This window comes from Cupressus sempervirens, chromosome 7 (genome assembly GCF_028749045.1).
Source record: "Cupressus sempervirens isolate cs-2001-9-10 chromosome 7, ASM2874904v1, whole genome shotgun sequence".
Lineage (NCBI taxonomy): Eukaryota > Viridiplantae > Streptophyta > Pinopsida > Cupressales > Cupressaceae > Cupressus > Cupressus sempervirens.
In genome coordinates, this window is record NC_143124.1 from 367,303,265 (window position 1) to 367,447,443 (window position 144,179).

The window sequence follows — 144,179 nt, forward strand, 5'->3', positions numbered from 1 at the left end:
GTTATCTATAATATAGTTTGAGATCAAAGGGAACATGTTTATTTTCATAGAGTTTTGTGGTGGGAACTAGACCTCTAATTTTCAGCATTTTTCAGCAGCTAAAATATTATCTATAAAAAATAGGAAAATATATCAATTCTTATTCCAAATAAATATTAAAAATTATAATCCTAAATTTCATCCATTTTCACACATTTCATTCCAAATTCAAAAGAATAATATTAATTTTATGTCATTGAAGGTGAACAGTTTTACCTTTTCTAGCCTTTTCCTTTACAAAAGGGTGACATAGGTTTGTGCTTTTACCTAGAAATGAAAATTCACATTCCTTCTAAAGTCATTTAGCATGGTAACAATATGGGAATGGAAGTTTGTGTACCTTCCTTCTAAAGTGTCAAGCTGATAAGATTTTTGGCCACAACTTTACACTCAACCAAATGTGTCTCATGATTAAAACCACTTTATTGTTTTTGAATTTTTCCCCCTTCATCCAAGAATAACCAAAAATCATCTTGAAAAAAACTTCATCTAAAGGAATATTGAGCCCTCAATACTAGTCTCTATAACTACAATAGTAGACTCTAGAATCACTAAGAAAGAAACCCCATTTTTGGTGAGCCTACCATCATCCCTAGATTTTATAATTTTTTGAGACAACATTGTGTGAAATCCATTCATGTCTTCCACATAATTTTTTGTCCATGTATTTTGAATAATGAGTCGTACCTTGATGTTTCTCTTAAAATCATCAAACTTATTTGGTTCAATTTGATGCAATTCTTTAACCATGGTAACCCACAACCCTCCCTTCTCAGCACAAAAAATTTAAAGATTTAGAAAACAAAAAACATAACTAACCTAGGTGATATGAAGTTGTAGAAAAGAAGGCACAACCGAAAACCCAATAAGGAAAATTCTCAAAGAAATGTCTAAATTGTATGAAAACCCAAAAGACTAGAAATAATATTAAAAAATATTCCCTTAACTTGTTGACATTAATGTCAATTTGTCTATGAGTGACAAAACACTTAGTCAAATGGTTACACTGCTATTGAGCTCTACAGTTAATACTAATCTTACCATTCAATTAGCAATGATAACCAAGTGTCATAGTATCTACTAATCATCAGAGACAATTTTTAGTATATCTTGAGCATCCAAGTGTCTCTTGAGATATCTAGTGGAAGTGATAGAGATTGCACTATTAATTGAGCTTTTTAGAGTTAACCAAGTCCTACAGTGTTTACCAAACTTGTAGTGTTTATTGAGCTTGCAATGTTAACAGTGTGAATCTAGTTTTGACTAAGCATAGTAGTGTTAACCTAGTGATTCAGTAGCTACCATTTTTTTTAATGTTCACCAACTCACATAGTGCTGACCAGGGTCGACCTACTCAGAAGTGATTAGTATGAAATGAGCTTCAAGTTCAACCAAATGCCAAAGTTTTTTGAGTTTTCATAGTATTTTTTGTTTATCAGAAAATCATCGAGTTTTTTGTCAGAACTTATGTTATAGCAATTGGGCTAACTTTGTGAATTATGATGAAATTGGTATTGTAGCCAAATCTAAAAGGTAATAATTTGGATTGGTATATATGTAATGCATTGCATAATATCCAAATAGGAATGTGAAGAAGAATATGAAGTGAATAATTGTGAATTGAAGAAGGCTACAAGAAGTATAAGGGACAACATAGATTTATCTATCATAGCTAGTTGATCATTTTAACAAAAGGAATCTCATTTAGCGAATCAATGTTGTAGGTCAAAGTTCAACCACTAATTAATCCTAACAGGTGTATTAGTCAAATCCTTTAACAGAGGAGACTTAACAGTCTTTTGTTAAATCTCTTAATCAAGTGCATACTTCATTGTATGTTTCTACATCCTTTAACAAGGTGGACCTCATAATCCTTATTGCTCCTAATAGGGAAGATCATGAGAAGTCAATTGTAAGCCTTAATAGGTTAACTTTATACTATAGTACTAGAAAGCTTATGGGTATCATCGTCACCCCATTTTACTTTCTATTTGGAAGGTTTTTGGGTCACCATATCTTGTGTCAAAGTGTTATGAATGTTTTATTGATTTCATTCTTTCATGCATGCAATTAGATCAAAACAATATATGAAGGATTAATTGGCAAAGTAATATAAAGTTTTATTGCTTCTTGATTTACCCCTCCACTCTTAGTAACCTATCCTACCTTATATTTGCATGAATTGGTATTAGATTTGTTATTTCTCACTTTAGAAGTTTGACAACTTTAGATAAAATGAGATGCAATGGATGTATACATGATAGATAAGGCTATTGAGAATGATAAGTTGGATCTAGAATCGACCATTGGAAAACTTAAGAAAGAAAAAGAGAAACTATCTCAATCATTGAAAAGAAGGAAAGATGTTGTAGTACAAATGAATGGAAATCTCTACATTGAAGGAAGTATTGAAGACTTAAGTCTAGAAAGAAATTCAGATGAAGCTAATGTTGATGCAACAATCTAAGACCTACAAGAGAAGAATTCCAATCTTGAAGAAGCTAAAACTTTGAAAAGATAGAAAGGAATCAAATGAGTCATATTATGTGAAGTCAATGAAGACAAAGATATAAAAATAAGTGATAGAAGAAAAGGAAAATGAGATTTAATAGTTGTCCCTTTAGCAAATAGACTTTACTGATCATAGCAATGATATAGATCAAGATCTTATCAATCTAAGTACAAATAATGAAAGATTATAGAATGATCTTAGCATTGAAAAACAAACCATTTAAAGAATTGATGAAATCTTAGGAATCCATGAACCAATTGAATGGAAAAAGTCAATATAGACACAAAGGAAAAGCTAGATTAGGATATACAAAGTAGGTAAATTATCTCAACAAGGAGCTCAAAAGAGAAAAGGCCTACTTGAAATCATTTTGGTAAGATAAGTCATACATCAAACAAATGATAGAGTAATTGTAAAGAAAAATTCAATGGAAAATGTTATAGTTGCATCAAGCATGGTCATAGAGAAAGTGAATGCATAGAGAAACCTAAGGGTGCAAGGGCACCTAAACTATTCTAGACATACAAGGAAACTGGAGGACTCTAAGCATGAAGGTGAATCATCCATACCATGGTGGAATCAACTATGCAATCTTGAAACCCATTGTGCCATTAAAAATGAAAATTAAGTAAATCCTAGGTTCTAAAAGCCCCAAAGGAGGATAAATAGTCTTATGCATGTAATAGGAATAATATTGGGATAGGTTATGCTTAGAATCTAAGTCACTTGACAAGGTTGGATTAGTCAAAATGCTATTAAAAGAAAAAACTTGAAATGTTGTAAATTCAACTTTTTGAATTACAATAGTTAGTAGGTTTTAAGAGGAAAAAGTGTTTTGATAGTGCTTTAGTATTTTCATCATCCCTATACTAAACAAGGTTGGTTCTTAAAGTTATTTGGAAGGTTATATAATATAGGGAATCCATTTGTATGGATAGAGAAGTGATTTGCCCAGACTACACACATATTGGGTAAGGAAAACCTCTATTTTGGCAAGTTTCATGAGTTTTTTCATTTCCTTGGGTGTTATATGAAAACCATTGGATCTTGGATGAATCAAATAAATTGGTTCATGTGAAGGTTTTCCATTAGTTTTTCCATTAGTATTGTACTGATAATCATAACATTTTTCAGAATTCCTTAATAGTTTTGATAATTTTATTGTGGAATGGTCATTCCAAGAATAAAGGGCCTATTTATGATTAAATGAAACTATCTAGGCATTTATTATAGTCTACTAACAAATTAACATGCATTTTTGAAGGAGGAGATAAGTTTCTTGGTGATCACCATACTATTTTGAGGGTTTTAGGCATTGAAATTGCTAGGTACACTACAAAAATATCACATTGGCATAAAGGAGGGGCTATTTTTATGATGAATTTTTTTTCTGGATATTGAAGAAAAGATGTTACATCACTTAGATCTTGCAGGAAGAATTCAAAGAGTGTAGATTGAGTAAGCCCTAGTTCTTGAGGGTTTTGAGGCACAAATTGGGGCTTTTGTACTTGCATGGACTATAAACTAATATTGATTACAAATTTCTCTCATTCAATCCATTTTACAGGACTATTCATAATCTTGAGGTCTGGAAGTAAGTTTGAATCTTAGTTGCTTTCCAAATCGAGCATTTTGGAGGCCTAAATTGTTGATCAAGCCTTGAAACAAGGATTGTTTTCTAAAGTAACCTATCTAACCTTTTGATATGTTCAAGTACTCAATAAAAGGTATCTTAAAATTTAATTTTTTTCTTGGTTTTTTTGAATTCATAAGAGTTATTTATTTTATAAGCTTGTTGGAGACCTAACTGGCAGGGCTACTAGGTCTATCTTGCGCATTCACTAGTCTATGATCATAGTGGGTTTGTGGAAGGGAAGAACTAGTTGAGTCATCTTATAAGTCATATTTTAAGACTATTCAAATCACCTAGGATCATAGTATAGGTCTTGGAAACTCATTTAAATGTTGGAGGCATTAAAGGTCATTACATTGCATTGAAACTTGTGTGTTTTTGTATTTTCCTTACTCTTACTGATTAGGAATTCCATCCCACCATATTCCATTGCATCACCTAAGTTTGAAGGAAAGTGCCACAATTGTAAGAAACAAGGACATAAATATTTAGAGTACAAAACCAAGAAATGTAACTGAGCAGAACAAATTGTGAAACCAATATTTGGATGAGATTACAACACATGGTGTAGATGTGACTACTGTGGTGAGTTTGGGAACATAAGAGAAAACTATGTGAAACATCATATGAGGAAAAGATATAATACAAAGAGATGTTTTATTTGTACAAAGAATGGTCATCTTCCTAAGAACTATGTGAACAAAAGAAGAATTGAAGATGAAAAGAAAGACAAAGTTGACAACATCAAAAAATAAATGAGGCAAAAATGGATACAAAAATCTCTAGAGAATGCAAGCCAAAATAATTAAGTGAATGACACCCAAGTTAATGATTTGTGTGGAACAATCATTTCAACTTAGTTCCCTATGGAGATCATTGGAACTTTAATTCAAAAGAAGTTATCTAACATTTGTTCCAGCCAACAAGTCCAAAGATCAATATAAAATTTCAGGATGCACAAGGATTAGAGTGAGGATCAAAATTCAAGTCCTTACCAAGCAACGTTGGGTCACAAGACCTTACTAAACAAGCTCAAGTTGCATATTGTCTTAGGTTGTAGACATTGAGCTGGTAACTCTACCAAGTACCAAGGTTACACCAAATGTTAATGATGTTATCAACTTTTGAAGTTATTAGAGATGGTAGTTCCTACCAAGTTAAGATATGTTATCAAGTTGAAGGTTTCTTTTGAGCATTAAAGAGCAAGTTGAATGGAGGATATCCTGTCACTAAGTGAGTATAAATATTACGTATTAATGGCGATTGGAAGAAAGAAATTTGTTAAAAGGAAAGAAATTAAATGTATTATTTTACCTCAAATTTTTAGAGCATAGAGTGAAGAGACAACTTAGAGTTTCTAAGTGATTTGAGAAATTATTTTTAAGGATTCTCTTGTTGTCAAACCCCTATCGAGCTATTACATCTTTGAGTAGAAAAATTAAGAAAGGATCATAAATGTTTGTTCATGGAGTGGATTGCAAGGCTTCTGCATTCAAGCTAAGTCCAACAATTATAGAAACATTGGAACCTACTAGAGCATAATTATAGATTCCAGCTAGGGTACTTCTTGTCCATGATATCCATTCATTCTATCATTGTTCTATTCAAGAACTTGGAAATTTGGAAATGAAAAAAGAATTCAATGATTTATGTAGAGATGGATTGATTAAACCCAAGAAAAATCATTTGGAAACAAAGGACTTAACTTATATTCTTCATATGCCAAAGGACTTTCTAGTTAAATGGATCAGATTTATTCTGTGTAGAATTCATAATGGGTAGTAATGGCTAGATCAACCCATCTTGACCACAAAGAAGATGATAGATCAAATCATAGCATTGCCAATGTTTAACAAGGTTAAGACCACTAAAAGATGAGGTTGGGAAGAACAAAAAAAGATGATTGTTACTAAGTGGGATTGAAGAGGTATGAAGCTTAGTCGTGTGATAGACATGGAATTGGATTTTGAAATCTAGGTGGTTTCCCATAAGACATACAACTCAATCCAGTTGAACAAAATGTCATGTGAGGTTTTTCTATTTAGCATACAAGCTGGTCAAAAACAACATGTATTTTGACCTTGCTGAGTTGTTGTTGATACAATTCAACAAGAATATCAAGAGCATTAGATTTTCAAAGAAAAACACATTTAAGTTTTGTTTTATTTTGACATGTCTATTATTTTACATACATAAGTTTTTCCCTTGCAAAGGATTGTTTGTATGGAGAAAAAGATGTTCCATTTTTATACTGAATCAATGAGTGTATAGAAAAAGTGGTTAAGAATTTTAGTAGCATCATGGATAATTACTTTGAGTCATTGAAAGAGAAGATGAAAATTATATTTAGGACTCCCAAGAAGTTTGTAGAAGACTATGAGAAATATATTTGTTTCATGGTTGAGTATGACAAAGTATACATTTAGCTAGTCAAACCTAGAGTGGCATTGGTTAATACTCTAGACTATGAGGTTAACATTGATGACACTAAGGATATCATTGAAGCTCTACTAAATGAGCTTTTGAATACTAAAGCCACCTATTTTGGAACCTATTATGAATCCAAGAAAAGAATTGAGCATGAGATCAAGATACATCAAGTAGTGAAGAGAGAAAGAAAGAGGTTAGAAAAGATAATAAAAAATGAAAAATTATCAAGTTCTCCTCTTATTATTAGGAAGGGAAAAGTAGATGATGCAGAAGATGAAAATGATAAGGATGAGAAGATGATAAGGATGATAAGTAAATTATACACCTTTTGCATTTATGTCAAAAAGGGGGAGAAGATGCTGATAGAAGAGAAGTAAATATGTTAAGATTATTTGTATAAATATTCTAATAAAGGAGAAGTGTACTATTGTCTAGATATATGTATGGGGGAGCAGTATAGTACTATGTAGATACATAAAAAGATAAGAACAAAATATCTCTACAAAAGAAATTTTTAAAAATCTAAAAAAAAAGAGTATGTTGCCAAGCTATAGCTATAGGAAGCCAAAGCCTAGTTAAAGACACAAAATGGTGATAAATAGGTTTTCACTTGTAATATTGAGTATTCAAATTTTTGGTTAGATAAGTGTTTTTATCACTAATTCCATAGGGGGAGATTGATGACATTGAGGTCAATTTTTCTATTAGTGACTCATCACTTAGTCAAATGTTTACTTTTCTACCTAGCTCTACAGTTGCTACCAAGTTTATCAATCATTCACTAGTGTTAACCAAGTGTTTCAATGTCTATTGAGCATTAGATATTTTGTAATATAGCCCAAACATGGTAGTTTCTACTAAGTTATCTAGTGTAAGTGGTGGAGAATCGAGGGTTAACCAAGATCTATAGTCTTAACCAAGTCCTATAGTGTTTAAAGAGCTTGTAGTGTTAACAAAGTGAATCTATTATTGACTGAGCATAACAGTATCAACCAAGTGATTCAGTAGCTATTGAGTTTCTCAATATTCACTGAGCCACAAAGTACTGATGAAGTTTGAGCTACTTGGAAGTGATTATTATGGACCAAGCTTCAAGTTCAATAGAATGAAAAAGTTTTCCAAGCATTGACAATGTTTATAGTGTATTAGAACATCACCGAGACAACAATTGGGTTAATTATCTAAATTATGATGAAATTGGTATTTTAGTCAACTCAAGAAGATAATTATTTGGATCGGTATATGTAATGCATTTCATCATATCCAAATAAGAATGTGAAGAAGAATAAGAAGTGCATGAGTACAAATTAAAGAAAGCTACATGTATTATAAGCGAGAATAGAGATTTATAAATGATAGTTAGTTGACCATTATAACACAAGGAATCTCATTTAGCAAATAATAGTTATAGATGAAATATAAGCCATTGATTTATCCTAACAAGTGCATCAATCAAGTCCTTTAATAGGATAGACTTAATAGTCTTTTTCTAAATCTCTTAATCAAGTGCATATTTCATTGTATATTTGTAAATCCTTTAACAAGGTGGGCTTCATAGGCCTTATTTCTCCTAACAGGGAACATCATGAGAAGTGGCCAATTGTAAGCCTTAATAGGTTAACTTTATATTGTAGTACTAAAGCTTGTGGGTGTCATCCCCACCCAAATTTTACTTTCTATTTGGAATGTTTCCAACTCACCATTTCTTGTGTCAAAGTGTTATGAATGTTTTATTGCTTTCATTCTTTCATGTATGTAATTAGATCAGAATAATATATGAAGGATTAATTTGAGAAGTAAGATAAAATTTTATTGGTTCCTAATTCATGCCTCCCCTCTTAGTAACCTAGTCTACCTTATATCTCCAACACAACTATCATTGATAACATTGTCAGTATTTTGATAAATAGTAATATCTTGTAAAATTAGGGCACAATATTTTTTTGGTACCAATTGCATGTCATCCAAAGATTTTAAGTATTTTTTGTACTTCCCACAAGATATCAGTTTATCTACATCATTTTTACCCTCACCATAAATGTGTTGGAAGGTAACCTCAGTTATCATGTTTATCAAATGCATAGTTCTTGTGATGACATCCCTTCCTTGCAATATCACATCAACGTTGTTGATTCAAGATATTTATGAACTTAAGAGCATTGCCTTCCGCCAAAATTTTCTTATAACCATGTTCATGCACTAATTAAACTCCATGAAAAAAGAGCTAAAAGCTTTACCATGCACATCATCTCGATGTCCATATTACTAGCATATATTGCTAGCACATTGCATCTAGAATTTCTAATGAGACTCACCCTTCTACTTGACACATGCTTCCACTCAATGAACCATGAAAATGCAATATGATCTAGCATAAGTTAGAGGGGTATAATATGTATGTAATGTTTATATAAAAATTTAACATAATTTTTTATGTATAAATGTATTATGAATGTATGACTTATTAAAAAATACTAAAATAAACATGACTAGACAATAATGATAAAATCTAATAAAATAAACTAATTAATATTATAAAAATTGGTCTAATATGTTAAAAATACACCAAAAAATAAATTACTATCTAATATAATTATATTTTGAGATTGAAAAAGAATCTAGTCAATATTATACATGAGTGGTATAATTGTGAAGAACACAAAATAATGGTTTATGTTTTGAAACTTGAATATCAAAATTGCTCAAACAATAGCATACAAAGATTGAAAAATAGCAATTCATATTACATTTCCTTACTTTTTAAATACATCAACATGTTCACTTATCTAAATAGATTAATAAAAACTTGGGAATCACATAGCTATAATTATTTCATCTTTCTGGGTTTTTATCTATTTTATCATTGTATCATACTAAAAGGACTATAAATTAGTTTGTGCTTAATGTCTTCATTAACAAAAAATATTTACAACTTTTTAAAATCATTATAATCTAATAATACTCCTATTTTTCGCCAACAAAAAAGAAAAAAAGGGCATGGAATTTTGGAATATTCTTACTTATTTTGTACCATATTTTTCTTCAAAAATGGGTCTTTACTATCACATAATTGACAATGTTCATAAAGAACATTGGCATGTTTAGTAAACTATTTATTTTTGAAGGGCTTTGTTCATTCAAGAATTAGGCGAAGTTAAGAGATAAAAGAAAACTTTAAAGAAAAACCAAGATTTGTAATTCCTAAATTAGGTATTGAAAATTTTCACAATAAAACTACCAAGATCTTCTTTTATGTGAAATCAATTAAAAATTAAAGTTCAATAAATCATCATTTTACATATTATATCTTATGGTATTCAATTATTATGTGGTCTGATATTGGTGTTCTTTGTAGAGGAAGTCAAACATAAGATTTGATTCATTAGCCCCAACTAGTAATATAATTTATAATGTTATGAATTTATGTAAAAGAGTCATACCCATTGTTATGTTGTCAATGATGTCAAAGTATTAGTTGGCTAGACATTATGCTGACACAATGTAGTGCTATATCAATATGATTGATGAAGAGAATTTGAAGAAAGTATGCTGAAGAAAGAGTTGATAAGTAAGGTATTCAATGGTCGCTTGAATGAATTGGATAGTGATAATGTGATGTTTGTTTGATTATTTTATAGTTATATAATATTGTAATGTATTCAGATATGCAATCTTAGTTGCATGAAAAGTTTAAAGAAGTAAGAATGTATCATTTGAGCAATTATATTGTTCATTAAACACTTGCAAAAGAAAATTTTTAATTTAGTATTTCCAGAGTGGTTTTAGCATTAACCAAGTACTATATTACCCAAGTGAAATGTTATGTTCATTGACTAATAGCTAGTATAACAAAAAAGCCTTGAGATGGAATCTTAGGCCAATTTTTAATGCAAAAAAGGAATGTTTGAGATGTTTCAAGGGATGAGTCAATTTTTGTTACTTGAAAGATAATTAAGTGATGATAAGGTTACAATGTATGATAAGTTATTAAAGGAGATAAAAGAAGATAGTTAAACCAAGTGAACTAAGAAGATTTCAAGGATAAAGAAGGAACAAATCATCTAGTTGAGGGAATAAATTATTGAGAGAAGAGTGAGAGATCATGAACAGACTAGAAAGAAAGGATATATGAACAAAAAAGGTAGTCATATACCTAAAAATATCATTTTCGAACTATTAATTTCTAATAATTAGAGGAAAAAATCTTGTAAAATTAGTAGAATTAGCAAGTCCATGGAATCTTATATGGGAACATTGATTACTAGTACTTGCAAGTTCTCTATAGCAAGTCACTCTTTGGACATGGTCAAGGAGTAATAAGGTCTAGATTATCTTTTGGTTAAAATCCTACAACAAGGTAACATTAAAGCAATATGGTTATAACCTTTAACAATGTTGGTTCCTAAGAAAGCTCACTTGAGAAGACTGAAATTTTTAGGTTCTTGATCCTAGGTAGCTTTTCCCTTCATAGAATTTCCATGTTGAAAATCTTGTGTCCATTGTGTGAATGTTGTTATGTTGCAATTTTTTTTAAATGTAATATTCATTTTAGTGAAACTTAGTAACAACTAAGGTTATGATCTATTATAAGCAAGTGATATTACTATGAGATGGCTATAAGAGAACACTAAATGAATAGTTTCGAGTAAAATATTTGAATGTGTTAATTGTGAAGATGAATGAGTACACTGAGTGATATCTAATGGTGATTATAAATGTTGTTTGATATTGAAATTTTTAAAAAGGAATGTAGGAAAATTGAACATAAATGACTCACACCCTTCACTCCCCTTCTCAGTTATCTAACAAATGGTATTAGAGAATAGTGCTCAAAGGAAGAAATTTAATGGAACTTGAGCTAAAGATCAAAGATGTATAAGAGAGAGGTACCAAGGCTGAATACAAATAATTTATCTTCATGGAAGGACATAATGAAGTTGCATATATCTAGAGAAATCATAATAGCCTTGTTGGTGTTTGAAAATGTTACCCATTTCCAATCACCCTGATGAGAACAAGATGCATCTAGGGGCAACTAACTCCCATTATCAACACATCTGTTCAAACACCTGACCAACTATAAGGCTATACTCCTTCTGCACTTCAAGCTCTGCAAAACCTAGGTGGGTAGACCTGTAGATTCCTTATATGGTACCAGTTATCAAAGCATACACTGAATCTAATACAAAGCAGATAGAAACCCTTATTTCTCCTAATAACTTATTAAATAACATATATCTGCAGTAGCTAGATGCAAAGCAATGAAATTCATAAGCTGAGTGAGGGCATTCTGTTTATAGCTCTTCAAAATGAAAGGGAAATTCATTTGATTAAAGATGTTGATTCAACAAAACCTCAAAAATGCAACTGTATAACCAGTGATCCTAGAACTGATCAGTGCCTAATCCATTGGGAAATTCCATGAATTCAAAACATACATCTGTGACATCAGGACGTATCTCATATACCCAGACATTAGATCTATCCAACCACCTTGTGATTCAAACATCAGTGTTCATTCAGGTCTCATTCTCACAAAATATCCTTTTCAAACAACCAGTAACCTTCTTTAAACATATCGAGCATTTACTTGGCCCTTTGGTCCAACAACAAAATACATCAAACATACAACCTAAAAGGGATGCAAATGGGTCTCAAATCTTTGTTCCAAAACCACATAAGACTTACAGATTGCTGAGATAGGAGACAAGAACTAGAATAAAACTAGTGAAATTGTTGCTCATATTTATTCATTTCCTTGAAACTATACATTCAGATGCATAAAATTAAAACATGAAGCAACCTAATATCTCAGAACTATCTATATTATCTCTACAACTGTTATTCACATGAGAGTTCTGCTGAAGAAAATGGTTTCACAGTCACGGAAACATGTCAAAATACTGGAACCAATGGTCTCACAGTGCAAAAACTGGAATCCCTAATGGTATCACAGCAATGAACTCTTTCTTCCCAGAAACTAGATCCTACTAGTTTTTCAGTAACAAAAACTAGAACCCTCCAAAAGAAAGAAATAATAATTTAGCAAGGAGATGAATTCTCGGATCTGATCTTTACTTGACAAGTGTCCACTTGAAATTCAATCTTCTGGCAACTGAAAACTTCATCCTTCTCCATCTTGATCTGATTTGATTTCATCATTACCTTGTAACTGATTTGTAAAATATCCCCTCCTGAATGATGAAATCCCTGATTTGCTAAATATCTGATTTGCATCAAAATGTTGATAAAACTTGCTTTAACTGACTCAGAGCTGCCCCCAACTGAAATCTCCTTGTCTTTTACGCATATTCAAGCTATTAACTTTCCAAAAATCACAACTAAACTTCCTGGTCTAAAAATGGTTGCAATTCAGGTACCTGAAAGAAAACCTCTTGTAGCTTGAACTAGGTACTACCTGTGCAAAAATTGACTTCGGAATCAGATAGTTCATCTTCTCTCGATTTTGGTGGTATATTGGAGTCCATGTTTAGCTTATCAGAAACCCACTAAATCTTCATTCAAAAATCATCCCTCTGGTTAAAAGTATTCAGGTATGCTCTTTAAATTTTAAAATTTTTGAAAATTTTCAAAAATCTAAATTTTAAACTTTATAACAAAAGCCTTGTTTTTCATTTTAAAATCTGAACGTGCATATCCTTTTTTGAAATAATAATTTTAAATTATTATTATTTTTTATTTTGGAATTTTCCTCTATGCTTCTCTGGGCCCACTGGGTGCCACCCGGGTTGCCACGTGGAGGCCCTTGATTGGCTGGCTTATTCAACACCTCATTACCCATGGCCCTGCCACGTCACCTACCTGCTTGCTCTGTCACCACGTGTCAACTGCCCACATTCCCACATTATTTAAGCTGGCCACAACTTCATATTGCGGGGATGCAAAATGCATCGGATCTGGACATGTGTCCTCATCTGGTCGCATCTTGGTTTTCGACGCCATGTCATCTTTATAGCATTTTTGTTTAAAATTTGATTTTATTTGCATCCAGCTGACGTCACATCTCGGCCCCACCTTTCGCAGGCGTTCAGCTTCCAAAAGTCCTTTTCACTAGACACTAAGCATTTTGTGTGTGTTAGTACTTAAAGGCTACTGAATACATCCCCACATAGAATGTGGGATAAACGCTTTATATTTTCCTCAAAACCACTGCCTCTGTCTTCTTGCGTGAGGTTCCTAACTGCAAACACCCCTGCTGCTTCAGAATTGGTGGATTTCCTTCATGTAGCAACTTTTTTTTATACTTGCTTTCTTTGAAATGGCGTGATATCCTCACATGCTGACTGCACGAGGTCTTCTCTAACTGGTCTTTGATGATGGCTTGGATCTCTTTGAACTTACGTGAGCTATTCTTTACATCCATGGGTGACTTTTCTTTTTCGCATGGTCTTCTTCCAACTTGCATGAACTGCCTCCTCTGTTCCTTGAGTGAGGCTCCTGCAAGGCATCTTTATTTTCTACTGGAGTTTCTATGCTTGCTGGGCAGTTCATTTTTTCCCTACATTTTCCTTAGTTTCTCTGCTTTAGTTGGGTGGCTTCTTCATTGCAAGTGCACAGACTTCTATGTGTGGAGGAATCATGTTTCATTGACTGCAAATTTGTTGTGAGTTGCCTTCTGCGTTTGTGCTTGATGCCTCTGCATATTACGCAGGTTATTTCCTCTAAAAAATGTGGGCACTCTATTATTAAGATGTGGAAATAGCATGGAGCTTGCTCTTTAAAATGTGGGCACTCTTTGCTGATTACTCCTCCAGTGTGGACGTTTCTTGTTGATGGTGTGGAAACCATTTTAAATGCATGATCTTCTTCTTTACATGCCTGCTCCACTTCCAAATGGCTCCCCACCTCCATCTACAGGCTACAAGCTGCAATTTTCTTCATTGTTTGGTGTGCTCTAATCTTTCCAAGCTGTGGCAGCTCTTTTCATCACATGGTCTACGACTGTCTATCATAGGCAGCTCCTTTTGAACGCTTGCGGCTTCAAAACCTTGACGAGGCTTAGTTTTAATCCTCTGAGAGTGGGGTTACCTTGTTATAAGCGTGAATTTTCTTCTTTTATTTTTTACTAATCTACACATTTCTCTTATCACTGCTTTCCATAGTCTCCCACATGTATTTTATCAATGTGAGCTCCTTGTGGTCAATGACTTCTTCCCAAAACATGGAGCAATCAATATTAAAACAAACAATGGGATACTTCATCATATGGAATGTAGACAATATGTTATTAGAGTTACTTGTAGATCAATGTGATTACATTGGGTTCCAATTTGCAAGTCAATATCTTAAACACGAGTTAGCATCCTCATCAAGTGTATAGTTGTGAACACCATTTTCTTCAGCAGAACTCTCATGTGAACAGCAGTTGTAGAGATAATATAGATAGTTCTGAGATATTAGGTTGCTTCATGTTTTAATTTTATGCATCTAAATGTATAGTTTCAAGGAAATGAATACATATGAGCAACAATTTCACTAGTTTTGTTCTAGTTCTTGTCTACTGTCTCAGCAATCTGTAAGTCCTATGTGGTTTTGGAACAAAGATTTGAGACCCATTTGCATCCCTTTCAGGTTGTATGTTTGATGTATTTTGTTTTTGGACCAAAGGGCCAAGTAAATGCTCGATATGTTTAAAGAAGGTTACTGGTTGTTTGAAAAGGATATTTTGTGCGAATGAGACCTGAATGAACACTGATGTCTGAATCACAAGGTGGTTGGATAGATTTGATGTCTAGGTATATGAGATACATCTTGATGTCAAAGATGTATGTTTTGAATTCATGGAATTGCCCAATGGATTAGGCACTAATCAGTTATAGGATTACTGGTTATACTGTTGCATTTTTGAGGTTTTGTTGAATCAACATCTTTAATCAAATGAATTTCCCTTTCATGTTGAAGAGCTATAAACAGAATGCCCTCACTCAACTTATGAATTTCATTGCTTTGCATCTAGCTACTGTAGATATATGTTATTTCACAAGTTTTTAGGAGAAATAAGGGTTTCTATCTGCTTTGTATTAGATTCAATGTATGCTTTGATAACTGGTACCATATAAGGAATCTACAAGTCTACCCACCTAGGTTTTGCAGAGCCTGAAGTGCAGAAGGAGTATAGCCTTATAGTTTTCCTGGTGTCTGAATGGATGTGTTGATAATGGGAGTTAGCTGCCCCTAGATGCATCTTGTTCTCATCAGGGTGATTGGAAATGGGTAACATTTTCAAACACCAACAAGCTTGATGATTGAGATTGTATCTACACTCAATGATGTTGATTTTGTTGATATCAAGAACTATGCTACTGCCAAAAAAATGTAGAATAAGAAAATAGAATAAGATAACACTTATACATGGAGGAGATGATAATCTGAGGACTTAGGAGAGCTAAAGTTGAAAAATCTCAGAGGAAAATATGATGATATCATATTGAAAGAAGGTGAGAATGTTGCAAAATATGTGAACCTAATAAAAGAAGTTGTGAACACAATCTAAGTTGTTGGAGGAGGTATCAGTGACTCTAAAATTTGAAGTAATGTTCTTGGGGCTCTTCTTCCCTTTTATGTTATCAAAGTTTGTGTTATTTAGGAAGTAAGAGCTATTCATTGTAATATATTGGCACATGAAAATTTGGTTGGCCACTTGACTACATTTGAATTTCGCAATAATGAAAATAGTATGGTTTTAATTGGAAATTTTTTTAAACATTAACTAATCATTAGAAATTCCAAGAACTAAAAGTAAACTGAAGTACAGAAGAGAGTTAATCATAATCCATAGATGATGTAGATGAACTTAAAGCATTAGTTGCAAGAATATTTTCAAGAGGTAAAGGTAAATTTCCCTTGATTTATTTGAAATGAAAGAAGGTTGGTCACTTTATTGCTAAATTTACTAACATAAGTGGGTATGTGGAGGATCATGGTGTGCCAAAAAGTAGTGATCTGAAAAATCTGTAGTTCTGAAATATCTCAAACCATATCAAAATCTATTCCAACTATTTTCCCAGCCACCCTGATACTAAATGAAAACAATTAATATCTTTATAAAGTCTACTATAGCTTTTGATAGCAAACCTATATGGTCAAATTTAAAAACATCCTAAAAATGTGCTTTTGGCCTATTTTTATGTTTTTTTTACTTCAAACATGTAGCTGACGACTCTTTTCCACCAAAATTTGATGAAATGAAAAGGGTTTCTTAAGAATGTTCTTATCTTTCCATAAATGTAAGGTTTGTCAAATTATGATTTTAGTAAGTAATTAGTACTTATTTTCTAATGGGGTTACATATAAAGTGTTGATTGATACACTACTTGAAAAACAACTATAACTTTCAAATGGTACAACATTTTTTAAATCTAAAAGATGCATCACATTCTATGTTTCTTCTACTATGAGGAAAAAAAATGAAAAATTGAATTTTGTAGAGTTTTGAATTAGTTTTAAGGTGGTTAGACACAAGAGTTTTTTATTCAAAAAATACTAAAGTCAAAAATTAATTAATTATTATTTATTTAGAATAAAAATACCATAAAATATGTGTCACATCTAGGCATGAGTCTACTACTTATATCTAGAATATTATTTAAAAATATTATCATTTGATTTTGATTAAAGTGGTTAGACATATGTCTACTTCTTATTTTTGTTTTGAAATTTTTGTAATATTGCATTAAAATTCAAAATCTTGACCAAACAATTTTTATTTTTTTGAGATAAGTCCTAGTAGTTTAGAAACTAGATTCAATTTTCTATAGATTATTTTCTCTCAACTTTTTGATATAAAGTTGATAACAAATAGAAAATTACACATCAAGTTGACATAACCCTAATTTTTTGATTTTTTATTGCCACTTAAGAGCATAGTTTGGTTGACCATGATCTTACACATACTCAAGTAAGAGTGACAAAAAAGAATAGAAATATTTCAATTACAAAAATAATAGAGATTACAAAGACAAAGGTAACAAATTATGTTACATTTCTAAAGAAGAGTAGACCAAGGCTAGTTTTGATGATGTTAAGAAAATAGTTTTGATGGTATATGTTGCATCAAAAGAGATCCCAATGGAGAAGGGTATGAAACTGAATCTTCTAGGTTAGTTAAAATGTTATCAATAATGACTCGTATACTATAAATAACATGGTTACTCATGTCACATGACTAGTGATCTAAGTAATTTTGATAAATTCCAAGAAATTGATAATTGTGGAACTAGTAAGCTAGGTGATGATATTACATGTCTAGTAAAAGATAAAGGATCACTAATTTTGAATTATAAGATCAAATTTGATGATGTGTAATGGGTACAAGGACTAAAGTAAAATATTTTGAGTGTTTCATAGTTGAATAATTTAGGTCATGGGCAGAAATTTCAAAATATAAAGTTCAAGATAATTGATGATGAAGGAAATATGATTGGAGCAAGAATGAAAAAGAGATAACTTATTTTATCTTCATCCTATTGCTAAGACATGCTGAATTGATAAAGTTGAGGATGTATGGTAACGATATAAAAGGTTGTGTCATGCAAACTTTGAGAAGATGGTGAAAGTCATTGAAAAGAAAAGAGTAAGAAGCTTATCAAATCTTTAAAAAAACAAAAAATGTTATTGGTAGATAATGTAAGCTCATTAAGATGAAAAAGTCTAATTTTTAAAGAAAACACACACTTTGATATCTTATAGTTGGTCCATACTAATCTATGTGGTCCAATTGGTATTGATAGTTACTATGGTCACATTTATTATTATTTTTTTTATAATGATTATTCTAGAATGATAATTGTTATGTTAATGAAGGTGAAATCACATGCTTTTGATATGTTCAAGTGGTATAAAGCTATAGTTTAGAAATAAACTAAAAAATTATAGAAATTTTAAAGGTCTTATAGAGGTGATGAGTTCATGTTTGTTGAATTCACTAAATTTTGTGTGAAGAATGGTATTACAAAATAGTTTTTGGAACTTAAAACACCACAAAAAAAATTGATTACTAAAAGGAGAAATAGATCAATTGTAGATTATGCAAAAACAATGATCAATGAAAATGATGCTTCTTAGATATTTTGGAGAGATTCATGTTGAAATTCATAGAATAATTGAGATGGGAGTGAATCAATTATCCAAGGTCCAGATGTACAACTAAAAATTTCAATGCTTAGTAGAACTATATTCATAAAAACTTATCATGCATGCATCCATTAGATTATATAATACTTAAAATTTGTAGTTTACTACCCTAGGTCAAAATAACTTTGTAGAAATTTAAACATGAAATAACATAAGAAAATCCACACAATTTCACACAAGGATATTGCGTGGAAACCCAATTTAGGAGACACTACTAGTAAAATGCTACTAATTCTCACTTTTCTAAAGTGACACCCTATGAAAGGAGCCCAACCCAATGAATGGTTACAATACACGTTGTTAAATGTGACCTAGTTAAAGGATTTCAATCACTCTATTAGTAATGAGCTTTTTTGGAGGACTTTAGACCATTGCATTAGAATGTTACTCAGTTAAAGGATTTACAAATGAATGTTAGGTCAACCTTAATCTAAAGGATTTATCCTAGACTCATTCAATGATTAGAAAGAAACAATAAGGCTCGATCTAATAAAAAATTACATCTCACTTGTAGATTACATATCTATGTTTCTAGCCTCTATTCTACTTGGCATTCACACACTTCAACTCTAATAGCTAGTTAACCCTTCAAGAATTAATACTCTTAATCCTTCTTTCTTTCCATGCCAATTTCACTCACCTCTATTCATTCACTAAATGGAGCAATACTGTAGACTCCTTTTCTTCCTTAGGTTATCACACATGACAACCTTTTCTTCTAACCATTTATCTCTATAAATAAAGAATTCAGATATTTTATTACTTAACCATAATCATCCATTTTAGGGTCAGGTAGGTGGTGTAGGGAAACCTAAGTTATTTTAGGAATAAAATGGAAACCAGTGGACTCCAAGAATGAATATGAATCATCCATACCATGGTGGAATCAACTATGCAATCTTGAAACCCATTATGACATTACAAATGCAAAATATGTAAATCCTTGGCCATGAAGGTCCAGAAAGGGGCTAATTGATCATATGGATGTAGTAGGGATCATATTAGGATAATTTTCTCTTTAGGATGCCTTAATAAGACTATCTAATTCATTTGGCAAGGTTGGATGAGCCAAAATGCTCTTAAATGCTAAAATTTGTAATGTTGCAAATTTTTGAATTGCAATGGATAGTAGGTTTTAGGAGGGAAATGTGTTTTAATAGTGTTTTAGTCTTTTAATCATCCTTATACTAACCTAAATGGATTAGGAAAGTTATTTGGAAGGTTATATATTGTAGGGAATCCATTTTTACAGATAGAGAAGTGAATGGTACAAACTGCTCACATATTTAATAAGGAAAATCTCTATTTTTGCAAGTTTTCATGAGTTTGTTCACTGATTTGGGGGTTATTTGAAATTTATTGTATCTTGGATGAATCAATGACATTTCCATATTATTTTGTGTTCCATTACACACTTGGTTCAAAGTTTTTTCATAAGTTTTTCCATTCTTTCCTACTGACTATCATAAGCATTATTCAAATTTCCTCAACACTTTGGATAATTTTTGTTGTGACATGGTCATTCCATGAATATAATTCTTGGCTTTCATTGAATGAATTTTTCTCAGCATATATCATAGTATAATAACCAATTAATATGTATCTATGAAGGACGAGAGAAGTATCTTGGTGATCACCATATTGTTTTGATGATTTTAAATTGAAATTGTTGGATATGCTACAACAATAGCATATCAGCCTTAAGGAGGGGCTAGTTTTATGTTAGATTCTATTTGGATACATTGAGGACAAGTTTTTCCATCCTTAAGTTCTTGGAGAGAGCATTGGAAGAGTGTAGATTGAGAAATCTCTAGTTCTTAAGGGTTTAGATGCACAAATTGGGGCTTTTGCAATTCTACAGCCTATAAACTCAAATTGATTATGGATTCCTCTTATTCAACACATTTTATAAGATTTTTTAGAATCCTTATGTTTTAAAGTAAGTTTGACTCATAGTTGTTTTGCAAATATATCATCTACGAGGCATAAAATGATGATCAAGCATTGAAACAAGGACTATTTTCCAAAGTAACCCTATCTATCCTTTTGATACATTGAAGTACTCAATAAAGGGTATCTAAAAAGGTTTTTTTTTTTGTTTAGTGTTTTCAAAGTGTTAAGAGTTGTTCATTTTAGAAGATTTTTGGAGACCTAATTGGCAAGGCTACTAGGTCTATTTTGTGCATTCTCTAGTTTATGATCATAGTGAGCTTTTGTAAAGGAAAAACCAATTGAGTTATCTTATAATTGACATTTTAAGACTATTCAAATCACCTTGGATCATAGTATAGGTCTTGAAAAATGATTTAGATGTTGGAGGCATTGAATGTCATTGCATTGCATTGAAACTTGTTGACTTTTGCATTTTCCTTACTCTTGGTGAAGGGGCCTTTCATCCCATGATAATCTATTGCATTTGTAGGATTAGGTTGGATATATTTAATCTACCTACTTTTCCATTTGGTTCCTTTAGAAACTTCTTTTACAATCTTCCTTGAATTCACCTTTAGATGATTTACCTTGAATTTTGTGCCACCGACTCATCATAGTTATCTTTCACACATTCACTTAATTCAAGAAAAAAATTATTCAGCTTAGATTTGTCAAATCTTTGATTTAACACTAATTTTTCTCACTTGATAACTATACTATTTTGTCACTCAACTAACACTAGTTCAGATGAAAAATGCTAAAGTTTACTGATTCTCAGCACAAACTAAACTTTACTTAGCATATACTAACAATTACTTAGCTTGCATTATTTTTCTTTTTTTCTTGACACCTCTTATTTTTCTCTCAGCTACCACTGATTTCTTCTTGGCTTGAATTGACTGCTAGGCAAGGCTTGACAAAACAATTTTCATACTTGATCTTCTTCTAGTCTTATCTTGAGTAAGCTTTCATTTTAGACTATAAGTAGATGAATAATACACCATAGTATCAATGTCGTACTTGGTTTTAATACTTCTTTTACATACCAAATAACTCAACCTTTCTCTAGGTGTTATTGTTATCTCCTCTTTTCAAATCCTCTTCATCAATCAACTAAATGATAGCTTTTGGACCAAAAAATAAATTGTCTCACCAGTAGGTAGTAGGTTTGACATCATTGACAAAATAATGATTGCTCCATTAGAGGTTCTCTTCAAAACAATCTTACATCAACAAATCAATTACCAATTTTCCATACTCTTAACCAAGATCAACTAAAGAAAGGAATAAATTAGACATCCTATGAAATTTTTTATGGCCATACACTGAATGTAATTTGTTTCAAAATATTTGGAATTAAGTGTCATATTAATAATGATGCAAAAAATGTTAAATTTGATTTTAAAAGAGATGAAGATAGTGATGTAGGGGACTCCCCTTAATACCATAAAATCATAACAGAAACAATGAAACAACAACAAATGCAAGAACAAAATATGAGCTTCTTATTATTGCTGCAAATGAAAAATTATAGAATTCTCAATTACAATATGCTAACCCAAATGGGCACCTTCATTATAGTAATTTGCAAGATAGTGCTATGAATTATCACCCAGAGCTCCCCTAGACAATGTCTAGGCCTCTCTTAAATAGGTAGTTTTATGCCACCTGGAAAGGTTCTAGATGCCCAAACTTAATACCTAGGGTCGATAGACACTAACAATACACATAGAGTTGGCCAAATACATCTTTGACAAATTATTTTAGAAATTTCGGTAGCCCAACTTTTGAAGGCCATAACTCACGAACTATTTCTTTGATTGGCTATTATAACTACTCTTTAGAAATTTCGACTCCTGATCTATAGGCTTAGAATTGTGCTAGTGCCCTTTTGTCGAGTTTTCGAACCTCATCTAGAGCTTGAAGACTTTTCTGCAAATTTTTCCACCAAAAATCTACAATAACTTCTTTGTTACTTAAGCTGGAGCAATGAGATTTTTATGGTAGGCTTATATCCCTAAAATAAACCTTCCTATAGAAAATGAGAACATTCTAAGCTCATATGACAAACATACTAAAAATAGTAAGTTCCCATAAATAGTAATCACCATGTCTACTAGGCCTTATTAAAATAGAAAAGGCTAAAAAGAAAATATTTTTGGGTGATGCAAGATTTCCCTTACACCTAGTATGCTTCTACATCAGACACCCAAGGTAATTTAAGAAGTGGCCCTATCACGTCCCAAGTGTTCAAAGGAAAACCAAGATGATTGACCTCCTCCTTTCCTAGCCATGATGAATCTTCAATTAGTCTCCCTTTCCATTTGACCAGATATTCCTCATAAGTTTTATTTCTAGTACTTTTTCCAATATGACTATCTAGTATCTCCTTAATCTCCTTGGTAGCTGAACTAGGTGTTGGAATGCTCTACTGTGCTTCTACAACTTCATCTCTATCACCTCCTTCATAATACTCTATCAAATCTAAAATATTAAATACTGGTGAAATATTCAATTGAATAGGAAACTCCACTTCATACACAGTTCCAAAATCATTCCTCTTCATGATCTTGCATGGTCCAAACATCTTCATCTTTAGCGTATTATATGTATCTACTAGAAAATGTTCCTTTCTCAAATGAACAATGACTTGATCTCCAATCTCAAATTCCTTATATCTCCTTCTTGCATCTATGTTAGCCTTATACTGTGTATTCATCTTTATGATGTACTTCCTCACCTCCTCATGGATATTTTTCAAATGTTTAGCAAAATCTTCTACTTCAGCACTACTTATCTCTCCCTTATCCTATAGAACAAGATTTAGTATGCAAAGAACATTAACAAATAAAGTAAACATTCACAAACCAAAAACTAAATTCACATATATGCTTAGACAAAGAAAGCAAACAAGAAGTGCAAACTTCACAAGAGAAAACACTCCATGCTTTCTTGATTTTGTAGATGTGTCCTTTTGCTGTGGATGTATGCTCAAGATGCTCAAAAGCTGCTTCAATGGACATGGGTAATGGAAAATTGGTAGCTTTTTGAGCTCTCAATTTGGCATTATAAGGGTAAGATTGATGGCTTTGGTTCTCAAAATAGCATGGTAACTTTAGCTCAAAGATTGTTGATGAAATGGCTTGGGATGAGATTCAATTTATAGGTTAAGGGGTAGAGGGATGGAGGGCTTAGATGCAAGGATGGATGAAGGCTTAAGGAGGGCTAAGATGCACTCAAAGGGGAGCACATGGATTGTGCTTGTTTAGCACCGATGGGAAGGTGACACTTGTCACAAGGAGGATGAGTGTGAGAGGGTAGGGTAAAGGGTTGGATAAAGGCATGATGAGTGGGGTTGAGTATGTAAGAGGGACGTAAGAGGAATGAGTGTGGAAGAGGGAAGAGTGTGGAAGATGGGTGTAAGATTCATGAGTGGGCTTGTAAGAGTCTTTTATGTTTTGTAAGAGCACTCATGACTTAGTGGTTGGGCTTTTTGAGGGGAGACTTTGGTTTGAATTAGGAAAGTCTTAAACTTGTTTAGGGAATGTGACAACATTAGGGGGTGGATTAGGCCTGGGTTTAGGATTAGATTAGGGATGTTAGAGATGTACAAGTGGATGGGATTAATGAGGGTGGGTCAAGTTAGTGGCTAAGCTTGGTTAGTATGGGTGGATGGGGTGGATTAGGCTAAATGGAGGATTAGAGATAGGTTAGGGGATTATTGAATTTGAGGATTTCATTTATCAAATAGATTTATTTAATAAATGGGGATTTTTGGAATTAGATAGAAGAATAGGATTTAATTGATAAATAATAGATTATTTGATTTATCAATTAGGACTATAGATGATTAATTAAATTAATCAACTAGGGATGGCAAAGGATTAATTAAATAATAATTTAATTAATGATGCCTTTAGAGATGGCTAAATTAGATTACCAAAGTAGTGTAATCAAATTTAGGTGTCTACATTTTGCCCCTCTTTGACATAGTGTTGAGACAACACTATTTCAAATAATTTTGAATGAAGACGACACGAAGAAGATGTTTTAGCAACAAGGTTGCCCTAGTCTCGGATAAGAAGAGGAGAGACTAGACTTAGATGATGCCTCCTCAAGAAGGTGGCGGGGAGAGAAATGAGGCTTGAAAACTTCTTGAAAAGTACAAGAATTTGAGATGAGCTAAGATACAGATTGGAAAAGAGAAGTGGCTGAATTAGCTCAAACTCTTACTATGGGAGAATGATGAAGGGAAATCAAGGGCACAACAGTAAAGCAAGCTTAAGACTTTCCAGGATTGGGGGGGGGGGGAGGAGGAGCGGAGCGCTATAAAAGGAATCCATGGTAGGGAGATGGATGATAGAATGATAAAGCTGATGCAACAGGATTTCAAAGAGTCAGATTGGTGGAAGATGGGTTTCGGAGATCCCTAGGACTAGGATTGTGGATCCCGAAAGATGAGGCTTGGTGGATTGATTTGATTGGTGGATCCCTAAGACTAGAATTGTGGATCCCTAAAGCTAAGCGTGAGGAGTGATTCAAAGAGATACTGATGCATAAGCTGGGGTAGGAGCGAGAGGTGCAGGATATAGATGGGGGATAATGGAGATGAAGGGAATCCATTGGAGCTTTTTGAGCAGGGGGATACTTCAAAGAGAAGTACCACCATGTAGTTGAGCACTAGATTTGCTATAGGACTATTGGTTAATTTCCAAGGTTACCAAGAACATCAAGGCCTTTTCACCAACCATCCAGAGGATTGACAAACTGACTTAAAACAGACATGCAAGGATTGCCCCAGTATCACACATAAATCCTAGAGGAAGCGGCGTGGAAACGACACTAGGTAACCCACAAGAAGAAAAAGAAAATGAGCAAAAGACCTGATCAAGACCTTACACTATGATTGCCCCATTCGCAGCATACCATGATATGGAAGATCGTGGCAACCTTGAGGAGGGAACAAGGAGATTGCTTGGAAAAGATATTTCAAGACCCAAAAGGGAAGATCCCAAATCAAAAGAAAGCGAAAATCCAAAAGAGAACTATTTGCCAATGAGATGGGTAGGACAAGGTACTAATGGACCAAGATCAGACATGAGGAAAGCTATATCCTGCAAGGATCTATCATAGAGCACCTAAGCTGATGGATCTGGATGAGTGATGTGTCTGGCAAGCTGAACTAAGAAGGATAACACTTTGGTGACAGGAGATCTAGCAAAAGGATACATTATAATATCTAACCAAGGTGTGCAATGTGTGCAAGATGTTGACCAAGGATGAACTAACACGAAAGCTGGATAGATACAATGATACTAAGCTAAAGAGGATGTACAAGCTGATAGGCCAAGTTATGTTACAAATGTACAAGTTTGTTCATGTTTTGGTTTTTTGTGAGATGGAAATGTTTGTGAAGGATGGGATGTCTATAATAGTTGATAGGTGGATAGGTAGATGGTTTGTGTAAAGCTTAAGGAAAATGGGATTCTGTGTGTGCATGTGATAGGATACAGGCTAGGATACAAGATTATTTACAAGTTGGAATATGGTACAAGCTTTGGACAAGATTCGGATATATACAAGGTATGGTACAAGATTTACAAGGTATAATACAAGCTTTGGTACAAGATTTACAAGTTGTACAGGAGGTATTGACAAGCTCCATCAAATTTTGGATATTTGATTGGAACACCAAGGGAACAAGTAGGTGTTTTATGGGATGGTAGGTGGATGGATGAGGGATAGGATAGTGATAGATAATGTATTAGTCTTTAGCACACAAGGTGCCTGAATTACCAGGTTTTCACCAAGGTACCTATCCAAGGCGCTTGAATTGCCAAGTTTTCACCATTGGACGCTTATTTCTCTTTACTATTTTTTTTTGTATTTTTTCAAAAGCTGGGTATACCAAGGATCTTCAAGCATAGAACTTCTTGAAATGAATGATGTTAGTGGGATCATTCAAGAGTTCTCCCTCTGGTGTAGATAATTAATAGGCTCCAGAGCCAAAGGAGGCAGTAACCACATAGGGACCAAGCCATGTAGGTTCAAACTTGCCTTTCTTTTCTTTATCTGCTTGGACTTTCATATTTTCTTTGAGGACCATGTCACCTGGCTGAAAGTGTCGTGGGAGCACCTTCTTGTTGAAATTCCTTTTGAGACGAGTTTGATAGATTGTGAGATGGTCATAGGCTTGTTATCTCTTCTTTTCTAAGAGATCTAGCTGGGTGAGTCGAGCTACTCTGTATTCTTCATCTGAGATTTGCCCTCGCAAAGATATGTGTAGTGAGGGAAGTTAAACTTCTATAGGTAATACCACTTTGGAACCATAGACTAGGGAGTATGGAGTTGTGCCTGTGGATGTACGGAAGGAAGTTCGATAGGCCCATAAAGTCAGATTTATTTGAAGGTGCCAATCACGGCCAGAATCATTGACAACTTTCTTTAGGATTTTGAGGAGGGTTTTATTAGTTGCCTCTGCCTGGCCGATACCTTGTGGGAAATATGGGCTAGAAAAGTAGTGATGGATGCGGAGGGAAGTGCATAATTCTTCCATGTTGAGATTTTCAAAGTTACCTCCGTGGTCAGTGAAGATGGTGGATGGGATGCCAAAGCGACAAACAATGTGGTACAAGATGAACTTGGAGACTTGAAATCCTGTAGCTGAGACTAGGGGGACTGCTTCCACCCACTTAGTGAAATAGTCTGTAGCTGTTATTATCCATTTATGTCCATCAGATGAGAGAGGTGTGATAGTTCGAACTAGATCAAGGCCCCAACAAGCACAAGGCCAAGGTGGTGCAATAGGCTGTAGATCCTGTGCTGGAGCGTGCACAAGATTTGCATGCTGCTGACATGGGAGACACTTTTTGACAAAGTCGCAAGAGTCTTCTTCAATGGTAGGCCAATAGTAGCCTTCTCTAAGTATTTGTCATGCTAGGAAAATACCACTCGTGTGGGCACCGCAAAGTCCAGAATTTACTTCTTTTAATGCCATCGCGGCCTCATTTTCATCTAAACATTGAGAGAGGGTATCATGATAACCTCGACGATATAGGGTATTGGCTATGATAACATAATGGGATGATTTTCGAATAAGGTTCTGGCGTTGGGTGCATGTGAGGTGAGGGGATATGATACCATTGTTAAGGTAAGCGTGAATTTCATAGTACCAAGGGGATTGGGGACCAACCAAGATACAAACATGGTTTGAATCCTCATTCACATAAGTGGGTGTGAGGAGCTGCTCAACTAAAAATTCATACTATGTAGCTTCTTGGGGAATTTCCAAGAGAAAGCTGATAGTGGCCATGGCATCTACTACCTTATTCTGCATTCGAGGCACTTGTGTAAACTGAAGCTTTGTAAAATGTTGGGTCAGGTGATCAACTAGCTCTTTGTAGGGTAATAGCTTTTCTTCTTTGGTTTGATATTCATTTAAGACTTGTTTGATGATGAGCTAGGAATCTCCAAAGATTTCTAACTCAGTGATATTCCATTCTGTAGCTATCTTTAATCCTGCTACAAGAGCTTCATATTATGCTATATTGTTGGTGCTAGGGAATTGTAGCTTGAAGGCTTTTGGAATGTAATCTCCTTGAGGTGTAACTAATAATATTCCTACCCCTAATCCATGAGAGGTGTATGAGCCATCAAAATAAAGCTTCCATGGGGGTTGTTCTTCAATTAGGCAGATATGCTCATCTGGAAATTTTGTGAGCAAAGGATATGCATCTACTAGAGGTGCATCAGCTAGGTGATCTGCTATAGCTTGCCCTTTGATTGCCTTTCTGTCCACATACTGGATGTCAAACTCATTTAGTAGCATAACCCACTTTGTTAGCTGACCTGTGAGTGCTGTTCTAGAGAGCATATACTTGAGAGGATCAATTTTAGAGACTAGTTGGATTGTATGACTTAGCATGTAGTGGCAAAGCTTTTGAGTTGAGAAAACAACTGCCAAACAAGCCTTTTCCATAGCAGTGTAATTGAGTTCATAACCAACTAGGGTTCTACTGATATAGTAGATGGCTCTCTCCCTGCTATAATCATCATGTTGTGCTAGAAGTGCCCCTAGAGCTGTAGGTGTTGCTGATATATACAAGATCAAGGGACGACCAGGAACTGGTGGAACCAAGATAAGGGGATTGGTGAGATACTGCTTTAGCTGATCGAAGCTGTGCTAACATAAAAGATCCCACTTGAAGTTCTCATTCTTCTTTAGCAAGTGTGAAAATGGTGTACACTTATCTGCAAGTTGGGAGATGAAGCGCCTGAAAGATTGAAGTTTTCCCTGAAGAGAGCGAAGTTGTCGCAGTGTCTCGGGAGGAGGCATGTCTAAGATAGCCTTGACCTTTTTGGGGTTGATCAATATACCTCGTTTAGAAACTATGAAGCCTAGAAGCTTGCCAGATGTGACCCCAAAGACACACTTCTTTGGATTTAGCATGAGATGATATTGGGCCAACCTATCAAAGACTTTTTTCGGATCAGTAAGATGATCCATGAAGGTGTGAGATTTGACTAGGATATCATCCACATAATCTTCCAAAATGCTATGGATAAGATCATGGAAAATGGCTATCATAGCTCTTTGATAGGTAGCCCCAGCATTCTTTAGGCCAAAAGGCATCATGGTGTAGCAAAAGGTTCCCCAAGGGGTAGTGAATGTTGTCTTATGCTGGTCCTCTTCTACAATCTTGATCTGATTATACCAAGAAAATCCATCCATAAGTGACAGAATTTCATGTCCAGCTGTAAGATCTACAATCATATCTATGTTGGGCAAGGGAAAATCATCCTTTGGACAAGCTTTGTTAAGATCTCTAAAATCAGTGCAGATTCTAATGTCACCAGAAGGCTTAGCAACAGGGACCATGTTGGAGATTCATTCTGAGTAGTCGATAGGTCGGATAACCTTAGCAGCTAACATTCTTTCTAGTTCAGCTTTGACTAGTAAGGCAACCTTGGGGTGCATTTTTCTAAGCTTTTGTCTTAGGGGCTTGATCTTTGGATCGACTGCAAGATGATGAACTACAAGCTTTGGATCAAGTCCTGGCATGTCCTGATATGACCATGCAAATTGGCCAATGTTCTCTCGTAAAACCTCAAAGAGGAGGTCAGCTTGGTCTTGTGATAGGGATGCAGCAATGTGAACAATTCTAGGGATCTCTGAAGAACCAATGTTGACTTCTCTAGTATCCTCTATTATAATAGAAGACACCTCTATTCGATTATCTTGAGGAGGCAATACTAAATCCTCATGTTCTACTTGTGGCTCTGGATTTTCTTGCTGAGGGGTTCTCTTCACTGCCTTAGCTAGTCCCAGATTTAACTCAGTTCCTGTTTTGGGTGTATCGAAACTAGGTTGGGGATTTTCTCCAAAATACCCCTTGGGATCTAGCTTGTACATGTAGGAAAAATCTGGCTTTGTCTTCTTATGAGGAGTTTCGGCTCCCATGAATCTTAGAAGTGCCTCCTCTGATGTGAACTCATCAATATGTATGACACTTGGCTGCTCCCAATCTATGAGTTGTGGATGAGCAAGTGGTAGGTCAATGAGATGCATGGATAGTTCTTAGAGAACAGAGTCTCCTAGGAAGATTTGGTCTGGGATATCGTCGTAGGCTCTCTTTTCAACTTCCTCAGGAATATCTTCGATTTCGACAAGGTCGCAGTGGATGTTTGAAAAAGTGTGACCGTTCTTGTTGGTACCCCCAGTTGTGGGTATGCCAAAGCCAAGTCCTGACTTTGTTTCCCAATTATGTGCTTTGATGGGACATTGCATGCCCCTTTCTTCTTGTCCTAGTCCACCTCCTTGATAGTTCCATTTTTTAGTGATGAGCTTATGTTGCTGGGGATACTTTTGGCTGAAGTGATCAAGGTGTGCTTGATTTTTTGGAGGTGCATCCTTATGTAACCAATTGTTGATATCTGGAGTGACTTCTTCATAAAGAGGGGTTTTTGAGGACACAAAGGTGGTTGGGCCAAACTGTTTGTATCGAGGAGGTAGAATCTCCCTAGCTTTGTGATATGTCGGTTGTCCATGGGTATGTGGATCAAGTGGGATTGCTCTGATAGCAAATGCATCTGACAGACTATATTCTCCACAACCTTTGTTGTTGATCTTTACGGTAGATAGGGTGGAGGCAAGGATGGTTTCTACGTCATTACAGGTGTGGGATGAGCTGGCGATGGATGTGCCAATGTCTATTCTAGGGAAATGGTTTGTATATGAAGCTTCAATCACATTGCAGTAAGAAAAGGGTTCTGGATCGGCATGGATGGTTACCCCAGTGCTCTGATGCAGAAATTTGATGAACTGATGGTAGGTGGATGGAACGGCCTTCATAGCATGAATCCATGGGTGACTGAGGAGGATGTTAAATGGTAGTTTTAGATCAACAACATGGAAACTATGTCTTGGATGACTAGCCCAACCTTGATTGGTAGCAAAATAGTCCCTTCTGTGGTTCTTTCCAAGTTGTCATAAGCTTTGATGGTGATAACTTCACTGATCATATCTGCCTCAGTATACCCAGCTTGTTTTATGAATTTTAGGGTGCAAATGTTCAAGGCTGATCCATTATCTATCATTACTCTTTTCATGGCAAAATTGGATACCATGATGGCTATGCGAAGTGGAAGGGTGTGATCTGGCTCAACTGCGAATATGTTGGTTGGTTTGAAAGATAGGGCACCTGAGGATGAAAGGTGTCCAACAAGATTATGAGAATTAGTAGTATTGATGTCAAAAGGGACACGATATTCTATGAGAGTACTCTCAAGGATGTCTTTGTACACAGGACTAGTGCAGAGAAGGTCTAAAATGGAGATTTGGGCTGGCATGTTCCCAAGGTGTTCCAAGATATTGTATCGGCTTTTGATGGAGCTGATGGTGCTAATGAAACTGGTGGGCCTGCGATGTTAAATTTTGCTCTTCGAGTGGTGACCGCACACTCATTGTCTGGTCCTCAAATATTGATAACATTGACAGAAGGCTCTTTCTCAGATATACAATGTATAAGGCTACCATAGTCTATATAGGATGAAGTGTGGTCATTGTTCTTCCCATGCTATTGGTTTGGCTGGCGGTTGTTGGTGTTGTTTTGGATAGGTGCTTTTCTAGGATTTTGGTTGTTGTGTGGAAGAAAAGCATTTTGATAAATCTGTAAGCCTGCATTGGGAGAGGTTTGGGCACCAACAGTGATTTCCTTCCGATCAATGAGGTCCTGCACATAGTCTTTCAGTTTCATGCATCTGAGGGTGGTGTGACCGTTTACCCTATGGAACTTGCAATACTCATTGTCCTTGTACAATGTAGCTTTGGATTTTCTTGGATCAATTTGCTCGGTAGGAGGAAATTTGATGAGGTTTTCCTTAGCCAATTTCTCAAAAATAACATCCAATGGCTCACAAAGGGGTGTATAGTTTCTAGGTGCAGGTTGGAATCTAGGGTTTTGCCCTGCAGCTACATTGATGGCATTAGCTTGATTGTTAGACCCTTGAAAGTTGGGTCTTGTATTGTGGTTTTTATAGCTTTTGTTATTTCATTGTTGGTAATTGATAGCTTGTTGGTTGTTTGTTTGATATGGTGGGTTAGACTGGTTTTGAGAAGGACCAACAATATTCACATGTCTGGTGTTAGTAACCCCATCTATTGCAACATGCTTGTTTTTGTTCCAATACCTAGACCTGTCATTGGAATGTGATTTATTTTGGTTGGCCTCTTTGTAAATCTTGACCACACCATCTTTCATGAGTCCTTGCTCAAGGATCATTCCTTTCTCTTTGATATCCTTATAGGTCTGCAAACAGTTCATGGTCATGTGGTGAGCCAAGCTGGGATGTGCATTATCAACAAACATTTTCACCACATGGCGTTCTGGCAAGGTGCAGGATATGCAGGTGGTAGGGGTTTTCCATCTTTGCAAGTATTCGGCAAGGCTTTCTCCACCTTTTTGCTTGGTGTGGACAAGATCAACTATTGATAGCTCTGTTTCAACAAGATGGGCATATTGGGCTACAAATGCCTCAGATAATTGAGCAAAGTTTTTAATTGTGCCATAGGGGATTCTATAAAACCATTCAAGATCTGGTCTAGCCAAGCTTTAGGGAAAAAGGTGCAAGAGGAAGACATCATTGTATGCCACATCCTAGCAGTGCATGTAAAATTCTTTGATATGTGTGACAGGGTCTCCTTTTCCTCTGAATTTGTCAAATTTAGGTACCTCAAAGTGTTTGGGAAATGGTGTCATGGTAATGGCTCTGTCAAATGGGTAAGGACACACATTCTCAAACTTGAATGTCTTTGGATCATTCCCTTCTTGGATGGCTTTTAGAGCTTTCTTCATTTGCTCCCATTCTGAATTGATAGGTGATGGCTGGGGTGCCCCCAATGTAGGAGTGCCTTGAGGTAGGTATGTGCTGGATGGGGCCATTGAATATGGATGGTTATGAGGGATTTTCTGATAGGGATTGTACATTTTTTGGGCAACTGCATGGTGGATGACGGGTTGTTGAGGGGGAGGTGGTGGATATTGTTGCATGTGCTGCGAGGCTTGTTGTTGATATGGGATTTGAGGTTGGGATTGAGGAACATAAGTTGGCTATGGGATAAATGGATTACTTTGTGGAGGTAAGGTATAAGATGGTTGTGAGGCTTGAGGAAAGGATCGGGGGGCTTGTGGGGTTTGACCAATATATGTGGGTTGTGCCCCCATTTGGGATGGTATCTGCAAATAATTGGTGGTTGGCTGGGGTGGTGGATTACCTCCTAGAAGTGGCATTGAAAAGTAGTTGGTAATGGGAAGTAATGGATTAGTTGGTGGTGGAGGTGGTGGGAATTGAAAGCTTGGGAATGGAATTGATGGGGTTTGATAGCTTGGTGGCTAGATTTGGAAGCTTGGTATAGTGGTGGCGGGAGCTGGGGTCACTTGGGAGCTTGGTAGAAGATTGGCAGTAGCTTGTGCGATTTGATAGCTTTGTGGAGTGAAGGTAGTAGCTTGTGGATTTGTGGCTAGTGGTATTGAGCTCCCAAGACCTAATGGAAATGATGGGATTGTGCTTTGGGCTGTGGTGAACAAGCTGGGGGCAATGAAAGGTTGATTACTTGGCCCCATGGGTGGCATCCCTATTGTATATTGCTGAGGTTGGCCAAAGATGCTAGCACTGATTTGGGAGATGGGTGGATTTGGAAGCCTGGGTTGGGGAGCAACAACAATAGTTAAGGGGGTGAATGGTGAGATGTTTTGGGTAAAGGGGGTTTAGAGCAGAGAGGTATGAACCAAGGATGGAGTGGTGGTGGCAGGGTTGGCTTGCGGCATGGAGATTTCAACTTGGGTGGATGATGGTATGTTTGGGTCTATTGGGTCATATGGATTGGTTGGAGGCTCTTCTTTTGGAATATATTGAGGATAATTTGGATCATAAGAGCCTATGGGTGGTGGCAGTTTGTAATGTCCCTTTATTGATTTTTTATGATATTTCCAGCCTCAAATCAGAACTTTAAAATCAAACAACCAATATTACAAAGATCTGCCAATTTCCCAATAAAACCTAAATCGGGTATGTCCAAATTAGTGCCAAAAACTTCACAACTTCACAAATTATTAATAAATCTGAAAATGGACATTTTTACAGAAATTTCAGCAGCATAACAGCCTACAAAATGACATTTCCAGATTTTTATAGCCTTTACACAACAACTCACAAATGTAGGGCAAAACTATGCTCAATCGGGCTCTCGAAATTAACACAAAAATGCTCAGAAACACCACAAAACACTCATAAACTATCTCAAAAGTTTAATCATGACCCAATACATATATTCAAATCTATTTTAACATCATAAAGTCTGAAATACAGCAGCAAACCAAACTGATATGAAACACTCAACTGAAAACCCAAACTCAAACCAAAAACAACCCCAAAAACACCCAAATCGGCACTATTAAGCACAAAGGCAAACTCTGTATGAGGATGCACATGGAATGGCTTCAAACTCCCATCCTTAGCTTTCCTGGAAACCTACAAACTCTCGTTCTTGGGTCTCCTTCTCCACAGGTTTGGCAGCCTCTGAAGAACAACAAGAAAATTAGCAAGAATCAAGATGTAGAATGAGCCCAAAACTGCCTCCAAACCCCTTTTAAAGAGGGCATAACCCTAACTCAGGTCCAAGAGGGGTTAATAAAATATAATTTAATAATAATTTTTATTTATTACTCCATTGGTTTCCAAAGATTAGCCCTTTTTTCCGAAATTTCACCTTTTTGGAGCTTGCCTGCCTTAACAAAGTTTTTTTTTTAAAATTATTTGAACAGGGGACATGACAAGAGTTTAGACAATATTTGGTATGTGGGAGATTCATTGTAAAGACAAACCATAATAGCCTTAGGTTCTTCTTGAACCAAAGGGATTTGAATGATCGTCAACAAAAATGGGTAAGCAAATTGCAAGCTTATGATTTTGATATTGAGTACATGAAAGGAAAGAATAATGTGGTTGCTGATGCTCTCTCAAGAAAGCCCACTTTGTGTTCCTTATCATCTATCTTTGCTGATTGGAAAGTCTCCATAATTTTAGAGTATGCCAAATATTCATTTTCCACCAAGAGGTATGAACCAAGGATGGAGTGGTGGTGGCTAGGTTGGCTTGCGGCATGGAGATTTCAACTTGGGTGGATGATGGTATGTTTGGGTCTATTGGGTCATATGGATTGGCTGGAGGCTCTTCTTTTGGAATATATTGAGGATAATTTGGATCATAAGAGCCTATGGGTGGTGGAAGTTGCCCAAACAATGGGTGAGATGGATCTGATAATGGAGGGGGTCTTCCAAAGTCAAAGGTTCCTACATTGTCCCTTTGAAAATTAGCCATGATTGTCTCTTTATTTTTGTCTATAATGGCATTTACCAATACTGCATTTCCTGGTTGGTTCATGAAAGCTTCAATGTTAGTAGGTGATGGCATAGCTTGCTCTGGGCTGAAGGATGGCTGAGTGCTCAAGGGGGGTGAGGCTATTCGATCCAAATGATAGGGCTTCATTGTTTCTTTCTTCTTGGCTAAGTGAGTGACGGGTGCCATAAAAATTGTTCCTAGGGATGAGATGCAATAATGCTGATGGATGCAAAAGGGGGAAGGCTTTTCTATGCAAATGATTTCCTAGGTTGAGGAAAAGCTATATGAAAAAACCTAAGGAGGATTGGGATGGGGATTCTAACTTCAAAGATATGTTGTCACAACACAAAAGGTCTGCTTTCCTATGTGCAAGCTTGGTGGTGATTGTGTCAACTTAAGGATAGACTGATGATCCTTTAGGAAGAACACGAGATTGACCACTTGTGGATCCCAACCTTTAGCTCAAGGTGATGAGGGATGACAAGTGACAAAGCTAGATTACCCTAGAAAAAGCTCTGTCAAAGGGATAACCTTGGTGAGATTGGTGGATTTGGAAGATTTTAGGAATGGCAAACTTTTAGCAAGGTGACAAAAATTTTGATTCTAAATGAGATGGATGAGCTAATAATGCTTAAGGGGATAACCTAAGTTGGCTGGCTTTTCTACAAAGATGATTCTAAAGTGAAGCTTATCCAAGAAGATGTGGAGAAACAAGGGTGTCTAATCATAGAAATCATGCCTAGTTGGTAAGGCATAAGCAGGATTAACTCCTGGATGTTGGCTAAATTTGATGGTGCGCTCTAACCAGGCCTCTTGAAGTGCTTCATCGGTAGCTTTTTCCTCTGCTTTGTGGAGTTTGGCAATTCGTGGGCTTGGTGTTATTTCTTTTCTCTTGGATGAAAGTTCTTGGTATGCTAGAGATGGCTTGAGTTTGACCTTGTGAAACTTCTGTTTGGGTTTGGGTTGTTCTGACATAAATTCCTGAATTTTCTTGGCTTTGGGAAAAATCTCAGTTGTTTTGCTTCAACTCGTTCAACTTCCAAAATAGGCAGTGACTACGCTAAGTGTGCCCTAAGCTAGGATTGACCAAGTTTGGCAAACATTCATTCAACAAGTAAAATAAAAACAAGCAATAGATAGGAACACCCAGATAGAAGTTTGTGGTTCTTAGAATGTGATAATTGCGCCGAGGAGTGTGTATGTTCTACAAATGTTTCGATCAGTCACTCCAAAGACATTAACATCCTAGATGGTTTTCTGCAAGGCTGACAATTGGTTTAGCTAGGGAGTCCTTGATATATGCAAGGTACGTGAGGCCCAAATCTGTAGATGAGACCAACAGGATGTCACACAGCCAAGAGGAGTGGTAACCCACTTCTCCTCTTTCACTTCTCAAGGGTATAAATTTCCTTGAGGCTTAGCCCGAATGACAAAATCTTGATCCCAAGAGAGGTGTCTTTCGATTCACCTTCCGATTCTTATACTCTGCAGGAACACTGGAGTTGAGGTCATCCAAGGGGTGATGAAATCCCCAAGCAGGCCTCCTAAAAAGAAACAAGGTTTTGGATCCTAATTTTATGCACCCAAGATGGCCTTGAAAGACGACAAGGGGAGAGAAGACTTGGATGACCTTGGGCTAAAAAACACACTTGTTCTTTTACCAACTAACTCTTATGTGTGCTAATCTAGACTTTGAAAGCACTCATGTTTAAGAGACAATGTTCAATTCCAACTTGAAGTGCCAACAAAAGTAAATCGATCGAAGAATGCAAACAATAAGAAGAGTTAGGGTCAACAAAAGCAAACTCACGCGCCCGAAAGCCCTCCACATCAAGTATCGATTAATTTTCTTTAAGGCATTCAAGATTGAGTGTGAGTTTGTTTTAAGCCCAAAACAAAAGTGTGTGAGATTCGATTTCAAGCGCGCACCCGGAGGCTCTCCAGGTCAGTTGTTTGTTCAATTTTAGTGCCCAAACATGAAGTGTGATCGATTTAATCTAGATTTTTGGCCATTTAAGAATTTTGATAAAGTTAAAGCAAACGTTCAAAGACCAAGTGAGTGAGTTAGATTGTGGAACATTTAACACCTTTTTCAAGTAGACCCATCCCCATAAATGGCATTGAGATTGCAACCAATGGTTAATATTTGATGGGTGATTAGAAAAGAGGTGAGTCCAAGGAACTACTCAAATTGACTTTTGTAAATTTGTATTTTAACTTAACAAAGTTTCTTAAATGTCCAAAAATCAAACTTTACCTAGATTGCATGTGGAAAAGAGATTTGTTTTGTTCAATTTTAGAAGCTCCAAATGAAGTGTTTGATATTGCAATGGTTAATTGATCCTTGGCATTCAAGATTGGATTTGTTGTTTTAAGCATGCATTCCAAGGAAAGTTGATTTTAATCCATGACATTCAAGAGTGTGTTTTGAGCAACATTCATTCAATGGAAAATGTGTTTAACCATTCAAGTTCATTTTTTTAGCAACATGCATTCAAAGACAAATGGTTAAACATTCAAGTTCATTTTTTAGCAACATGAAAACCTACAAGAAACATGGTTAGTGGTTCCATATGTTCTCCAACCTGCAATGAGACAAAAAAAAAGGCAATTTAGTTAGTTAGCCAAAATCTTCAAAAATGAGAGCTTAACTATGGAAAAAAAAATTTAAACTTTTTTTGCTATTTTTTCTACGCGTAAAAATGCTTAAATATGAAGACACTGAAATACAGAGATGCTAGTATTCGGAGACAACATAACAGATTTGCGGCGCAGAAAATAGGTGACAAGCAGAGACGTCGATTTGCGCAGATGTGGATTTTCGTAGATGACGATTTGGATTGGCAGTGGCGGAGATGTCGATTTGCACAGATGCAGATTTTCGCAGATGATGATTTGGATTGGTGGCGGTGGAGATGACAGAACAGGTTGCAGATGCCAAAACTGAAGAGACGACACTGCACGAAAAAAGTTGAAAAATGCGAAATTAATTTTTTTCTAGATGGTATTTCTTCTTCCTAAGTGCGTTCTTTAACCTGCAAAAACAAGCAAAACACCCTCACAACACACTCAAACAACAACAAACATTAGATGGTTAGAAAAAATGACATATAAATGAAAATAAATGATTAAATGACCCATAGTGGGGTCCCACCGGGTGTGCCAAAATGTAGAACAAGATTTAGTATGCAAAGAACATTAACAAATAAAGAAAACATTCACAAACCAAAAACTAAATTCACATATATTCTTAGACAAAGAAAGCAAACAAGAAGTGCAAACTTCACAAGAGGAAACACTCCATGCTTTCTTGATTCTGTAGATGTGTGCTTTTGTTGTGGATGTATGCTCAAGATGCTCAAAAGTTGCTTCAATGGAGATGGGTAATGGAAAATTGGTAGCTTTGTGAGCTCTCAATTTGTCATTATAAGGGTAAGATTGATGGATTTGGTTCTCAAAATAGCATGGTAACTTTAGCTCAAAGATTGTTTATGAAATGGCTTTGGATGAGATTCAATTTATAGGCTAAGTGGTAGAGGGATGGAGGGCTTAGATGCAAGGATGGATGAAGGCTTAAGGAGGGCTAAGATGCACTCAAAGGGGAGCACATGGATTGTGCTTGTTTAGCACCAATGGAAAGGTGACACTTGTCACAAGGAGGATGAGTGTGGGAGGGTAGGGTAAAGGGTTGGTTAAAGGCATGATGAGTGGGGTTGAGTATGTAAGAGGGATGTAAGAGGAATGAGTGTGGAAGAGGGAAGAGTGTGGAAGATGGATGTAAGATTCATGAGTGGGCTTGTAAGAGTCTTTTATGTTTTGTAAGAGCACTCATGACTTAGTGGTTGGGCTTTTTGAGGGGAGACTTTGGTTTGAATTAGGAAAGTCTTAAACTTGTTTAGGGAATGTGACAACATTAGGGGGTGGATTAGGCTTGGGTTTAGGATTAGATTAGGGATGTTAGAGATGTACAAGTGGATGGCATTAATGAGGGTGGGTGAGTTAGTGGCTAAGCTTGGTTAGTATGGGTGGATGGGGTGGATTAGGCTAAATGGAGGATTAGAGATAGGTTAGGGGTTTTTGAATTTGAGGATTTCATTTATCAAATAGATTTATTTAATAAATGGGGATTTTTGGAATTAGATAGAAGAATAGGATTTAATTGATAAATAATAGATTATTTGATTTATCAATTAGGACTATAGATGATTAATTAAATTATTCAACTAGGGATGGCAAAGGATTAATTAAATAAGAATTTAATTAATGATGCCTTTAGAGATGGCTAAATTAGATTACCAAAGAAGTGTAATCAAATTTAGGTGTCTACATATCCAACTTCCTCAATTTAGAAACATTTTTGGGACTACTCCAATATACAATCTAGAATGGTGATTTACTAGTTCTCCTATTGATAGAATTATTATATGAAAATTTTGCCTATGCTAAAATCATATCCCATCCATTTAGTTTATCTCAAACCAATAATCTCAACAAGTTTTCCAAACTGTGATTCACAGCTTCTGTCTACCCATCAGTCTTTGGATGATGTGATGAACTGAACTTCAAATCTATCTTCAACTTCTTCCATAATGTATGCCAAAAATACCCAACAAATTTGGTATCTCTATTTGCAACTATACTCCTTGGCAAACCATGCAAACTCACCACTTATCTAAAAAATTAACTTTGCTACATGAACATCATCACTAGTCTTCTTGCAAGGACTAAAATGTACCATCTTTGAAAACCTATCAACCACCACAAAAATAGAATCATGCCCACACTGTGTCCTTTGTAACCCAAAAACAAAATCTGTGCTGGCATCCTTCCATAGCTTCTCTGGTACAAGTAATGGCTGATACAGTCATGTATTCTGCTTCACTCCTTTTTCCATCTAACATACTTGACAACTTTGTACAAATTTTGTCACATCTTGTTGTAACTATGGCTAGTAATAATTTTTAGCAACCAAATTTATAGTTCTATCTCTGCCAAAATGTCCAACCAATCCTTCACTATGCTTCTCCTTAATGAGGTTCTCTCTCATTGAACTTATGGGAATGAACAAATGGCTTCCTTTTAACAACATATTATCCTAGATCATAAAATCCAACCACTTTGTCTTGTCAAGTGTAACAAATTCTATACAAGCCATCCATGCTTCACCAAAATCAAGATCATCTAGTTACAAAGTACTAAGTTCCTTGAACCCAACCACCTCTATCTACATTTCTATCAGCAAAAGTTTTCTTCTACTAAGAGCATCTATAACTTTGCTAGACTTCCCACTTTTGTGTTTCAAAACAAATGCATAACTCTCCAAAACATAACCCACTTTAAATGCCTTTGGTTCAATTTTCCTTGACTATTCAAATATTAAAAAGCTTAATGACTAGTATACAAAAGAAAACTCCTTGGGAAGAAGATAGTGGCTCCACTTCTTCAATGCTTGAACTATGGCATAAAATTCCTAATCATAAATAGAATATTTTATTTTTTCATCATTCAACTTCTCACTAAAATAAGCAATAGGTCTACCTTGTTGGCTCAAAACAACTCCTATTTTAGTACCACTAGCATTATAGTCTACTTGAAACACCTTGTTAAAATTAGAAAGTGCTAAAACATGTTGCTCAGTAACTTTCTATTTCAACAAATTGAAACTCTTATCTGCTCCTACAGTCCACTTGAACTCTTTCCTATCTTCTCTCATTGCTTCATTAAAGGGTCCACAAATACTACTAAAACTTCTTATGAACTTTCTATAAAATGTAGCAAGTCCATGGAAAGATCTTACCTCTGTCACACTCCTTCGAGTAGGCCATTCAAGGGTAGCCTTCACTTTCTTTGGGTCCATTATTAGACCTTCTCTAAAGACTACAAATCCTAGGTACATCAACTCTTTCTTTACAAAACTGCACTTCTTTAGGTTTATTAGCAACTTTTCTTCCCTCAACTTTTCAAACACCTTGCAGGAACTTAAAGATGTGGATAACAAAAAGGAACCTAGAGATTATAGGTTTTTATTTGTGTATGAAGAGGCACATGAGATATTTCTCTAGTTATAGTAGAGACCCACCGAGCACCAAATAATAGAACTTGAGATACATAATGTTTTACTTGAGCATTAGTTAGTACAACTTGAGAAGGAGGCTAAACCCCTAATATATGGAGAAGTTGCTGAAAATTAAAGAACTGAACCTATATTTGCCAAATATGTGATAAAGAGTCATTCCCCTCAACAAATCATTGTAGATAGAAGTTTTGGAGTACAAAGAAGAATATTACAATACCTATTTGTCTATTGATTTTGAACCAAGAATAGTTATGGCTATATTATATAATGAGGATTAGATAAATTCTATCAATAAAGATATTGGTAAAATCAAGAATAACACATGGATACAAGTCTCAAGGTCTAATGAAAATAATGTGAGAGGAATCAAATCAATTCTCAAAAATAAGATGAATGCAAATGGAGAAGTAGATAGAAACAAGCCAAGACTAGTTTGAAAAGCTTATGTACAAGAAGAAGGAATATATTATCGAGAGAAATTTGCATCTATGGAAAGACTAGAAGGACTAACGTCCATGTTGGCATATGGTCCCTAAAATAAGTTCAAAGTCTATCAAATAGATGTCAAATCTTCTTTCTTGAATGAAATACTTGAAGAGGAGGTTTTTATTGAACAACCTAAAGGATTCATTGAACCTAGAAAAGAAGAACATGTTTTGCAAGATGAACAATGCATTGTATGGATTAAAACAAGGACCAAGAGTATGACATGAAAGTTGGTATTCTTTTTTATATTATGATTGGGTTTTGTAGAACAAGCGAGAATAGTAATTAATATATAAAATATGAATATGATGATATGGAATTGATTTCTAAAATATTTGTGGATGACAATATATTTGGAGGAAGTGACATGGTTTATATGATATATTTTTATCAAGTGAGTACATAATTTGAAATGTCAATATTTTGTGAGATCAAAATTTTCATTAGATAACAAGTCTATCAAACAAGGAAAGGTATATATATGACTCAATTTAAGTATGTGAAAGAAATCTTGAAAACTTTTGAAATGGATGAGACTAAGCCACTTAGTACATCTATGATGAATGAAGTTAAATTACAAAAACAAGAGATTACTAGAGAGGTAAATAAGGCACAATATAGATCTATGATTAGTAATTTGTTCTATGTTGTGCATAGTAGACTAGATGTTGCAATTGTTGGTATTGTTGCAATGTTCTCATCCAAACCAAAGAGATACAAATGACTTGTATGAAAATGATATTCAAATATCTAAAAGGAAATGAAGATTATGGCTCATAGTACAAATAAGATGATGACATTAATCTTAAAGTATACTTAGTCTATGATTGAGATGGTAATATTGATGATAGAAAAATAATAAGTAGTGGAATTTAATATGTAAATCCTAAAGAGAGAATTATAGAAATATTTACTAAGCCATTGCCTAAGGATTATTTTGAGTATCCAAGAGGTAAAATGGGGGTCTTACTCCTATAAAAAATTCACTTAGTGAATATGTATGTTCCATTAATTCATGGATGAATTATAATATTTTTTTGGAGTTGATGCAAGAGTTTACACTTCATGAACATTTCTGAAGTTGTGAAGATGACTACAATGAGACTGATGTATATTATACATATAAGATACAAGGGAAAACACTAGGTTCTATAAATTTCATATTATAATTTATAATGATAGTTGGCATTGATGTCAAAGGGGGAGAAACGTACAAAAGGGGGAGATTATATGTAAGTGTAAGAAAAAGAGATAAGAATAACAATACATGAGAATATCAGACATCTTGTCAAATGGAGAAAAGAATGAGAAGATTATCAAATGGTAAGATATACTCAAAGTGGGAGAGAATTCAAAAAAGGGAGAAGATCATTAGAGTAAGGAGAATGCTATGAAAAGGGAGAATTAAATATGAGGATGAATCAAGACAAAGATCATGAATCCAAGAAGAGATGTTAATGAAGATTTTTGTTGATGAAGGTACATACTAAGTTATAGAGAACATAGTGATGAATACAAATAGTTGAAAATTTGTATTCTTGAAAACATATACATTTGATTATGTTATATAATATTCTATAATGTAGATTCATATGGAAATGTGGGAGATTGTTAGCCCCAACTAATAATGTAGTTGGCAATGCTATGAATGTGTGTAAAGAGCCATATAAGTTTCTATGTTGTCATTGATGTCAAAATCTTAGTTGTCTAGACATTATAATAAGTCATTATAGTGATATATGAATATGATTGATGAAGAGGATTTGATTAATGAGGAGAATTTAAAGAAAGTATGTTAAAAATAGAGTTGTTAATTAAGGTATTCAATGGGCACTTGAATGAGTTAGAAAATAATAATGTGATGTTGGTTTGATTATTTTATAATCATTTAATATTGTAGTGTTTTGAGCTATACAAGCTTAATCAAGTGACAAGGTTAAAGAAGGAAGATTTCATTCATTGAGTGACTATAGTGTTCAATGAGTAGTTAGAAAAATGAGTTGGAAATTCAATATTTCCTAAGGGAGTTCAGTATTAACTAACTACTATATATATTACCTCAGTAAAATTTTGTGTGCATAGAGTGACAAATGGAAGAAAAAAAGAGAAAAGATGGAATTTTAGAGGAAAATTTGATGAAAATGGAATGTTTGAGATGTTCAAAAGAATGATTCATGGTTTTTATATGATCTATTGGTCTAATTTTTCACCCAGCAAAAAAACTATGATATTCTTTGGAAACAAGGAAGAAATTGTGTTAAACTTTCTTAGGATTTCTAAATTTTATTTACCTTGTTGAAACCTTATGGAGAATTAATATGTTTTATGTTGTGCTAAAATATTCATAAGATGACATGAAGTGTGAAAAAGGGATAGATAAAAATATTTCTTATGCAATCATTGTAGAACAAGATTTAGTATGCAAAGAACATTAAAAAATAAAGTAAACATTCACAAACCAAAACTAAATTCACATATATGTTTAGACAAAGAAAAACAAACAAAAATTGCAAACCTCACAAGAGAAAACACTCCATGCTTTCTTGATTCTGTAGATGTATCATTTTGATGTGGATGTATGCTCAAGATGCTCAAAAGTTGCTTCAATGGAGGTGGGTAATGGAAAATTGGTAGCTTTGTGAGCTCTCAATTTGGCATTATAAGGGTAAGATTGATGGCTTTGGTTCTCAAAAGAGCATGGTAACTTTAGCTCAGAGATTGTTGATGAAATGTCTTAGGATGGGATTCAATTTATAGGCCAAGGGGTAGAGGGATGGAGGGCTTAGATGCAAGGATGGGGAGATGTTTAAGGAGGGCTAAGATGCACTCAAAGGGGAGCACATGGATTGTGCTTTTTTAGCACCAATGGGAAGGTGATACTTGTCACAAGGAGGATGAGTGTGAGAGGGTAGGGTAAAGGGTTAGTTAAAGGCATGATGAGTGGGCTTGAGTATGTAAGAGAGATGTAAGAGGAATGAGTGTGGAAGATGGAGGAGTGTGTTTTGGGTGATGCGACGAGCTCCCTTGCCCATAGGTGGTTAATTATGTGGTGTTCCATGTTCACTAACAGTCATGGCTTTTGGTGCAACGGTAAATGGGCCCTACAATTGGTATCAGAGCTTCATTTTGGCCTGGTCATGGGTTCAAATCTCCCCGGTGCCTTCCCGACCCGCATAAGCACCTGGTATGCGCTAGGCCAGATATTAGACATGCAGTGGGAGTCATTAGCAGGTATATGAGTCATCTAGGATTTGAGCATTGGAATTCTGTCAAGTGGATTCTCAGATATTTGAGAGGAACATCCAATAAGTGTTTACACTTTGGGGGCTCTACTACTGATTTACAAGGCTATGTTGACTCAGATTTGGCTAGGGATATTGATACCAGGCAGAGTACTACAGGTTATGTTCTTACTGTTGGTGGGGCAGCCATGAGCTAGGTTTCTAGGTTACAGAAGATTAATGCTCTCTCCACTATAGAGGCAGAGTATGTTGCTGCTACAGAGGCAATCAAAGAGATGATATGGCTTCAATTCCTCTTGGAAGGATTGGGACATCCTCAGAAGGATAATTATTTGTTCACAGATAGTCAGAGTGCCATTCATCTTGCTAAGAATTCAGCTCTGCATTCTAAGACCAAACACATATAGTTGCGGTACCATTTCATTCGATCAGTTTTGGAGGATGGATAGTTAAAGCTAGACAAGATACATACCAATGAAAATCCAGCAGATATGTTGACAAAGGTTGTAACAAGGGAGAAGCTGAACTCTTTAGCTTCAGTTGGTCTTTTAGACTACACATGAATAAAAGAACAGTAGAGTCCAGGATGGTTTGATCCAGTGGGAGCCCCATGTGGCAGTGGTATTACTACAGGATCAGTCTCCAAGTGGGAGATTGTTGTTTAGTGTGGAGCCTGATCAGTCCCCAAGTGGGAGATTGTTAGATTGTGGTGACTGATCAGGAAAGTACTGTACATACTTCATAAATAGTGGAGTTCGGGGCATCGCCCTGAACAAAAAATTTTTTTGGAAGTAGCCGACATGGTAGCTGACATATTATGGCCAACATATGGCCGACATGTTATAACCCTAAAGTGGTTTAATACTTGTATAAAAGGGCTTAGGGTTGGGTATTTTTCATAATGTTGTGATACGAAATTTGTTCTTGCGGCGGTATTGAGCTGTAAGGGATTACAAATTGTAATCAGGTTGTAATCACTGGATTGTAATAAGATCGGACTTGCTGTTTGGTGGACGTAGCCCAAGGATTGGGTGAACCACGTTAAATCTTGGTGCCTTGTGTTCTTTTCTGTGTGTTCTATTATTTTCTGTTATTGGTTATATTTGCATGTAGTTTTTATTTCTGTCCGTGGTTTATCCTAACAGTGTGGAAGATGGATGTAAGAGTCATGAGTGGGCTTGTAAGAGTCTTTTATGTTTTTTAAGAGCACTCATGACTTGGTGGTTGGGATTTTTGAGGGGAGACTTTGGTTTGGTTTAGGAAAGTCTTAAACTTGTTTAGGGAATGTGACAACATTAGGGGGTGGATTAGGCTTGGGTTTAGGATTAGATTAAGGATGCTAGAGATGTGCAAGTGGATGGCATTAATGAGGGTGGGTGAGTTAGTGGCTAAGCTAGGTTAGCATGGGTGGATGGGGTGGATTAGGCTAAATGAAGGATTAGGGATAAGTTAGGGGTTTTTAGATTTGAGGATTTTATTTATCAAATAGATTTATTTAATAAATGGGGAATTTTGGAATTAGATAGAAGAATAGGATTTAATTGATAAATGATAGGTTGTTTGATTTATCAATTTAGGACTATAGATGCTTAATTAAATTAATCAGCTAGGGGATGGCAAAGGATTAATTAAATAGGAATTTAATTAATGATGCCTTTGGAGATGGCTAAATTAGATTACCAAAGCGGTATAATCAAATTTAGGTGTCTACATTTTGCCCCTCTTTGACATAGTGTTGAGACAACACTATTTCAAAGAAGTTTGAATGAAGAGGACACGAGGAAGATGTTTTAGCAACAAGGTTGCCCCAGTCTCAGATAAGAAGAGGAGAGACTAGACTTAGATGATGCCCCCTCAAGAAGGCCGCAGGGAGGTAAATGAGGCTCGACGACTTCTTGAAAAATACAAGAAATTGAGATGAGCTGAGACACAGGTTGGCAAAGAGAAGGGGCTGAATTAGGTCAAACTCTCACTACGGGAGAATGATAAAGGGAAATCAAAGGCACAATGGTAAAGAAAGCTTAAGACTTTCCAGGATTGGGGGGAGGATGGAGGAGCGGAGCGCAATAGAAGGAATCCATGGAGGAGGGGAGGGATGATGGGATCATAAAGTTGATGCAACAGGATTTCAAAGGGTCAGATTGGTGGATAATGGGTTTCGGAGATCCCTAGGAATAGGATTGTGGATCTCGAAAAATGATGCTTGGTGGGTTGATTTAATGGGTGGGTCCCTAAGACTAGGATTGTGGATCCTTATAGCTAAGCGTGAGGAGTGATCCAAACAGATACTGATGCATAAGTTGGGATAGGTGCTGGATATGGATGGGGCATAATGGAGATAAAGGGAATCTATTGAAGCTTTTTGACTGGGGGGATACTTCAAAGATAAGTACCACCATGTAGTTGAGCACTAGATTTGCTATAGGACTGTTGGTTAATTGCCAAGGTTACCAAGAACATCAAGGCCTTTTCACCACCATCCAGAGGACTGACGAACTGACTTGAAACAAACACGCAAGGATTGCCCCAGTATCACACATGAATCCTAGAGGAAGCAGCATGGAAACAACACTAGGTAACCCACAATCAGAAAAAGAAAACAAGAAAAAGACTTGATCAAGACCTTACACTCTAAATGCCCCATTCGCAGCATATCATGATATGGAAGATTGTGGCAACCTTGAGGAGGGAATAAGGAGATTTCTTGGAAAAGATATTTCAAGACCCAAAACAAAAGATTCCAAATCAAAAGAAAGTGAAAATCCAAAAGAGAACCGTTTTCCAACAAGATGGGTAGGACGAGGTACTAACGGACTAAGATCAGACATGAGGAAAGATATATCCTGCAAGGACCTATCGGAGAGCACATAAGCTGGTGGATTTGGATGAGTGATGCGTCTGGCAAGTTGAACTAAGAAGGATAACACTTTGGTGATAGGAAATCTAGCTAAAGGATGCATTGGAATAGCTAACCAAGGTGTGTGATATGTGCAAGATGTTGACCAAGGATGAACTGACATGAAAGCTGGATAGATACAATGGTACTAAGTTAAAGAGGATGTATAAGCTGACGGACCAAGATATGTTACAAATGTACAAGTTTGTTCATGTTTTTGGTTTTTTAGAGATGGAAATGTTTGTGAAGGGTGGGATGTCTATAATAGTTGATAGGTGGATAGGTAGATGGTTTGTGAAAAGCTTAAGTGAAAATGGGGTTCTTTGTGTGCATGTGATAGGATACAAGCTAGGATACAAGATTATTTACAAGCTAGAATATGGTACAAGCTTTGGACAAGATTCAGATATACAAGGTATGGTACAAGATTTACAAGGTATAATACAAGCTTTGGTACAAGTTTTTACAAGCTGAGGTACAAGATTTTACAAGCTGTATAGGAGGTATTTACAAGCTTCATCAGATTTTGGATATTTGGTTGGAACACCAAGGGAACAAGCAGGTGTTTTATGGGATGGTAGGTGGATGGATGAGGGATAGGATAGTGATAGATAATTGATTAGTCTTTAGTACACAAGGTGCCTGAATTACCAAGTTTTCACCAAGGTACCTATCCAAGGCGCTTAAATTGCCAAGTTTTCATTGTTAGACGCCTATTTCTCTTTACTATTTTTTTGTACTTTTCAAAAGCTTGGTATACCAAGGATCTTCAAGCATAGAACTTCTTGAGATGAATGATGTTAGTGGGATCATTCAAGAGTCCTCCTTCTGGTGTAGATAACTGATAGGCTCCGGAGCCAAAGGAGGCTGTAACCACATAGGGACCAAGCCATGTAGGTTCAAACTTGACTTTCTTTTCTCGATCTGCTTGGACTTTCATGTTTTTTTTGAGGACCATTTCACCTGGCTGAAAGTGTCATGGGAGTACCTTCTTGTTGAAATTCCTTTTGAGATGAGTTTGGTAGATTGTGAGATGGTCATAGGCTTGTTGTCTCTTCTCATCTAAGAGATCTAGCTGGGTGAGCTGAGCTACTCTATATTCTTCATCTGATATTTTCCCTCACAAAGATATGCGTAGTGAGGGAAGTTCAACTTCTATAGGTAATACCACTTCGGCACCATAGACTAGGGAGTATGGAGTTGTGCCTGTGGATGTACGAAAGGAAGTTCGATAGGCCCATAGGGCTGGATTTATTTGTAGGTGCCAATCACGGCCGAAATCATTGACAACTTTCTTTAGGATTTTGAGGAGGGTTTTGTTAGTTGCCTCTGCCTGACTGTTACCTTGTGGGAAATATGGGCTGGAAAAGTGGTGATGGATGTGAAGGGAAGTGCATAATTCTTCCATGTTGAGATTTTCAAAGTTACCTCCATGGTCAGTGAAGATGGTGGATGGGATGCCAAAGCGGGAAACAATGTGGTACAAGATGAACTTGGAGACCTGATCTCCTGTAGCTGAGACTAGGGGGACTACTTCCACCCACTTAGTGAAATAGTCTGTAGCTATTATTATCCATTTATGTCCATCAGATGAGAGAGGTGTGATAGTTCCAACTAGATCAAGGCCCCAACAAGCGAAAGGCCAAGGTGGTGCAATATTTCATAGATCCTGTGCTGGAGCGTGCACAAGATTTGCATGCTGCTGAGATGGGAGACACTTCCTGACAAAGTCATAGGAGTCTTCTTCAATGGTAGGCCAATAGTAGCTTGCTCTATGGATTTTTCATGCTAGGACAATACCACTCATGTGGGCACCGCAAAGTTCAAAGTGTACTTCTTCTAATGTCATTGTGGCCTCGTTTTCATCTAAACATTGAGAGAGAGTATCGTGATAACCTCGACGATATAGGGTATTGGCTATGATAACATAGTGGGATGATTTTCAGATGAGGTTCTGGCATTGGGTACATGTGAGGTGAGGGGATATGATACCATCGTTAAGGTAAGCATGAATTTCATGGTACCAAGGGGATTGGGGACCAACCAAGATACAAACATGGTTTGAATCCTCGTTTGCATAAGCGGTGTGAGGAGCTCCTCAACTAAAAACTCATACTACATAGCTTCTTGGGGAATTTCCAAGAGCAAGCCAATAGTGGCCATGGCATCTGCTGCCTTGTTCTGTATTCGAGGCACTTGTGTAAACTAAATCTTTGTAAAATGCTGGGTTAACTGATCAACTAGCTCCTTGTAGGGTAATAGCTTTTCATCTTTGGTTTGATATTCATTTAGGACTTGCTTGATGATGAGCTAAGAATCGCCAAAGATTTGTAAATTAGTGATATTCCATTCTGCAGCTATCTTTAATCCTACTACAAGAGCTTCATATTCTGCTATATTGTTGGTGCTAGGGAATTGTAGCTTGAAGGCTTTTGGAATGTAATCTCCCTGAGGTGTAACCAACAATATTCCTACCCCTGATCCATGAGAGGTGTATGAGCCATCAAAATAAAGCTTCCATGGGGGTCCTTCTTCAATTAAGCAAATATGCTTGTTTGGAAATTTGGTGAGCAAAGGATATGCATCTACTAGAGGTGCATCAGCTAGGTGATCTGTTATAGCTTGCCCTTTGATTGCCTTTCTGTCCACATACTGGATGTCAAACTCAGTTAGTAGCATAACCCATTTTGCTAGTCGACCTATGAGTGTTGTTCTAGAGACCATATACTTGAGAGGATCAATTTTGGATACTAGTTGGATGGTATGACTTAGCATGTAGTGTTGAAGCTTTTGAGTTGAGAAAACAACTACCAAACAAGCTTTTTCCATAGGCGTGTAATTGAGTTCATAACCAACTAGGGTTCTGCTGATATAGTAGATGGCTCTTTCCCTGCTATAATCATTGTGTTGTGCTAGAAGGGCCCCTAGAGCGGTAGGTGTTACTGATATGTACAAGATCAAGGGACGACCAGGAACTGGTGGAACCAAAATAGGGGGATTGGCTAGATACTGCTTGAGTTGATCAAAGCTGTGTTGACATAAAGGATCCCACTTGAAGTTCTCATCGCCGAACGGATTAGAGCTTTCCTTGGAGAGAGCAAAGCTATTGCATTTTCTGGAGAGGAGGCATGTCTAAGATAGCCTTGACCTTCTTGGGGTCGGTCTCTATACCTCGTTTAGAAACTATGAAGCCTAGAAGCTTGCCACATGTGACCCCAAAGACACACTTCTTGGGATTTAGCATGAGATGATATTGGGCTAACATATCAAAGACTTTCTCCAGGTCAGCAAGATGATCCATGAAGGTGTGAGATTTCACTAGGATATCGTCCACATAATCCTCCAAAATGCTATGAATAAGATCATGGAAAATGGCTGTCATAGCTCTTTGATTGGTAGCCCTAGTATTCTTTAGGCCAAAAGGCATCATGGTGTAGCAAAAGGTTCCCCAAGGGGTAGTGAATGTTGTCTTATGCTGATCCTCTTCTGCAATCTTGATCTGATTATACCCAGAAAATCCATCCATAAGGTACAGAATTTCATGTCCAGCTATAAGATCTACAATCATATCTATGTTGGGCAAGGGAAAATCATCCTTTGGACAAGCTTTGTTAAGATCTCTAAAATCAGTGCAGATTCTGATTTCACCGAAAGGCTTAGTGACAGGGACGATGTTAGAGATCCAATCTGAGTAGTTGAGAGGTCGAATAATGTTAGCAACTAATATTCTTTCTAGTTCAGCTTTGACCAGTAATGCCACCTACGGGTGCATTTTTCTAAGCTTTTGTCTGACGGGGTTGATCTTTGGATTGACTGCAAGATGATGAACTACAAGCTTTGGATCAAGTCCTGGCATGTCCTGATATGACCATGCAAATTGGCCAATATTCTCTCTTAAGACCTCAAAGAGGAGGTCAGCTTGGTCTTGTGATAGGGATGCAATAATGTGAACAAGTCTAGGGATCTCTGAAGAACCAATGTTGACTTCTCTAGTATCCTCTATTAGAATAGATGACACCTCTAGTCGATTATCTTGAGGAGGTAATACTAAATCCTCATGTTTTGCTTGTGGCTCTAGATTTTCTTGCTGAGGGGCTTTCTTTGTTACCTTAGCTAGTCCTGGTTTCACCTTAGTTCTTGTTTTGGGTGTATCAGAACTAGGTTGGGGATTTTCTCCAAAATACCCCTTGGGATCTAGCTTATAGATATAGGCAGAATATGGCTTTTTCTGCTTGCGAGGTGTTTCAGCTCCTATGAATCTTAGAAGTGCTTCCTCTGATGTGAACTCATCAATGTGTATGCCGCTTGGTTGGTCCAATCTATGAGTTATGGATGAGCGAGTGGTAGGTCAATGAGATGGATGGATAGTTCTCGAAGAACAGAGTCTCCTAGGAAGATTTGGTCTAGGATATCATCGTAGGCTCTCTTTTCAACTTCCTTAAGAATGTCTTCAATTTTGACAAGGTCGCGGTGGATGTTTGAAAAAGCATGACCGTTCTTGTTGGTGCCCCTAGTTTTGGGTATGGCAAAGCCAAGACCTGATTTTGTTTCCCACTTAGGTGCTTCGATGGGACATTGCATGCCCCTTTCTTCTGGTCCTAGTCCACCACCTTGATAGTTTGATTTTTTAGTGATGAGCTTATGTTCTTTGGGATAATTCTAGCTGAAGTGATCAAGGTGTGCTTGATTTCTTGGAGGTGCATCCTTATGTAACCAATTGTTGATATCTAGAGTGATCTCTTCATGAAGAGGGGTTTTTGAGGACACAAAGGTGGTTGGGCCAAATTTTTTGTATCGAGGAGGTGGAATCTCCCTAGCTTTGTGATATGTCGATCGTCCATGGGTATGTGGATAAAGTGGGATTGCTCCGACAGCAAATGCATCTAATAGACTATATTCTCCACAGCCTTTGTTGTTGATCTTTACGGTAGACAGGGTGGAGGCGAGGATGGTTTCTGCATCATTACAAGTGAGGGATGAGCTGGCGATGGCTGTGCCAATGTGTATTCCAAGGAAATGGTTTGTATATGAAGCTTCAACTGCATTGTAGTAAGCAAAGGGTTCTGGATCGGCATGGATGGTCACCTTAGTGCCCTGATGCAAAAATTTGATGCACTGATGGTAGGTGGATGGAACAGCCTTCAGAGCGTGAATCCATGGGAAACTAAGGAGGATGTTAAATGGTAGGTTTAAATCAACAACATGGAAAACTATCTCTTGGATGACCGGCCCAACCTTGATTGGTAGCAAAATAGTTCCTTCTATGTTTCTTTCCAAGTTGTCATAAGCTTTGATGGTGATAACTTCACTGATCATATCTGCCTCAGTATATCCAACTTGTTTTATGAATTTTAGGGTGCAAATGTTCAAGGTTGATCCATTATCTATCATTACTCTTTTCACGGCAAAATTGGATAGCATGATGGCTATGCAAAACGGAAGGGTTTGATTTGGCTCAATCGTGGGTATGTCGATGAGTTTGAATGATAGGGCACATGAGGAGGATAGGTGTCCAAAAGGATTATGAAAATTAGTAGCATTGATATCAGATGGGACATCAGATTCTATGAGAGCACTATCAAGGATGTCTTTGTACACAGGACTAGTGTGGAGAAGGTCTAAAATGGAGATTTGGGCTGGCATGTTCCCAAGGTGTTCCAAGATATTGTACTGACTTTTTGATGAAGCTGATGGTGCTGATGAAACTGGTGTGCCTATGATGTTAAATCGCGCTCTTCGAGTGGTGACTGCACACTCATTGTCTGGTCCTCGGATATTGATAACATTGACATAAGGCTCTTTCTAAAATATACAACCTATGAGGCTACCATAGTCTATATAGGATGAAGTGTGGTCATTGTTCTTCCCATGTTGTTGGTTTGGCTGGCAGTTGTTGGTGTTGTTTTGGATAGGTGCTTTTCCAAGATTTTGGTTGTTGTGTGGAGGAAAAGCATTTTGATAAATTTGTAAGCCTACATTGGGAGAGGTTTTGGCACCAACAGTGATTTCTTTTCGATCAATGAGGTCCTACACATAATCTTTCAGTTTCATACATCAGAGGGTGGTGTGACCATTTACACTATGGAACTTGCAATACTCATTGTCCTTGTACCATGCATCTTTGGATTGGCTTGGATCAATTTTCTGGGTAGGAGGAAATTTGATGAGGTTTTCCTTTGCCAATTTCTCAAAAATGACATCCAATGGGTCACCAAGGGGTGTATAGTTTCTAGGTGTATAGTACATGTAAAATTCTTTGATATGTGTGACAGTGTCTCCTTTTCCTTTGAATTTGTCAAATTTGGGTACCTCAAAGTGTTTGGGAAATGGTGTCATGGTAATGGCTCTGTCAAATGGGTAAGGACACACATTTTCAAACTTGAATGTCTTCGGATCATTCCCTTCTTAGATGGCTTTTAGAGCTGTCTTCATTTGCTCCCATTCTAAATTGATAGGTGATGGCTGGGGTGCCCCCAAGGTAGGAGTGCCTTGATGTAGGTATGCACTAGATGGGGCAACTGAAAATGGATGGTTGTGAGGGATTTGCTGATAGGGATTGTCCATTGTTTGGGCAGCTTCATGGTGGATGATGGGTTGTTGAGGGGGAGGTGGTACATATTGTTGCATGTGTTATGAGGCTTGCTGTTGATATGGGATTTGAGGTTGGGATTGAGGAACATAAGCTGGTTGTGGGATAAATGAATGGTTTTGTGGAGGTAAGGTATAAGATGGTTGTGAAGCTTGGGGAAAGGATCGGGGGGCTTGTGGGGTTTGACCAATATATGTGGGTTGTGCCCCCATTTGGGATGGTATCTGCAACTAATTGGTGGTTGGCTGGATTGGTGGATTACCTCCTAGAAGTGGCATTGAAAAGTAGTTGGTAATAGGAGGTAATGGATTAGTTGGTGGTGGAGGTGGTGGGAATTGAAAGCTTGGGAATGGAATTGATGGGGTTTGATATCTTGGTGGCTAGATTTGGAAGCTTGGTAAAGTGGTGGCGAGAGCTAGGGTCACTTGAGAGCTTGGCAAAAAATTGGCAGTAGCTTGTGGGATTTGATAGCTTTGTGGAGTGAAGGTAGTAGCTTGTGGATTTGTGGCTAATGGCATTGAGCTCCCAAGACCTAATGGAAATGATGGGATTGTGCTTTGGGCTATGGTGAACAAGCTGGGGATAATGAAAGGTTGATTACTTGGCCCCATGGGTGGCATCCCTATTGTATATTGCCGAGGTTGGCCAAAGATGCTAGCACTGATTTGGGAGATGGATGGATTTGGAAGGCTGGTTGGGGAGCAGCAGCAGCAATAGTGAAGGGGGTGAATGGTGAGGTGTTTTGGGTAAAGGGGGTTTGGAGCAGAGAGGTATGAACCAAGGATGGAGTGGTGGTGGCTAGGTTGGCTTGCGGCATAGATATTTTAACTTGGGTGGATGATGGTATGTTTGGATCTCTTGGATCATATAGATTGGCTGGAGGCTCTTCTTTTGGCATATATTGAGGATAATTTGGATCATAAGAGCCTATGGGTGGTGGCAGCTACCCAAACAATGGGTGAGATGGATCTGATAATGGAGGGGGTCTTCCAAAGTCAAAGGTTCCTACATTGTCCCTTCAAAAATTAGCCATGATTGTCTCTTTGTTCTTGTCTATAATGGTGTTTACCAATACTGCATTTCCTGGTTGGTTCATGAAAGCTTCAATGTCAGTAGGCAATGGCATAGCTTTTTCTAGGCTGAAGGATGGCTAAGTGCTCAAGGGGGGTGATGCTATTCGATCCAAATGATAGGGCTCCATTGTTTCTTTCTTCTTGGCTAAGCGAGTGACAAGTGGCATGAAAAATGCTCCTAGGGATGAGATGCAATAATGTTGATGGATGCAAAAGGGGGAAGGCTTCTCTATGTAAATGATTTCCTAGGTTGAGGCAAAGCTATATGAAAAAACTTAAGGAGGATTGGGTTGGGGATTCTAACTTCAAAGATATGTTGCCAAAGCACAAAAGGTCTACTTTCCTAAGTGCAAGCTTGGTGGTGATCATGTCAACTTAAGGATAGACTGATGATCCTTTAGGAAGAACACAAGATTGACCACTTGTGGATCCCAACCTTTAGCTCAAGGTGATGAGGGATAACAAGTGACAAAGCTAGATTACCATAGACAAAGCTTTGTCAAAGGGATAACCTTGGTGAGATTGGTAGATTTGAAAGATTTTAGGAATGGTAAACTTTTGGCAAGGTGACAACAAATTTTGAAGGCTTGGATGTGTAGATTTTGGATTGCTTCCTAGATGGTTTGGTTCTAAATGAGATGGATGAGCTAATAATGCTTATAGGGATAACCTAAGATGGCTGGCTTTTCTACAAAGATGACCCTAAAGTGAAGCTTATCCAAGAAGATATAGAGAAACAAGGGTGTCTAATCATAAAAATCATGCCTAGTTGGTAAGGCATAAGCAGGATTAACTCCCGGATGTTGGCTAAATTTGATGGTGTTCTCTAACCAAGCCTCTTGAAGTACTTTGTAGGCAGCTTTGTCCTCTGTTTTGTGGAGTTTGGCAATTCATCGGCTTGGTGTTGTTTCTTTTCTCTTGGCTAAAAGTTCTTGGTATGCTAGAGATGGCTTGAGTTTGACCTTGTGAAACTTCTGTTTGGGTTTGGGTTGTTCCAACATAAATTCTTGAATTTGCTTGGCTTTGAGAGATCTTAGTTGTTTTGCTTCAACTTATTCAACTTCTAAAATAGGTAGTGACTATGCTAAGTGTGCCCTAAGCTAGGATTGACCAAGTTTGGCAAACATTCATTCAATAAATAAAATAAAATCAAGCAATAGATAGGAACACCCAGATAGATGTTTGTGGTTCTCAAAATATGATACTTGCGCTGAAGAGTGTGTATGTTCTACAAATGTTTTGATCATTCACTTCAAACACATTAACATCCTAGATGGTTTTCTGCAAGGCTAACAGTTTGGTTTAGCTAGTGAGTCCTCAATATACATAAGGTACGTGAGGCCCAAATTCGTAGATGAAACCAAAAAGATGTCACACAGTCGAGAGGAGCAGTAACCCACTTCTCCTCTTTCACTTCTCAAGGGTATAAAGCTCCTTGAGGCTTAGCTCGAATGACAAAATCTTGATCCCAAGAGAGATGTCTTTCGATTCACCTCCCAATTCTTATACTCCACCGAAACACTAGAGTTGAGGTCATCCAAGGGGTGATGAAATCCCCAAGCAGGCCTCCTAAAAAGAAACAAGGTTTTGGATCCTAATCTTATGCACCCAAGATGGCCTCGAAAGACGACAAGGGGAGAGAAGACTTGGATGACCTTGGGCTAAAAAACATGCTTGTTCTTTTACCAACTAACTCTTATGTGTGCTAATCTAGACTTTGCAAGCACTCATGTTTAAGAGACAATGTTTAATTCCAACTTGAAGTGCCAACAAGAGTAAATCAATCGAAGAATGCAAACAATAAGAAGAGTTAGGGTCAACAAAAGAAAAATCGCGAGCACTAGGAGGCCCTCCACGTCAAGTATCGATTAATTTTCTTTAAGGCATTCAAGATTGAGTGTGAGTTTGTTTTAAGCCCAAAACAAAAGTGTGTGAGATTCGATTTCAAGCGCATGCCCGGAGGCTCTCCACATCAATTGTTGTTCAATTTTAGTTCCCAAACTTGAAGTGTGATTAATTTAATCTAGAGTTTTGGTCATTTAAGAATTTTGATAAAGTTAAAGCAAATGTTCAAAGACCAAGTGAGTTAGTTAGATTGTGGAACATTTAACACCTTTTTCAAGTAGACCCATCCCCATAAATGGTGCTGAGATTAAAACCAATGGTTGAATTGATGGGTGATTAGAAAAGAGGTGAGTCCAAGGAACTACTCAAATTGATTCTTGCAAATTTGTATTTAACTTAACAAAGTTTCTTAATTGTCCAAAAATCAAACTTTACCTAAATTGCATGTGAAAGAGAAGTTTGTTTTGTTCAATTTTAGAAGCTCCAAATGAAGTGTTTGATATTGCAATGGTTAATTGATCCTTGGTATTCAAGATTGGATTTGTTGTTTTAAGCATGCATTTCAAGAAAAAATGATTTTAATCCATGGCATTCAAGAGTATGTTTTGAGCAACATTTATTCAATGGAAAATGTGTTTAACCATTCAAGTTTATTTTTTAGTAACATGCATTCAAAGACAAATGGTTAAACATTCAAGTTCATTTTTTTAGCAACATGAGAACCTGCAAGAAACATGGTTAGTGATTCCATATGTGCTCCAACCTGCAATGAGACAAAAAAAAAAAAAACAATTTAGTTAGTTCCCCAAAATCTTCAAAAATGAGAGCTTAACTATGGGAAAAAAAAAATTTAACTTTTTTTGTTGTTTTTCCTATGTGTAAAAATGCTTAACATGGTCTAAATCCTACGGAACTCTTTTTTTTTTTTTTTTAACTACAAAATGCAAAAATAAAGATTTTAAAACAGAAGTGCAACAGAGATAGGCGAAGATGACAGTTCATCAGGCATAGATGCCAAACTGCAGAGACACTGATCTGCAGTGATGCCAATCTTCCAAGACGATGGCAGCAACGGAGATGATAGTCTAGGTTGCGGAGATGACAGAGTAGCTGACAGAGGTGCTGATCTGTAGAGACGATAGTCCAAGATGCGTAGACAACAGTTGGAGACACCAAACTGCGCAGATGAAAATTTGGTTGCAGAGATGATAGAGTAGCTGGCGAAGACGATAGTTTGTAGACACAGACGCCAAACTGTGGAGACGACACTACGTGAAAAAAAAAAAGGCTAAAAAATGCGGATTTTTTCTAGGATTTTTTTTTTTTTTTTGTTATTTTTGGATTTTTTGAGGGTATGTCTTCTTCCTAAATGCGTTCTTTCACCTGCAAAGACAAGAAAAACACCCTACAACTCACTCAAACAACAAGAAACATTAGATTGTTAGAAAAACAACATATAGATAGAAATTGATGATTAAATGACCCATAGTGGGGTCCCACCGGGCGTGCCAAAATGTAGAACAACATTTAATATGCAAAGAACATTAACAAATAAAGTAAACATTCACAAACCAAAATTAAATTTACATATATGTTTAGACAAGGAAAAGCGAACAAAAAGTGCAAACCTCACAAGAGAAAACACTCCATGCTTTCTTGATTCTGTAGATGTATCCTTTTGATGTGGATGTATGCTCAAGATGCTCAAAAGCTGCTTCAATGGAGGTGGGTAATGGAAAATTGGTAGCTTTTTGAGCTCTCAATTTGGCATCATAAGGGTAAGATTGATGGCTTTGGTTCTCAAAACAGCATGGTAACTTTAGCTCAAAGATTGTTGATGAAATGGCTTAGGATGGGATTCAATTTATAGGCCAAGGGGTAGAGGGATGAAGGTCTTAGATGCAAGGATGGGGAGATGTTTAAGGAGGGCTAAGATGCACTCAAAGGGGAGCACATGGATTGTGCTTTTTTAGCACCAATGGGAAGGTGACACTTGTCACAAGGAGGATGAGTGTGAGAGGGTAGGGTAAATGTGTGGTTAAAGGCATGATGAGTGGCGTTGAGTATGTAAGAGATATGTAAGAGGAATGAGTGTGGAAGACGGAAGAGTGTGGAAGATGGATGTAAGATTCATGAGTGGACTTGTAGGAGTCTTTTATGTTTTGTAAGAGCACTCATGACTTGGTGGTTGGGATTTTTGAGGGGAGACTTTGGTTTGGTTTAGGAAAGTCTTAAACTCATTTAGGGAATGTGACAACATTAGGGGGTGGATTAGGCTTGGGTTTAGGATTAGATTAAGGATGTTAGAGATGTGTAAGTGGATGGCATTAATGAGGGTGGGTGAGTTAGTGGCTAAGATAGGTTAGCATGAGTGGATGGGGTGGATTAGGCTAAATGAAGGATTAGGGATAAGTTAGGGGTTTTTAGATTTGAGGATTTTATTTATCAAATAGATTTATTTAATAAATGGGGATTTTTGAAATTAGATAGAAGAATAGGATTTAATTGATAAATGATAGGTTATTTGATCTATCAATTTAGGACTATAGATGATTAATTAAATTAATCAGCTAGGGGATGGCGAAGGATTAATTAAATAGGAATTTAATTAATTATGATGTCTTTAGAGATGGCTAAATTAGATTACCAAAGCGGTATAATCAAATTTAGGTGTCTACAATCATATCACTGAGTATTGTTGCATTATATTTCATGCATCTCCTTTTTATTAAGTTGCAAAGCTATGAAAGTCATTTAATTGCAACATTTCTTTGATCTGATAACTAACCATTTTGAAGGGTGCAAGAGTGTGAAAAGTCACAAATATAGTCAGCGCAACTTCACAACTATTGAGGGTAAATGTTAAGTTCATGTTGTGAAGGAGTGACACAATAGAAAGTGCATGATCACAAGTGAATTCTAACTTAAAGAAATTTAAGTTGCAATGTTATGAATAGAAAGAAGCAATCAATAGGATGGTGATCTCAACATCTCTAGGCTAAAAGACATGTCAACATTTATAGTTGTGAGGTTGTAATGAAAGGGAGAAAGTTATGAGAAGGTTGTAGGTTAGAAAGCATTGAGTACATTTTAAGTTGCAAAATTGTGAAGAGTATTTGACAATCAAAATCAAGGCTATCACAACATTGCTAGTAGTTAAGAGTAACTTATGTTTTAACTTTTGAAGGATTTGTCTTGTCGATAAAAGAAATTGAGTTTAAATAGTTAATGCTTCGTCAAAGGCAGTTATTTAAACCTTTTAGGAAGAATTACAAGGATATGAAAGGAAAAATATTAATTAAGTTCTAAGATTATCACATCCTCATAAATGGTTGTGAATAACCTACAGTTAAGAATGCAAGGATGTGAAATCTTTTTGTCCCATTGTTATTAGGTTAATTATTGAGTTAAATGTTTAAGTTGTAAAGTAGTAACAATGGAGAAAATAGTCAAGTTAATGATTGTTCGCAGCATCGCATGGGTAAGCAGGAAGCTGATGTTTAAGTTGTAATAATGTGGAAGATTATAGAGGTAGTTAATATCTAAGAAGTCATAACATTGTAGAGAGTTAAGGTCAACCTCTAGTTTAAGTAGCAAAGTAGTAGAAGCTTATAATTGCACCATCATATGGTTTGACTATGATATAAATTTTTAGGTTGCAAGCTTGTGAGATGCATATAGAATAGTTAAGTTAAAGGCTTATGCAAGATCTTAGGGTTTCAATTGAAATCAAGGTATTGGGTTGCAAAATTCTCATGATCACATATTTTCTTGTAAAAAGATGTGGTTAAGAAGTAAAGTTGCAAGCATGCAAACAAAGGAAATGTTAACGTTTAAGGTGATGATTGCATCTTTGCATGGTTTCAAAGACAATTTGATTTTAAATTTTTTATGTTGCAAGATAAAGTAATAGTTAAGGAAAAGAGTTCAGCGTGACATTGCATGGTTTGATGGTTGTGATGAAGCGACTAGGTAACTATCTAAAGCATCACATCTAGTAAGAGTGTTAATCTCAAACCATTGTGAAGATGCAGAGTAATAAATAAAGAGGTTATTTCCATATCATAATAGTCAAAAAGATAAAGTGGTGAATGGTTTTGAATTGGTGAAAAAGTATAAAACAAAGTGAACATTGTTTCACAAGCCCATGTGGTCAATAAAGAAATTGAGTTGCAAAGAACCAAACAAAAGGAATTGCAACATTGCAAACATGACTTAGCAGTTAAAGAAAATGGTCAAAAGGTTGTGAAACAACTTAAGGAAAACTATTTTGCATGGTCATAGCTTGAGATAAGGAAAGAAATTAAATTGAAGCAAAGCAATGAGAAAGAGGTAATCACATTATCGTATCTTTCAACTTTAAAGCATAAAATAGTTTTGAACAACCATGTATAAGCTAGATAAAATAGTATGAGTTGGAAATAAAAAATATGAAAACGTGAAGATTTTTCATCTTTTCAAAGATTGATAGGTTTTGAAGTGTTTTTATTTAATTGTCATTAATGCCATGCTCCTGTTGTAGAGATAGATAAATTTTGAAAGGCACAATGATTCTCATTACCAGTTACATAATTGTTTGAGTTTTTAGAGAAGAATTTTAGTTACAGAGTAAATTGAAGTGATTTTCTAGTATACAAAATTTGGAGTTGAGTGAATTACTTGGGAAAATGGTTTAGAAAGAAGGTGAATTGATTCTACAAGTCGAGATTGAAGAACGTACATCACAAATAAAAATCCCTAGTTCATTTGTTGAAGAGTTGATGCACATTCTACTGAGTAATACCAATGCACAATTTGTGAATGATGAAGCCTTTAGAGATCCATATGCATTTTGTAGAGATGCAAAGGTTCCAAATAAGAATGAATATGAATGATTGTGGTTCTTCCACAAGAATAGAACATACAAAGTTCTAGTTTGCAACCACTAGGTTAGAATTTTGGAAAAGCTAATTGTGGCAAAGGTATTTGTGGATGTTGACTTGGCAAAGGCATTAATCAAACATTACAATCTAGTAAGAAAGTAATACCACTAGAGATATAGAAGAATTTTCTTGGTTCTAGAGAAGGAGACATTCATAGAAGCATTTCATCTATGAGGCCCAATGCCATTTCCTATTGACAAAAGATAGGAGAGCTTTTATATGGGTAGGGAAATTACAAGACACATCCCTATGTCTAGAAAAGAAAATGGAGACATTTCAAAGAAGAGGGAAGTGGATAAAAATCATGCCCCTTGAAATCATTTAGAGGTATTTTTGAAATACTATATTTGGCCTTAATAAAGTCCTAGATTTCAATGGAACAATGAATTTTGGGATGACATTATGTCATGGCACCAAATATTCAAGACCCTAACACAAATGTTGGGTATGAATATGTGACATAAATCATAAACAAGATCCATGATGAGATTATTGTTACCCAACAAGGACAACTAGACAATTTTAGATTCCCTCATTACTTTTTGATCATGCATTTGATCTTGTTAAAAAGTGAACTCCTTTCATCAAATTTTATTTGAACGCACACAAAAATGGGGAGAAATATTTCTATTCCAAAGGTGGACAAGGGTATTGAAAAGGTTCTACCCATATTCTGGGGTTATTTCCTTCTATAATGACTTTGTGCATCTTTTTTAAAAAATGATAACATTAGTTAATGAAAGAATATCCAGGAGTGTTAGGAAGATTTTTAAGCCTAACATCTATTTTAATGTTGGGAGACAATTGGCACATGATTGGGGAAGTATTTGTCTATTTGATGATTATACTATTATTATAATATATGGATGCCCTCAACCACCTCACATTCTACCCAAATATGTTCCAGAGAGACTAGGGTTTGTCAAAGTTTTTTGGTGACTGATCTCATTGAATAGGGAATATCTAGGTAAAATTGTAAAGAAAGGAACATTTTTGTCTAAATGTGCTAAAGTAGAAGATTTTGAGATAGGTAAAAATGACATTCAAGATACTGATGCCTAATTGAGAGGCTACAAATTTCCAATTGCACAAGGAAGAACATATGACCCCTATAATGTAGTTAGCAATGACCAAACAAGCATGAGGGGATATAATTTACCTCCGACAAAACCATTATGTGAGGAGGATGTCATTTCTTATATATTAAGTAAGGATGTTTGTAGAAAGAGGATGAAAATATATAGAGATTTTCTAATATTTGAATAGGAGATGAAACACCTAGTTCCATCCTTTAAGGGATTATATCCTAAAGAAGACTATTGTTCAATCTTGGATAAGTGTGTGTAGAATTTCGATGAAACATCAACACAAGTGCATAAAGAAATAAGGAAAAAAATTGATCATTACTATTCTGATAAAGACATTGTAGTTGAAGGTAGTAATGATGAGGAAGAACACCCTCAAAGCTCAGAGTGGGCAAAGTAGAGGAATAAGAAAGAAAAAATGGTAGAGATTTGACAAAAGGCTCAATAGAAAGTCGTATAGATCTTGCCCATGGGTAGCCATTATGTTGATGATATCATAAGAAGATATTAGATAACTTGAGCCATTAAGGATGAACAAAGGGCTAGGAAAATGTAGCTATAGGCCTAGATGATCGATGATAGAATTATAGAAGAAAATTAATTTATGAGTGATAATAGCTTCATTAAAACCAAAGAATTTAAAAGCTTCATTTCCACAGTGATATAGAATGAGTTGTCTCTACAAATAAAGCCAATTGAGTTTGATGAAGTGGTTGTTGGATTAGTATAGAAATTGCAAGAATATGATCCTACTAGTGAAACCCTCCCAATAGAAGAGGCCAAGGATCTAGTGAAATAGAGTGGTATAATTGTCTTCCCAAGATGGGCTATCAGTTCCTCTTTTCTACTAGACTAGATGAGGAGACTGTTGGTGTTTTGAAACATCATGGTTTCAAATTACCCCGATAAGAACAAGATACATCTAGGGATAGCTACTTCCCATTTTCAACATACCTTTTCAAACATCGAGCCAACTATAAGACTAGACCCTTCTTCTACTTCAGGCTCTGCACAACCTAGGTAGGTGGACCTCAGATTCACTTATATGGTACTAGTGCTAAAAGATACACTTGAATCTAACAAAGAGGATAAAACTCTTAACCTTATAATACTTATGCAAAGATCCCAAACATGAAATAGCTAATAACATGGCCTAAGAAATTGTTAAGCTATGTGAGGGCATCTTTTTTATCTCTTAAATGAAATGGGAAATGGATGATTGATTAAATTTGATTTCAGCAAAAATATGACATGAAAAACATAACACTATGATCATATAGCTAATCAGTGCCTTATCTATTAGGAAATCCCACAAACCCCTAGTACACATCCCTAAAATTCATTGACAGATCCCATACATCAAGACTTCATGATCTATCTAGATTCACCTTTTGAATTAGACATCTGCATCTTTTTAAACCTCATACTCAACCTATCCCTTCATGAGATCTATAATCTTATGATGATAAATCAACCATTTAAATGAATCCTTGAGTCATAAGAAAAATTAATCAACATATACAACCAATAGATTACAAATGAGTTTCATACTCTATTTAGAAAACACAAAAAGTCACAAACAACATGAATGAGAGACAAGATATCAAAATCAAAATTAACTTGTTCTTGCATTTTCATTCATTTCTTTGAAACAAATACAATAAGATGCAAAAAAATGAATTGTAAAAATATCTAGTAGATTAGAACTATCTATATTCTTATTTCTTATTTTTCATTACAAGGGAAATTCCTAAAGAAAAATGGTGGAATCACAGCTTTGGATCCAACAATGTGGTCTCAAAGACAAACTAGAACCAACCCTTACAATAGATGAGAAAGAGAAAGATATAGGAGAAGAATGGAATCGTAGATCTAATATAGAAGTGACATGTGTCCATTTAAATCCTCATTCCCTACTATTGCAAAACATCTCTCATCTTTCTACCCAAGAAATCTAATATGATTTTCATCGTTATTCTATAACAAACCCATAATATCTCTTCCTCGATGATGAAAACCCTTCTGCTACTAAAATATCTGAAACATATCATGAAATGCTAATATACCTTGATTCAACTGATTTAGATGTGACAAAACTCATTGATAATTATATTTCATTGACTTTTGCATTCACTCAGTTCACCATTTCACTGGAAACCATATCTAAACTGCCCCAACTAAATGAAACTAGAAATTAGGTACTTGAGGAAAATCTTCACATAGCATGAACCAATGGCCTCCAGTGTGGAAACAAGCTATAGAATCAAAAGTTTGTTCTCTCCTAGTTTTGGTGATATACAATACTAGTATACATTCTTACCAGAAATGCCCAGAATCTCAGGTTGAATTTCATGACTTTGAAAATGCATTTGAGAAAATATTAAACATTTTCTAAAATTTGAACTATAGCTTTAAATCAAAATGTAATTAAAAATCTTCTACACCTTTAGATAAAGGGAAAAATAGTAGAAAATATTATTTTATGTAGTTTAATTTTTCCCTCCAAAATTCTATTTGAGTCAAACTAGTTTGATCAACCCTGACATGTGGCACATTTTGATTCACTGTATTATGCTTCATCATTTGAGATCCTCCTCTAAGGTGCCAAATTTCACTACCTCATTGGTCCTCTATTTTGTGATGTGGTGACCACATCATCCTGCCATGTCATTAGTTGCCATGTCGCTATCTTAGTTAGCATTATTCCATGTCATCATGACATAGCAACGTTGCAACATGTGGCACCTCGATCCATGTCAACATCTAGCTAGAAGTACCATGTCACCACCTTGTCATTGCAAAACATCAGCCTTCCATGTCATTAGTCACTATGTTGCATGAAACATTAGCAAGGTGCCACATCATCATGACATAGCGATGTTAGGACACATAACATTGTCTCCCACATCAACACCTTGATTCTGTGCCAAGCTAGAGACCTTTTCCATGCGTCAATTTTTGATTCATCTAACAAGCTTGCCACTTTTCATAATTTGACTGGTGGATAGATTCCATATCATCATCTAGTTAGCATATGTGTTGTTTAGAATTAAACCTTTTCCATCCTCTGGCTGGCCAAGTGGTACCCATCGATAGAGTTTTCAAATCATAAAGAATTGGCACTTTAAAATTTTAAGCTTTGTACATTTGGTTATTAATAACCCAATGAAAACATCATGACAATACATGTGGGATAATGTGGAAAATCTTATCTATGCTTGAAAATGGATTTTTGACTATAGAGATGCATATTTGAGTGTCTTCTAAAAAAATTATTCTCTGAACTTGATCCAATTGACATAGATAATCAAATACATCTTTGTTATTTTCCTTCTCACAAAGAAAATGCCCATGGATGACTCTTCTTTCTACCCTCACGCTATGTGATCCTCATCTTAATCATGACCTTCCAGGAAACATTCTTCTTGTTGTTGAGAAAAATCCCAAACTTTAGCATTTGTATCATCAAAACTTTGATCATGTACATACTCTCTATGTGCAAATTTGTTTTCTTTTACATTATTCATATTAGTTTTCTAGTACTTGGATGAAATTTCCATTTTCCAAATTCACTTAGAAGGGATGTCCATCCTTCAAAAAGTATATTTAATGCTAAAATCATAAGAGAACTATATTTTATAGTTGAAGTCCTTGACAATTGGCTTTGTATAAAACAAGTTAACATCTTGTTCTCTAACAAAAATCATGTATATATGCAAGAAGTAATGGGTATAAATATTTGGATAGTTCCATCATGATCTACATCTACACATCCAACAATTTGTTTGCTTCCTTTACCATTGGAATCTTCTCTCTTTGTGCTTCTAAGGATACCACATTACTACTTCTCTATCGTTAGTTGTTGTGGATTGAACGTCTCAAAATGTAATGATCTCCTACATTTTTCCCTCCCCAATCTTCTCTAGTGGTTTTAAGATGCAAATACATGACTCCCTTTCTGCTACATGTTCCTCTTCTTGTATGATTCTTTAAAGCAGCATTATAGACTATAGATGGTGCCTACCTCTATAAATTCTTTACATGCCCATTAGTGAAAACTTTTCTTTAAAAATCACTACCTCCATAAATCACGTGGACACAAGTTTCTATTGCATAAAGTGGAAAGAATATATATGAATTCAGTATGGGAATGTGGCAAGTATGACATAGTTTATTTTTCAAGCAAAAATAAATCTCCTTTATATAGTTATAATGTTTTCCCTCCCCTTTCTTTTTATGTTAAACATGCATATCTACTATGAGATAGGATTTTAAACAATAATTTGTACATAGCCCCTCATTGTCACCAAACCATAAGCAATTCTTCCAATGAAATTATACAGTTGTTTTATATAGAAAACTATAGCTACTCTTCTAAATGACTTTTGAGATGTATGCCTTTGAAACAACACTCCCCTCTCAAGTTTGATTATGAGGCCTTTCTTTTTATTTCACTTACACATAGTCAGGAAAGTGGGAATAAGAGGTCACCTAAATTTCTTTTATATTCATTGATAATTGCATATCATTTGAGGCTCAATATAAGTTGGGATGATGAAGAATTTAAATCCTCTAAAACCATTGTCTTCACCCTTTTCTTGATCGACAATACCCTATAGAAAATGAATCCTTTTCTATCAAAGTGTATATAATTTAGGCTTTTCAATATTCAACATCATCATGAATATTTTTTCCAAGTTGAAAATGAATTCCCTTTGAAATATTTAGAAAAAATAATTTCAAAATAAAACGTGGCTTGAAAGATTTTCCATCCTCCTCAAAGTATCATTTGTCCCTTTACAAGTGTCCCAATCTTTACATTCCAAAATACCACATTCATTCTAACCCCTTTTAGTCATTTTAATAATTCCACAATGCCTTATCAATCTACTAAGAATAGTTAGGCCCCAAAGTGGGCCCGGCTAAAAAATGCTCTATTTTCAAAGACCTAATTCCTCAAGCTGGTCAAATGAGCATCTGATACTGACTAAAAAAATTTTTTGTTACTTATATAATCTTTAGAACTCACTTTTAATATTTTTGTAACTTGTCAATTTTGTGTTGAGAGGTCCTCTAATTGGCTTTAAAAAAGGACCAAAAATTCCTGACTAGGCCCTGGGATCTAACACATTTAATTCTTTGTTCCACATTCTTACATACTTCCAAATTTGTCTCCTAAAAAATTCTCATTCAAAACATATTGACTGCCAAAGTTTCCTACTTAGAATTGCTTGCAAACAAAAATGTTAGAAAACAATAAATTGCATTTACATCTAGCTTCAAAAACTTGGCAAACTGACACTTGGGGCAATGAAAACTGGGGTGTTAGTTCATTATCACAATGAGAATATAAATCTAGTATTTGGGCTCATGATGAATAACTAGGAAACTTGGCAAGCGGTCAAAATGGGCTACTCAGATTTGTAGAACTAGAAACACTGGTAGAAAAGTAGTTTTCGTAGATAGAATGGAACTAGGAAAGTGTGCAGATAAATTTGTCAAGACTTGCAAACTAGCAAACTTAAATAATTTTTAAGGTAGAAAAAAATGGTTCAATCCATTTGATCTCACCTATTATGGATTCAAAGTTATGACATCTTGAATAGGGGTACTAACCAATCTGCACTCTTTGGCACTAGCAAAACATCATAAATTGCATTTGGAATTGCATTCAACAACTAATCAAATAGATTTTTCATAAGCTCAAAATTGAAAAATAGAAAGTCCCTAACATCTAGAATGCAATACATAATGAATTTTCTCATTTAACTGGGTCAAAGTTATAACAAGTCAAACAAGGTCTCCCAAAATTCAGAACAATTTGCATCAACATGACAAAAATAAATGACTGAATTTAAGGGATTCAAAACCTAGATAAAACATATCAAAATGATTCAAAATATGAAAAATAGGTTATTTGGTAGGGATAATAAATACTCCCAAAGTAGCAAGTCATGAAACATTACTAGGTGTGAGATAATCATTTGCAAAGTAGGCCTTTTATCATTGTTTGACACTTTGGCAAAAATGCAAATTTGGACATTGCTCAAAACAGAACTTCATAGAATGACTCAGAATGTAAATTTAGCTTCATGGAACACATGAATATTTTGAATGCAAGGTTTTAGAAACATTAAATTCATTTTAATCCTCAAAAGGATAGCTAAGTATGCATGCATTAAAAAGTGCTTTAAAGGGCTCAAAATCTTGGAATGGTACTCAAATCAGGAAGGGGAATTTGAGTCCCATCAGAGATAAGACAAGATAATATCCTTTGAAGATGAGAACCAAATAGGAGATTTGAGAGGATTGGGATACAATATTAATTCTCAGACAATGGTTATATGGAGTCTAGCTCCAGGCATCAAAAGCCTACCCTTATGGAAATCAAAGAGTCACGTAGGGGGAATGTAATATTTTGGAATGTGCACTCTACGTGTAGTAGCTAGATATATGGAATGCAAACTTTAGTGGCCATATTGGGATAGAATAAGATGAATGTACTTAAAGAATGAATGGAAGGAGCCTATGACTAGTATATCAAAACTAGGAAGCATTATGAGGAAGAAATGAAAAAGACTTATGTCTTAGAACAAAAAACTGACAAATTGGAAAATGAAATATTGGCACTAAAAATAATTGTCAGATCTACTATAGAGGTTAAAGACTAGGACATCTAGATAGAGGGCCAAGCATCTGGGTTTGAAAGCACACAAAGTCAGACCATTTATGTTGATGAGGATTACTTAGAATTAGGCTAGGAGATTGAAATAAGAACTGATTCAAGAGCATCTAGTAGTGTAAGGGCAATCCCAAATCACACAAAAATATGCTTAGTTTTATTTTCAATTTAAAATATTTTCATTTATAGATACCTATTTGGATTAAATAAAGATTCCAACTCTCATAGATCCACTATTGGTTTTCTAGGTTAGAGTGTTTGAGTACCTTGCGATACGTACTAATGTAGAAAATAAATAATTCCATAATTGAGACATAATTATAATAATTTAAGAGCTTTTAATTTGGTGCAATGATTATACTTATAATTTAAACCACTCCTAAAAAAGAATCAGGTCAAAAGGCTTTACGGTTTGAAAGTTATTGTAGTTTTAATTTTCCTAGAGACCTCCTAAGAGCACTCCAAAGTTAGATTTGACACACTAAACAGCCTTGTATAGGCCGATAAAGTGGGGGAAAAAATATATATATTTTTAGGGCTATAGAGAACTTGGAGAGCTTTCTGTAAATGTAAATAGTTCATCAGTTGGAGTCCTAGGTCAAAAGTTATGCCTCTTGAAAGTTGGACTACCATTTTTGGATTCTTCTAATTTTACATCAACTTGTGACATGTTTTATAGAACCTTCTATTTTGGTAGTTGATTCCAAATGAAATATTCTAAAATGTATTCCTATGCCTAAACCTAATTTAGTTTACTTAAGGACATTCCTAGCATTGTAAAGGCAATTTTTTGTGAAGTTTGGGAGAAGGTACTATGAGAAGGGTTTTCTCTAGAATCAAATAACATTGTAAGCCCATAGGGCATGTCATGGAGTCTATTTTTGACATACTAAATGTAATAGCATATCATTTTTGTTAAAAAGGATGGAGATTGGAGAATGTGTACAGACTCTTGGGCTATAAATCAAACAACCATCAAGTATCAATTTCCTTTAAGAAGAATAGATGATCTTATAGACTGTTTGAGTGGAGCTCAGTACTTCACAAAGATAGATATTAATAATGGTTATATATATATATATATATATATATATATATATATATATGAGAGGGAGATGAGTGGAAAACTACATTCAAAACAAGGTAGGGTCTATATGAGTGGTTAGTCATGCCCTTTGGATAGAGCTATGCACCAAGCACATTCATGCAACTTATGAATGATGTACTAAAGAAAGTTTTGGGAAAAAATATTATTGTCTTTATAGATGATATTTTTATTTTCAATAATTCTTTTGATGAAAATTTATTGCACATTTTTAGTGTCCTCAAAAGGTTGAGGCAAGAGAAATTGTTGATTAATTTGAAGCATAGCTTTGTCAAAAGGGAGTTGGTCAATTTGGTGTTTGTTGTATCAGCTAAGGGTCTCAAAATGGACCCAAAGAAGGTGAAGGTCATCTTGGAATGTCCTACTCTAAGGTCTGCTACTAAGGTGAGGTCATTCCATGGTCTGGCTAGATTTTATAGGAATTTCATTAGTGATTTGAGTAGTATATGTGCACTTCTAAGTAAAACAATGGGGAGGGATAGACAAGAGTTCAAGTGGACAACATGAGCTACAAGAAGTTTTGAATTGCTAGAGAAGAAGTTGAAAAAATAACTTGTGTTGGCACTTCCTAATTTCAATAAAGTATTCCAAGTGGATTGTGATGCTAGTGGCAATGTTATTGGGGCTATCTTGAGCCAATAAGATAAACCTATTCCCTATTTTTCTAAAAAATTGAATGATGCAAAGAAGTATTATTTTTATGATTAGGAGTTCTATGCAATAGTTTAGGCCTTAAAGAAATGGAGGAATTATTTATTACCAAAAGAATTTTTTTTCTATATGGATAACTAGGCATTGACATACCTATATAGCCAAAGTGAATTGAATCAAAGACATTTAAAATGGGTAGAGTTCATGCAAAACTATATATTTATAGTAAAACATAGAAGTAAAAGGTCTAATAGGGTTGTAGATGCATTAAGTAGGAGATAGTTGTTGTTAAAAATAATGCAGGTTGAAGTGGTTGGGTTTGATGAACTCAAGAATTTGTACCCTAAGGATCCTAACTTTGTAGAGGCTTGGAAGGCTTTTAAAGAACTTGTTACTCTAGATAGGACCAGGTGGCTAGATTACATGATTCAGTATAGTATGTTGTTCAAGGGAAGTCAGTAGTGTATCCCAAGAAGTTCCATAAGGAAAAACTTGATCAAGGAGAAGCATAGTGGAGGGATGGTAGGACACTTTTTTCAAGATAAGACAATTGTCATTATTAGAGAACATTATTTTTTTCCTTAATTTTCATAGAATGTGAAGAAGTTTGTATAGATTTGTCAAGTATTCAAATAGCCAAAGGATTTAGTCAAAATATTGGACTCTATCAGCCATCCTATACCATTGAAGCCTTGGGAGGACATAAGTATGGATTTTGTTCTTGGATTACCAAGGACAAAAGGGGGTAATGACTTAGTATTTGTGGTGGTTGACAGGTTCTCCAAGATGACACATATCATTCCATGCCACAAGACTCATGATGCTGTGCATATTACAGATTTGTTTATCAGAGAGGTTGTGAGGCTACATGGTCTCTCCCAAAAAGTATTATTTGTAATAGAGATACTAAATTTGTGGGGTATTTCTAGAGGACTTTGTGGAAGAAGTTGAACACAAAATTGAAGTTTACTTTTGTACATCATCCGTAGATTGATGGACAAATAGAAGTAGTGAATAGAAGTCTAGGCAATTTCTGAGGTGTTTAGTAACAGGTGAACCCAAGGGATGGGATTTGATTCTACTACAAGTAGAATTTTCTTACAATAATTCTATAAATAGGAGTACTAGTAGATCACCATTCAAAATTGTGTATGGAAGTAGTCCAAGGACTAGACCAGAGCTAAGGAAGATGGAGCAAGGGGAGAGGACAAGTGTTGAGGTAGAAGACTTTGTTGAACATGTCAAGAACCTACATGAGGAGGTGTGAGCACATATTACCAAGATGAACCTATAGTATAAGGCTAGGGAAAATCAAAAGAGGAGACATAAGGAGTTCCAAGTTGGAGATTAGTTTATGGCATATTTGAGAAAGGAACAATTTCTAGTGGGTACCTACAACAAGTTGAAGATGAAAAAATTTGGCCCCTGTAAAATTTTGAAGAAACATGATTCAGGGAATTGACATGAGGTGGAGTTGTTAGATGGGATTCACATTTCTCCTATTTTTAATATTTCAAACTTAACAAAATATCATGATGATGGTGCAAATGAGGAGTTGATGATGGAGTCATGTTCAATTCCTACTTCTGTGAAGGAAGAGATTGAATAAATTCTAGATAATCATGTGGGTCAGAGTACCATAAATACGTAGTATAAAAAATACTTGGTGAAGAGGAAAGGATGAAAAATAGAAGATTCAACTTGGATATCTGCAATAAAGGTTTCCTATTTGGGTTTTCCTCTACTAGCTATAAAGTGATAGGGTCACTTTTCGATCTATCCTAGGCGGTTGATGCAAGAGCATCTAGTGGTGTAAAGGAAATCTTGTATCACCAAAAAATATGCTTAGTTTTAGTTTTAGTTTCAAGTGTTTTCATTTATAAATACCCATTTGTGTCAAAGAAATACTCCAACTCTCATAGCTCCACTATTGGTTTTCTGGGTTAGAGTTTTTGAGCAGCTTGGGATATGTGCCAATGTAGAAAATAGGTTATTTTATAATTGAGGGACAATTATAATGATTTAGAGAGTGTAAGTTGGAGGGATGATCGTACTTTTAATTTAAAGCAATCCAAAAAAGGAATTAGGTCAAAAGGCTTTATGGTTTGAAATTTATTGTAGTTATAATTTTCTTGGAGACCTCTTAAGAACACTTCAAAGTTAGATTTGAGGCACTAAATGACCTCATACTGGCCCAAAAAATGGGGGAGAAGAAAAGATGTCCATGGGGCTATAGAGCACTTGGAGAGCATTTTGAAAATGTAAATAGTTCGTCAATCAGAGTCCCCAAACAAAAGTTATGCCTCCTAGAAGTTGGACTACCATTTTCGGATTCTTCTAATTTTACACTAACTTGTGATGTGTTCTCTAGAACCTTCTATTTTTTTGGTGGATGCCAAATGGCATATTCTAAAATTTATTCCTAACCCTAAACCTAATTTGGTTTACTTAAGAACATTTCTGGCATTGTAAAGGTATTTTTTGGTGGAGTTTGGGAGAAGGTACTGTGAGAAGGCTTTTATCCAAAATCTAATAACATTGTAAGCCCATAGGGCATGTCATGGAGTCTATTTTTTTCATACTAAATGTAATATCATATCATGTTTTATAATAATATTCCCCTTTCCTATTGTGTTCATTTTTGTATTAGAGTGTGCCCTCATCAAGAACCTCAAGCACTTATTGGTTCTCAAAAGAAAGGTACAAAAACTTGCCTTCCTGAGTGTACACAACAACTATCTTGTTTTGTAGGGAGCAGAGTACAAATGTTCTAAGGAAATTTCTCTACTATCTCTTCTATTTAGCAAGTGGGGCCCTTATACCAAGGTTATTGATAGTCTTGTACCAATATTGGTACGAAAGAAAAACTTGCCAAAAGCAATGATCATCAATGTTGGAAAAATGGTCAACAAGGAAAAGGATCTAAATGGTTTCTTGGCTAGCAAATTGTAATTAAACTAGAATAAAATGAAATAAATTTCTGCAAGAACACCCATTTTTGTGCCTATAACTGTGAATAATGATGAAGGGGTTAGGGAATCGGTGAAATGGTCAGTATCTTTTGATAGCATTTTAAATCATCCTAGGTTCCTAGCATATTGCAATGATGAGGTAGGTTTAGTAGTATTATATGATTTGATTGACATGCTCTATAAGCTAGAAGTAGAGATGTATAAAGATAGTTGTATAGGTTAAGGCAATAATAGATGCCAAATGGACTAAGTCCCTTGAGGAGTTAAATGCAGTTAGGGATGCCACTTGTCCTAATTTGGACAAAGATAGCCATTTGGGAAGTCATTGCAAATAGTAAAGCTTTACCATCTGATGATAGTGACTAAGATGGCATAAAATGTAGTTAGAGGAAGAAGAGGCAAAATGAAAATAAAAGGAGAAGACAGCAATAAGAAGTTGAAGACCAATAGAAATATGCTCAAGGCACTTGTGGAAAGTACCACCTGCCAATTTTGCAACTCCATTTTATTTTTGTGTTCAAATTACAAAGAATGTTTGTAAGGTAACGATATAAAATATCTTTGTATTTTTTTTCCAATGAATTTTTTACATGTGTCCTCCAATTTGAAGCTTGTTGCAAGGGTATGTGCAAGATCATGGTGTGCCAAAAAGTGGCGATGTGAAAAAATAAAGTTTGAGATGTCTAAAAGTGCATCAAAATTTGCTCTGACTTTTTTTCATCTATCTAGGTACCAAACCTGGAAAGTAATGCCCGAGCCTTATCGGATATCCAATTTGATATAAGATACCCAATATCATCGGATATCTGATCTAATATCAGATACCTGATAACATATAGAAACATATATGAAATAATAAATTAGTTATTACATTATATAATAATAAAATAATAAATATATATTATATTATTTACGAAGATTAATATGAGTAAAATATAATGTTATTATAATATCATAATAATTATAATTATACTATAGTAAAATATTATTATTATATTATTATAATAGTATAACATATTATAAATTATAATAATATAATAGTACAATATAATATAATATATTACCTAATATATAGTATTATAATAAAATATATAATATATAGTAATGTAATATAATATATATAATATAATATAATATATATAAAATATAATATATCTAGTAATATATGTAATATACTACTTGACCTGCGAGTTATTTCAAACCATGGGTGATGTGGCAATATCAGATATCCGATATCTATCAAAGGTTATGAAAAAAACCACAAAAGTTGTAGGCTCATTTTCATAGTGTTTTATGCCCTTACACTTGGATATCGGATTGTATATCGGATATACGATATCAGGGTAATTTTTTAATATAAATTCAATAGATTTTATCATGAATTCATTAGTTTTAGTTGAATTTAGGGTTTTTGTGATAGAAATTGTTAAAATTAAGATTTTTTTTAATATATATTATGTTTTGCAAATTAATAGGAATGGCTAATCAAAATGATGACACTAAGGCAAGGAATAATATTCATTGTAACCCCCCACCAAATGATCTAGTGACCTCACAAAACTATCCACCAAATGATCCTCTACCCCCTCAAAACCCTCCTCAAATCAAGCATTTGATAAATGAAAATCTCACCGAATTGAAGGGTTTACAAAGAACGTATAATAATGTACCCGCATTGGCTCCTATGTTATCCATGTTAAACACCATAGAGGATAACATTGAAACCCTTACCAACCAACAAAATGTCACTCTTCATTGTTGTGACAAAATGCATGAGATGTTTGATGATGGCTTGGACTATGATGAGGTTGTGGCCCTCAATATAACCAAAGAGGATTTGTCTAGCCTTTTTGTGAACCCAAAAATGGGTATACTAGTCGACAAAAAAAAAAACCCAAACTATCGATTAAATGTTGTACAAATGATTCCATATGTGAAAACTTTTGGGATCATCAGTGGATCGTTTTTGATATCCCTCCCCATAGGAATTTAGATGTGCCATTTTATTTCCTTAGAAAATTATATGGAGAGTTTGCATTGAAACTCAAAGTGAACTATTGGAGCATGAAGCCCAACATGGGTGTAGGACTAGGAGCTCCTCAGGATAGACCCTCTTCCTAGTGGAAGAAAGCTAGCACTTTTGTCCCCCCAATTGATATCTCCCCCCCTCGTCAAGTGCAACATCCTAATATTATGGCAGAGGCTAGCTCTCAAACCATCAGAGCCATTCACAGGCTGAGTAACCTATTGATATCTCAAGCTAGGTTATTCCTGCCTCCTCATGTTGATGATGCTAGCGCCAATTCATTCTCGACTAGCTTATCACATGTTTGTGTTCCTTACACTTGCATTACATGCAAGAATATTTGTCTAGGTCCCATAAGTGATCTTCCTGAGTAAGATTTTTTATTAGATGAGGATACACCAGACACACGTGCAAAGGCTATAGACCCTAATGCGAGAGAGGAGGGGAATGCAGAGGCATGGATTTCTTCGGTGTTAGTACGTGTATACATTTTTTTGTTATGACACATGCAATTTAAAGTTAGTTTTTATAATAGAGTAATTTTAATTTTTAAGCCATACTAACTTATACATGTATGTGATATTCATTCATGTTTAGTTGATGACCGAGGAGGAGCTCAAACAGATTGATGATGCCATGCTCTTGGCCATTTCATTTGGCCTTGAGACATCTATGGTACATTATGTTGTGTTTTTCTTGTTTTTTCTATTTGATATTGTAGCATATATGGTTGCTAATCTTTCTTTTATCTTCCAGCTACCACCTATCTCAGGGGGACAAAGTGCAGGGGATAAGCCAATGCGCATTGACAAAGGAAAGGTAATTAGGTGCTTTCTATTTGATTAAATATCAATGCATTCTTGTAAAATGTTTGTGGTAATGAAATTTAATTACATTATTTATTTTATATAGGGTTTGTCTACTGGCGATGAATAAGTATAATTTATATTTGCATCGAGAGCCCCATTGCATGTATAAGTATAATTTATTTTTTATATTCCTTATCTTCATAAATAAATTCAAAACTTATTTTTGTCATATTAACAACTACTATTTTGTATCTCATAGGAGACTCCTAGTGCACACAAGGTTCGACGGGAGAGTTTTGTAGATTTGATGATATAGCCACTCTATCTTGAGGATGAGCCTACAATAGTAAGTTGTAGTTTGAATTCATGATTAAATATGTTATAAATTTAGCATGCTATGAATTATGATGTTATAGTTTAATTTATAGATTCATCTGACAAAAATATTTGAACATACACAACCACAATCAGCTAGGTACAAGCATTGCTAAGGGCATACGAGAGGACTCCTGACCAGTGCAAGAGGTTGATGAGGGAGGTATTTATTATGAAATTTTAATACTATAAATCTTCATTACAAAAAAGATCATTATGCATTTGAGTAATTCAACGTTAGATACAAAGAATCGTATAAATTTAGTAGTCTAACTTTGGGTTTTCCTTTTTTGTTTATGTAGGAGGCATCTAATCCACCTAGTGCAGTGAAGAGGCTACATTTTGATCATCCACTAGCACCCTAGGATAGTATAGTTGTCGTAGGATGTGTCATGAGACATTTTGAGATGGCATGTGCCACATTGTTTACAAAAACATTGATATTATACACATTTTGATGGCATGATCAACCACATTTTGTATACGGATCTATGTATTTTGGTATATATTTGAGTACTTTGTCTATGGATACATATTTTGATATATATTTTTTCATTTATGTGCACAATAATATACATATTAATTTAGTATCTAGTATTGTTTAATTTATTGTGGATCATGTGTATTGTTCATGTTTATGGAATATTATTAATTTTGATTATGTTTTTTATATTGATTCAAATGAATTAATTTTTGAATAACATTTTAACAACCTTTATTATCAAATTTAGATGCAATTTTTAATTTGAAGTGCTATCATGACATAAACACACTTGTTAACCTCATACACAAGGTTCAGATAACCCCAAATCTAATTTTAAACTCCACCTTCAACCTTGAAACTAACTCTTGGCTTAAAATCTAATCTCAACATAGTTAAAGACTCCATTCCTCAATCATGGATTATATTCTTGACCATGAACTCATTCCTAGACTCATAATCTTTGATAACTAGCACTTCACTTTGTTACTATCGTCATACTAAAACTTTTCAATTTCAACTTAACCTCAAAATATCCCTACTTAAGAGACTTGATTGGATCAAACCTTTTTCACTTTGTTACTATCCCTTGAAAATGAGATAGGTTATTTTAGGCCTCAACATCACCATCCTATAGCATTCAATAGTTCATCGATAGCCCTCACGAGCTCCAAGTTATGACCCTTAGAAGATCGACCTCAAAATGCACTTAGAGCACCTTGGAGACTCCTCGGTATGGGGTGGTTGGGGATGATGAATGGTCTCTATGCTAGAAAAAGGGTGTCACTAGTGTTCACCTACCCACCTAGAGCTAATGGCACTAACAATTTGATGCTAAGATCAGCAGTTTTAAAGTTATGCTATGGTGCACCTATGAACGGAGGCACACTACGAGTTTTGGCATCGAGCGAGATTGTTGTGACGAATAAAAATAGAATGTGATCTCTTAAAAATTAGATATGTTATTTTAGGCCTTGGCATCACTATCCTATACAATTCAATATTTCATCAATAGCCCTCACGAGCACTAAGTTACAACCCTCGAAAGATCAACCTCGAAATGCACTTAGAGCACCTTGGAGACTCCTCAGTATGGATGGCTGTGGATCATGGATGGTTTCCATGGTCAGAACAAGGGTGTCACTAGGGTTCACCCTCCCACCCAGAGTTAATAGCACTGATGATTAGATGCCAAGATTAGTAGTTTCAAAATTACACTATGGTACACCTATGAACTGAGGCACATTGCGAGTCTTGGCATCGAGCAAGATTGTTCTGCCAAATCCAAATGGAAGGTGGTCTCTCAAAACTGAGATAGCTTATTTGAGTCAATAGCATCACCATCTTGTAGCATTCGATGGTTCATTGATAGCCCTCATGAACTCTGAGTTATGACCCTCAAAAGATCAACCTTGAAATGCACTTAGAGCACCTTGGAGACTCCTCAGTATGGGGTCACCGCAGATGATGGATGGTCTTTGTGGCTATGAAAAGGGTTTCACTAGGGTTGACTCACCCACCTAAAGGTAATGGTGCTGATGATTTGATGCCAAGATTAGTGGTTTCAAAGTTACACTGTGGTGCACCTATGAACTGAGGCACACTGCAAGTTTTGGCTCTAAGCGAGATCACTGTGTCAAATCCAAATGAAAGGTGATCTCTCAAAAATTAGATAGGTTATTTTGGACCTCAACATCACTATCCTATATCATTCTAAAATTCATTGATAGCCCTCACGAGCTCCAAGTTATGACCCTCGGAAGATCAACCTCAAAATGCACTTAGAGCACCTTGGAGACTCCTTGGTACGGGATGGGCAAGGATGATGGATGATCTCTATGGCCAGAACAAGGGTGTCACTAGGCTTCACCCACCCATCTAGAGCTAATGGCATTGGCAATTTGATGCCAAGATCGACAGTTTCAAAGTTATGTTGTGGTTCACCTATGAACTGAGGTACACTATGCGTTTTGGCATTGAGTGAGATTGTTGTGTTGAATCCAAATGGAAGGTGATCTCTCAAAAATGAGATAGGTTATTTTAGGCCTTAGCATCACCATCTTATTGCATTTTATAGTTTATCAATAGCCCTCACGAGCTCCGAGTTATAACCCTTAGAAGATCAATCTTGAAATGCACTTAGAGCATCTTGGAGACTCCTCGATACAGGGTGGTTACGGATGATAGATTGTCTCCATGGCTAGAAAAAGGGTGTCACCAGGGTTCACCCACCCACTCAAAGCTAATGGCACTCATGATTCGATGCCAAGATTAGTAGTTTCAAAGTTACGCAGTAGTGCGCCTATGAACTGAGGCACACTGCAAGTTTTAGCATCGAGCGAGATCACTATGCCAAATCGAAATAGAATGTTATCTCTCAAAAATGAGATATCTTATTTTAGTACTTGGCATCACTATCCTATAGAATTCAACATTTCATCAATAGCCTTCATGAGCTCTGAGTTACGACCCTTGGAAGATCGACCTTGAAATGCACTTAGAGAACCTTGGAGACTCCTTAGTACGGGGTGGCCACGGATGATGGATGGTCTCTATGGCTAGAACAAGGGTGTCATTAGGGTTCACTCACCCACTCAGAGCTAATGGTGCTGAAAATTCAATGCCAAGATTAGTGATTTCAAAGTTATGTTGTGGTGCACCAATGAACTGAGGCACATTGGAAGTTTTGGCATCAAGCGAGATTGCTATGCCGAATCCAAATGGAATATGATTTCTCGAAAATGAGATAGATTATTTTATGCCTCAACATCACCATCTTTTAGAATTCAACATTTCATCGATAGCCCTCACGAGCTCTGAGTTACGACCTTCAGATTACTGACCTCGAAATGCACTTAGAGCACCTTGGACACTTCTCGATATAGGGTGGTTGTGGATGATGGAGGGTCTCCATGGATGGAACAAGGGTGTCACTAGGATTCACCTACCCACTTAGAGCTAATGGTGCTAATGATTTGATGCCATGATCTGCAATTTCAAAGTTACGCTCTAGTGCAGCTATGAACTGAGGCACACTACGAGTTTTGGTATCGAGCGAGATCATTGTGCTAAATCCAAATGGAATGTGATCTCTCAAAAATTAGATAGCTTATTTTGGGCCTTGGCATGAATGTCTTGTAGAATTTGACATTTCATCAATAGGCCTTACGAGCTCTAAGTTACGACCCTCAGAAGATCGACTTTGAAATGTACTTAGAGCACCTTGGAGACTGCTTGGTACAAGGTGGCCATGAACAATTGATGGTCTCCATGGATAGAACAAGGGTATCACTAGGGTTCACTAGCCCACCCAGAGTTAATGGCATTGATGATTCGATGCCAAGATTAGTTGTATCAAAGTTACGCTCTAGTGATCCTTTAATGTTAGAATGTTATTTTTATCTTTTATGGATGTGTATTTGGAAATTGAATAACTTTTTAAAATTTAAAAATTTCAAAAACATGGAAACTAATGTCTCATGTCTAAAAGACAGAGACTAATAAGTATGAATCTAATCCTTAAGTAGTCTAGTTAGTTCAATATTATATTATAGATCTCTTTATGTGGGTGTATCGATAAAGACAATGGCTATAACAACTTACCAAGGGGAATTTACTATGTTTACTTTTCTTCATGAAGAGAATAAACATTTCCCACATTCTCATTTCTTGAACTACTTACAAAATGAAGAAAACATCAGAAGTGTAATTTGATGACAATAATTCAACTATTTAATTAAAGATTTAATAATATTAATATTATCTAATGTTTAATATTAAAAAGTGTAATTTTATTTTTCTTTTTTTGATATAATTGGAGACCTACAAATGTTTTGTGAATTCTAGATGTTTGTTTTGATGAATGCCCCTTTCATTATTAAAGAACATTCAAAGCCAAATTTTTTGAGTAAAAATGAAGGACATTGTTTAATGAAGCTTGTGCACACTATGTTTTATTGTAAATTCTTTTTTAAAAATGTATGCATTGCACCAATATTTTGTGATACTACAAGAAAGATTCTATAATTTTCCAAAACAAAATCTTGAGATTGTTACTTGCAATAAAAATATTCTATAACAAATAATCGCATACATTAATTATTTAGAGAGGAAGTTGTATAACATGTGGCTATAAAAGCATGGAGTTATAAGAAGGAAAAAAAAAATTCATACATTTAGTTTATGTTAACATCAACCCTAGCTTTGTGATCAATTTGTCTTCAGAACCATCATGGGAAGAAAAAAACTAATGAAGGATGGTTAGATTGTGGACGAAAAGCATGATGAAGTAAAGAGTACTAAAGATGTCACCAACTAGCTAGAGAACCTATGAGTCCTAGTTAATGAATGGGAAAACATTAAAAAAAAGTCTAATTGGTCTAGATCTATTTATTTAGTCCATTTGATAGTTTTAGATACTATGTTTATGATGTTAAGTTTTTCTTTATTTTTCTTTTGGTTTTTCTCTCCTTTCTACTTATTTTGAGAAATAGTTGGAGTACCTTTTTCAAGAACTTGGGCATAGTTTTTTTGGATATAGTTATTTTTGGTTTCTCTCTAGTTTTACTAACATTGGTTGATAGTTTAAAAGGGCATTTTCTAGATATATGTTTTCTTTGGTTGGGAAGACATGGTAATTTTTGTAGACTTGGAACATTTAGGATCCTTAGAAAAATCATTGAATGTTTGGGGTACTTTTCAAAACCCTACAAGGTGCGCAACCATGTTCCAACAACAACCACTGAACTAGTAGGATATGTGAATCCATCATCATCTATGATCGGTTGTGAAAGAATTTTTTTTACTTATTACACAATGTGCTAACCAATAATCAAATTTCTCATCATTCCCCTATGGTGCAACCAATGCAAAGACATGTCTTGGCTAAAGTAGATCCAATAGATGGTTATGCTCAAGTGAACTTTCCATGTCATCATTTTTGATAGAGTGTATGATAGAAAATGGAGTAAGATAATGTGGAGCCCATGTGTCCACCCACTCACTCAACTCACAATGATCCCAATCACATTGAAAACAACTATGAAAAATGCAAGCTAGTTTTTGTGTCCAAATGGTCCATGTACTAGAATCAGAGCTCCAGAATGAATGCATTTTTTATGAGTCTCTCACTATAGCACAATCTAATCTATTGCCTATGGATCCTTCCTCAACCAACCGAAAAAATCCATGTACTACTGAATCAAGAATCCCCCCTACGATAATGCTAAACTACACCAATCAATAATGCTATGAGCATCAAGAAGCTCTACTACTGAAATCTTTAGTTGCTCCTTGACTAGAGCTCTCTTCACACATGCCCATGCTCCATCACATTCCCCTTTCCCATGGACAGACTCAAAAAAACTCCAAATATGAGGCACCCCCTCTCTATGTGCATCTTACACAACCACCAAAACATGTGAGCATTCTTGAATTGACCTGCATAGTTATTTAAAAAATGATATGTCTATCCATAGCAATTGCATTCTCATGTAAGAAATCAAAATAATTCTTTAAACAATGTTGCACAAACTCGTGTGAGTGAGACCTATCAACACTCATACAAAAATGATAGTCTCTAATATTTTTTTGATTATGTTTTGCACTATCAGGGGCATGTCTATATGTTATGTGAATGAAAATAGCAATTTGAATGGAGTTTTAATACTGAAATTGTGTCTCATTTTGAGGTTGCAATGTGTAGTTCTCAGAAAAATCAATAACTAATATAATAGTGCCAATGGAAAAAGTCTCTTGATGATTTTGGAAGCCCACTAGCACCACAATTCTCCAACATTTCTTTACTATGCAAAGTAGAATGGATAGAGAATAATAGTTCATGGTGCATAGAAAACTCAATATGATATTTGCAACAACAAGTATTTTGAATTTTAAGTGGCACACAATAAAATAGCTTCCAAGATTCAAAAGACCTTTGTGATAAATGAAGACTTGGATGACTCTCTCTAAATTGTTTCAACAGTATAGTTTGACTTACCTCCAAATAGTGTTTAGGATGTGGTGTGTGGTCTTTGATGCCAATTCTCAACTTTAACATGTATTTAGTATTGGGTAATACTCATGAGTTAGAGTGCCAAAATTGTGTAATTTCTCCCTTCACATCATCAGATAGCTTCTTATCAAAACGTGAAAGTCTCCCACCAAATGCCCATGTTTCATTTGAAGAGGATCATCAATTCTCTCTTGTCAACTAAGTGCTATTCTCAAAGTAGTAGGATTAAGGTTCAAATCAACACAATTTCATCACATATATCTACCCTTTATCAAATCATGACTTACCAAAGAGGTTGTAATAACCGTTCGATCAACTCTGTTATCCTTCTCCCTGCTATTTTTTCCAATGCCATTGAGAAAACTAAAAATACTCTTAACAATAATGGCATTTCTTTCCAAATTTTTATTGGCATGAATCTTCAATTTGGAAAGCATAGGTCTCATCTTTTGCATCTTTAATAAGTGCATAAAAAGTTGACATTGCTCCACCATTGTCTTGTTGCCAAAAAACATCTTATATAGTCTTGAAGCCCATAACTGAATGGTTCTTTCTAATTTTTTCCCTTCCAAATTGGTAATAATTGTTTCATCAATTTAAATTAGGTATTTTGGTTTTCTAGAACTTTCATGTTGATTATAATTAGGAGATATGTAAGGTTCTTATGCATTAGGTTCCTATCCATTGTCTAAGGTTCTTATGCATTAGGTTCCTATCCATTGTCATGTTCAGCATGGTCAATTATGCAATTTACATTATGACCTGGTAGCACTTTGTCCTTAAAATTTTTATTCTCTAAAGTTTCAATTCTAGCATTATCGTTTTCGATTGGTACATTTTCATTCCCCAACTACACCATTCATTATCTGACTCTATGATTTCACTTTCAACTAATTCATCGTCAACTTGACTAACATTTAACATACCTTGTCTTTTTCTTCAGTATTCTATTTTTTCCATTTCCCTATATGCCACAATGTCTTCATTAGATACCTTCCTTTTTCATTTAGTCATTCGATGACTACTACTCCCCATTTAAATGACACTATCAGACACCTAGGGTTATATTATCAAAAAAATTCGATTGGTTGGGCCCAAAAACATGACTTTTTTTAAACTCATGAAAAATACCCATAAAAAGCAATGTTGTCAAGTCTGTAGTGATAGGGAATATTTTGGGAAAATCATGTCAGTGAAATCACATATACGATCCTAGATCGAATGTCTGATTTGATATCAGATATCCAATATTGGCGGCATAAAAATATTCGAGGGAAAAGCAAATTTGTTAGTTATATGACTAATTTGAGTTATGAAATATATAAATATATAATATATAATCTATAGATATATAATATATATTAATATATATATATATATGAAATTAAATTAAATTAAATTATTATTATTCAATATAATAAAGTAACTATTAACATATAATAATATATATATATATATATATATGATTATGATACTATAATATTATTATTTTTACTATATTATTTCTATTAGAATCATTTATATGGGTCGAAGGGGGACATAGGTCTTTTGACACATTCCATGATGACAAATGTCTCTAGGGGTCCTAGGACTCCTAAAGACATATTATATTCATTTATATGGGTCAAAAGGGGGCAGAGGATGACCTGCGACCCCTTTCGACACATTTTATGATGACATATATCTCTAGGGGTCCAAGGACCCCTAAGGACATATTATAATTATTTATAATAGTTGAATAAGGCCAAAGGATTATCTATGACCCCTTTCGACACATTCCATGATGAAATATGTCCCAAGGGGTCCTAGGACACCTAGGGACATATGAGAATCATTTATATGGATCAAAGGGGGTCACAGGATGACCTCTGACCCCTTTCAATACATTCCATAAGGACATATGTCTCTAGGGGTCCTAGGAACCCAAGGGACATATTAGAATCATTTATATGGGTCAAAGGGGGTCATAGGATGAACTATGACCCCTTTAGACAAATTCCAACATATCTCCCAAGGGAACCTAGGACACCTTGGGACATATTAGAATCATTTATATGGCTCGAAGGGGATCACAACATGACCTATGACCTCTTTCAACACATTTCATGTCGACATATGTCTCTAGGGGTCCTAAGACCCCTAAGGACATATTAGAATCATTTATATGCATCAAAGGGGGTCACTAGATGACCTATGACCCCTTTCGACACATTCCATGATGACATATGTATCTAGGGGTCCTAGCACCCCTAGGGACATATTATAATCATTTATATAGGTCGAACGGGCGTAGAGGATGACCTATGACCCCTTTCGACTCATTTTATGACAACATATGTCTCTAGGGGTCGTAAGAACACTAGGGACATATTATAATCATTTATTTGGGTTGAATACGACTAGAGGATTACCTATGACCGTTTTCAACACATTCCATGACAAAATATATCCCAAGGGGTCCTAGGACCCCTATGGACATATTAAGATCATTTATATGGGTCAAAGGGGCTCAAAGGATTATCTATGACCTCTTTTGACACATTCCATGATGACGTATGTCCCTAGGGGTCCTACGACGGCTAGGGACATATTAGAATCATTTATATGGGTTGAAGGGGGTCATAGTATGACCTCTCACCCCTTTCAAAACATTACAACACGACATATGTCTCTAGGGGTCCTATTACCCCTAGCAATATATTAGAATCATTTATGTGGGTCGAAGGTGGTCACAAAATTACCTATGACCCCTTTAAAAATATTCCATGATGACATATGTCCCAATGGATCTTAGGATCCCTAGGGATGTATTAGAATCATTTATAAGGGAGGAAAGGGGTCAAAGGATGACTTATGACCCCTTTCGACACATTTCATAATGACATATGTCTCTAGGTGTTATAGGACCCCAAGGAACATATTAGAATCATTTATATGGGTCAAAGGTGGTAATAGGATGACCTATGGCCCCTCTCAACAATTTTCATAAAGACATGTCTCTAGATTTTCTAGGACGCCTAGGGACATATCATAATAGTTTATATGGGTCAAAAGGCACCATAGGATGACCTATGACCCATTTTGACACATTCCATGATGACATATGTCTCTACAGGTTAAAGGACCCCTAGAGAAATATTATATTCATTTATATGGGTCGAAGAGGGTCATAGGATGACCTATAACCCCTTTCGACACATTCCATGACAACATATGTCCCAAGGGATCCTAGGACACCTAGGGACATATAAGAATAATTTATATGGGTCAAAGGGGTTCATAGGATGACCTCTGACCCCTTTCAACACATTCCATGAGCACATATGTCTCTAGGAGTCCTAAGAACCTGAGGGACATATTAGAATCATTTATATGGGACAAATTTCATGACAACATATGTCCCAAGGGAACCTAGAACACATTGGGACATATTAGAATCATTTATATGAGTCAAAGAGGATCACAAGATGACCTATGACCTCTTTCAACACATTCCATGTCAACATATGTCTCTAGGGGTTCTAGGAACGCTAGGGACATATTAGAATCATATATATGGGTCGAAGGGGGTCACAGAATGACCTATGACCCCTTTCGACACATTCCATGATGACATATGTTGCTAGGGGTCCTAATAGCCTTAGGGACATATTATAATTATTTATATAGTTTGAAAGGGGCAAGAGGATGACCTATGACCCATTTTGACACATTTTATGACAACATATGTCTCTAGGGTTCCTAAAAACCCTAGAGACATGTTGTAATCATTTATATGGGTTGAATAGGGATAGAGGATGACCTATGACCCCTTTCAACACATTCCATGACAAAATATTTTCCAAGGGGTCGTAGGAACCCTAGGGACATATTAGAATCATTTAAGTGGGTTGAAGGGGCTCATAGGATGATCTATGACCTCTTTCGACACATTCCATGATGACATGTTTCCTTAGAGGTCCTACGAAAGCTAGATACATATTAGAATCATTTATATGGGTCAAAGGGGGTCATAGGATGAACTCTCAGCCCTTTCAACACATTACATCATGACATATGTCTATAAGGGTCCTATTACACCTAGCAATATATTAGAATTGTTTATATGGGTCAAAGGTGGTCACAGAATGACCTATGACTCCTTTCAAAACATTCCATGATGACATATATCCCAAGGGTTCCTAGGACCCCTAGGCAGATATTAGAATCATTTATAAGGGTGGAAGGGAGTCACAGGATGACTTATGACCCCTTTCAACACATTTCATAATGACATATGTCTCTAGGGGTCATAGGACCCCAACGAACATATTAGAATTGTTTATATGGGTCAAAGGCGATCATAGGACGACCTATGACCCCTTTCAACAATGTTCATACAAACATATGTCACTAGGGTTCCTAGGACCCCTAGGGACATATTATAATTGTTTATATGGGTTGAAAGGTGCCATAGGATGACCTATGACACCTTTTAACACATTCCGTGACAACGTATGTCTCTATGGGTTCAAGGACACCTAATGACATATTGTATTCATTTATATGAGTCGAAGGGGCTCATAGGATGACCTATAACCCCTTTCAAAATATTTTATGACTACATATATCACTAGGGGTCTTAGGACCCCTAGGGACATATTATATTTGTTTATATGGGCAAAACAGGGCCATAGGATGACCTAAGACCCCTTTCGACACATTTTATTAGGACATATAGCTCTACGGGTCCTAGGACCCCTAGCGATATATTATAATCATTTATATGGGTTGAAGGATGTCACAAGATGACCTCTGACCCCTTTCAACACATTCCATGATGACATATGTCTTTAGGTGTCCTACGACCCCTAGGGACATAATAGAATCATTTATATGGGTTGAAGGGGTTCATAGGTTCTTTCGACACATTTCATGACAACAAATGTCACTAGGGGTCTCCGAACTCCTAGGGACATTATAATCATTTATATCGGTCGAAAGAGGTCATAGGATGACCTATGACCCCTTACAACACATTTTATGATGACATATGTCTCTAGGGGTTCTAGGACCCCAAAGGACATATTATAATTATTTATATGAGTCAATTGGGGCCATAGGATGACCTATGCCTCTTTCAATACATTCCCTAACAACATGTCTCAAAGGGTCCTAAGACCCCTAGCAACATATTAGAATCATTTGTATGGATCGAAGGGGGTGATAGGATGACCTATGACCCCCTTTGACACATTCCTTAATGACATGTGTTCCAAGTGGTCGTAGGACACCTAGGAACATATAAAAATTATTTATATGGGTCGAAGGGCATCATGGGATGACCTATGATCCCTTTTGACACATTTCATGATGACAAATGTCTATAGGGATCCTAGGACCCCTAGGGACATATTAGTATCATTTAGATGGGTTGAAGGGTGTCACAACATAACCTCTAACCCCTTTCGACACATTCTATGATGACATATGTCGCTACGGTTCCAAAGACACCTAGGGACATATTAGAATAATTTATATGTGTCAAAAAGGGTCACAGGATGGCTTATATCCCCTTTCAAGACATTCTCTGATGAAATATGTCTTTAGGAGTCCTTGAACTCATAGGCACATAGCAGAATCATTTATATGGGTCAAAGGGTGTCACAGGATTACCTTTGACCCCGTTCAACACATTCCATGATGACATATGTCACTAGGGGTCGTAAAACCCCTAGGGACATAGTACAATCATTTATATGAGTCGAAGGGGGTCATAGGCCCTTTCACACATTCCATGATTACATATGTCTCAAGGGGTCCTAAGACCCCTAAGAACATATTAGAATCATTTATATGCTTCGAAGGGAGTCACAAGATGACCTATGGCACCTATTGACACATTCCATGATGACATATGTCCCAAGGGGTTGTAAGACCCCTAGGTACATATTAGAATCATTTATATGGGTTGAAGGGAGTCATAAGATTACATATGACCCCGTTTGACACATTCCATGACAACATATGTCGCTAGGTGTCCTAAGACCCCTAGGAAGACCTATGTCCTCTTTCGACACATTCCATGATGACATGTCTCTAGGGGTCCTTGGACCCCTAGAGAAAAATTAGAATCATTTCTATGGGTCAAACTGGGTCACAAGATGACCTCTGACCCCGTTCGAAACATTCCATGATGACATATGTCTCTAAGGGTATTAGGATCCCTAAGGATATATTATAATCATTTATATGGGTCAAAGGGTATCATAGGATGACCTATGTCCCTTTTTGACACATTTCATGTCAACATATGTCGCTAGGTATCCTACAACCCCTAGGAACATATTAGAATCATTTATATGGGTCGAAGGGTGTCATAGGTCACCACTTTTGACACATTTCATGATGACATATGTCTCTAGGGGTCCTATGACACCTAAGGACATATTAATGACCCCTTTCAACACATTCAATGATGACATATATCTCTAGGGGAATGACCTATGACATCCTTCGACACATTTTACGACAACATATATCTTTAGTGGTATGAAGACCCCTAGAGGCATATTAGAATCAATCATTTATATGAGTTGACGGGTGTTACAAGATGACCTTTGAATTCTTTCAACACATTCCATGACGACATTGGTCCCTAAGGGTCATACGAAACATAGGGACATATTAGTATCATTTATATGGGTCGAAGGGGGTCACAGCATGATCTCTAATATCTTTCAACACATTACATGATGACATATGTCTCTAGGGGTCCTATGACCCCTAGGGACATATTATAATCATTTATATATAATGAAAGGGGTCATAGGATGACCTATAATCCTTTTTGACAGATTTTATGATGACATATGTCACTAGAGGTCTTAGGACACCTAGAGACATATTATAATTATTTATATGGTTTGAACAAGGCAATAGGATGACCTATGACCCCTTTTATCACATTTTATGATGACATATATCTCTAGAGGTCCTAGGACCCCTAGGGACATACTATAACCATTTATAATATGACCCCTTTCGACACATTCCATGATGACATACGTCTCTACGGGTTCAAGGACCCCTATGGACATATTATAATCATTTATATGGATCAAAAGGAGTAAACTGATGACCTTTGACCCCTTTCAACATATTCCATGGTGACATATATCTCTAGGTGTCTTATGACCCCTGGACACATATTAGAATCATTTATATAGGTTGAAGGGGGTCACGGGATGACCTATAACCCCTGTTGACACATTCCATGATGACATATGTTGCTAGGGGTCTTAAGACCCTCAGGGACATATTATAATCATTTATATAGGATGAAAGGGGTCATAAGATGAGCTATGACACCTTTCTAAATATTTTATGATGACATATGTCTCTAATGGTCCTAAGACCACTAGGGACATATTATAATCATTTATATGGGTCGATTGGGGCCATAGGATAACCTAAAACCCGTTATATAAATTTTTTGACAACATATGTCTCAAAGAATCCTAGGACCCTTAGGGGCATATTAGAATCATTTATATGGGTCGAACGAGGTCATAGGATGACCTATGTCCTCTTTTGACACACTCCTTAATGACATATGTCCCAAGGGGTCCTAGGACATATAGGGATATATTAGAATCATTTATATGGGTCGAAGGGGGTCACAGGATGACCTATGACCCCTTTCAATACATTTCATGATGACATGTCTCTAGCACTTCTAGAAACCCTAGGGACATATTAGAATCATTTAGATTGGTCAAAGGAGTTCACAGGATAACCTCTTACCCCTTTCGACAGATTTTATGACAATATATGTTGCTATGGTTCCTAGGACTCCTAGAGACATATTAGAATCATTTATATGGGTTGAAGAGCATCATAGGATGACCCCTTTCAACACATTCCATGGTGACATATGTTGTGAGGGGTCCTAGGACCCCTAGGGACATATTAGAATCATTTATATGGGTCGAAGGGGGTCATAGCATGACCTATGACACCTTTCTACACATTTCATGATGACATATGTTAGAAGCAGTCCTAGGACCCCTACAGACATATTAGAATCATTTATATGGATCAAAGGGGGTCAAAGGTGATCCTTTGACCCCTTTCGAAACATTCCATGACTACATATATCACTAGGGGTCCTAGGACCCCTAGTGAGATATTAGAATCGGTTATATGGGTCAAAGAGGCTCACAGGATGACATATGGCCCCTTTCAACACATTCTATGATGACATATGTCTCAAAGCATCCTAGCACCCATAGCTACATATTAGAATCATTTATTTGGGTCAAAGGGGGTCATAAGATGACCAATGACCCATTTTCACACATTCCATGACAACATATGTTCTTAAGGGTCGTATGACCACTATGAACATATTCAAATAATTTATATCAGTTGAAGGGGTTCATTGGATGACTTATAACCCCTTTCGACACATTCTATGATGACATATGTCTCTAGGCATCCATAGGGTCCTAGGACCCTTAGAGACATATTAGAATAATTTATATGGGTCAAAGGGGTTCATGGGATGACCGATGACCCCTTTCGATGCATTCCATAATCACATATGTTTCTAGGGGTCCTAAGACCCCTAGGGAATTATTAGAATAATTTATATCAGTTGAAAGGGGTCATGGGATGACCGATGACCCCTTTCAACACATTTCATGATGACATACGTCTTTAGGGGTTATAGGACCCTTAGACCCTAAGGACCCCTTGGGATATATTGTAATTATTTATATGGGTTGAAAAGGGTCACAAGATAACCTATGACCTCTTTCGACACATTCCATGACTACATATGTCTCTACGGGTCCTAGGACCCCTACGGACATATTAGAATTGTTTAGATTGGTCGAAAGGGGTCAAAGGTCAACCTTTGACCCCTTTCAAATAATTGCATGATGACATATGTCGCTAGGGGTCCTCAGATCCCTAGGGACATAACATAATCATTTATATGAATCAACAGGGGTCATAAGGTGGCCTGTGTCCCCTTTCGACACATTTGATGACAACATGTCTCTAGGGGCCCTTAGACCTATACAGACATATTAAAATCATTTATATGTGTCGAAGGGGGTCATAGGATGACCTCTGACCCTGTTCAACACATTCCACTTTGACATATATCGCTAGGGGTCTTAGGACCTCTAAGGATATATTAGAATCGTTTATATGGGTCAAAAGGGATCATTGGATAACCTATGACCCTTTCGACACATTTTATGACTACATATGTCTCAAAGAATCCTAAGACCCCTAGGGACATATTAAAATAGTTTATATGGGTCAAAGTGGGTCATAGGATGACTTATGACCCTTTCGACACATTCCATGACAACATATGTCCCAAGGGTTCCTAGGAACCCTAGGGACATATTAGAATAATTTATATGGATCAACGGGGGTCACAAGATGACCTATGACCCCTTTCGACACATTCCATGATGACATATGTCTATAAGGTTCCTTGAATGCCTAGCGACATATTAGAATTGGTTATATGGGTCGAAGGGGGTCACTCGATGACCCATGACCCCTTTCAAAGCATTCCATGATGACATATGTCTCAAGTAGTCCTAGGACCCCAAGGGACATATTAGAATCATTTATATGGGTCAAAGATGTTCATAGGTGTTTCGACACATTCCATGATGACATATGTTCCTAGGGGTCGTACTACCCGTATGAACATATTAGATTCATTTATATGGATCAAAGAGGGTTATTGGATGACCTATGATACCTTTTGAGACATTCCATGATGACATATGTCTCTAGGTGTCCAAGGACCCCTAGGAAGATATTAGAATAATTTATATGGGTTGTCAGGGGTCATAGGATGACCTATGACACCTTTCAACACATTACATGATGACATATATTTCTATGGGTCGTACGACCCCTACGAACATATTAGAATCATTTATATGGATCAAAGAGGGTCATTGGATGACCTATGACCCCTTTTGACACATTCCATGATGAAATTTGTCTCTAGGGATCCAAGGGGTCCTAGGACCCCTATGGACATATTAGAATCATTTAAATGGGTTGAAGGGGGTCATACAATGACTTATGACCCCTTTTGAAACATTTCATGATGACATATGTCTCTAGGGGTTCTTGCACCACTAGGGACATATTAGAAATGTTTATATGGGTTGAAGGGGGTTACAAGATGACATATGACCCCTTTTGACACATTCTATTATAACATATGTCTCAAGGTGTCCTATGACATCTAGACCCCTAGGACCCCTAGGGATATATTATAATCATTTATATGGGTCAAAGGGGTTTACAAAATGACCTATGACCCCTGTTAACACATTCAATGATGACATATGTCTCTAGGGGTCCTAGGACCCCTAGGGACATATGAAAATCAATTATATGGGTTGAAGGGGGTCATAGGATGACCTATGATCCCTTTCGACATTCCATGATGACATATCTCTCTAGGGTTCCTAGGTCCCCTAGGGAGATATTATAATCATTTATATAGGTTGAAAGGGGCCATAAGATGACCTATGACCCCTTTCAACACATTCCATGATGAAATATGTCTCTACGAGTTCAACAACCCCTAGGGACATATTATATTCATATATATGTGTCAAAGGGGCTCATAGGATAACCTATAACCCCATTCGTCACACTCCATGACGAAATATGTCACTAGGGGTCTTAGGACTCATAAGAACATATTATAATTGTCTTTATTGGTCGAACAGGGCCATAGGATAACTTACAACCAATTTTGACACATTTTATGAGGACATATATCTCTAGGGGTCCTAGGACCCCTAGGGACATATTACAATCATTTATATGCGTCGAAGGATGCCACGAGATGACCTCTGATCCCTTTTGACACATTCCATGATGACATATTTCTTTAGGTGTCTTACAACCCCTAGGGACATATTAAAATCATTTATATGGGTCGAAGGGGGTCATAGTTCCTTTCGACACATTCCATGATGACAAATGTCACTAGGGGTCTTAGGACCCCTAGGGACATATTATAATCATTTATATGGGCCGAAAGAGGTCATAGGCCCCTTTCAACACATTTTATGATAAAATATGTCTCTAGGGGTCCTAAGACCCTTAGGGAAATATTATATTCATTTATATGGGTCAATTGGGGCCATAGGATGACCTATGCCCCTTTCAACACATTCCTTGACAACATATGTATCAAGGGGTCCTAGAACCCCTTGCAATATATTAGAATCATTCGTATGGATCGAAGGGGGTGATAGGATGACCTATGACCCTTTTTGACACATTCCTTAATGACATATATCCCAAGGGGTCCTAAGACACCTAAGGACATAATAGAATCATTTATATGGGTCGAAGGGGGTCATGGGATGATCTATGATCCCTTTCAACATATTCCTTGATGACATATATCTATATGGGTCCTAGGACCCCTAGGGACATATTAGTGTCATTTAAATGGGTTGAATGGGGTAATAGGATAACCTCTGACCTTTTTCAACACATTCCCTTTCAATACATTCCCTAATGAAATATGTCTTTAGGGGTCCATGGACTCCTAGAGACATAGTAGAATCATTTATATGGGTTGATGGTGGTCACAAGATTACCTCTGACCCCATTTGACACATTCCATAATGACATATGTTGCCAAGAGTACTAGGACCCCATGGTACACATCAAAATTGTTTATATGAGTCAAAGGGGGTCATAGGATGACCTATGACCACTTTCACACATTCCATGATGACATATGTCTCAAGGGGTCCTATGGCCCCTAGGGACATATTAGAATCATTTATATGCTTCGAAGGGGGTCAGAAGATGACCTATGATAGCTTTTGACACATGTCTCAAGGAGCCCTAGGACCCATAGGGACATATTAGAATCATTTATATGGGTTGAAGGGGGTCATCGGATTACCTATGACTCCTTTTGACACATTCCATGACAACATATGTCAATAGGTTTCCTAGGACACTTAGGATGGCCTATATCCTCTTTTGAGACATTCCATAACAACATTTCCTTAGGGATCCTTGGACCCCTAGGTAAAAATTAGAATCATTTATATGGGTTAAAGGGGGTCACAAGATGACCTTTGATCCCATTTGAAACATTCTATGATGACATATGTGTCTAGGGGTCCTAGGACCTTTAAGGATATATTTGAATCGATTATATTGGTCGAAGGGTGTCATAAGGTGACCTATGACTCTTTTTGACACATTTAATGACAACATATGTCACTAGGTATCCTACAGCCCTTAGGGACATATTAGAATCATTTATATAGATCGAAGGGAATCATAGGTGACGACTTTCAATACATTCTATGATGACATATGTCTCTAGGGGTCCTACGACACCTAAAGACATATTAGAATCATTTATATGGGTCGAAGTTGGTCATAGGATGGCCTATGATTCCTATCAACACATTTAATGATTACATATGTCTCTAGGGGTGTTTGGACCCCTACGGACATATTATAATCATTTATATGGATCAAACTATGCCATATGATGACCTATGAAATCCTTCAACACATTTTATGACAACATATATCTCTAGGGGTCTGAAGACCACTAGAGGCATATTTGAATCAATCATTTATATGGGTCGAAGAGCATCACAAGATAACCTCTAACCTCTTTCGACACATTACATGATGAAAAATGTCCTTAGGGGTCATACAAAACCTAGGGACATATTAGTATAGTTTATATGGGTCAAAGGGGGTCACAAGATGACCTTTGACTACTTTCAATACATTACATGATGACATATGTCTCTAGGAGTCCTCTGACCCCTAGGGACATATTAGAATCATTTATATGCATGGAAGAGGGTCACGGATGAATTATGACCACTTTTGACACATTCCATGATAACATATGTCACTAGGGGTCATAGGACCCTTAGGGACATATTAGGATTCTTTACATGGGTCAATGGTGGTCATAGGATGACCTATGACCCCTTTCGACAATTTCCATGATGACATATGTCTCTAGGATTCCTACGACCCCTAGGGACATAATATAATTGTTTATATGAGTTGAAAGGGGCCATAGGATGTCCTATGACCCATTTCGACACATTTCATTATGACATCTATCTCTATGGGTTCAAAGACCCCTAGGGACATATTATAATCATTTATATGTGTCGAAGGGGGTCATAGGATGACCTATAACTCCTTTTGACACATTGCATGATGACATATTTTCCTAGAGATCTTAGGACTCCTAAGGACATATTATAAATATTTATATGGGTTGAACAGGGCAATAGGATGACTTACGACCCTTTTTGACACATTTTATGATGACATATATCTCTAGGGGTCCTAGGACCCCTAGGGACATATTATAGTCATTTATAATATGACCTTTTTTGACACATTCCATGACAAAATATTTCTTTATGGGTTCAAGGACCCCTAGGGCCATATTATAATCATTTATATGTGTTGAAGGGAGCCACAGGATGACCTTTAACCCCTTTCAACACATTTCATGATGACATCTATCTCTACTTGTCCTACGACCCCTTGGAACATATTAGAATCATTTATATGGGTCAAAGTAGGTCATAACATGACCTATGACCCCTTTTGACACATTCCATGATGACATATGTCACTAGGGGTCTTAAGACCCCTAGTGACATATTTTTAATCACTTATACATGTCAAAAGGTTTGATAGAATGACCTATGACACCTTTCCACACATTTTATGATGACATATGTGTCAAATTGTCCTAGGACTAGTACGGACATATTATAACCACTTATGTGGGTCGATTGGGGCCATAGGATGACCTATGACCCTTTCAACACATTCTCTAATGACATATGTCTTAAGAGGTCCTAGGGCACCTAGGGACATATTAGAATCATTTATATGGGTCGAAGGGGGACATAGGATGACCTATGACCCTTTTCGACACATTCCTTATTGACATATGTACCAAGGGGTCCTAGGACACTTAGGGATATATTAGAATCTTTTATATGAGTCGAAGAGGGTCACAGAATGACCTATGACCCCTTTCGATACATTCCATGATGACATATGTCTCTAACAGTTCTAAGACCCCTAGGGATATATTAGAATCATTTGGATGGGTCGAAGGGGTTCATAGGATAACCTCTAACCCTTTTCAACACATTCTATAATGACATATGTCACTATGGGTCCTAGGACACCTAGGGACATATTATAATCATTTATATGGGTTGAAAGGTGTCATAGGATGGCCTATGTCCCCTTTCGACACATTCCATGATGACATATCTCTTCAGGGCCCCCTGGACACCTAGGGACATATTATAATCATTTATATAGGTTGAAGGGGGTCACAATATGACCTTTGAGTCCATTTGACACATTCCATGATGACATATGTCATTAAGGGTCCTAGGACCCCTAAAGACAGATTAGAATCATTTATATGGGGTCAAAGTGGGTCATAGGATGACATATGACCCCTTTCGACACATTCCATAAAGACATATGTTTCGAGGGGTCCTAACACCCCTAGTGACATATCAGAATCATTTATATGGGTCGAAGGAAGTCATAGGATGCCATATGACACCATTCGATACATTTCATGATGACATATGTCTCAAGGATTCCTAGGACCCTTAGGGATATATTAGAATAATTTATATGGATCAAAGGGGGTCACAAGATGACCTACGACCCCTTTCGACACATTCAATGACTATATATGTCACCAGGGGTCGCAAAACCAATAGGAACATATTAGAATTAGTTATATGGGCTAAAGGGGGTCACATGATGACATATTACACCTTTCGACACATTCCATGATGAAATATGTCTCAATGCATCCTAGCACCCCTAGGTACATATTAAAATTCTTTATTTGAGTTGAAAAGTGTCATAGAATGACCTATAAATGCTTTTGACACTTTTCATGATGACATATGTTCCTAGGGGTTGTACCACCCTTACAGACATATTAGAAGCATTTATATAAGTCGAAGGGGGTCATTGGATGACCTATAACCCTTTTTGACATATTCTATGATGAAATTTGTCTCTATGACCCCTTGGACCCCTAAGGACATATTAGAATCATTTATATGGTTTGAAAGTGGTCATGGGATGACCGATGACCCCTTTCGACACATTCCATGATCACATATGTCTCTAGGGGTCCTAAGACCCCTAGGAACAAATTAGAATTGTTTTTATGGGTTGAAGGGGGTCATGGGATGAACTATGACCCTTTTTGACACATTCTATGATGACATATGTCTCTAGGGGACGTAGGACCTCTAGACCCCTAGGAACATTAGGGACATATTAGAATCATTTATATTGGTTGAAGGGGGTCATATGATTTTCTATGACCCCTTTCGACACATCTCATGATAACATATGTCGCCAGGTGTCTTAGGACCCCTAGGATGGCCTATGTACCCTTTCGACACATTTCATGATGACATATGTCTCTAGGCATCTTTCAACCCCTAAGGACAAATTAGAATCATTTATATGGGTTGAAGGGGGTCACAAGATGACCTCTGACCTAGTTCGAGACACTCCATGATGACATATGTCACTAGGAGTCCTAGGACCCCTAAGGATATATTAGAATCATTTATATAGGTAAAAATATGATAACATATGTCACTAGGTATCCTAGGACCCCTTTTGACACATTCTGTGATAACATATGTCTCTAGGTGTCCTAGGACCCCTAGGGACATATTAGAATTGTTTATATGGGTTGAAGGGAGTTATAGGTGACAACTTTCGTCACAATCCGTAATGAAATATGTCTCTAGGGATCCTGTGACTCCTAAGTACATATTAGAATCATTTATATGGGTCAAAGGAGGTGATAAGATGACCTATGACCCCTTTGAACACATTCAATGATGACATATATCGTTATGGGTCTTAGGACCCTTATCGACATATTATAATAATTTATATGAGTAAAAATGTGCCATAAAATGACCTATGACATCTTTTGAGATATTTTATGACTACATATATCTCGAGAGGTCCTAGGACCCCTAGAGACATATTAGAATCATTTATATGGGTTGAAGGGGGTCACAGGATGACCTCTAATCTCTTTCGACATATTCCATGATTACATATCTTCTTAAGGGTCATACGACACCTAAGGACATATTACAATTATTTATATGGGTCGAATGGGGTCACAGGATGACCTATGACCCCTTTCAACACATTACATGAGGACATATGTCTCTAGGGGTCCTATGACCCATAGAGATATATTAGAATCATTTATATGGGTTGAACAGGGTCACAAGATGACTTATGACCCCTTTCAAAATATTTCATGATGACATATGTCCCTAGGGGTCCTAGGACCTGTAGGGACACATTAGAATCATTTATATGGGTGGAAGGGGGTCATAGAATGACCTATAACCCCTTTTGACACATTCCATGTTGACATATGTCGCTAGGGGTCATAGGACCCCTAAGGACATATTAGAATCATTTATATGGGTCAAACATAGTCCTAGGATGACCTACGACCCATTTTGACAATTTAGATGATGACATGTCTCTAGGGTTCTTAGGACCACTAGGGACATATTATAATCATTTATATAGGTCGAAGGGGGTCATAGGATGACCTATAACCCCTTTTGACACATTTTATGATGACATATGTCACTAGAGGTCTTAGGACACCTAGGGACATATTATAAATATTTATATGGTTTGAACGAGGCAATAGGATGACCTACAACCCTTTTTGACACATTTTATGATGACATATATCTCTAGGGGTCCTAAGACCCCTAGGGACATACTATAATTGTTTATAATATGACCCCTTTCAACACATTCCATGACGACATATGTGTTTATGGGTTCAAGGACCCCTAGGGACATATTATAATCATTTATATAGATCAAGGGGAGTAACAAGATGACCTTTGACCCCTTTCAACATATTTCATGATGACATATATCTCTAAGTGTCCTATGACCCCTGGAGACATATTAGAATCATTTATATGGGTTGAAGGGGTTCACAGGATGACCTATAACCCCTTTCGACACATTTCATGATGGCATATGTCGTTAGGGGTCTTAAGACCCTTAAGGACATATTATAATCATTTATATGGGTCGAAAGTGGTCATAGGATGAGCTATGAAACCTTTCCAAACATTTTATGATGACATATGTCTCTAATGGTCTTAAGACTACTAGAAAAATATTATAATCATTTATATGGGTTGATTGGGGCCATAGGATAACCCAAAACTCTTTCAACAAATTTCTTGATGATATACATCTCAAGAGGTGCTAAGGCCCCTAGGGACATATTAAAATTTTTTATATGGGTCAAAGGGGGTCATAGGATGACCTATGACCGCTTTCGACACACTCCTTAACGAAATATGTCCCAAGGGGTCCTAGGACACCTAGGGACATATTAGAATCATTTACATGGGTTAAAGGGGGTCATAGGTCCTTACAATACATTTCATGATGACATGTCTCTAGTGGCTCTAAAAACCTTAGGGAGATAATATAATCATTTAGATTGGTCAAAAGGGTTCACAGGATAACCTCTTACCCCTTTTGACACATTCTGTGATGAAATATGTCGCTATGGTTCTTAGGACACCTAGGAAAATATTAATATGATTTACATAGGTTGAATGTGGTCATAGAATGGTCTATGTCCCCTTATGATACATTACATGATGACATATCTCTTTAGGGATCCTTGGACTCCTAGGGACATATTAGATTAATTTATATGAGTCAAAGGGGGTCACAGGATGACCTTTGACCCTGTTCAACACATTCCATAATGACATATGTTGCTAGGGGTTCTAGGACCCCTAAAGACATATTAGAATGATTTATATGGGTCGAAGATGGTGATAGGATGACATATGACCCCTTTCGACACATTCCATGATGAAATATGTCACAAGGGGTCCTTGGAATCATAGGGACATATTAGAATTATTTATATGCATCGAATGGGGTCCCAAGATGACCTTTGACCCCGTTCCACACATTCTATGATGACATATATCACTAGTGGTCCTAAGACCCCTAAGGAAATATAAGAATCATTTATTTGGGTCGAAGTAGGACATTGGATGACCTATTTCGACACATTTCATGATGGCATAGGTCTTAAGGGATCCTAGGACCCCTAAGGACATATTAAAATAGTTTATATGGGTCAAAGTGGGTCACATGATGACCTATGACACCTTTTGACACATTCCATGACAACATATTTCCCAAGAGTTTTTAGGAACCCTAGAGACATATTAGAATTATTTATATGGATCAAAGGGGGTCACAGGATGACTTATGACCCCTTTGGACACATTTTATGATGACATATGTATATAAGGTTCCTAGGACCCCTGGAGACATATTAGAATCAGTTATATGGGTCGAAGGGGGTCAGAGGATGACCCATGACCCCTTTCAACACATTCCATGATGAAATATGTCTTAAGCGGTCCTATGACCCCAAGGGACATATTAGAATCATTTATATAGGTCAAAGAGGTTAATAGGTCTTTCGACACATTCCATGATGACATATGTTTCGAGGGGTCGTATGACCCCTACAAACATATTAGACTCATTTATATGGATCAAAGAGGGTCATTGGATGACGTATGATACCTTTCGACACATTCCATGATGACATATATCTCTAGGGGTCCAAGGTGTCCTAAGACCCCTAGGGGTATATTAGAATCATTTATATGGGTTGACGGGTGTCATAGGATGACCTATGACCCCTTTTGACACATTCTATTATGACATATATTCCTATGGGTCGTACGCCCCCTACAGACATATTAGAATCATTTATATGGGTCGAAGGGGGTCATTGAAAAACCTATGACCCCTTTTGACACATTCCATAACAACATTTTTCTCTAGGGATCCAATGGATCCTAGGACCCCTAGGGACATATTAGAATCATTTAAATTGGTTGAAAGGGGTCATACGATGACCTATGATCACTTTTGACACATTCCATGATGACATATATCTCTAAGGGTTCTAGCACCACTAGGGACATATTAGAATCATTTATATGAGTTGAAAGGGTTCATAGGATGACCTATGGCCGCTTTCGACACATTTCATTATAACATATGTCTCTAGGGGTCTTAGGAGGCCTAGACCCTTTAAGACCCCTAGGGACATATTATAATTGTTTATATGGGTCAAAGGGGGTTACAAAATGACCTATGAGCCTTGTTAACACATTTTATGATGACATATCTCTTTAGGGGTCCTAGGACCCATAGAGACATATTAGAATCAATTATATGAGTCGAAGGGAGTCATAGGATGACCTATCACCCCTTTCGACACATTCTATGATGAAATATCTCTCTAGGGTTCCTAGGGCCCCTAGGGAGATATTATAATAGTCTATATGGGTTGAAAGGGGCCATAGGATGACCTATGACCCCTTTGGACACATTTCATGATGAAATATGTCTCTACAGGTTCAAGGACCCCTAGGGAGATATTATATTCATCTATATGGGTTGAAGGGACTCATAGGATGATTTATAATCCCTTTTGACACATTCTGTGATGAGATATGCTACTACGGGTCTTATGACCCCTCGAGACATATTATAATTGTTTATACGGGTTGAACGGGGCCATAGGATGATCCATAACCCCTTTCAACACATTTTATGAGGACATATATCTCTAGGGTCTTAAGATCCCTAGGGGCATATTATAATTATTTATATGGGTCAAAGGGTGTCACGGGATGACCTCTAACCCCTTTCGACACATTCCATGATGACATATGTCTTTAGGTGTCCTATGAAACCTAAGGACATATTAGAATTATTTATATGGGTCAAAGGGGATCATAGATCCTTTCAACACATTCCATGACGAGAAATGTCACTATGGGCCTTAGGACCCCTAAGGACATATTATAATCATTTATATGGGTCGAAAGAGGTCATAGGATGACCTATGACCCCTTTTGACACATTTTATGATGACATATGTGTCTAGGGGTCCTAAGATCTGTAGGGACATATTATAATCATTTATATGGGTCAATTGGAGCCATAGGATGACCTATGTCCCTTTCAACACATTTCCTGACAACATATGTCTCAAGTGGTCCTAAGACCCTTAGCAACATATTAGAATTATTTTTATGGATTGAAGGGGGTGATAGGATGACCTATGACCCCTTTCGACACATTCCTTAATGACATATGTCCCAAGGGGACCTAGGACACCTAGGGACATATTAGAATCATTTATATGGGTCAAAGGGGGTCCTTGGATGATCAATGATTCTTTTCGACACATTCCTTGACAACATATGTCTCTAGGGGTCCTAAGACCCCTAGGGACAAATTAGTATCATTTAGATTTGTCGAAGGAGCTCACAGGATAACCTCTGACCCCTTTCGACACATTCTATGATAACATATGTCATTAGGGGTCCTAAGATACCTAGAGACATATTAGAATGATTTATATGGGTCGAAAGGAGTCAAAGGATGGCCTATATCCGCTTTAAACAAATTACCTAATGAAATATGTCTTTAAGGGTCCCTTGACTCTTAGTCACATAGTAGAATCATTTATATGGGTCGAACGGGGTCACAGGATGACCTTTGACCCTGTTCGACACATTTCATGATGACATATGTCACTAGGGATCCTAGTACCCCTAGGGAAATATTAGAATCGTTTATATAAATCAAAGAGGGTCACAGGATGACCTATAACCCCTTTCACACATTCCATGATGTAATATGTCTCAAGGGATTCTAGGACCCCTAGGAACATATTAGAATCATTTATATGCTTTGAAGGGGGTCACAAGATGACCTATGATAGCTTTTGACACATTCCATGATGACATATGTCTCAAGGGGTCCTAGGACCCCTAGGTACATATTAGAATCATTTATATAGGTTGAAGGGGGTCATAAGATTACCTATGTCCCCTTTTGACACATTCCATGATAACATATGTCGCTAAGTGTCCTACGACCCCTAGGATGGACTATGTCCTCTTTCGACACATTCAATGATGACATGTCTCTAAGGATCCTTGGACCACTAGGGAGAAATTATAATCATTTATATGGGTCAAATGGGGTCACAAGATGACCTCTAACCCCATTCGACACATTCCATGATGACATATGTCTCTAGGGGTCCTAGGACCCCTAAGGATATATTAGAATATTTTATATGGGTTGAAGGGTGTCATAGGATGATCTATGACCCCTTTTGACACATTCTATTATAACATATGTCACTAGGTACCTACAACGCTTAGGGACATATTAGAATCATTTATATGGGTCAAAAAGGTCTATAGGTGACCACTTTTGACACATTCCATAATAACGAATGTCTCTAGAGGTCCTACAACACCTAAGGATGTATTGGAATCATTTATATGGATCAAAGGGGATCATAGGTCCCTTTCAACACATTCAATGATGACATATTTCTCTAAGGGTCTTAGGACCCCTATGGACATATTATAATCATTTATATGCGTCAAACTATGCCATAGGATGACCTATGACATCCTTCGACACATTTTATGACAACATATATCTCTAGGGATCTGAAGACCCCTAGAGCCACATTAAAATAATTCATTTATATGGGTTGGAGGGCATCACAAGATGATCTCTGACCTCTTTCGACACATTCCATGATGACATATGTCCCTAGGTGTCATATGACACCTAGGGACATATTAGTATCATTTATATGGGTTGAAGGGGTTCACAAGATGGCCTTTAATTTCTTTCAACACATTACATGCCGACATGTCTCTAGGGGTCCTATGACCCCTAGCGACATATTAGAATCAGTTATATGCGTAGAAGAGTATCACAAGATGACCTATGACTACTTTTAACAATTTTCATGATGACATGTGTCTCTAGGGTTCCTACAACCCCTAGGGACATATTATAATTGTTTATATGGGTCAAAATGGACCATGGTATGTCCTATGACCCCTTTCGAGACATTCCATGATGACATCTATCTCTATGGATTCAAGGACTCCTACAGACATATTATAATCATTTATATGTGTCGAAGGGGGGTCACAGGATGACTTATAACCCCTTTCGACACATTCCATGATGACATATTTCACTAGAGGTCTTAGGACCCCTAGGGACATATTATAAACATTTAATGGGTTGAATAGGGCAATAGGATGACTTACGACTGCTTTCAACAAATTTTATAATGACATATATCTCTAGGGGTCCTAGGAACACTAGGGACATATTATAATCATTTATAATATGACCCCTTTTGACACATTCCATGACAACATATGTCTCTATGGGTTCAAGGACCTCTAGGGACATATTTTAATCATTTATATGTGTCGAATGGAGTCACAGGATGACCTCTGACCTCTTTCAACACATTCCATGATGACATCTACCTCTATATGTCCTACGGCCTCTAGAGACATATTAGAATCATTTATATTAGTCGAACAGGGTCACAGGATGACCTATGACATATGTTTCCAATGGTCCTAGGACCACTAGGGACATATTATAATCATTTATATGGATCGATTGGGGCCATAGGATGACCTATGACCCTTTCAACACATTCCCTAATGACATGTCTCAAGGGATCCTAGGATCCCTAGGGACATATTAGAATCATTTGGATGGGTCGAAGCGGGACATAGGATGACTTATGACCCCTTTCGACACATTCCTTAATGACATATGTACCAAGGGGTCCTAGGACACCTAGGGATATATTAGAATCTTTTATATGAGTCAAAGGGGGTCACAAGATGACCTATGACCCCTTTCAATACATTTCATGACGACATATTTCTCTAGCAGTTCTAATACCCCTAGGGACATATTAGAATCATTTAGATGGGTCGAAGGGGTTCATATGATAACCTCTGACGCCTATCGACACATTCTATAATGACATATGTCACTATGGGTCCTAAGACACCTAGGGAGATATTAGAATTATTTATATGGGTTGAAAGGCATCATAGGATGGCCTATGTCCCCTTTGGACACATTCAATGATGACATATCTCTTTAGGGCTCCCTAGACACCTAGGAACATATAAGAATCATTTATATGGGCTGAAGGGGGTCACAGGATGACCGTTGACTCCATTTGACACATTTTCATGGTGACATATGTCACTAGGGGTCCTAGGACCCTAGGGAGAGATTAGAATCATTAATATGGGGTCAAAGGGGGTCATAGGATGACATATGACCCCTTTTGAAACATTCCATGAAGACATATGTTTCAAGGGGTCCTAAACCCTTAGGAACATATTAGAATCATTTATATAGGTCGAAGGGGGTCATAGGATGCCCTATGACACCATTCGACACATTCTAGGATGACATATGTCTCAAGGGTTCCTAAGACCCTTAGGGACATATTAGAATAATTTATATGGATCAAAGGGGGTCACAGAATGACCTATGACCCCTTTCGACACATTCAATGACTACATATGTCACTAGGGGTCATAGGACCCCTAAGGATATATTAGAATCCGTTATATGGGTCAAAGGGGGTCACAGGATGACATATTACCCCTTTCGACACATTTCATGATGACATATGTCTCAAGGTATCCTAACACCCCTAGGTACATATTAGAATCATTTATTTGGTTTGAAGGGTGTCATAAAATGACCTATGAATGGTTTTGACACTTTCCATGATGACATATGTTCGTAGGGGTCATACCACCCCTACAGACATATTAGAATCATTTATATAAGTCAAAGGGAGTCATTATATGACCTATAACCCCTTTTGACACATTCCATGATAACATTTGTCTCTATGGGTCCAAGGGGTCCTAGGACCCGTAGGGACATATTATAATAATTTATATGAGTCGAAGGGCCTGATAGGATGACCTATGACCCCTTTTACACATTTCATGATGACATATGTCCAAGGGGTCCTAAGAGGCCTAGGGACATATTAGAATCATTTATATATGTTAAAGGTGCTCACAAGATGACGTATGACACCTTTTGGCACATTCCATGATGACATATGTCACAAGGGGTCTTGGGACCACTAGGGACATATTAGAATCATTTATATTGCTTGAAGGAGGTCATAGGATTACCTATGACCTCTTTTGACACATTCCATGACAACATATGTCGCTATGTGTCCTGGGAACCCTAAGATGGCATATTTCCCCTTTCGACATATTCCATGACAACATATGTCTCTAGGCATCCTTGGACCCCTTAGGACAAATTAAAATCATTTATATGGGTTAAAGGGGGTTACAGGATGAGCTTTGACCTAGTTCGACACACTCCATGATGACATATGTTGCTAGAGATTCTAGGACCCCTAAGGATATATTAGAATCATTTATATGGGTCGAAGGTGGTCATAGGATGACCTATGGCCCCTTTCGACACATTTTGTGATAACATATGTCACTAGGTGTCCTAGGACCCCTACAGACATATTACAATTGTTTATATGGGATGAAGGGGGTCATAGGTGACCACTTTTGACACATTCCATAATGACATGTGCCTCTAGGGATCCTACAACTCCTAAGGACATATTAGAATCATTTATATGGGTTGAAGGGGGTCATAGGATGACCTATGACCCCTTTGAACACATTCAATGATGATATTTGTCTCTAAGGTTCTTACGACCCCTAGGGACATATTATAATCATTTATATGGGTCAAACTATGCTATAGGATGACCTATCACATCTTTTGACACATTTTATGACTACATATTGTATATGAGCAATGTTAGTATGCTAATAGAAACCAAATTTAAATAAAGCTTCTACAAACTAAACAAAATTCATAAACTTCAAGATAGACTAAGATGAACTCTCAATTGAGAATATGATCCCTTATTGGGCTCTCTCAATGAGAAGCTCTCTTGTTGATCGGCTTTGTCTAAATAGATAGGATGTATGCTCAAGCTTATGCTTCAAAAAAGGGCTTCAAATGGAGTTGTAATTTGGGTGTGAGTGTATGGTTTTGATATAAAATGGCTTCTTAAAATGGCATTATGACTTTACTTCATGGATTGTGTTGTTTTGCAAAGGGGACGGATCCAATTTATAGGGAAGAGGCTTGAGGGATTGAGGGCTAAGATGCAAGGATGGAGAAAAGCTCATGGAGGGCTCAGATTGCATGAGAGGAGAGCACATGGATTGTGCTTCCTTACAGCCAATCAAGGAGTGACACATGTCACAGGGTGAGAGGATGGAGGAAAGGGGAAGGATGAGTCAACAAAGGAGACTCAAGGGATAAAATCTTCATAAAGACCCTCATAATGGCTTGTAAGAGAAATGAAAGGGCTTTGGAAGAGTCATTTATGGCCTAGGGGGCTTCATAAAGTTTTATGATTAGGATATTTTGAGGGAGATGAGAGGAATTTCGACTTGGGCTTGATTAGGAAGGTTTTAAGGTTGCTTAGGATTGTGCAAATGATTAGAGGATGGATTAGGATGGTTTAGGATTAGCTTAGGGATAGGCAAGTGGATGGCATTTAATGAGGGTGGGTGAAGGAGGAGATATTTGTTAACTTTGGCTTGGGTTAGTAAGTCTTAACCCATTTTTAGGGAATGTGACAAGGTTAGGAGGGGATTAGGATTAGGTTTAAAGACATCTTCTAGAAGAGTCTAGACTTTGGATGAGGATAAAGACTTTCTAGAATAGTCTAGAACTTCCTAGGATGAGGATGAAGACTTTCTAGAAGAGTCTAGAATTTCTTAGGATGAGGATAAATTAGATTTTTAGGAAATAAATAAAATTTTATTTATTTCAAGGGTTTGGGTTGAGGAGATATTTATTAAAACTTTTTTAATAAACATGAGGATTAATATTTAATCTTAATTAAATATTTTGAGTTGGGATTAGGGGTAGGAAATGATGGGATTAGCCTTTAATCAAAATTAAAGAAGGATTAGAAGATTTTGGAAGAGGTTAGTGGTGTTAAAGAAATTGGCCAAGTTTTGGACAAGAAATAAATTTTTTATTTATTTTGAGTTTTTTGGTCAATTTATTAATTAAATAATTAATAAATAAGGAAATAATGTTTAAATAAGATTTAAACATTTTTGGGAGAGATTCCTTAATTATATATTTTTAATTAAGATAAAGGGATTTAATGGCATAAAAATAAATAAATTAAATAAATCAATAATTAATAAATGATGATGTCATCCGAATTTTTTTCAGAAAATAAAAATAGTTTATTTTATAAAGGATTTAGGTGTCTACACATATATCTCTAGAGGTCCTAGGACCCATAGAGGCATATTAGAATCATTTATATGGGTCGAACAGGGTCACAGATTGACCTCTAACCTAAATTTCAACAAATTTCATGATGACATATGTCCCAAGGGGTCATACGACACCTTGGGACATATTAGAATCGTTTATATGAGTCAAATGGGGTCACAAGATGACCTATTACCCCTTTCAACACATTACATGATGATATATATCTCTAAGGGTCCTATGACCCCTAAGGATATATTAGAATCATTTATATGGGTTGAAGGGTGTCATTGGATGACCTATGATCCGTTTCGACATATTTCATGATGACATATGTCCCTAGGGGTCCTACCCCTAGGTACATCTTATAATCATTTATATGGGTGGAATGGGGTCACACGATGACTTCTTTTGACACATTCTATAAGGACATATGACACTAGGGGTCATACGAACCCTAAGAACATATTAGAATCATTTATATTGGTCGAAGGTGGTCTAAGGATGACCTAGGACCCCTTTCAACAATTTAGATTATTACATATGTGTCTAAGGTTCCTAGGACTCCTAAGGACATATTATAATCATTTATATGGGTTGAAACGGGCCATAGGATGTCCTATGTCCCCTTTCGATACTTTCCATGATGACATCTATCTTTACGAGTTCAAGGACCCCTAGGGACATCTTATAATTATTTATATGGATCGAAGGGGGTCATAGGATGACCTATAACCTCTTTTGACACATTTTACGATGATATATGTCACTAAAGGTCTTAGAACCCCTAGGGACATTATAATTGTTTATATGGGTCAAACAAGGCAATAAGATGATCTACGACCCCTTTCAACACATTTTATGGTGACATATATCTCTAGGGGTCCTAGGACCCTTAGGGACATACTATAATCATTTATAATATGACCGCTTTCGACACATTTCATAATGACATATGTCTCTACAGGTTCAAGGACCCCTAGGAACATATTATAATCATCTATATGGGTCAAAGGGAGTAACAGGATGACCTTTGATCCCTTTTAACACATTCAATGATGACATATATCTCTAGGTGTTCTATGACCCCTGGAGACATATTAAAATCATTTATATGGGTAGAAGGTGGTCACATGATGACCTATAACCCCTTTCGACACATTCCATGATGACATATCTCGCTAGGGGTCTTAAGACCCTTAGGGATATATTATAATAATTTATATGGGTCAAAAGGGGTCATAGGATGAGCTATGACACTTTTCCAAATATTTTATGATGACATATGTCTCTAATGGTCCTAAGACCACTAGAGACATATTATAATCATTTACATGGGTCGATTGGGGCCATAAGATAACCTAAAACCCTTTCAACAAATTCCTTGATGACATACATTTGAAGGGGTTCTAGGGCCCCTAGGGACATATTATAATCATTTATATGGGTTGAAGGGGGTCATAGGATGACTTATTACCCCTTTCGACACACTTCTTAATGACATATGCCCCAAGGGGTCCTAGGACACCTAGAGACATATTAGAACAATTTATATGGGTTGAAGGGCAATACATTCCATGATGACATATTTCTAGCAGTTCTAGAAACCCTAAAGACATATTAGAATCATTTAGATTGGTTAAAGAGTTTCACAAGATAACCTCTTACCCCTTTCGACACATTCTATGACGACATATGTCGCTATGGTTACTAGGACACCTAGGGACATATTAGAATAATTTATATGGGTTGAATGTGGTCATAGGATGATCTATGTCCCCTTATGACACATTACATGATGACATATCTCTTTAGGGATCCTTGGACCCCTACGGTCATATTATAATTGATTATATGGGTTGAAGGGGGTCACAGGATGACCTTTGACCCTGTTCAACACATTCATGAGGACATATGTCACTAGAGGTCCTAGGACCCCTAAAAACATATTAGAATAATTTATATAGGTGGAAGGGGGTCATAGGATGACCCATGACCCCTTTCAACACATTCCATGATGACATATGTCGCGAGGGCTCAGACGACCCCTAGCAATATATTAGAATTGAGTATATGGGTCGAAGAGGTTCACACAATGATAGATGGCCCCTTTCGACACATTCCATGATGACATATGGCTCAAGAAATCCTAACACCCCTAGGTACATATTAAAATCATTTATTTGGGTCAAAAGGGGTCATAAGATGACCTATGAACCCTTTTGATACCTTCCATGACAACATATGTTCCTAGGGGTCATACGACCCCTACAAACATATTAAAATCATTTATATCAGTCGAAGGGGTTCATTGGATGACCTATAACCCCTTTCGACACATTCCATGATGACATATGTCTCTAGGTTTCCAAGGGGTCCTAGGACCCGTAGAGACATATCAGAATCATTTATATGGGTTGAAGGGGTTCATGGGATGGTTGATGACCCCTTTTGACACATTCTATAATCACATGTCTCTAGGCGTCCTAAGACCCCTAGGGACATATTAGAATCATTTATATGGGTTGAAGGGGGTCATGCAATGACCGATGACCCCTTTCAACACATTCCATGATGACATATGCCTCTAGGGGTCCTAGGACCCCTAGGGATATATTGGAATTATTTATATGTGTTGAAAGAGGTCATAGGATTACCTATGACCTCTTTCGTCATAGGATGACCTATGACCTCTTTCGACACATTCCATGACTACATATGTCTCTAGGGGTCCTAGGACCCCTACGAACATATTAGAATCATTTGGATGGGTTGAAAGTGGTCAAAGGATGACCGTTGACCCCTTTCGACACATTCCATGATGACATATGTCGCTAGGTTTTCTAGGACCCCTAGGGACATATTAGAATAATTTATATGGATCGAAGGGGGTTATAAGGTGGCCTATGTCCCCTTTTGACACATTCCACGACAACATATGTCTCTAGGGGTCCTTGGACCAGTAGGGACATATTAGAATCATTTATATGCGTTGAAAGGGGTCATAGGATGACCTTTGACCCCGTTCGACACATTCCTGGATGACATATATTGCTAGGGGTCCTAGGACCCCTAAGGATATATTATAATCATTTATATGGGTCAAAGGGGTTCATTGGATGACCTATGACCCTTTTGACACATTTCATGGTGACATATGTCTCAAGGGATCCTAGGACCCCTAGGGACATATTAGAATAGTTTATATAGGTCAAAGTGGGTCACAGGATGACCTATGACACCTTTCGACACACCATGACAACATATGTTTCAAGGGTTCCTAGGTACCCTAGGGACATATTAGAATCATTTAAATGGATCAAAGGGGGTCATAGGATGACCTATGATCCCTTTCAACACATTCCATGATGACATATGTCTATAAGGTTCCTAAGACCCCTAGGGACATATTAGAATCGGTTATATGAGTTGAGAGGCATTCAAGGATGACTCGTGACTCCTTTCAACACATTCCATCATTACATATGTCTCAAGCGGTCCTAGGACCCCAAGGGATATATTAGAATCATTTATATGGGTCAAAGGGGTTCATAGGTCTTTTGACATAGTCCATGATGACATATGTTCCTAGGGGTCATACAACACTTATGGACATATTAGACTCATTTATATGGATCGAAGGGGGTCATTTGAATAATTTATATGGGTTGACGGGGGTCATAGGATGACCTATGACCCCTTTCAACACATTACATGATGACATATATATCTATGGGTAGTATGACCCCTACAGACATATTAGAATCATTTATATGGATTGAAGGGGGTCATTGGATGACCTATGACCCCTTTCGAAACATTTAATGGCAATATTTGTTTGTAGGGATCCAAGGGGTCTTAAGACCCCTAGGGACATATTAGAATCATTTATATGGGTTGAAGGGGGTCATAGGATGACATATGACCACTTTTGACACATTCTATGATGACATATGTCTCTAGGGGTTCTAGCACCACTAGAGAAATATTAGAATCATTTATATGGTTTGAAGGGGATCATAGGTTTTTGACACATTTCATTATAACATATGTCTCTAGAGGTCCTAGGACCCCTAGACCCCTAGGACCCTAGGGACATATTAGAATCATTTATATTGGTTGAAGGGGGTTAGAAAATGACCTATGACCCCCTGTTAACACATTCCAAAAAAACATATGTCTCTAGGGGTCCTAGGACCCCTAGGGACATATTAGAATCAATTATATGGGTCAAACGGGGTCATAGGTCATACATTCTATGATGACATATTTCTCTAGGGTTCCTAGGGAGATATTATAATTGTTTATATGGGTTGAAAGGGGCCATAGCATGACCTATGACCCCTTTTGACACATTCCATGATGACATATGTCTCTAGAGGTCCAAGGAACCCTAGAGACATATTATAATCATTTTTATGGGTCAAAAGGGGCCATAGGATGACCTATGACCCCTTTCGACACATTCCATGATGACTTATGTCTCTCTAAGGGTCCTAGAACCATTAAGGACATATTAGAATCATTTATATGGATCAAAAGGGGCCATAGGATGACTTATGACCCCTTTTGACATATTCCATGATAATGTATATCCCTAAGACCCCTAGGGACTCATTCGGAATGCATCAAGAGGGATCACTAGGGGCCCTAGGGACATATGTTGTCATGAAATGCATCGAAATGATGGATTTGATGACAATATTATATTTAATAATTATATAATATTTTATATTTTAATATAATAATAATATATTATTAGATTATATAATAATAATAATCATATATGTTACTAGATTATAGATTTAATAATAATAATAACTATATATATTATTATATATAATAATTTAGTGATATATTATTACTATATATATTTAATAATAATAATATTTATCATATATATTACTATATTATATTTAGTTATAATAATAATTACTATATTTATAACTATATTATATTTAAGAATAATAATCATACATATTACTATAATATAATAATTATAATAATATATAATAATAATATCATCAATTTTCACACTTTCCCCAAATAAATTTCCATCTAAAATAGTCTAAAGTTTCCCTCTTAAATTTATTTTTTCTCAAATTTCCCTCCCTCCAAATTTAATATTGAAAAAAATATCTCCTCTCAAATTTTCCTCCAAATTCTTGTTGAAAATTTTTGGTAGTAATCGGATATCTGATTTGGATTCAGGTATCTGAATAGGCTTGGCATTTACCAAGCCTATTCGGTCAACTCAAAAATGTGTTTGAGAAGGGTTTCACTGACACTCAGACTTCAGGTAGCCATCTAACAATGTTATTTTCATTGAAATTGAATGAACTGAAAAGGGTTTTTCCCTAACATTCTCGAGATTACATTGATATAATTGCTGTCAAATTTTGAGTTCTATAAGTATTTATTAGCTAATTTTCAATGAAGATGATTGCAAAGTGCTGATTGACATACGGATTGAAAACTAGTTATAACTTTCAAATGGTATAACATTTTTTAAATCCAAAAGTTGCATCACATTCTATGCTTCGCCTAGTATAAGAAAAAAGAAAAGAAAAAAAATTGGTAAAATTTTCTATTAGTTAAGGTGGTTAGACATGGGAGTTTTTTTTCTGAAAAAGTTTTATTAGAAAATTCATATTTAATTATTTATTTGAAATAAAAATATCCAAAAATATGTGTCACATCTGGGCATGAGTCTAATTTTTATATCTTTAATTATATTAAAAAAAAGTTATCATTTGATTTTGATTAAGGTGGTTAGACATACACCTACTTTTTATTTTTCCCTTAAAATTTTTGTAGTACTGCATTAAAATCCAAACTTTTGACCAATCAATTACTTTTTTCTCCAGATAAGGCCTAGTAGTTTAGAAACTACATTAAATTTCCTATAGGTTATTTTCTTACAACTTTTTGATATAAAGTTCATAGCCACTTTAAAATTATGTATCAAGTTGACATAACTCTGATTTGCTAGTTTTTCATTACCACTTAAGGCCATAGTTTTGTTGACCATGATCCTACACATATCCACAATCCTTACTATAAAAGGATTTCCAAGATGTGGAGTGAAGGTCCACAGTCTATTTAATTTTAGTGTTTATACTATTTTGCAGTTGATCTATTTAGTTTTTTGTGTCAAGTTCATGCATTGTATTCAATTTTGCAATTCTAAGAATACAAATGACTCTTGAATGACAAGATCTTCATATCTTGAGTTATTCTTGAGTTCACACCAATAATGTATTGTTTTCAAGGAAGATTAATACAAAGGAATGTTCTGCAATGTCCATGTCTCTAAATTTTGTTTCCATTTTCACATATCTGTAATTTTTGGATTGAATAAACAAGGTTATTTCACTTTAATTCAACTTGGATATGTTGTATATTTTTTCATTTATTTCTTTTAATTTGAGGAGTTAAATAAATTCTCTCATGAGTTGATAGGGTTTCTAGGTATGTCAGAGGGATATCATAAGAATGAAATTTTGGGTTAGCTATTGATAGGTTTAATTACAAGGCAATTAATTAGGCCAAGCTATATTTGTTAGACTCTAAATAGAAATGGATATGACACTAATCATCTTTTTAGATGAAAATTCATAAGTTCATATGGTTGCACAAAGCACATTTAAATCAAATGAATACTTACTTTTTTGTAATGAAGAATCAAACTGTTGGTCATTACTTATTTATGATTATATCTCTCTAAGTTATAGTTAGTTGCTATAATAAGTGATTTATTACAAATCTAAGAAGAATTATTGACCATTTTCTACTATAGGGGATATATATGAAAGAAGAATATTAGTGAGGACATTTTGAAGAAGAATATCAAATAACCAGCCATTTCCATACCTGAGGTGCACACAACATGGCCCTACAGAGCCTAAAGTATAGAGAGTCTATGTGATGCTATTGAAGTTGGTCTAGATCTAAAGAAAATCCCATTGAATATGAGATCTAGCTAGATGTTAGACTTATTTTTGTCTTTAACATCCTAGTATTAGGTCTTTTACAAACTGGTAGTTTTCAAACACAAAAAAAATCACGACTATACTAGGGAGCCTATGAAAGAAATGAAATTTGAAGGTCATCTCAAATGTGAGTCACTTATCTATAGTCATAGGCTGAACTCACAATAATGGATTTTACTTTTTGACCAATTTTGACACTAAAATCAATATTTTTGAAACAAACCTCACATTTGGGTAACTATATCTCTAAAAGTATTAAGAATTTGGAGATGACATAAAATAGTGATTTCTAGTATGTTTTTCCTACTCATATATATATATATATATATATATATATATATATATATATATATATTTTTAAAAAAGGTAACAAATTGTATAGGTAAAAAAAATTTCTTCCCCAAAAAGTGGTATATATGAAAAATCAATATCTTTAAAGAGTGATAGTCATTTTGAAAAGCATAATTTTTTTCTAAAAATGATAATGAGATAACTCTTTTGATCTTTGATTTGTAACATTATTATCTAGAGGATGCATTTGGTTTGATTCAATTTGGTTGCATATTGTATAGTTTATAAAGTTTTAAAGTGATATCAATTGTAATTCAAACATACATTTCATTTGATAAGCATAACTTCAACTCATTATATCATAAATTAATTTTTTATTTTTTTGATAGAAAGCTAACTTAGTAACCTATTTTGTAGGAATTAAAAAAAAAAATTGACCTAATTTAAATTTTTTTTCCTAAAGTATTGAAGTCAATTGATGTTCAATCTTTAATCAATATATAATGAGTTATACTCATATTTGAAAGTCTTAATGAATATAATACCTGCTAAAATTATAGTCATTGGAAAGATTTCTCTGAGCAACACAATTTCACATTTTTAGATTTACAGTATGAGGTCATTTGATCCAAATATCAAGGATCAAAAGGCCATATTTTTCTTTATTTTTTTGAAAAAGAATAATTTTTATTTTTGAAATATGTTTGTGCAAACATACATTCACATAAATATTTCTATAAAAAAAATATCATTTTGAAGGCAAAAAAAAATGATTTTAGATGCTTGTGCAAACCCTAGGGTTCTCGCAAACCATACAATTATATTCACATGAGCATATAATGAAATAAGGTTCTCACAAACATAATTTATGGGTTTTTACCACAAAAGTCATAACCCCTATTGTGGGCTCACCCCAATGCATTTTGTTATCTTATAAAGTTGTGCTTTGGTATTGATTTCTTTTGAGTGACAAACCTTGAGAATTTATAAATATCCCAATACCACAAAAGTTATATACTGTATTATGGACTTGCATAGTGCCTTATTGGAAAAATATAGTTGCATTTTTAGAATTTTTCTCCCGTAAAGTTTCATTTCTTTTAGCCATTATAAAAAATAATTTTCCCCTAGTGGGTGGTGACTCAATCTTTGGTTTTGTTACTAGTGCTTGTATTAAAGTGAAAGATAGTTGATAAAAGGAAAACTACAAGAGATTATGTAAGGGAAGACCCTAATATCCCATTGTATACAAAGTTACCAAAAGGGAGTAAAAATAATTGGCCTAAGAAGAAAGGAGAAAGCAGTCATGCTTGGAAACATAGATATAGTTTTGAGTTCTAGTCTATCATTGACAAATAAGTCTTATCCGATAGCTTATAATCTAAGAACACCAAACTTCTAAGAAATATTTTTGTTATATGTTTTCATGAAGAACATCTGTATCAAGACAAAATCATATCATTCATAGGAGATACTATTTTTAGACCAAGTGTTATAGAAGGAATGAACCAGTGTCTCAAACCTAGAAGTGTTCTATCTAATAGGCCAAATCCTAGGCAAGCTCTATTCATTGCGAGAAATTTAATAGATTTGGATAACCTTGTAGAATCTAAAGCAACAGCCATAGACCATGACGACTTACATTCTATAGTAGAAGTCCTTAGAAGAAGGGGTGCTGAAGAAGAGGCCAAACTCATCTATTTGGAAATGGAGAAAGAAAAAATTACTATGAACACTCTTATTAAGAGAGATACTTTTCTTAGTAGAATGGTTGCATTGAAGGACAAAAATAAGGTGGAAGGGAAATTTTCCAAAGTGCATTCAAATGTATTCAGAGATGTCAAATATTTTAGATCTAAGGTTCAAGAATAAGAACATCTCCTAAAAGAAAAAGGACTAGTCGTATCCCAAGTCTAACCTTATAAACCAATTAAACTAGAAGTTATAGACTTAACTATGAAACACCATGATAAAGGAAACTGGAAGGTTTTAGGGATACAAACAAATAAGCCCTAAGTTCTTCCTAGCAAATATGCAAGTCAAGTCATTCTAAACTAGATTTAGATTTAGAAAAAGATAAGAAGGAAAGATAATATTGAGTTAAAGATCTTGAGAACATTGAGAATGAAGTTCACAAGAATTTGAAACTAGAAGAAAAATATAGTTTATTAAATCTATTTTTGCATTAGCTTCTTAGCCTAATATGTCCTCACAAAATACACCTTATTTTCATGTTAGTATACCAGCAATAACTAGCCAAAACATACTTCAATCAACCTCGACTACATATTCTATTGTAACTAGTCAAATATTTGTTGCTTAGTGACCTCAAATCCTTATCCTAACTCAAGTAGTTGGGCCAAGCACATAAATTTTATTTTTATGTTTATAAAAGACCCATTTATTTAGAGAAATATAAACAAATTTCATTGGTAGGCATTCCTAGGTTTCCACATCCTATTTCTAATGACTTGAGGGATAAGGTTATAAAAAATTTAGGCAAAAATCCCATAATTCATTAAGAGCACCTAACAAAATTCATTGACATGCTCAATGATTATGAAGTGAACCATGAGGATGTGGTAATGAAGTAGTTTTTACATTGATTGATTGAGGATGCTAGGGATTGGTTTGGGAGATTACCTAATGTTATGATTACTTCATGGAGTAATTTAGAAAAAAAAAATCAACAAGAAATATGGAGATAATACTAATGTTGGTTTTATGCTAAATGAATTAATTAATATATAAAAGAGCCCAAATTGGTCTACCTTTGACTTCAATGTCAAGTTTCAAAAGGGAATGTACAAACTATTCCAAGTGATGATACTAGGTGAAGATGTGTGTCTCACAAATTACATCAATGCATTTGATAGTAAAATGGATTGTACCCTTAGAGATAAAGGTCCTAGGACACTACGAGATGCATATGCAATGACTGTGAATATTGAGAATAGTAGGAGAGCTTCTAGTAAGTTGGGAAGAAAAGATGAGCCAAAATTGTTTAATCCAAGAAATAATAAGAATGAAGGTGAAAACCCCATTGTAGGTAAAAATCCTTAAGAGGATACAATGGTTCAAGTTCTAAATCTACTTAAGAATATGAATCCACAATAATATAATGCAAGCAAGCCTAATATTGGTGAGAAATCTCCATTCAATAATAAATACAATAGACAAAATATAATGAAAAACTTTCCTTATACCACTCAATGGAAGGATGGGAAACTTGTTGCTTCTCTTGCTAAGAATAATGGTGAGAAAAGAATGCTCGGTCCTTTACAAAAGACATCTATCAACATGGTTGATGACTCTTAATAGTGTATGATTTGTGAACTACCTGTTGCATATGCTCTACTGCTAATCAAGAAAAGAATGAAGAACATCCTAGTTATGATGGTGGAGTTGAAGATGTTGGATCCTATATAGTAGGTTCATATTCTAATAATGCTTATAAGCGTGATGATAAGAATAGTGATGTTCATAATAGAAGACATTTCATTAGTAGAATACATTAGAAAATCTTCTCAAATGGAGATGAACAAGAGGATACCACTTATGATATGGTGTCATCAAAGAGTGAAGTGACCTTAAGAATGCCAACTAAAGAAGAGAATGATCAAATCATTATAGACATGGTTTCTCAAGTTTAGACTAGAGGTATGATGCTATAAGTATTTGATCATCAATATAACTAAGAGGGGGGGTGAATCAGTTATATATTAATCTTGATAAATTCTTAATTATTCAACCAAAGTAAACAAAAATCATAAAGAAATGCACATACACAATTACACCAAATATGTTGACTAGGGAAACCCTTGATCTACGGGAAAACCTTGGTGGAAATGATGCCCACAAAATAATGTACTGATATGAATATTCCTTGTTAGAGGATGGACCCTATTAGGAGTTTGTTACAACTCTTAGTACAAAGAGTCCCTGTTAGGAGACTTTGAATCCCTATTAGGAGATTCCAACCCTATTAGGAGTTGTAGAAAGTAGATGAACCCACTATCCAAATAGCTTTAGGATCAGATCAATGAACCCACTATCTAATTGATCTTGCTAATATTCCTTATAGAGTAATAGATGTGAGATAATCTTTCTCTTCTTCCTTTGTCTAGTATGTCGAATTTCTTCACCTACAGATCATGCAATTAGATCTAGAACTCTAAACCCATCAACAGTAACCTTTGAGGTCACACATTAGCAGATTACCCTACTTCTCTACTTTTCAATTCACAAGTCGTCTCTGCTACTTAATTTTAAATGATGATATTCTAAAACTCAAAAAAAATCTTTCCTTTATACCACACTCAATATTAATTCTTTGAGTTGGCTCCATACTTTATTATAATTTAATTAAATGAAAAAAACATTTAATTAATGTTGTCAGCCCACAATTATACACAAACTTTCACATGTGCAACTTCCATACCTGTGCACCTGCTGACATCATTAGTGGTGAGTGTACTACTACTGGTTGACTGTGCAACCCTTCATTCCAAATACAATGTGCTATATTGATCATATAATAGAAACTATTTTCACAATGCTCTATTTCCCTATAGTTCTTCATAATCATCAATATCTTTTTTACACTATTGATTTAGGTTCTATGCACTTGCCCATATGTCTCATACATGTTGTAGTATATGCTAGGAACTGTGCATAAGTAGATACACAATTTATTGTCCTTAATACAAAAATAATAGTCATCTACTCTGCCAATTTTTATGAACTTATTACTATGTTGTCATCAATGAAAAACATAGTTATACATCATGTCAATGTTCTACAATACTCCCCCATAGCATCAACATACATGCTAAAAATCTCCCCCTTTGGCATTGATGAAAACATAGATGAAAAACATCTAGCTCCAAGAATACCAATGAGTTTCTACTTCATGCAAATATTCAATTCCAACACTTCTCCCCCATAGTAAAAAAAATTTCTAATGTTTTTCATGTCACTCTATCCCCCATTGACATCAATGTCAAAGATTATACAAAAATTTAACATACCGCAATCTATCAGCACAACCACAAGCCAGTCTATTGCTTTAGAACTTTTGCATACAACTCCATAAACAACAAAAGTGTCTAAAGACACTATTGCACACCAATTACCTATTTCCAAGAGTCCTTGACTAACTCTGTTCATCACAAATACTCCTCCATTGAGGAAGCATCAACATATAGTCCAGTCTAATAGTGCTACTATATACCCTAGACTAATGCACTTTTTGCATCTTCTATTCTATTCTAGATAGGGGCATAACCCAAAGCATACCTCTTATGTACTCAAATGTATCCTTTGGCAAGGCCTTTGTGAAAATTTCTACAATTTGTTCCTTAGTATTAATGTACTACAGTCTGATTTCTTTCTCAGCAACTTTTTCTCTCAACACATGATTTTTTATGGCAATGTGTTTAGTCTTAGAATGCAAAACAGGATTCTTAGACATGTTAACAATACTTGTGTTATTATAGTAAATGATAACAAGTTCTATGAATGTAATTCCAATATCCATCATCATATCCTTCATCCATATGACTTGATTACAATTGTTTGTTGCTACAACATACTCTGCCTCTACAGTACTTTGTGAGTTACAATTTTTCTTCTTGTTGAGCCAAGAAACTAGTCTTCCACCAAGGAAAATGCTCCTCCACTAGTGCTTTTTTTGTCATTCCTATCTCCAGCCCAATCAAAATCTATATAAGTACAAAGATTAAATTCATTTCTTCTATAATACCAAATGTCATAATCTTATATTCCTTTCATATATCTAAATACACTTTTTACTACTCTATAGTGATATTCTTTGGGATCAGCTTGAAATCTAGTCTACTATGAGTTAGATACTACAATCTTCCAATCATAGATCTATACTTCTTTCATTCAATAGTAGGTGTCTCATCCTTGCTTGATAATTTGTGATTGGTTACAATAGGAGTTCCAATAGGTTTACAATTTTATCGACCAAATCTTTTTAGCAAATCTTTTATGTACTTGGTCTGAGAGATAAAGATACCCTCTTTGTTTTGAACAATCTCCAATCCCAAGAAAATTTTCATTTCTCCTATCATGCTCATCTCAAAATCATTCTTCATGTCTTTTGAGAATTTTTTATTCACTTCATCATTTCCACCAAAAATGATGTCATCAACAAATACAATTATTATTATTAGCAAATCATCTCCTATTTTCTTCAAGTACAAGTTACTATCTACTGTTCCTTTAGTAGATCCAAGCTTTCCTAAGTATTTGTCCAACCTTGCATACCTAGTTCTTGGTGCTTACTTTAATCCATAAAATTCTTTCTTTAATCTACAAACCATATTGTTCTCTTATATTAAAGGAAAACCCTCTGGTTGTTCAATGTAAACTTCTTCTTCAAGTTCTCCATTCAAGAATGCTAACTTAACATCCATCTAATATGCCTTAAAATTCTTGTTTGTTGCATATGTAAGGAACATTTTGACTAATTACATCCTTGCTATAGGTGCATATGTTTCCTCATAATCATTTCCTTCTTGTTGAGTGTAGCCTTTGCATACAAGTCTTGCTTTATTGCTTATTACTTCTCCATGTTCATTCATTTTATTTTTGAATACCCATTTTGTGTCAATCACATTTTTGTCCTTAGGTCTAGGAGCTAATTCCCATGTGTCATTTTTAATTATCTATTGGAGTTCTTCCTCCATTGCTCTTATCCAATGATCATCTTTGACTGCTTCATCTATGCTTCTTGGTTCAGTTTGAGATATCAGACATAGTTCTTCATTAATTATGCTCCTTGTCATTACTCCCTTTTCTTTACTTCCTATTATCTAGTCAATAGGATGATGTATTATCATGTTCCTATTTGGGGTAGGAGTTGTATCTTCAACTCTTATTTTAGGAAATGTGTTCTGTTCTTCCCTTACATCTTCAATTTGCACATTATTCTGCAAGTCATTGTTAGTCTTGAGAAATACTTCATTAATTCTATTAGTCATTCCAGAGTAATCATCTCCATCAGAGTTATAATCCATTATCTTTTCCTTGGTGCCAAATTTTTGTTCTATAGTTGAAACATCAGTAAGCTTTACTCTACTACAATTTTTGTTCTATAGTTGAAACATCAGTAAGCTTTACTTTTTAATGAATAGCCAAGAAACATACCTTCACCACTCCTTGGATCAAACTTACCAATATCATCATCTCTTTTGATGTAAAATTTTCTTCCAAATATCCTGAAGTACTTGATTGATGGTGAGTGACCAAACCATAATTTATAAGGTGTTTTTTCCATAACTTTCCTAATCCCCATTCTATTTAGTGTGTATACTATTGTATTGACTACTTCTCTCTAGAAGGTCTTTGGTACATCATTCTCAAATAACATAGACCTTCTTGCTTCAACAATTAATTTGTTTCTTCTTTTAGCAATCCCATTCTACTTAGGTGTATGGTGTATGGGGTGAAGATAGTTGTCTCCTGATACCATGCTCTTCACAATAGATCTTGAATTCTTTAGAGGTGAATTCTCCTCCTCTCTTTGATCTTAAGCTCTTGATTTTGACTCCAAGTTCATTCTCAACTTTGTTCTTAAATATATTGAATTTCTCAAATGCTTATGATTTTTCTTTAAGAAGTGCTACCGAGATCAACCTAGTGAAATCATCAACAAAAATCATAAAGTACCTTTATCCATAGTATCCTCTTATTCTTGTAGGACCACTCAAATCTATATGAATTAGTTTCAAATTTTGTATAGTACAATATTTCTTGCTAGGAAATGAGACTCTCTTCTACTTAGCCAAAATACATTCCTTACAAATAACATCAATGGGCTTAGTGATCTTAGGTAAATCTCTTACACCGAGTGTATTATTGGCCTTCACAATGTTATAAAAGTTAATGTGACAAAATCTTGTATGTCATAGAAAACTATTGTTAATCTTAGCTACCAAACATGTTAGTTCAATGGAGTTTAACTGAAATACATTATCTTTGGTTCTTGTGCCAGTACCATGTAGTTTTCCTTCCTTGTTTTTGATAATGCATGTGTTGTTACCAAACTACAATCGGTAACCTTTGTCCATAAGTTGTCCAACACTCAACAAGTTCTACTTTAGCCCATCAAGAAAGTAAACATCATCAGTGTATGTTTTACCATCGAGTGTGATAGATCCAATTCTTATAATATGATAGACTACATTATTCCCTACTCTAACAATTCCTCCATCATGGCTTCTAAATTTGACAAACTTGCTCATATCACTAGTCATGTGATGTGAACAACCATCATCAATGATCTAATTTTTCTTTTCAACTTGTGAGTCAAGATCATCCTCCTTTATAGCTACAAACCTTAATTCATCTTCACTCATGCTTTGATTAGATTCCTCTTCTTCTTCTTCTTCTTCTTCATTAGCATATAAACAATTTCTAGGTCTTCTAGACTTGAACCTTCCCTTATACTTTCTTTCTTTTCTAGGACACTTAGATGCATAATGACCATATTCATTACATGTCCAACATTTGAAGATATTCTTACCATCTTTTTCTCTTTCCACAAGAAGAGCTACTCCCTCTTGGATCTTTTCTTCAATGTACTTTTTGTCACTAGTAATGTCTCCCTATGCTTTTGTGCTCCTTGATAAACCAAGTTTGATATTTAGTGCACTAAATGTTGTCTCAACTTTTGCCAATTCTCCAGACTATTTCAAATCAAACTCTACAACTTCCAATCTACCAAGCAATGTTTCTTTGGTGAATTAGTAGCATAGGGTATCATCAACTAAATCATTTGTGCTACTGTCTTCAAATGTGGTGTTAGGCTTTTCAAAATATTTCGTATCACTTCATCATCAGATTTCTTTCCATCATGAGATCTGATTCATGCAACAATCTTAGATATTTTCCCAACATAGCTTCTTCTAAATTCAAAATCCATCATTCTAGCATCTTGGAAAGAGCTTTACAAATTTTGCAATCTAACAGTTTTTACATGTGTATCACCCTCATAATTAGCCTCTAAATTTTTCCAAATTTCATGAGATGTTTTGAGTAGTTTTACTTGACTATACTCACTTTTAGGTAATACTGACAATATTTCTTCTCTTTCCCTTATGGTGCACATATACACTTCTCTTTGTTCCTCACTACAAGTTTCAAGATTGTCTTCTTCTACAATATTTTTTAGTTGTCTTGGTTACAAGCCAATATCTTGGACCCATGCACAAGAGATGAATCTTCATCTTACCCTTCCAACTATCGTAGTTTGTGCCATCAAATCTAGGAATTTCCTTTCTAGACAGATTCACCATGGATATTCAAAAGTTCTTAAACTTCCCTTCAAGGACCTGAAGCTCTGATACCTATTGTTAGAAATAGTAGATCATCAATATAACTAAGACCTGGGGGTGAATAAGTTATATATTAATCTTGAACAATTCTTAGATATTCAACAAAAATAAAAAAGAATCATAAATAAATATACATAAACAATTATATAAGATATGTTGACTAGGGAAATCCTTGATCTAAGAGAAAACCCCAATGGGAATGATGCCCACAAAATATTTTACTAGTATGAATATTCCTTGTTAGAAGATGGACCCTATTAGGAGTCTATTACTACACTTAGTACAAAGAGTCCCTATTAGGAGACTTTGAATCCTTATTAGGAGATTCCAAACCTATTAGGAGTTGTAGAAGGCAGCTAAACCTACCGTCCAAATAGCTTCAGGATCAGATCAATGAACCCATTGTCCAATTGATCTCAGTACTATTCCTTTAAGAATAACAAATGTGAGATCTTAAGATCATGCAATTAGATCTAGTCTAACTCTAAATCCATCAACAATAACTTTTGAGGTCACACATTAGTAGATTACTTTTCTTCTCTACTTCACAATTTGCAAGTCTTCTTTTCTTCTTAATTTGCAATGATGATATTCTAAAACTTGGAAAACATCTTTCCCTTACACCACACTCAATACCAATTCCTTGAGTTAGATCCATAATTTATTATATGTTAATTAAATGAAATACACATTTAATTAATGTTGTTGGGTCATAGTTATACACAAACTTTCAGACATGCAACTTTCATACCTGTGCAGTTGCTGATTTCATTATTGGTGAGTGTACTACCTTTGCTTGACTGTGCAACCTTTCATTCCAAATACAATTTTCTATATCGATCATATAATAGAAACTATTTTCCCAATGCTCTATTTCCCTACAATTCTCTATAAATCATCAATATCTTCTGTATGTTGTAGATTCAAGTTCTATGTACTTGCCCATATGACTCATCCATGCTATAGTATATGTTGGTAATTGTGCATAAGTAGATACACAATGTATTTTCCTTACTTAAAAAATAAAAATAATGCCTTTTGAGATGATGAAGGAATTTAGAATGGAAGTGGATACTCCTCAAGGTGGTTGCTGTGCTATAGATAAGAGGGAAGTTATTTTTATAGGGACCACAAGTGAAATGTGTTGCAAAAGACTCACTTATCCTAGAAAGGAGAAAACCATGAGTATCCTAGTTGTAGATATCCCACCCCAATATGGCATGTTATTATCTAGAAAATGGAGTGCACCAATGGGGGGATGTCTACAATATGATCTATCACATGTAACTTTTCAAACTGTTGACAAGTTGGTGAAGGTGAATAGAGAGCCCAAGAGTGTTTACATGATTGAGCAAGAAGTTGAAGATGATATGATAGAGTTTGTAGATACTAATGTGAAAGCTTTTAGGGCTAACATATTGGTACTGAATAAAGATAAGATCATGGCACCCATTGCAAAGGTAGTTGAGTCAAAGATAGAGAAGGCTGACTTGTGGATGGTATATTTTGATGGAGCTTGTTGCAAAGAAGGATCAAGAGAAGGTATTCTTTTGATTTCTCCTAAGGGTTGCACTTATAAGTTCTCTTTTACTCTAATTTTTCCATGTCCAAATAGTATAGTAGAATATGAAGCCCTATTTATAGGATTGAGATTAGCTTATAAACATGGAATCAAATGCTTGTATATCAAGAGTAAAATAAGGTGGCAAACCTGTTAGAAAAATTGCTATTAAGCTAGATGTTGTAACCTTTTCTAGTCTAGCGAAAATGGAAGTAAAGACCATAGCCTTAGTCCTTGATAATATTTAAAATTGGAAAGTATTTGAAGAAGACAAATATATACTAAGATTTTTAAATCATGACGACCAATCTTGGGGGCAAGAAATTGATTGTGCATCTTACATAGAGATATTTATGGTAAAGAAACTATATTAGGATAGGATGTTGTGTAATTAAAAACCAAAAAAATCCCAAAAGGGTTGGTCATTATGGAGATTGTCTTTGACATTCATGATAGATCTAATGCTAAAAAAAAAGAATCAAGTGCTAAGTAAAGTCTAACCCCTAAGATTAGGAAAACTTGGATTGAATTGTTGAGAAAATATAGACATGTGTTCACTTGATCTTATGATGTTTTAAATGCCTATAGAGAGGATCTCTATCAACATGAAGTTTCATTGAAGGAGGGAGCCAAAACTTTCAAACAAAACAAGAGGCCTATTAAGCCAACTTTGGCACAGAAAAGGCAAGAAGAATTGGTCAAGCTAAGAGATGATGGAATTATTAAGCCAGCTAGGAATTCTTCTTGGGTTTCAAATCTAGTCCCTATGAGAAAGAAAAATTGTGATATCAAACTATGTGTTGATTTCAAAATTTAAACATATCATCATTAAAAGATCATTATGGATTGCCAAACATGGAGGCCATGTTGCAGAGAGTTACACAATTAGAACTCATGTCCATGATCAATGGCTTCTGGGAATATAACCAAGTAGTTGTAAAAGAATCATAATAGTATAAGACACCATTTACAATACCTTGGGAGACTTATGTTTATAGTAGAATGCCTTTCAGCTTAGCTAATATTGGTGCTACCTTTTCAAAGAGTTATGGATGTGGCCTTTGTTGATATCATTGATAAGTTCTTAGTTTTATATGAGGATGACTTGACCACTTACTAAAAGAATGAGAATGGTCACTGCATGCACCTTGAAAAGGTATTCATCATAGCTTTAAAATTTGGTATTTCTCTAAATCTTAGGAAATGTGCATTTATTGTCATTGAGAGTAAATTATTGGGTCACTTAGTTGGAAAATAAGGAGTTGGAATAGATCCTAAGAGAGTTGAAGCTCTAGATAAAATTTAGAAGCCAAATAATGTAAAGGTTGTGCAGTTTTTATTTGGACAAATAAACTTTCTTAGAAGATACGTCACAAATTTTGCTGATATAAAGAGGCCCAAATTTAAATATAAGATGCTAAAGAAAGGTTTAGAGATCAAACGGGATGAAGAAACAAGCATGGAGTTTCATAAGATAAAACAATTATCAAGGATACCCCTATCTTTAGAGCTCCAAATTATTCAAAGGCCATACAAATTTTTTCCTTTGCCTCATCCCATATAGTTGTTGTTTTATTTCAAAAGAATGATTATGGTTTTGAATAACCAATTACGTTTTTTAGTAACTGCTTGCAAGATGCTAAGTTGAAATATGATATAAATGAGAAACATGATTATGCATTGGTTAAAGTAGTAAAATCTTTTAGGTGCTACTTGGTGGGAGCTACTGTAATTGCATTTGTCCCAAGAGCTATAATGAAAGACATGTTCTCACCATAAGAGGTTTTAGGGAGAAGATTTAGATGGATCAATAGGATCCAAGAATTTAATATTAATATAAAAATTCTAAAGTTGGTTAGAGGTCAAGGCCTTGCTAAGTTGATGGCAAAAGCTAACCTTGAAGCAAACTAGAATAATCAACTTAATGATGATTGTAGGAGTGATTTGTGTGATATGGATAACTTTGATTTGTTGGAATATTGGTGAGATTTTTGGAAGATTTCTTGGAAGTATGAATGCTAATGATATGCCTATGAGGGAGTCCTGATACGATGATATTTTACATTCATGACTTAGTTTGTCGTTGATGTCAACATAGTAGTTTTCTATGGTATCTGGCAGGAGAACAATGGAAAGATCAAGTTGGTAGGGATGGATAGTTGAGCATGATAACCACTTGAGGTTATGGGAGATACTTCTAAGTATTTGGTATATGTAGTTAATGTAAAAAGTAGAAAGGATAAGTCTAGAAGAAGTTATGTAAGTTTTGGGATGTCTATTCTGAGATAGAGTTTATAGAGGCATGTTCTAGTAAACCTTTTATATCTCTTAGTAGAGTTGATATCTTGAGGATTAAGGTTGAGGATATGAAGAATACATGTTGAGGATGACATTTTTAAGCTCACTCATCATAATATCATGTGTATGGAAATTTATTCAAGTTGCAAGGTGGAAGATTAAGGGTATCGCTATGTGTATCGTGTTCTTAATGTGGCCCTATAATAATTAATTGAGAAGATCTCATAGTTGAATCAAGGAATTATTTTATGGACTTCATATAAAGGAAGGAAAGTTTCCTTTATCATGGTATAGATGAAAGAATATTATGAATATTCAATAAGTATTTGAGAGTGTAGAATGCGAAGTTGAGCAGAGCAATGCGAAAGTGAAGGAAACTTCATTGCTAAGGTTTTTTTGAGTGATCTAAGGTTTGGTATTTGGATCAAAGATTGGTGACCTAGTCTACAAGGTTTGACAGTGATTAGTCTAGTTGATAGGATAGAAGAAACAGTAGAGGAAAGAAGAAGATAATAGTAAGTTAATTGTCTGAGCAGTGAGCTTGTAGTTGAAATTGCATATTTTTGCACTAGGCTCTTCTTTCATACATTATAACACAACTCCTAATAGGGTTGGAATCACCTAATAGGGATTCAAAGTATCTTAATAGTGACTCATTGTACTAAATGTTGTAATAGACTCCTAACAGGGTCCATCCTCTAGAAAAAGGTATTTATATTAGTACATCATCTTGTGGGTATCATTCCCACTAGAGTTTTCCTTCTAATCAAGGGTTTCCCTGGTCAAAATATCTAGTTTAATTATCTATATGCACTTTATTATGCCTGTTTTTTAGTTTGGTTGAATGGTTAAGTTTTTTTAAGGAAGATAAATGTTTTAATTATTTGATAACTGATTCACTCCCCCCTAGTTAACTTGGTGGACTATTGTTTCTAACAATTGGTATCAGAGCATCAGGTCCTTGAAGAAAAAGTTTAGTAGCTTTGGGAGATCCATTGTGAACATGTTTAGGAAAGATAGTCTAAAATTTCCATCCTCTAACAAGGAATATTTATATTAGTACATCATCTTGCGGACATCATTTCCACCAATGTTTTCCCTCTAGTAATGGGTTTCCCTAGTCACCATATCTAGTTTAACTATTTATATGCACTTTATTATGGTTTTCGTTTACATTGGTTGATAGGTTAAGTTTTTTTAAAGAAGATAAATATTACATTATTGGATAATTGATTCACCCCTCCTCTTAGTTATCTTGGTGGACTATTTTTGCTAACATGATTGGTATAAGGGTGTAATTTTCTACCTATAACATATTAAGGTAACATGAAGAATTACGAAAAAATTAGTATAAGGTTCTGAATTTGTAGGCCATCAGATATATGATTGTGAGAGGTCATTTGTGGTGGACAAACATGGAAGGTGTTCTTCTAAACTATGTAAATGAAGAAGAATCAAAGAAAATCTTGAGTCATATGTAGGAAGGAGTTTTTCAGGGTCGTTATATGGAGAAAAAACAACATCCCACAAATTCCATAGGTATAGTTTCTGGTGACCTACATTGTTCAAAGATTCAGAGGAGCTGGTGAAAAAGTGTGATGCATGTTAGAGATTTAGTAGAAATTTTTATTTTTTCTTAAAATATGGAATTAAGACAAGTGGAGAAGCAAGCACCTTACCACCAGTGGGGTATTGATTTCATTTGTGAAATCTCACGTAAATCTAGTGAAAGGAATTCTTGGATCTTGGTTTCCATTGATTGCTTTGCAAAATGGGAAGAAGAAAATCCTACTAGGAATACAACTAGTAAAGTGGTAATAAATTTCATAGTGAATAATTACATTATCAGATTTGGATGCATAGGAAAAATTGTCCCTAATAATGCCATGTACTTTATATTAGATGAATACAAAAGTTTTTGCAAGAAGTATGGCATCATTGGATCCACATCATAACCTTACCATCCCTAAGGAAATGTTTAGGCTAACTCTAGTAATAAAATTTTTCTCAATATTATCAAGAGAATTTTAGGAGAGAATAAGAAAGCTCAAGATTCTAAGTTTCCTCTAGCACTATGAGCAGACAAGGTTACAATAAAAAAGGCTATTGGTTGTGCTCTTTTCAATTTAGTAAATGGAATCTAAGCAAGATGGCCTCAGAAAAACCTAAATGAAATGCACAGGTTCATCCTAGTTTATCATGAATATATTATTGATGAAATGCTGGTAAGAATGGATGATATCTTATAATTGGATGAGACAAGGAGGGATGCTTCTTCACAAAATGCTCTATCACAAAAGAGCGTTGGATAGGAAGTTTTAGGCTAAGGATTTAGTACTATAATGGAATGCTAGATTGGAAGATAAAGGAAAGCATGGTAAATTTGATCCCATCTGGTATGGTCCTTATCAAATCCATGTTAATAATGGTGAAGATTCCTATTTCATAGGAGAGCTATTTGGTGATATTCTTGAGCTGCTAGTTCATGGATAGTTCTTGAAGAGGTATTTTTGTTAAAATAATTAAATTTTCCATGAATAGTAGCTTAGAGTTCTCTATACATTCTATAAATTTTGTAAAGCCTTTGTAAATCCTGGTAAATATTTTTCCTATGTGGTTATGTGTTTCCCCTACTTAGTCAAGTGTGTGGTCTTCTTAAACTAGAAATTTTGAATTCTTGCATAGGTACAAGTTATCCATATTCCCTAGATAGAGCCAATAATTTCCTAATTTTTCATGTCATAAAAAATTCGTGATATTCTATGGAAATCAAGAAGAAATCATGTTAAATTTTCTTAGGGTTTCTAAATTTTGTTTACCCTATTAAAACCTTAGGGAAAATTGTTATGTTTTGTGTTTTGCTGAAATTTTTGTAAGACAACATGAAGTTCCAAATAGGGATAGATAAAAATATTGCTGATTCAATTATATGCATAAGTATTGCTGCATTATATTTCATGCATCTCCTTTTTCTTAAGTTGTGAAGCTAGGAAAGTCATTTAATCACAACATCACTCTAATCTGATTACTAACCATTTTGAAGGGTGTAGGAGTGTAAAATAGTTGTCAACTTTGTCGTCATAGCTTCACACCTATTAAGGTTAAATTTCAAGTTCATGTTGTGAAGGAGTGATATAGTGGAAAGTGCATGTCGCAAGTCAATACTAGCTTAAAGAAATTTAAGTTACAAAGTTGTGAATAGAAGGACACAATAAACAAGATGGTCATCACAACATTACTATGCTAAAAGACATGTTAGAGTTTATAATTGCGAGGTTGTGATGAAAGGGAAATGGTTAGCTTCAAATAGTTATCACAAGGTCCCAAGCTAGAAAGTATTCAATACATTTTAAGTTGCAAATTTGTGAAGAGTATCTAGTAGTCAAAGTCTAGGCTATCACAACATCACTAGTTGTTAAGAGTAACTTGTGTTTCTATTTTTGAAGGAGCTATCTTGGTGATAAAAGAAAATGATTTTAAATAGTTATCACTCCATCAAAGGTAGTCAAATAAACCATGAAGGAAGAGTTGCAAAGATGAAAAAGGAAAAACAATAGTTAGGTTCTAAGATTAGTGTATCCTTGCAAATGGTTACAAATAACCTATGGTTAAGGAAGTGAAGATGTGAAAGCTTCTAGTCATACCATCACAAGGTTAATTGTTGAGTTAAATGTTTTAGTTTCAAAGGAGTGACAATGGAGAAAATAGTCATGTTAACAATTAATTGAAGCATTGCACAGGGAACTAGAAACCTAATATTTAAGTTACAATACTATGGAAGATTAAATAGGAATTTAAGATATAAGAAGTCATAATGTTGCAAATATTTAAGGTCAACCTCTAGTTAGAGTAGATAAGTAGAAAAAACTTATAATTGTACCATCGTAGGGATTGAATTTGATTTAAAAAATATTAGTTGCAAGATTGTGAAATGTATTTAGAACAATTAACTTAAAGGCTAGAGCAAGATCATAGGGTTTTAGTTGTAGTCAATGTCTTGGATTGCAAAGTAGTCAAATCCTCATGATCACATCTCCATGGGTCAAAAGTTGCAGTTAAGAAGTAAAGTTGTGAGCATTCAAATAAAGAAAATGTTAAGATTTAAGTTGATTAGATCACATCTTCACATGGTTTCAAAGACAATTACATTTTAATGTTGCAATGTTGTAAGATGAAGTAATAGTTAAGGAAAAGCGTTTAACATGACATCACATGGCTAAAGAAAGCATCATGTCTGGCAGTTGCACCTAAACAATAAGGTAACTATTTGAACCATCATAAAATTAAAACTAGTAAGAGTGTTAAGTCCCAAACTATTATGAAGATGCAAAGTAATAAATAAAGTGGTCATTGCCAAATCCTAGTAGTCAAAAAGATAAAGTCGTGAACAGTTGTAAATTGATGAAAGAGCATAAAACAAAGTGAACATTCTTTCATAAGACCATATGATAATTAAAGAAATGGAGTTGCAAAGCACCAAACAAAAGGAATCACAATTTTGTAGACCAGACTTAGTAGTTAAAGAAAATAGTAACAAAGTTGTGAAACAACTTAAGAAAAACCATTTCACATGGTCGTAGCCAAAAATAAGGAAAGAAAGAAAATCACAATGAAAAAGGGGTAGTCACATCATCATAGCTTTCAATTTTAACACATAAAATAGTTTTTAATGGCCATATCTAAGCTACATAAAAAGTATATGGGAAGGAAGTATGAAATACATGGAAAAGTGAAGATTTTTTCTAATATTCAAAGATTGATAGTGTAAGAATTTTCCTTAGGGCAAAACTCACCCAAGATCAAAGAACTCAAGCACAAGCATAGAATAGACCAAAAGTGTATGATCAAAATAACAATATAGTATTCAATTCAATGTACAAGTACAATAGGAGTGCCTGTATATAAAGGCCTCTTAGATGCATCTAGCATGCCTAGGAGTTAGCAACATGATAAGTCTTACAATCATGAATATGTCCACCAGTATGGGTTATCCTCCATTAAGCAAAAGAGTAAGTGTGAAGATGAGAGGATAAGCCTACAAAGGTGTAGAACAAAAAATAATGTTGTAGACACCATGTGCTTAATTAAGAGTGCAAATAACTATGTTGTCTACATGAAAACTTGGTTAATTATGAAAACTCCAATGTTGTAGACACCATGTGCTAAATTAGAGTTTCTTAACTTTGTGTTGTCAACATAACAACTCATAAAAATATGCAAACTCCTAAGTGTCAACCTAATAAATAATAAAATAATGCATTGACCTAAGTAAACTTAAGTGTAAATAGTGAATACTTATTTACACAAACACCCCCCCTTAAGTGCAACTTAGGGGAATCCACTTAACCTCACAAATGCATGATGGGTCCCAACTACGAGGCCACATTAGGTACCCATGCACAAAAGAAATACTCTACATACAATGTGATGCAATGCAATCTCTCATAAAATGGATAAAGAGGGAAAATGTCATAGGAAAAACCATCCTCCAAAAAGAGAGATAAGAAGAATAATGAAGATGAGAGAGAAAAATACCTCAGATGAGGAAAAGATCCCTACCAGAAGAAAATAGAGAGAAGTCAAATAACTCCCCTTTCTACAATATCATGCACCCACAAAAAATCTCACAAATGAATATACTTGACCTAAGTGAAGGATTCGGTGAATATTTCTATGACCTACTCTACTATAGGAAAATGTTGTAATGAAATTATCTACTCATGTATCATATCTCTAATGTAGTGCATATGAATCTCAATGTGTTTGGTCTGTTGATGCTGAACTAGATGTTTTGAGATCTCAATAGCACTCCGATTGTCACAATGTATGACTATAGGTTTAGGTAGATTAAATCAAAACTCCTTCAAGGTTTTTTGTAACCAACGAGCCTCTTTGGCTACATCAACAACTCCTCGATACTTGGCCTATGTTGAAGAAAGAGAAAAATTATTTTACTTCTTACTTTATTAGAAAATGGGGCCAGAATCAAGCTAAAACATGTAACCTAAAGTAGACTTGAGAGAATCAAGATCCCTTGCATAGTTTGAGTTTGTATATCCAACTAGCTAAAGTCCTATACCTATTGCATAGTGTATCCCTTGTGTATGTGTACCCTATATGTAGTGCAAGATGCACTTGTAGGCCTTCCAATGAAGCTCATGTGGCTATTGCATGAAGTGAGAAACCATGCCAAATGCAAAAGCTATATTAGAGTGTGTATGTGTCAAGTAGATGTGACTCCCAACTAACTATTTGTATAATGTAGCATCAACAAATGGAGTGGTACACTTGGCCTCTAACTTGATACATGAAAGAATTGGAGTAGGAGAAAGCTTGTAGTCACTCATCTAAAATTGAGAAAGAAAATCAAGAGCATACTTGGGTTGAGAAAGTGTGATCCCTATTGAAGACTATGTGATCTCAATACCAAGGAGATAATGTAGTAAACCCAAGTCTGTCATAGTAAATCTATCCCACAAAGAGGTCTTGACACTATCAATGATGGATGAAGTACTTCCTATAATCATCAAGTCATTTACATAAAGCATGAGTATAAAATATGAGTCATCCAACTGAAGATTATAGACATTCAAATCAGAATGATACCTGGTGAATCCTGCTAAGAGTAAGAAGGAATCCAACTTGGAATACCAAGCCTGAGGATCTTGCTTAAGACCATAGATAGACTTATTTAGTCTGCGAACCATAGTAGAATCCTATGAACCCCTGTGGCTGCTCCATATAAATCTCTTCATAAAGATCACCATTCAAAAAGGCACTCTTTACATCCATCTGATGTACAACCCAACCATGAGCTACAACAATAGCTAGTGTCAAGCGAATGGAGTTCATCTTGGTGACTAGTGCAAATGTCTTAGTATAGTCAATACCTGTAACTTGTGAGAAACCTTTGGCAACTTTTCTAGCCTTATGCTTATCCACACTTACTTGCACTACAAATTTGGTTTGATAAATCCACTTACATATAACCAAATTTCTTATCTTAGGAAGGGGAACTAAGTCCCAAGTTTTTTTTTTCATCAAAGAGTTATGTTCTTCCTCCATAGCCTTGTCCCATTTTGGAATCCTTGATGCTTCCTTAAATGACTATGGATCTAAATAAATTACAATATAAGCATGTGGAAACAATTTATGTTGTGAGCTTTCCTCCAAGTGTCTAAAGGATTCCCCAACAATAAACTTGCTGAATCAAGGGTTTGTTTTTCCCAATGAGGTTTAGTGGAAGAAGAAGGAATGTCCTCAACTATTTGTGGACCCTATGAAGGTGGTTTCCTATGAGTCAAAGTTGAAGGAATCTCATCTTTTGAGTCACTATCATAACTATGATCACTTTCCATGAAGGAAGAAAAAGGAGGAGCTGAAGAAGCCAAACTTGGACAAGTTTCTTCAAAATAAATGCTCCTCCCAAAAAAGATTTCACGTGTCTCTAGATCCATGAGTTTGTATTCCTTAAGATGGTTAGGATATCCAACAAGTATAAAAGGTTTTCTTTGAGGTTATAATTCCTTTCTCTTTTGTGGATGTATCCTTGCCTATGCTGGACAACCAAAAACTTTAAGTGTTTTACACTTGGTTTTCTGCCACACCAAGCCTCAAAAGGTGTAATTCCATCTAAGGCCTTATGGGGACTTCTATTTTGGATGTAATTGGCACAACACATGGCTTCTACCCAAAAAACTTGATCTAGAGACTTATGTTGAAGCATACAAGTGGTCATTTCCTTAAAGGTTCTATTCTTCCTTTCAGTGACATCATTCTACTATGGCTTGTAGGCAACTGAATGTTGAAGATCAATACCCTCATGAGTGCAAAAGACTATAAACCTGGAGTTGACATATTCCTTGTCATTATCTATTCGTAGAATCTTGATGGCTTTCCCTAATTTTTTCTCAACTTGAGCTTTGAAGGTGATAAACTTATCAAATACTTCACTCTTATGAGCAAGAAAGAAGATGTCAAAGTTGTCAATAAAGGTGAGAACATAGAAAGCCTTACCAAAAGATGGTACTGGAAATGGGCTAGCTACATCACTATGAATCAATTCAAGAACAATAGTAGCCTTCCAAGACTTCCCCTTGTCATATTTCTCATTGGGATGCTTGCTTGCTTCACAACTTGGACATACATCCTCTAAATACTTGACTTGAGGTAGACCAATGACCATATCCTTGTTTTTGAGTTGTTGAAGGTAGTGATAATTGAGATGTCCAAATCTCTCATGCCATATTTTATTTTGTGAATTTGAATGAGTCAACAAGCCAAGGGAAGTGGACTTAGGCACAATATGAGAAAAAGAGTAAAGTCTTGTCTCATAATTAGCCTTTCCAACCGCCACCATAGAATCATCCTTAAGATTTTTCACCACAACTATATCAACAAGGAACTCCACTTTGTTTCCACATCCACAACAATTTATCTGGTAGATGGAGAGAAGGTTGGTGCTAAGTTTAGGAACATGAAGAACATCCTTCACAGTGCCATTGTCCAACTCAACATTCATTTTTCCTTCAACTTCCACTTCAGTGTCATTTTGCATAGATGTATGGTACATTTGATGGTTTCAAAGAGGAAAAATTCTCCCTTGAAGTAGCCATATGATGTGTAGCTCCTAAATTAAGAACCCTTTCCTTAGCATTCTTTGTACTTGCTACCAAAGCTTGTCCCTTACCTTTTGAAGTGGTTGAAGATAGCTCATCCTTATAGGCATTTGGTACAACAATTTTGTGTTTCCTCATTAAGTTTACCAATTCATCAATCTACTAATCCTTATAGTCATGTTCATCATGACCATTCTTCTTACAATAGGTACAAGTTTTCTTCCCCCTATTGTTGGAGATGTTCCCCTTCTAATTATTTTTGGAAAAGAGAAATGCTTTTTTCTGAGGAAGATTGCTGAGTGGAATAAGATTGATGCAAGGAAGATTGTTTTTTGGAGGAAGGATTGTTGTGTGTCATCTTGTGGCTTAGCCTTCCACTACTTCTGTTCTTGTTGGAATTTTTACCACTTGAATTCCCTTCATTAGCTACCAAGGCTTTGGTCTTTGAAGACTAGATAATTCCCATACTCACTAAATTGTCATGTTCTAAGACCAACATTTTTGAAAATTTCTCAAATGAAGGCTTAGTTAGGCACTCCCCATTGTTAATTTGTGAGTATTATAACTAGAAACAAAAGGAGCATACTCAGGTGGAATATATGTCATTATATGTTTGATCATCTTTATATCCTTGATGGGTTCACCACAATCCTTAAGTTGTGCCCTACACATCTTTACTTGGGTAAGATAATCTTTGATGGTGTCAAAATTCCTAGGATCCAACTTGAGAATTTTGTCCTCAATGGTGTAGGTAATGTCTTCATCTATGATCCCATACAATGCTTCAAGTTTATCCAAGACTTCTATTGGATTTTTAAGTTTCCTAACATGACATTTGATAGGATCTGAGATATTCTTAAGCAAAGTTACTAGGGAAATTTCTTGTTTGGATTCCTAGTCTTCTTTTCGAGCCTCATTAGCATCAACATGAGGTTTCTTTGATGCACTAGTTACATAATGTAGTAAACCTTTTTCAACCAATAGTTCCTTTATGGTTTTTTTCCAAGTAGCATAATTATGTGGAGTTAACTTTGAAAAAGAACCCATAATGCAAGAGCACAATATCAAGGAGACACAAAACACAATACACACCCCCTTTTCACTCAATCAAAAAACCCCCCAAATGAAAGATTTTGGCACTTTATACTTAGTGCATATATAATAGGCCACTTGTCTAAAGGGACAATGTGGGATTCTAATTTTCATGTTTACAAACTCGTTTTGGAGTTCAAATCTAGAACTTTACAATGCAGCTCAAAAATACAACAATTTTGAAGCAATACAATGCAAAATAGGATCTATTTCTAAAAGTGGTATTTTTGTCCACTCAAGCCTATAATTTGATCGTAGATCTAGAAAGTAGATGAAAAAAATGCACTTTCAAATTTAAAAAAATGGAACCTATTTTGGAGTCCAAATGAGCCTGTACTAAGCATTTGAGTTTGCAAAAATTGGAATTTGTGACTTGCAAAAAAAATCAAGAATAGAGAGCTCAAACATCATCCACCAATGTGTAGGTCATGAAATTCTAGCCTAAAACAACAAAAAATTTGTTCTAAAAAAGGAGTATGTATGACAAAGATATTGTTGTTTGAAAATCACCTTTGTAATTATTTTTCCTAAATTGTTGCCATCATGCCTCCAAAAATCTATTGACTCTAGATTTCACCTCAAATGTCTGATTTTGATGAAACAAAAGTCAAATTGGAGTTTTTTGACCTTCCAAATATGATGCCAATATTTGATTAGCACCAGCAATCTCCAATCTTCACCTGCAAAAAATCTCTCCTACTAGCTTGATGGCCAAAAATGTTCCTCAAAAAATATGCAGATTCAAAAACTAATGTAGAGAAATTGTAGAGACTAAAATAATAAAATATGCTGATCTAAAAATTAAATTTAGAGATATGAAGTGATCATACCAAATTTTGCAAATTGGGCCTTTGGGTGTCGATTTGCAAAAAAAAAATTGCCTCCAAATTTACTATGACCCAATATAGGTGAATTTATAGTTAGTTTTCACCAAATCAGTGCTCTAGATGCAATGGTAAGGTCCTTTTTGGCTTTGACACTCCCAATGACTATAGATGCTCTAAATATAAACTGAGTCCCTTTGAGAGATGAAGCAACAAGGTCTCTAATGCCTATGTGAAGAGAATCTCCCTTAGCTCTAATACCATATAAGAATATGCCTTATGGAAAAATTCACCCAAGATCAAGAAACTCAAGCACAAGCACATAATAGCCCAACAGAGTATGATCAGAATAAAACTATGGTATTCAACTCAATGTACAAGTACACTAGGAGTGGTTGTATATAAAGGCCTCTAAGATACATCTAGAATGCTTAGAAATTATCAAGATGATAAGTCTTACAACTAGGCACATGTCCACCAGCTATGGGTTATCTTCCATTAAGCATAGGACTAAGTGTGATGATGAGAGGATAAGCCTACAAAGGTGTAGCACAAAAAATAATGTTGTAGACATGATGAGCTTAATTAAGAGTGAAAATAATTGTGTTGTCTACATGAAAACTAAGTTAATTATGAAAACTTCAATATTGTAGACACCATGTGCTGAATTAGAGTTGTTTACTTCTATGTTGTCAATATGACAACTCATAAAAGTGCACAAACTCCTAAGTATCAACCTAATAGATAATAAAATAATACATTGGCCTAAGTAAACATAAGTAAAGTGTAAATAGTGAATACTTATGTACACCAATAGATAGGTTTTGAAGTGTGCTAATTTAATTTCCATTAATCCCATGCTCCTATAATAGGGAAAGATAAATTCTGAGAGGCATGGTGATTCTCATTACTAGTTACATAATTGTTTGAGTTTTTAGAGTAGAATTTGAGTTGTAGAGTGAGTTGAAGTGATTTTTTAGCGTACACTGTATTTAAAGTTGATTGAAATACTTGGAAAAAATGGCTCAAAAAGAAGGTGAATTTACTCCAGAAGTCTAGATTCAAGAATCTACATCGCAAAAAAAAATCCCTAGTTCATTTGTTGAAGAGTAGATGCAGATTCTACCTATTTCTACCCATGCACAATTTGTGAATGATCATGCCTTCAAATATCCTTATGTATTTTGTAGAGATGTAGGGGTTTAAGATAGGAATGATACAAATTATTTTGGTTCTTTTACAAGAACAAAATAGATAAAGTTGTACTTTGTAACTTTTGGGTTGGAAATTTGTGAAAGCTAATTATGCCAAAGGTATTTATGGATGTTGATCTTGTAAAGGCATTAATCAAATGTTACAATATAGTTAGCTACTTATTCCACTAGAGAGATAGAAGAATTTTCCTTGCTCTAGAGAGGGAAAAAATCATAGAAGCATTCAATCTGGGAGGCCCAATGTAATTTCTTACTAACATGGATAACTTGAATGAGAACTTGTAAATCCAAAAGAGATTTTATATGGGTAGGGCAATGACAAGAAACATCCATATGACTAGAAAAGAAAAGGAAGAGATTCCAAAGAAGAATGAAGTAGATAAAATCATGTCTCTTGAATTGTTTTAGAGGTACTTCAAGAATATTGTCTTTGACCTCAATAAAGTACTATGTTCAAAAGGAACCATGAATACTTCGGGAGGACAGTATGTCATGGCACTAAATTTTCAAGACCCTAATAAAAATGTTGGTTATGACTATGTCACATACATCATTAACACGATCCATGATGAGATTATTATTGCACAATAACGAGAACT